This window comes from Amphiura filiformis, chromosome 10 (assembly GCF_039555335.1).
Source record: "Amphiura filiformis chromosome 10, Afil_fr2py, whole genome shotgun sequence".
Classification (NCBI taxonomy): Eukaryota; Metazoa; Echinodermata; class Ophiuroidea; order Amphilepidida; family Amphiuridae; genus Amphiura; species Amphiura filiformis.
This window is the reverse complement of record NC_092637.1, coordinates 9,336,304-9,480,482: the sequence shown is the minus strand read 5'-3', so window position 1 is coordinate 9,480,482 and position 144,179 is coordinate 9,336,304. Positions and strand designations below refer to the sequence as shown.

The window sequence follows — 144,179 nt, the reverse complement described above, 5'->3', positions numbered from 1 at the left end:
TGATAAAATAGTAATCTGTTCCTGTAGTGATATTGTTCAATATAAATTTAGCGTTAATACTGATTAATTGGTTGATAGTTCATTAATAACAAACATCGAAGCAGCATCGACGGTTGATCCGAAGATCGAACAAATTTGTGTCTGGCGCCTTAAAGTATCGTCACAGTATCGTTAATCACCTAATATCAACCACCAATTAGATTAAATACTTTACCAAGGACACCTATATGTTACTCAATCAATTTCGAATACCATGTAGCCGTACGACAAAATTAAAAGTTATAAAAAAACAATGATAAAACCGCATTAAATATACAAAGAGATAAAAAACACAAAGTTCAGAGAGTGAAACCAGCACTCATAAACATGACCATACGATAAAACGTGATTTAAAAAGCTAACATAGTATAGGTCCAAAACAAACAATATACATATGACTTAAAAACAACATAAGCAATCTGAAAAGAAAGATTGCACAAAATTGATTCATGCATGGCATCCAGGCAGCAGACGAGTAGGAGAGAGCAAAAACAGATCATCACCTCCGTGGAACGGACAAGCCGAACGGATGGAAAAAACCGACAGAGGTGAGAAAAATTAAAACGTCTGCTTAACTGGATACCACGCACAACATAGCAGCAAAACACATATAATTTAAACAGTTGGATTGATAAAAGATGAGTTTTTAACAGTTTCTTGAAGGTGGCAAGTGACGCGGCATTCCTAATCTGCTGAGGTAACCCATTCCACAACTTAGGTGAAGAAACTGAGAAGGCACGCTCTCCGTACGTTGATGTTGCTACAGTCCGTGGTACTTCAAGGAGAGAAAGCGACGACGACCGAAGCGAGCGGCTCGGTTTGTAGGTGTTAAGAAGTTCTTTCAGGTATTAAGGTGGAGGTAGTCCATTCAAAGATTTGTATGTGATCATGAGGATTTTGAAGACAATTCGATCTTTCACAGGAAGCCAGTGCAGCTCATTTCGGCGTAAATCGTTGATATTAACGCGATGGCCACTGACTCCTGAAACAAGTCGCAGGGCACTCTTTTGTACCCGTTGAAGCTTAGAAATTGCAGAACATGTTAGACCAAAGAGCAGACTATTGTTAGCATCAAGTCTGGATGTCACAAATGCATGCACTAAACGTCGATGTATTTCCGAATACGGCCAATTTTGGAGATACGCAGCACGACACACATTGTTCACTTGACACGGTTGTTTGATGTATATAGAATTGGCTTCATTATTAACTAAATGCAAACTATAGATGGCGCTATTTATCCTAAATCATATTTGTTTATTTGCAAGGGGTAGGTGTTTAATAATGCCATTAAAACAGCTGGAATAGGTGAAACAAGCAACAAGGAAATGTTATAAACATATTTCATCAAACAATAAAAGGAAGTATCTGTATTAAAGGCTTGAAAGAGTAATTTCCAGTAACTAAATAGCGTCACCAATTTTGTCATTATTAGATAACATTTTATATCCGAAAAAGCTATAAAAATGCTATAAAAGTGAATAATTTTGTAAAAGAGAGGAAATCAAAGTTGAGAATGACTCAAAAGCATCTGTATATATTAGCATGATATCACATTTAGCTCTTTAAGCCTAAAATTTGGTTGTACATGATGTTTTGTTTGAAAAACTAATAAATGATCCCATCAAACAACCGTGTTGAGGTATGAGCGTCATGTACTGGTCAAATAGGACTCCAAGGTTGCGCACTTCTGAAGCAATGTAAACTTCTGAGTCGCCAACTTTGATGGTAGAAATTGGTGTCGGATTCCTACTAAATCGCGAAGATAAATGCAACACCTCAGTCTTTGAATCGTTCAGAAGCAATCTATTTTCTGCAGTCCATGCTTTCACGCCTCGAACGCAGTCTTGAAGTTGGTCGTCGCTACTAGGATCCAATACAAGATACAACTGTGTATCGTCCGCGTAGATCATAGTTTCAACACCATATGACCTAATCAAGTCTTCAAGCGGAGCAGCATAAACTGTAAACATGAATGGTCCAGCGACAGATCCTTGAGGTACGGCGCAGTTCATGAAGTGTGTCGCAGATACACTGTCGCCAATAACAACTGATTGTTGACGATTACAAAGGTAGCTAGTACACCAGGCAAGCGCTTTACCGTGGACTCCGTAACGATCTCTCAGCCGCCGAAGTAATACCTGATGGTCGACTGTATCAAAGGCGCCCGAGAGATCGAGTAGAACAAGCACAACATCAGAACGCTGGTCAACAGCACGCAATATATCGTTCTGTACTCGCACTAGAGCAGTCTCCGTGCTGAAATGCTTGCGATACGCTGATTGTCTACTACCATACAGTTCGTTATCAAGCATGTATTCTTGAAGCTGGGCTGAAGCCGCCCTCTCAACAACCTTTGAGACAAACTTCAGGTTGGAGATAGGCCTGTAGTTGTTCAGTGTATTAACGTCAAGTCCAGGTTTCTTGATCAAGGGAGTTACACTAGAAACATTGTATGATGCAGGAAAGATTTCAGATAGGAGCGAACGATTGACAATTTTAGTAATCGATGGAAGTAATTCAGGAAGGCATTCTTTTAGGAGCCAAGTTGGAATTGAGTCCAGCGAGCATGTCGACGATGGTGATTTCATGATGATTCGATGGATAGTCTCTTCAGATACCTCGCAGAAATGACTGAAAGTTGAGGTATGGTTTTGTTCAGAAGGCACGGATGGTTGCAGAGTGATGTTGTCAAGTTTATCTCTGACTTTCCGGATCTTATCCGCAAAAAACTCCGCGAAGTCATTTGCCAGCTTTTCAGTGCTGTCATGGGAGGGAAGAGTTCTGTTGGAGCCAGTCGAACACATTTTGTCAACCTATCGAAACAACTGTTTTTGGTCGCAGTCCGTCAGTTGCAATTTATGGTAGTTAGATTTTGCTTCCTCTAGCTTAGCTGAGTATTTCTTGCACTGATCACGATAGGTTTGTCTGTGTACTTCAAGTCCAGATTTACAAAACTGACGCTCACATCGACGACGTTCCTGCTTTTCTTTACGAAGCGCCTCATCATACCAGGGGGGATGAGGTCGCAATGAAACGCTTCTAGAAACCTCCGGAGCATGACAATCTAACAAGTCAGACATGACATGTCAAATTGAGTACTGAGCGGATGGAAAAAACCGACAGAGGTGAGAAAAATTAAAACGTCTGCTTAACTGGATACCACGCACAACATAGCAGCAAAACACATATAATTTAAACAGTTGGATTGATAAAAAGATGAGTTTTTAACAGTTTCTTGAAGGTGGCAAGTGACGCGGCATTCCTAATCTGCTGAGGTAACCCATTCCACAACTTAGGTGAAGAAACTGAGAAGGCACGCTCTCCGTACGTTGATGTTGCTACAGTCCGTGGTACTTCAAGGAGAGAAAGCGACGACGACCGAAGCGAGCGGCTCGGTTTGTAGGTGTTAAGAAGTTCTTTCAGGTATTAAGGTGGAGCTAGTCCATTCAAAGATTTGTATGTGATCATGAGGATTTTGAAGACAATTCGATCTTTCACAGGAAGCCAGTGCAGCTCATTTCGGCGTAAATCGTTGATATTAACGCGATGGCCACTGACTCCTGAAACAAGTCGCAGGGCACTCTTTTGTACCCGTTGAAGCTTAGAAATTGCAGAACATGTTAGACCAAAGAGCAGACTATTGTTAGCATCAAGTCTGGATGTCACAAATGCATGCACTAAACGTCGATGTATTTCCGAATACGGCCAATTTTGGAGATACGCAGCACGACACACATTGTTCACTTGACACGGTTGTTTGATGTATATAGAATTGGCTTCATTATTAACTAAATGCAAACTATAGATGGCGCTATTTATCCTAAATCATATTTGTTTATTTGCAAGGGGTAGGTGTTTAATAATGCCATTAAAACAGCTGGAATAGGTGAAACAAGCAACAAGGAAATGTTATAAACATATTTCATCAAACAATAAAAGGAAGTATCTGTATTAAAGGCTTGAAAGAGTAATTTCCAGTAACTAAATAGCGTCACCAATTTTGTCATTATTAGATAACATTTTATATCCGAAAAAGCTATAAAAATGCTATAAAAGTGAATAATTTTGTAAAAGAGGGGAAATCAAAGTTGAGAATGACTCAAAAGCATCTGTATATATTAGCATGATATCACATTTAGCTGTTTAAGCCTAAAATTTGGTTGTACATGATGTTTTGTTTGAAAAACTAATAAATGATCCCATCAAACAACCGTGTTGAGGTATGAGCGTCATGTACTGGTCAAATAGGACTCCAAGGTTGCGCACTTCTGAAGCAATGTAAACTTCTGAGTCGCCAACTTTGATGGTAGAAATTGGTGTCGGATTCCTACTAAATCGCGAAGATAAATGCAACACCTCAGTCTTTGAATCGTTCAGAAGCAATCTATTTTCTGCAGTCCATGCTTTCACGCCTCGAACGCAGTCTTGAAGTTGGTCGTCGCTACTAGGATCCAATACAAGATACAACTGTGTATCGTCCGCGTAGATCATAGTTTCAACACCATATGACCTAATCAAGTCTTCAAGCGGAGCAGCATAAACTGTAAACATGAATGGTCCAGCGACAGATCCTTGAGGTACGGCGCAGTTCATGAAGTGTGTCGCAGATACACTGTCGCCAATAACAACTGATTGTTGACGATTACAAAGGTAGCTAGTACACCAGGCAAGCGCTTTACCGTGGACTCCGTAACGATCTCTCAGCCGCCGAAGTAATATATGATGGTCGACTGTATCAAAGGCGCCGAGAGATCGAGTAGAACAAGCACAACATCAGAACGCTGGTCAACAGCACGCAATATATCGTTCTGTACTCGCACTAGAGCAGTATCCGTGCTGAAATGCTTGCGATACGCTGATTGTCTACTACCATACAGTTCGTTATCAAGCATGTATTCTTGAAGCTGGGCTGAAGCCGCCCTCTCAACAACCTTTGAGACAAACTTCAGGTTGGAGATAGGCCTGTAGTTGTTCAGTGTATTAACGTCAAGTCCAGGTTTCTTGATCAAGGGAGTTACACTAGAAACATTGTATGATGCAGGAAAGATTTCAGATAGGAGCGAACGATTGACAATTTTAGTAATCGATGGAAGTAACTCAGGAAGGCATTCTTTTAGGAGCCAAGTTGGAATTGAGTCCAGCGAGCATGTCGACGATGGTGGTTTCATGATGATTCGATGGATAGTCTCTTCAGATACCTCGCAGAAATGACTGAAAGTTGAGGTATGGTTTTGTTCAGAAGGCACGGATGGTTGCAGAGTGATGTTGTCAAGTTTATCTCTGACTTTCCGGATCTTATCCGCAAAAAACTCCGCGAAGTCATTTGCCAGCTTTTCAGTGCTGTCATGGGAGGGAAGAGTTCTGTTGGAGCCAGTCGAACACATTTTGTCAACCTATCGAAACAACTGTTTTTGGTCGCAGTCCGTCAGTTGCAATTTATGGTAGTTAGATTTTGCTTCCTCTAGCTTAGCTGAGTATTTCTTGCACTGATCACGATAGGTTTGTCTGTGTACTTCAAGTCCAGATTTACACAACTGACGCTCACATCGACGACGTTCCTGCTTTTCTTTACGAAGCGCCTCATCATACCAGGGGGATGAGGTCGCAATGAAACGCTTCTAGAAACCTCCGGAGCATGACAATCTAACAAGTCAGACATGACATGTCAAATTGAGTACTGAGGGACTCAACGTCATTGGCTGGATCAGTCACAAGAGACGAAGCAGCGGTGTCATTATTAAATGCATTGAGATCGATGTCACGTAGTTTGCGAAAGCGAAACTGATGTTTGGTGACAGGTGGACGTGACACAGCAAGCTTGCAAATGGCAGCAAAATGGTCAGATGGAAGTGTATCATCAATTGTCAAATCAGAAACGATGGAATCGGAGCTGCGCGTAATCACCAAATCTAGCATATGACCGCAGCGATGTGTAGGTTTGTCTACATGCTGATCAAATGAAGCGGAATCAAGAAGTTCACGAAAGATTATAGCTTCGCGATCATCCAGAACGTCCATATGGAAGATAAAATCGCCCGCTATTACAAATGGAATAGCAAGGGATGTACATGTCTCCACAAATGCAGAAAATTCATCGAAGAACATCTTCGCTGTGAACTTGTTAACCTTGGATGGATAGGGTCGGTAAATGACGTATAGCCTTATGGATGAAGATTTCGACGAAATTGTCACGTCCATTTGTTCGAAAGATTTGGCGAGAAAAGACGGTTTGATAACGATGTCAAATCCTCTGCGCAAGAGCACTGCAACACCACCACCCCGTTTCGGGCGCGGAACATGATGCATAACATAGTCAGGAAGAGCATTTTTCAAGTCAGAAAGAATTCAATTATCTCTTTCATCACCAGTTAGCCAACTCTCAGTTATCGCTAAAATGTCCAGATGTTCGGACATCACAAGATCAATTATTGCGGAAGCTTTCTTACGCCCCCTAATTGATTGGCCATTCCAAACTGCGAACTTTGCAGAGGGTGTATTTGAATTGCACTTTTTGACACGAATCAGGTTGTGAGGATTTATTGTTTTGGTGGCACTCTCATTTCCAAGAAACTGCTGAGACGGTAATCGATTAGTAACAATCGAGTGGATCCTTCGTCTTAAACGCTTTCCACCTCGTCGCCCACGCTTTGTTTTTCTAACAACGTTCAATCGTTTTAGTTCATTCCACTTGTCTGGGCTGAATGGTTTTGGTTCAATAGTGTTTATCACACCTTTTCGGATAGATAACAAGGTGTCCTTCGAATATGTTAGACGATACATCATGAAAAACACTAAGTAGGCCTACAGTACATGTCTGACGAATTCAACAGTACGTAAACACAGTGATGAACGAACCGAAGAAAATGTCGAAAAATACTGGACAAGACGCAATTCAAAATTATCACACAGAAGTTCAAACTGGTCACATATTACTCACAAGTTCATAAAAAGTTATAATATTATCCACAAAATAGTTAAAACTGCAGGTAGTCCTGGCCCTGTCCTACAGACCCGTATACATTTTTCAAAGAGGAAAGTTTGAAAGTTGATTCGAGTAGGATATGCATAGGTCTTCCAAATTCTACTAGGTGGAAAATTCCAAACCCGGGCAAACTCTGTATATGGCCCTTTTTCAAAATGTCCGCCAAAATGTACTTATGAACCAGGTAAAATGACAATAACTCTGAAACTACTTGACCTAGAGGGGTGAGTGAGGTGTCTTTCCCCACTAAATTAAGGCTGTCTGATTGAATGAAGGTGGTTTCATGGATGTCTGAGGTCCATAACACCTGGAATCCAAGATGGCCGCCCGTAGCAACCATAATCATCATATTAGCCAGGTGAAATGACAATAATTCGGAATCTGCCTGACCTACAGGGGGCACTGAGGTGTCTATACCTGCTAAATCAAGGCAGGCTGGGTGAATGAAGGGGGTTTCATGGATGTCTGAGGTCCACGACACCTGAAATTAAAGATGGCCGCCCATAGCAACCATAAATCATCATATTAGCCAGGTGAAATGACAATAATTCGGAATCTGCTTGACCTACAAGGGTCATTGAGGTGTATATCCCCACTAAATCAAGGCTGGCTGGGTGAATGAAGGGGGTTTCGTGGATATCTGAGGTCCAGGACACCTGAAATCCAAGATGGCCGCCAATAGCAACCATAAATTATCAAATTAGCCAGGTGAAATGACAATAATTCGAATCTGCCTGACCTATAAGGGTCATTGAGGTGTATATCCCCACTAAATCAAGGCTGGCTGAGTGAATGAAGGGGATTTCATGGATGTCTGAGGTTTAGGACACCTGAAATCCAAAATGGCTGCCCGTAGCAACCATAATCATCATGTTAGCCAGATGAAATGACAATAATTCGGAATCTGCTTGACCTACAAGGGTCATATATTGAGGTCTCTATCCCTACTAAATCAAGACTGTCTAATTGAATGAAGAGGGTGTTGTGGTTGTCTGATGTCTAGGACACCCACAATCTAAGATGGCCGCCCATAGTAACCATATAATATTCACATTAAGGTGGCTGTGTACTCTCAGACATGCATGTAGTAAAAGTGCAATAACTTTGTAATTATTCGCGCAAAACATATAAAAGTATACATTTTTATGAAGGCAAGACATCAATAAATCTTAATATAAATACAGATTTGGGGTAAAAACAACAATTTTGAAGAAAATCACAAAAAAGTGAGTTTTTGGCAATATTTGTTAGGTACATCATAACAAAAAAACACTCTTTCCAAAATATTTTATTTTCTTTTTAGCTCAATCTTAAGGCTCCATTCCAAAAACGGTTTTTTATTTTTTGATATTGGCCTTATTTTTGAGATATTGACCATATAAGGCATCAAAATGAACTTTTAAAATTCAAAAGGCCTATTTGCACAAAATGATGCCCAAAATCGGAAATAGACCAAAATATAAAAAAATGAGAAAACCGTTTCTTGAGTCGATCATGCTTTTTACGATGATCATATTTGCGCATACCTATAGATGCTGTATTTATTGAGTTATCGTGTACCTAAATCGTCATTTTACCGAGAAAATGAACATTGAAATAATGGCCGTTGAAGTTTAAAGTGGTCACATTTGCACTTTCATCGAATCTCACAGGAGAATGCGACAGTTTTCGTTTTTGTAACTTATATTACGTGAACATCGGGTAAATCCACAGCCCCTTGAGAAGTTTGAGCGAAATCCATTCATAACTTGATATTTAAATCGGGGAAAGAACTTGAAAAACCCACATTATATCAGCTAAAACGGAGCCATTTGACCACTAGGTTTTTGTGAAATCAGTGCTTCCGTGGTGTTTCCATATGATGCGCCGCGCATGTAGATAAGCGTCGCGTATGCGTCGCGTATTTGTGCGTTAACAAATTGCGCGATACGCAACGCGATGAGTTGTTGCGCGCGTGTACCTTGCTGGTACAACAAAGATTTTCTTTCCTTTTCAATTTCAAACACGAGTGGAATAGTGAAATAAAATCCTTAAAATATTGCAGTTGGAGTTTACAAATCTGGATTTTCATTCCTTGTATTTATAAAAAACATAACAAGGTACAAACATATCATAAAAACTCAATTTTGAGAAAGAAACAATGGCTAGAGTACACAGCCGCGTTAACCAGGTGAAAAGACAATATATCGGTAACTATTTAATCTAGAAGAGCAATTAACATGTGTAACTTCGGTAAATCAAGTCACACCAAATCCAGATGGCAGTCATAGCAACCACTATAAACCAAATGAAATATCATCAATTAGAACACATGGCTAGTTTCCATGGTTATTTGAGGTCTTGGACACCTAAAATACAAGATGGCTACCCATAGCAACCACATGCACATTTCCACAGTTATAACTCTTGCAAATGATTTGACTCGAGGTATAGGTACATGAAATGTTGCCCACTTAACCAATGTTACGTTATTGATTTGTTAATTTTGCATGTTAATGTTACAGGTGAGTAGAGATTGACAGACATGATAGAAGAAAAGGAAGAAAGTACATCTGAGATTGACGGACTTAATTTCCTTATTCCCAAGCCTGCTCATGCTCCTCCAGACCCTGAAAAATGTATAATTTGTCAAAAGAAGAGCAAGAAATCACAGTCACTTCAGAGTGGTGAAACTGGTAGGAAACGTGTACGAGCAGTGATGAGAGGTAGCTGAACTCAAAGATGATGATGTTCACAAAAAGCTTAAGGTTCTTGGACCTGATTATACATTCAAGTACCATAACATGATTGCGTGTTGTAAAAGGTATATACAAATACACGAAACGTCCACATACCACCAGAGGAACCTCAAGCCCACCTAGCTCATGCCAGTCACGCGCAGCACCGTCGTTCCCCGTCCAGAGCCTAGTAGCCAAACCAAACCTATTTATATTAACTGTGCGATATGTTGCTCTGATAGGGTATGAGTAAAAGAAACATTTTATAACTTGTAATCATGTTATGGTACTGGAATGTATAATAAGGTCCAAGAACCTAAACGGTTCCTACCAGTTTCACTACTCTGAAGTCACTGTGATTTCGTGCTCTTCTTTTGACAAATGATACATTTTTCAGGGTCTGGAGGGGCATGAGCAGGCTTGGGAATAAGGAGATTAAGTCCATCGATCTCAGATGTACTTTCTCCCTTTTCCTCTGTCATGTCTGTCAATCTCTACTCACCTGTAACATTAACAAACAAAATTAACAATCAATAACGTAACATTGGTTAAGTGGGCAACATTTCATGTACCTAGCTATACCCCGAGTCAAATCATGGGTAGTTTAGGTGTCCAAGACCTCAGATAACCATGGAAACTAGCCTAGGTACACAGGTTCTGATTGATGACATTTCATTTGGTTTATAGTGGTTGCTATGACTGCATTCTGGATTTGGTGTGACTTGATTTAGCGAAGTTCCTCACCTTAATTGCTCTTCTAGATTAAAGAGTTGCCGAGAAACTGTCATTTCACCTGGTTAATGTGAATATTATATGGTTACTATGGGTGGCCATCTTAGATTGGGGTGTCCTAGACATCAGAAAACCACGACACCCGCTTCATTCAATTAGACAGCCTTGATTTAGTAGGAATAGAGACCTCAATATGACCCTTGTAGGTCAAGCAGATTCCGAATTATTATAATTTCATCTGCCTAATATGATGATTATGGTAACTACGGGCGGCCATCTTGGACTTCAGTTGTCCTAGACCTCAAACATCCATGAAACCCCCTTCATTCACTCAGCCAGCTTTGATTTAGTGGGGATATACACCTCAATGACCCTTGTAGGTCAGGCAGATTCCGAATTATTGTCATTTCACCTGGCTAATTATGATGATTTATGGTTGCTATGGGCGGCCATTTTAGATTTCAGGTATCCTGGACCTCAGATATCCATGAAACCCCTTCATTCACTCAGCCAGCCTTGATTTAGTGGGGATAGACACCTCAATGACCCTTGTAGGTCAAGCAGTTTCCGAATTATTGTCATTTCACCTGGCTAATATGATGATTTATGGTTGCTATGGGCAGCCATCTTGGATTTCAGGTGTCCTGTACCTCAGATATCCACGAAACCCCCTTTATTCACTCAGCCAGCCTTGATTTAGTGGGGATAGACACCTCATGACCCTTGTAGGTCAAGCAGATTCCGAATTATTGTCATTTCACCTGGCTATGATGATTTATGGTTGCTATGGGCGGCCATCTTGGATTTCATGGGTCCTGAACCTCAGTCATCCATGAAACCCCCTTCATTCACCCAGCCAGCCTTGATTTAGTGGGGATATACACCTCAATGACCCTTGTAGGTCAGGCAGATTCCGAATTATTGTCATTATCATCTGGATAATCTGATGATTTATGGTTGCTACGGGCGGCCACCTTGGATTCCGGGTGTCCTGGACCTCAGACATCCATGAAACCCCCTTCATTCAATCAGACAGCCTTGATTTAGTGGGGAAAGACACCTCAATCACCCCTCTAGGTCAAGTAGTTTCAGAGTTATTGTCATTTTACCTGGTTCATAAGTACATTTTGGTGGCCATTTTGAAAAATGGCCATATACAGAGTTTGCCCGGGTTTGGAATTTTCTACCTATTAGAATTTGGAACACCTATGCATACCCTACTCGAATCAACTTTCAAATTTTCCTCTTTGACAAATGTATACGGGTCTGTAGGACAGGGCCAGGACTAAGGGAAATGCTTGTATAATCGGAGCGAAGTAAAAGTGCAGCTGATCTAGTAGAGCGCCACCAAAATTACAAAACATTACTTAGGCAATAATCGTAGTAGTAGGCATGTACACTAAAATTTAAGTACTTTTAAATTGATTCAGACCTAACTTATTGGCTGGGAATTGATGAAGAAAACATTTTGGCATTTAAATAATCTTAATCGGACATTTCATTCCAGAGATATGGCCTTTCGAGTGTCACGGTTTTATATAAGGCTGCTAGAACATGTTAAAAAGTTTAAGTCCAAAAAGGAATACTAACAGAAAGTGCAATTGTAAGGTACTTTTTCTTAATATATTTATTAAGTAGCGTTATCTGGAACATTATATTTGCTTATAATAACATGAAATAAAGATCATCCTGAAAATTTAAGCAATTTTGTTGACATACAAAAAAAAATTTAAGTCCTCCAAACCCATGGATGTTTTGAAATCAACATTATATATTGTTGAGCCATTTGAACAATTTCTAAAAGCCTATTGTTTAATGATTAAAACACCGGCAAAGGTAATTTCTTTCTTTCTAAGCCAACAAGGTGATGAACACCTGATTGATACTTATTTAAATGTCAACGAATGGAGGATATCATACCTATTCCATGATACCAAATATACCCAATATAATATTTGAATATAGAGGTATTTGTTTCTCGTTCGAGTATATGTATTATTGTTAAACCACTTTTAAATTGAAAATAGTAAAATGGATACCATATGGCGATTATATACTGAGCAAATAGTCAAATGAAACAGTTTGAATTTACTGTTAAGGCAACAATATATCGCCAGCCTACTACGATAATTGCCTTGTCATTCTTTTTTAATTTTGAGAGATTTTAAGTACAAATTATGGTTCAAGCAGGCATCAGTACGCAATCAACCTAATTATTTCTGATTATTCCCTTTATTTGTTCTTGTGCAAAGATTGGTGAATAAATATGTTTAAATGCATTTTTGAACCATTGTTCTCAAAATTACAAAAATGACTTAGGCAATTATCGACGATATGTTTTAGCGATTTTGGTTATCAAAATATCGTTGATCAACTTATGTTAACCACCTATCAGAACGGCTGCTTTAACAAGGATTCAGTTTCAAATACCATGTAGCGGTACGACATATTACACCGATAATACCGATTATGGTTGTATGTGACTCCAGACCGGTGAAACGGCATCATAACGCATCATTAGTTTATAATTAATTAATACTCACAGCGGGTAAAATCGATGTCAACAAGGCACAACATATATAATGTTTCGCCTCTTGAGCATCTGTTTGTCGTTAACCCACTTTCAAATGTCCTATGTATGATCTAATTATCGCTCACTCTACTTATATTTTGCTACAGTACGGGAAAACACCCCTGTATGCAGCATCAGCGGGAGGTCACATAAAGGTGTGTAAGATTCTAATCACAGAGGGTAAAGCCGATGTCAACATGGCACAAGAGGTATACCGTGTGTCGAAAGTCCGTTCCGCCTATATTCCGACTACCCATGGAGCGTAGCATCAATATGGAAGTACCCCCTCTGTTTATTTGCCTTTGGGCTACTAGCTGCAATGAATCCAAAGGTGCATTGCAAAGAAAAAAATATGTCGGCCGTTGTTCTAGATTTTTAGAGTTAATTTTGTATGTATTGACAGATTCAAAGGTCTGCAAACCTCGGATTTCAACAGAAAAACAACAATAACCGAGGTTTGCATACCTTCGGAGGTTATCGACCATAAAGAGACAACAACTTCAAATAAATTGCTAAGTGACATTTTAATTAATCTAAAACAATAACCAGTAACAAATTAACATCAAATTAATTGTGTAAGTTTAATTTAAAGCATGTTAAAATGGTTTTCTTATGGGGGAGGAACAGACTTATGACACACGGTATATAATGTTTTCCTTATAGTATCTGTATTATTGTTAATGTACTTTAATATTAAACATTGTAGAATGGATATCACATGGAGATTATATATAAGCAAACAGTCAAAAGAAAAGGTTTAAATTAAATATTGGGGCAACATTTTGTGGCAGCGATTTTGGTTATCAAACTAACACGCCAAACTGAGTATCGTCAAAGTATCTTTAATCAGCTAATTCTAACCGCCTATCAGATCAGCTGCTTTACCAAGGTTACCTAGGCCTATATGTCAGTCAGTTTTGAATACCACGTAGATGTATGACATATTGCACCGATAATACCGATTATGGTTGTATGTGACGCACACCGTCATCATCCCTATATCTTCGTGTCAAAAATTGCCGTGATAGTACGATGAATCCTCACGTTTTTCAACAGCTACGCATGGTGATGTTTTTCGAGATAGGCCGAGCGATTCAGGCTAAGCATACAATTTTAGATTTTGAGAGCCTGCCACACTGTTTCTATTCTATGTTTTTACGATTTTCGCATGATCAGTATATGGCTGGCCGTAACCGCCACAACGTGGAGCTGCTACGCGTAGCTTACTTCGCTTCGCGGAGCTAAATTGATCAATCATGTTAGATCTTTTCATTACGCGGAGCCAGTGGATGCATCCTCGTTCCAGAGAGAAAACTCTTGCCAAAATTAATGTTTACTATGGGAATTTTAAATGAATCGATTGTAAATAAACCACGACCAGTTGTACAGGATCAATACCATTGTTTGATTAGTGTATAGTAAATGTTACCTTGCATGCATGTGTGATGTGTGTGGCGTGTTTGTTTGTTTGTTTGTTTGTCTACTGTGTCAGGCCAGAATCACTGACACCCACGGTACTGATACTGTCATACTATCACGGTGATCATATTGTTGAATGTTGTTGACTTTAAAATAATCATGATGCAGTCATGTCTACAGTAGAATTCACCACGACCTTTGAAGGACTTAAACCCCATTAAAAGCTATTAAACCAAGATAACACTCAATGAAAACAGCTCAACTATGTTACATCAGATCTTCTCTGGTTAAATACACACTGCACTTGTGTCTGTTTTACCTGTGCAATGAGCAATGAGCTGGTATCATAGTTTCAGTTGGGTGAACGATTATAAAGCGAACGCAAGGTAACAATACTGTGGGCTTTTGTTTACGAAATGAGACAATAGTCTGCTTATTGTTAACCAGCGTTCTTGAAAATGAGAAGCTTAATGACTTAACACGGTTTAGAAATAATTTCTTCATATTTTTTGGTGTTATCTGTCGTTTACATATCCTTCCTAAAACACAAAAGTACCAATATTTCCAAACACCTAAATTAGCTAAAAATTTAGGACATGCAAAACTATATTTTCTAGAATTTCAGAGAATACTTTAAATATTGGCCGGTTATTTTTTACACAGTGACGTCAACTAGGCAATGGCCTTTTCCTTTAACATACACTATTTGTAGAGGTCACGCGTCAATGGTGAGCGCACTGAGTATTGTGTATAGGAAAACGGACAGTAAACTACAGTATGTATGGCCTACTACTACTAGTATATAAAGTAAATCCGAACTGGTTTGTTGAAGGTCGAATTCCGCAGGCCACACCGCGCAAGTTATACAAATTAGCTCCCGGCGATACACTGCAGATCGCAGAACTGTGTGCATGGTTTACCACCACTCTGCCTAGCTATATAGTTATGTACAATAATGTATGAGTTTCTTATGAGTGCATGTCCATCTTAATAATAAGTCGGTTCGTACTTTTCATAAACTACTTTTTGAATCACAACTTTCGTGACCGAGGATATCTTGCAACTACGTGACGCTCGTGTGGCAAATTCTTAATGAATAAATTCGCTTTACGTAATGAGTAAGTCGTACTTGATTGGTCAGTTTTACCTCCGAGTAATGAAAAACTCTAACATGATCATGATTGGTCAATTTGGCTCCACGGAGCAAAAAGTCAGCTACGCGTAGCAGCTCCACGTTGTGGCGGTTGCGGCCTACCATATCAGTATCCCATATGATATTTCTATTGCAACTTTGCAAGAAAATTTTATCATAAATCACATGTTTTATCTTAAATACACTAACTGGAAATTAAATACACTAATTAGTGAGGACCGGTATTTTGCTGTGGATATGTTTAACTGCAATTTCGCGATAAAAAATTTGAAATCCTGGGTAAAAATTGTGATCATATTCAACTCTTTGAGAAAATATTTATATAAAGGAACGCATGTAAAATCCAGCTGCAATACAATGTACATTATTGACACACTAACACTCTCTTTATCTACGTCAATAATAGAATATCGTTTTCAATCGAATTGAATACATTGCTCAGTTTTGAGTTTGTAGTTGACTACTAAGCGACCTAAGCGATCGATTGCTAGCCAATCAGATAGAACTCCTTTTCTTGCGTTCGGTGAAATACCACTCGCCCGTCGCTGACCAACGGAGTATTAAATTTATATTTATCGTATAGGAAGTCGACACTGTGTGACGCCAGACCGGTGAAACGGTATCATAACGCATCATTAGTTAATATAATTAATTACTGATCACAGCGGGTAAAATCGATGGCACAACATATATAATGTTTCACCTTTTGAGTATCTGTTTGTCGTGAGCACACTTTTAAATGTCCTATGTATGTTCTAATTATCGCTTACTGTACATTTATTTCACTTCAGGATGGATCAACACCCCTGTATGCAGCATCAGAGAGAGGTTACGTAGACGTGTGTAAGATTCTAATCACAGAGGGTAAAGCCGATGTCAACAAGATGCGAATGGTACTGCATTATGTGCCCTCCCCCCTTTGAGTATCTGTATTATTGTTAATGTACTTTCAAATTGAATATAGCGAAACATAGACGTGCGTAATATTCTAATCACAGAGAATCACAGAGAGAGGTTTGCATACCTTCGGAGGTTATCGACCATAAAGAGACAACAACTTCAAATAAATTGCTAAGTGACATTTTAATTAATCTAAAACAATAACCAGTAACAAATTAACATCAAATTAATTGTGTAAGTTTAATTTAAAGCATGTTAAAATGGTTTTCTTATGGGGGGGAGGAACAGACTTATGACACACGGTATATAATGTTTTCCCTTATAGTATCTGTATTATTGTTAATGTACTTTAATATTAAACATTGTAGAATGGATATCACATGGAGATTATATATAAGCAAACAGTCAAAAGAAAAGGTTTAAATTAAATATTGGGGCAACATTTTGTGGCAGCGATTTTGGTTATCAAACTAACACGCCAAACTGAGTATCGTCAAAGTATCTTTAATCAGCTAATTCTAACCGCCTATCAGATCAGCTGCTTTACCAAGGTTACCTAGGCCTATATGTCAGTCAGTTTTGAATACCACGTAGATGTATGACATATTGCACCGATAATACCGATTATGGTTGTATGTGACGCACACCGTCATCATCCCTATATCTTCGTGTCAAAAATTGCCGTGATAGTACGATGAATCCTCACGTTTTTCAACAGCTACGCATGGTGATGTTTTTCGAGATAGGCCGAGCGATTCAGGCTAAGCATACAATTTTAGATTTTGAGAGCCTGCCACACTGTTTCTATTCTATGTTTTTACGATTTTCGCATGATCAGTATATGGCTGGCCGTAACCGCCACAACGTGGAGCTGCTACGCGTAGCTTACTTCGCTTCGCGGAGCTAAATTGATCAATCATGTTAGATCTTTTCATTACGCGGAGCCAGTGGATGCATCCTCGTTCCAGAGAGAGAAAACTCTTGCCAAAATTAATGTTTACTATGGGAATTTTAAATGAATCGATTGTAAATAAACCACGACCAGTTGTACAGGATCAATACCATTGTTTGATTAGTGTATAGTAAATGTTACCTTGCATGCATGTGTGATGTGTGTGGCGTGTTTGTTTGTTTGTTTGTTTGTCTACTGTGTCAGGCCAGAATCACTGACACCCACGGTACTGATACTGTCATACTATCACGGTGATCATATTGTTGAATGTTGTTGACTTTAAAATAATCATGATGCAGTCATGTCTACAGTAGAATTCACCACGACCTTTGAAGGACTTAAACCCCATTAAAAGCTATTAAACCAAGATAACACTCAATGAAAACAGCTCAACTATGTTACATCAGATCTTCTCTGGTTAAATACACACTGCACTTGTGTCTGTTTTACCTGTGCAATGAGCAATGAGCTGGTATCATAGTTTCAGTTGGGTGAACGATTATAAAGCGAACGCAAGGTAACAATACTGTGGGCTTTTGTTTACGAAATGAGACAATAGTCTGCTTATTGTTAACCAGCGTTCTTGAAAATGTGAAGCTTAATGACTTAACACGGTTTAGAAATAATTTCTTCATATTTTTTGGTGTTATCTGTCGTTTACATATCCTTCCTAAAACACAAAAGTACCAATATTTCCAAACACCTAAATTAGCTAAAAATTTAGGACATGCAAAACTATATTTTCTAGAATTTCAGAGAATACTTTAAATATTGGCCGGTTATTTTTTACACAGTGACGTCAACTAGGCAATGGCCTACACTTCTAACATACACTATTTGTAGAGGTCACGCGTCAATGGTGAGCGCACTGAGTATTGTGTATAGGAAAACGGACAGTAAACTACAGTATGTATGGCCTACTACTAGTATATAAAGTAAATCCGAACTGGTTTGTTGAAGGTCGAATTCCGCAGGCCACACCGCGCAAGTTATACAAATTAGCTCCCGGCGATACACTGCAGATCGCAGAACTGTGTGCATGGTTTACCACCACTCTGCCTAGCTATATAGTTATGTACAATAATGTATGAGTTTCTTATGAGTGCATGTCCATCTTAATAATAAGTCGGTTCGTACTTTTCATAAACTACTTTTTGAATCATAACTTTCGTGACCGAGGATATCTTGCAACTACGTGACGCTCGTCTGGCAAATTCTTAATGAATAAATTCGCTTCACGTAATGAGTAAGTCGTACTTGATTGGTCAGTTTTACCTCCGAGTAATGAAAAACTCTAACATGATCATGATTGGTCAATTTGGCTCCACGGAGCAAAAAGTCAGCTACGCGTAGCAGCTCCACGTTGTGGCGGTTGCGGCCTACCATATCAGTATCCCATATGATATTTCTATTGCAACTTTGCAAGAAAATTTTATCATAAATCACATGTTTTATCTTAAATACACTAACTGGAAATTAAATACACTAATTAGTGAGGACCGGTATTTTGCTGTGGATATGTTTAACTGCAATTTCGCGGTAACAAATTTGAAATCCTGGGTAAAAATTGTGATCATATTCAACTCTTTGAGAAAATATTTATATAAAGGAACGCATGTAAAATCCAGCTGCAATACAATGTACATTATTGACACACTAACACTCTCTTTATCTACGTCAATAATAGAATTGAATACATTGCTCAGTTTTGAGTTTGTAGTTGACTACTAAGCGACCTAAGCGATCGATTGCTAGCCAATCAGATAGAACTCCTTTTCTTGCGTTCGGTGAAATACCACTCGCCCGTCGCTGACCAACGGAGTATTAAATTTATATTTATCGTATAGGAAGTCGACACTGTGTGACGCCAGACCGGTGAAACGGTATCATAACGCATCATTAGTTAATATAATTAATTACTGATCACAGCGGGTAAAATCGATGGCACAACATATATAATGTTTCACCTTTTGAGTATCTGTTTGTCGTGAGCACACTTTTTAAATGTCCTATGTATGTTCTAATTATCGCTTACTGTACATTTATTTCACTTCAGGATGGATCAACACCCCTGTATGCAGCATCAGAGAGAGGTTACGTAGACGTGTGTAAGATTCTAATCACAGAGGGTAAAGCCGATGTCAACAAGCTGGGAATGGTACTGCATTATGTGCCCTCCCCCCTTTGAGTATCTGTATTATTGTTAATGTACTTTCAAATTGAATATAGCGAAACATAGACGTGCGTAATATTCTAATCACAGAGGGTAAAGCCGATGTCAACAACGCACAACAGTTATGTTTCCACTTTGAGTATCTGTTATTGTTAATGTGCTTTCAAATTGAAAATAGTTAAATGGATACAACATGGCGGTTATATATGAGCAAATAAATGAGACAGTTTGAATTTAATGTTGGGGCAACATAATAGCAATTTTAGTTATCAAACTAACACGTCAAATCAGATTAGCTACTTTACCAAGGACACCTATATATAATTAGGAATTCAATCATCTTGCACCGTTGTTCATCACCGTTTAACAACGATGCGGCCGCGTCGTCTGCGTGGTTTACTTCGCGAAGTAAACCACGCAGACGCGCCGGACGCGAGTTGTTAAACGGTGATGAACAACGGTGCAACATGATTGAATCCCTTTCAACAACGAAAAGAAGCTAAAGATCGTATAATTAACATGATTATTTCATGAGGAATGTCAGTTAACCATTGCCACTCAGCCTTACAAAAACTTCGATGATTTTTCTGTTAAAATCAGCAACAAAACTGGGATAAAACTACAGAATAAAACTGCCATGTTTAACCGCTGAAAAAATACTGAATTTAATTTGTAAAGCTTGCATACGCACACAGGTTCCAAACATGACGACTTTTACGCGCTCTCGCGTAACGCGTAGTCTCGCTCGCGTTCGCGCATACGCTATAGTAAAAGTGTGGATTCATCACGGATTAACAACGGTTGGCTCGTGTACAAAGGTATATGAGGAGTTGTTGAAATGATTCAATTTGTTTTTGATCAAGTTGATGCAAGAAAGTGGAATCCCTAAAATGTCTCATGAAATAGATTTTACTTGTAAACAAAGATAAATCATCAAATTAAATTACTCAGGGCACATCACAGTATGTTCTAATATCAATCACTGTACGTTTATTTTGCTTTAGCGCGGATTAACACCCCTGTATGTGGCATCAAAGGAAGGTCACGTAGACGTGTGTAAGATTCTAATCACAGAGGATAATACCGATTATGGTTGTATGTGACTCCAGACCGGTGAAACGGCATCATAACGCATCATTAGTTAATAATTAATTAATAATCACAGCGGGTAAAATCGATGTCAACAAGGCACAACATATAAAATGTTTCGCCTCTTGAGCATTTGTTTGTCGTTAACCCACTTTTAAATATCCTATGTATGATCTAATTATCGCTCACTCTACTTATATTTTGATACAGTCCGGGAAAACACCCCTGTATACAGCATCAGAGGGAGGTCACGTAAACGTGTGTAAGATTCTACTCACAGAGGGTAAAGCCGATGTCAACAGGGCACAAGAGGTATAATGTTTCTCTTATAGTATCTGTATTATTGTTAATGTACTTTAATATTAAACATTGTAGAATGGATATCACATGGCGATTATATATAAGCAAACAGTCAAAAGAAAAGGTTTAAATTAAATATTGGGGCAACATTTTGTGGCAGCGATTTTGGTTATCAAACGAACACGCCAAACTGAGTATCGTCAAAGTATCTTTAATCAGCTAATTCTAAGAGCCCATCAGATCAGCTGCTTTACCAAGGTTACCTATATGTCAGTCAGTTTTGAATACCATGTAGATGTACGACATACTGCACCCATAATACCGATTATGGTTGTATGTGACGCCAGACCGGTGAAACGGTATCATAACGCATCATTAGTTAATATAATTAATTACTGATCACAGCGGGTAAAATCGATGGCACAACATATATAATGTTTCACCTTTTAAGTATCTGTTTGTCGTGAGCACACTTTTAAATGTCCTATGTATGTTCTAATTATCGCTTAATGTACATTTATTTCACTTCAGGATGGATCAACACCCCTGTATGCAGCATCAGAGGGAGGTCACGTAGACGTGTGTAAGATTCTAATCACAGAGGGTAAAGCCGATGTCAACAAGACACGAATGGTACTGCATTATGTGCCCTCCCCCCTTTGAGTATCTGTATTATTGTTAATGTACTTTCAAATTGAATATAGCGAAACTTAGACGTGCGTAATATTCTAATCACAGAGGGTAAAGCCGATGTCAACAACGCACAACAGTTATGTTTCCACTTTGAGTATCTGTTATTGTTAATGTGCTTTCAAATTGAAAATAGTTAAATGGATACAACATGGCGGTTATATATGAGCAAATAAATGAGACAGTTTGAATTTAATGTTGGGGCAACATAATAGCAATTTTAGTTATCAAACTAACACGTCAAATCAGATTAGCTACTTTACCAAGGACACCTATATATAATTAGGAATTCAATCATGTTGCACCGTTGTTCATCACCGTTTAACAACGATGCGGCCGCGTCGTCTGCGTGGTTTACTTCGCGAAGTAAACCACGCAGACGCGCCGGACGATTGAATCCCTTTCAACAACGAAAAGAAGCTAAAGATCGTATAATTAACACCTATATATATAACTCAGTTTGAATACCATGTAGCGTTTTGTCATTTTGCAGCGATAATACCGATTATGGCTGTAAGTGACTCCAGACCAAGAAACGCCAGGATTAATTAATTAATTACTAATCACAAAGGATAAAACCGATGTCAACAAGGCAGAACATAATTATACAGTCGTGGACAAAAGTTTAGAATATTTTTATTTTTGTAACAAATGCAGTTTTCAATCATATTAGGAACAGGTTTATTGTTCTGGAATAGTGCTCAGATTAATTTAATTGAAAGATACAAATGTCCTTTGATGTTTACATCACACAGTTTGTCAAGTAAGCAAAGAATTACCCGAGGAAGCGCATTACAATGGAAGGATCACACAATTGCAACACTTTTTGGTGGTCTCTTTGGATCTCAAAATGAGATTATTGATACTAGCAAACTTTATTGTTTGAACAAAAACTTAAACTCTCACTGTGACATGTTCCGATATGTCCCTTGCCAGCTCAAGGTCACGTATGCGATGTGGCATTCCCTCGACCAGGTTTGTCAGGGTTCCTTGTGGAATATCTCGCCAGCAAGCAATGAGGGCGTGTCGAAATTCCTGCAGGGTGATTGGTTGGTTGTTAATGTTACCTAAGCTGCGAGGGCTCAAAGCCGGCTAGTCCAGGTGTGTCATTTTCAAGGAATTCCCTCACGCGACGTCGGGCTCTGTGCGCCGTGGTGTTGTCATCTTGGATCACGATAATGTTCCTTAAGCCTCTTTTACAAACGGAAGCATAACTGTATCAAGAACATGCAGGTATCGGTCCTGGTTCATGTGTCCTTTTAGCATATAGAGGTGTGATTTCGACCTACTGTGAATACTCCCCATACTGTGATTCCACCATCACCTCCCTGGATACAATCCTCAAGCAGGGCTTGATCAACCTGTTTTTGGAACTTAAATTGGCCATCTTGTCTGTAGAGGAGGAACCGGACCTCGTCACTGAATATCATATTACGCCAGTAGCCTACTGTCCAATTCCTGGGTCTCTGTGACCAACGCAAGTGCACATACCAATGTCTTGCAGAAGTATGGGCTTTCTTATTGGTCATTTTGCGCGCAAACCTACACTATGTGCAGTAGTTCCAAATTTTAGAAACGGCACCTTGTGTAATTCCGAAAGTGGCACCAATATCCTTCTGTTTGTAGCCGTGATTAAGTAAGTCAATGACACGGGCGTATAAATCTGCGCTCAACTCGCACCCCATGATCAGAAATATCGTATACAACAGACAGATGCAACAAAGTAAATCTGGTTTCTTCGCACGGAAATGCCAAAGCGCATGTAACCTTATGAATCATATCGCTAAAATAACTGCAAAGCCATTGTCCTACATTACGTAATGTGTGATATGGAATGGTACCTAAGACCTTGCCAGACAGCCGTGATCCATTTTGCTTGGCTGACGGGTCATTGATGGTAAGAAATCTGCACTTAAAAACAGGGCTGTGCAAAAAAAAATTAAAATATTCCAAACTTTTGTCCGTGACTGTATAATGCTTCGCCTTTGAGTACCTATTTGTCGTTACCTCACTTTTACACGTCCTTTGTATGATCTTATATCCATATTGCTTGCTGTACTTTAATTTTGCTTCAGGACGTGCTAAATGGCATAATATTTAATCTTAGCAAATCTGCCTAATTGTGTTAAATCGAAGAATATTTGTGCATGTTTAAGACAGTGCGCTTTCTAGTTGACATGGGCTCTTATTATAAGCAACCTTATTTAGATTTTAAGGGTCATATCTATATACTAATTTAAATGCGTTCAACTGGATAAATATGCTGATCTCTATATGCCTCGCTAGTTTTGTTAGGAACAATAATTTTGTGAGTATTTAGTTTGAACTCACAAACCCATCAACAGGATGGTAAGTTGGAAAAGTCACTCAGGTAGGAAACACTTGTAATATCAATTGAACTAAATCATATCTTGATATGAATAAAATCATTAACAATAAAATAATAGCCTATTTGCAATGTTCACGTTAAGTTTTGATATGCCGTTGCTTGTATAAAGGACGGACGCACACCACTTTATGCAGCTGCTAGAAACCAACGGCTAGCTGTGTGCAAGATGCTTATTGAAGAATTCAACGCAGATCCTAGTCAAACCGATAATGTAAGTGGAACGAGAATACTGAGCTTTATATTTTACAACACATATTTATACATTTTACAGTAACATCAGGATATAATATGTGAGTGGACACTACAAATGAGCCGTAAACTCGGCAAATTGTATTATGAGTTACAGTGTAAAATGTGTGTGATGGTCGTATTCATAGATATATCAATTCATTGCGACAAGTATATCATCAAACACTGTTTAAGCCAATCAATAATACTATTGCTGAAGAGGATAATAAGCTTCTACCTATTTCTATGGAATAGTTCTTGTCGTTGTTTGCTTTGGCTAAATCCTGGTCAAGTGGTGGGTTACAAAGCATTGTATTTTGTCTAGGTATGTATAATCAACAATAAACAATGAGAGGACATTCCTGAACCTCGTTGACTTGGGGTTGATTTGAAAAGACCGCCAATTATGTCTGTTTGATATGTATTACCAGAAATGTGGAAAAAGAGACACATGTAGACCCAATAAAAGATATAATTTTGTTGAAGGAATAGAGTTCAACAAACCATAACCCCGCTTCTGGATATCGTTTGAAGTCAAATGATGTACCATTTTAAAGCTTATGATATATATTTTCTAAACACGAAATAAAACAAAATTGACCGGGCCGACTTTACGGCTGATTTGTGGTGTCCAGTAACATATGTGCTTTGTACCCAGAAGTACACGGTTGCAGTGATGCCAAGCTAGCTATATAGTTTTGAATATAGAATGATACGATTTTTGACACCACGGACTAATACAAATGAGTAATTTAGTGTCCACACAGTCAAACACTGCCGACGACGTTAGAAATAGCTCTTCACCTATTTTATGCTTTAATCAACACAAACATTATATTTGCTTATAACAACATGAAATAAAGATCATCCTGAAAATGTAAGCAATTTTGTTGACATACATCAAAAAATATAATGCCTAAAAATCCATGGTTTGTTTGTGCCATGGAAAATAACTCCACAGAGGAGATGAAGTGCATTATTTCAAATGAATAGCAGTAGTCTTAAACATTGTTCAATCTTTTAAGGTCTGCACATTTATCTTCAAAAATGATTTTATTTCATCATGGCATAAGTTTGGTAACATTTATCACTACCAACTTATATTCGTACCAAATTCGCGTATATATTATCTATTTTCAAGATATTTAACATAAATATGAATAATATACCATTACAGCCTGCCAAATGTGCTGAGATTTGACACCAAACTTGCACTATAAATACAAAGTTGAATTTGCCTACCCTCTTCTTCCACACATCCCTCCCCAACTAACCCCACCCATCAACCACTATTCATAAATATCATTTCACCACAGGCCATAATTAATAATATTTTGCTTTCATGATTAAGCTGCTAAATTTCCTTTTAGAGTGACAGTTTCCATCTTACATGAAATGATAAATTAGGGGTCACCCCCCCCGTTGGGACCCTGTGTAGCGGGTTGATTTAGTACGCCAACTTGTACGCCAAGCAGTTGTTGCTTATGACCCATATAAATCCACTCATATAGGCATACATTTTGTATCTTGATTTGTCAGTACCTCAAAAATATGGGGGTTTCGGTCCACGGGTAAATGGATACATATATGTCAGTCAGTTTCAAATACCATGCAGCGTACGACATATTGCACCGATACTACTGATTATAGTTGTATGTGACTCCGTAGTCCGGAGAAACGCCATTATAATGCGGCATTAATTACTAGGGTAAAACCGATGTCAACAAGTCACAACATATATAATATTTCGCCTTTTAGTACCTATTTGTCGTTAACCCACTTTAATGTCCTACGTATTGTTACGAAACTTCCTTCACCCAATGGAATTTGGGGAGCTGCAGAAAATGGGTGGATGTTACAATCTAAGTGCGGATAGGTTTGCGCCGGGTTCGGCTGCAACTAGCCTAGTTGATGCGATCTGATTGTGATGATTCACCACGCAGCGAAATTACAGCGCTTTGAATCCTCTGGAAAAAGCGCTATATAAATTCCGAAATTTATTTATTATTATTACTGACTCAAGGCCAAAATCACCTTTTACCCAAAATGCACAACACAACTACACTGTTTGATTAAGCTAACAAAGTCTAAGTCTTTAATTGAAAGCAAAATATGATTGGTACAATATATGACAACAAATGCATATACAAAAATAATCACACAATCACAATAATATTTTAACTACTCAGTACTTAACCAGCAGCATGTTTACATTTCTTATATACCAAGCACTGGAAAAACCCATTATGTGAATAGCCAATTACTACCTTCACACTATTCTGCAGTCTGGGAAATTCCCACGTCTTAATTATAACATTAAGCTTTAACATGACATCACTTCCTGAGGGGAATCCCGTGACATCTTCACTTTACAATCTCAGCGGAATTCCCATATGATGAAAAATTAGAAATGATTCAATTTGTTTTTGATCAAGTTGAAAGTGAAATCCCTAAAATGTCTCATGAAATAGATTTTACTTGTAAACAAAGATAAATCATCAAATTAAATTACTCAGGGCACATCACAGTATGTTCTAATATCAATCACTGTACGTTTATTTTGCTTTAGCGCGGATTAACACCCCTGTATGCGGCATCAAAGGAAGGTCACGTAGACGTGTGTAAGATTCTAATCACAGAGGGGAAAGCCGATGTCAACAAGGCAACAGTGGTATGTTTCCCCTTCAAGTGTCTGTATTCTGTGTATATGTGTGTTTCTAGTACAAAGACAGTCATTTTATAATAATGTTCTATATTGTTTGCAATTTCCTCAGCTACACGGCGACTATTTGCTTCACATTTGCTTAGAAATCTACTAATAATAACAAAGTATAATGGTCATGGCTAAACTATTCAAATGCAACCCGTCGAACGGGGCGGATGGTTTGAAATCAACATTATTTATTGTTGAGCCATTTGAACAATTTCTAACAATCCTATTGTTTAACGATTAAAAACACTGACAACCCTACCTTCCCGGGGCAAAAGTATGCTATCAAAGTTGAAGGGCAAGGGGAAAACTCCATGTATAGTTATGTTAGAAAAGTAATTTCCTTCTTTCTAAGCCAACAAGGTGATGAAAATCTGATTGATACTTATTTTAATATCAATGAAAGGAGGAGATTGATACTTATTTTAATGTCAATGAAAGGAGGAGACCATACCTATTCCATGGTACCAAATATACCCAATATAATGTTTGAAGATAGAGGTATAATGTTTTTCGTTCGAGTATCTGTATTGAAAATAGCAAAATGGAGACCACATGACGATTATATACTGAGTAAATAGTCAAACGAAACAGTTTGAATTTAATTTTGGGGGCAACAATATATCGCCAGCCTACTACGATAATTGCCTTGACATTTTTTTGTAATTTTGAGAGCAAAGTACAAATTATGGTTCAAGCAGGCATCAGTACGTAATCACCCTAATTATTTCTGATTATTCCCTTCATTTGTTCTTGTGCAAAGGTTGGAGATAAGGAATAAGTATGTTTAAATGCATTTTTGAACCATTGTTCTCAAAATTACAAAAATGACAAAATTATCGACGATATGTTTTAGCGATTTTGGTTTAAGTATCGTTGATCAACTTATGTTAACCACCTCAGATCAGATCAGATCGGCTGCTTTAACAAGGAGTCAGTTTCAAATACCACGTAGCGGTACGACATTTTACCCCGATAATACCGATTATGGTTGTATGTGACTCCAGACCGGTGAAACGGCATCATAACGCATCATTTGTTTATAATTAATTAATGATCACAGCGGGTAAAATCGATGTCAACAAGGCACAACATATACGTATAATGTTTCGCCTCTTGTTTAGCATCTGTTTGTCGTTAACCCACTTTTAAATGTCCTATGTATGATCTAATTATCGCTCACTCTACTTATATGTTCCTACAGTACGGGAAAACACCCCTGTATACAGCATCAGAGGGAGGTCACGTAAACGTGTGTAAGATTCTAATCACAGAGGGTAAAGCCGATGTCAACAGGGCACAAGAGGTATAATGTTTCTCTTATAGTATCTGTATTATTGTTAATGTACTTTAATATTAAACATTGTAGAATGGATATCACATGGCGATTATATATAAGCAAACAGTCAAAAGGAAAGGTTTAAATTAAATATTGGGGCAACATTTTGTGGCAGCGATTTTGGTTATCAAACTAACACGCCAAACTGAGTATCGTCAAAGTATCTTTAATCAGCTAATTCTAACCGCCTATCAGATCAGCTGCTTTACCAAGGTTACCTATATGTCAGTCAGTGTAGAGGTACGACATATTGCACCGATAATACCGATTATGGTTGTATGTGACGCCAGACCGGTGAAACGGTATCATAACGCATCATTAGTTAATATAATTAATTACTCAATCAATCAATCAATCAATTTATTTCATCCATTCATTATACAACAATATAATTATGATACAATGAGATACAATAATTATGTATTTTATATACAATAATATAATGGAAAAAGCAACTATTTTTATGAAAAACGTCAATGAGATGGATGAGGACACTGCTAAACGCAGAGCGTGAGGTGCAGTGCCCTCGGCCTAAAGTTACAACATACAACATTTAACCAAAAATAAAATACGCTCGGTACAATTTTCACTCAAAATCGTGCACTGAGTGCCTATGGACGAGATAGTGAAAGCAAGCAGTTATGGCCACAAGGCTGTCCATGCACTGGGCACACAATTTGGAGTGAAATGATACATAATTGGAAAATATAAAACTGATGGTAAACTAAATAATGTACCAAAAAATTAGGGTGCCGACATAAAGCTGACCTGATAGCAAGAAATGAGAGACCGTTTTAAAGTAGTAATGAAACATGAATGTAATTACGATTCACTTGGCAAATATTTTCCAAGGAGATGTTTTTCATGTGTTGTTTAAAAACAGCTACCGAGGGTGCGCTTTTCAGGATTGGTGGTAAATTATTCCAAAGTAATGCACCTTGGATTCTGATGGTGTTATATGCAAGGCACGTGTTGGTTTGCTCAATATGGATATCACCTGCATGACGAGTGTTGTAGTGCACATGCACATCACTGTTGATAGTAAAATAATTTTGATCAAGTAGGTCGTTGGGAAGGTGACAATGATAAAATTGATACATAAAAATTACAATTTGAAGAATGTACAAATCATGAATTTTTAATGTTTTAAGTGTTGAAAAAAGTGGGTCAGAATGTGCTAACCAGAGTGAGTTAGTGCAGGTTCTGACGAGCTTCTTTTGCAACAGGAGAACAGAGTCACGGTGTGAATTAGTATTATCAGCCCAGATAATTGCACAATAGTTTAAGTAAGGATAAACCAACGAGTTGTATAAGGTTGGCAAGGACTCAATTGGAAGAAATTGCTTAACTTTTCTGATGATGCCGTTATATTTAGAGATGATATTACAGACGTGAGTGGTGTGGGACTTCCAACTTAAATTATCATCAATTAGGATCCCTAAGAATTTAGTAGTATTAACTTGACCTAATTGTTTATTATCAATCTTAACTTTAATGTCAATGTTGGGATTCCGACTATATTTACTTTTAAATATCATGTAATTAGTTTTATTTACATTTAATGACAGCTTGTTTAATTTAAACCAGTTAGAAATTATTTCAAGATCTTTATTTAGCAGGGTTTCAAGGGTATTAGGATCTTTATTGGTACAGATTATATTAGTATCATCTGCGAATAAAATAAATTTAAGCTTAGAGGAGCAGTTGGGCAAATCATTTATGTAAAGGAGGAAAAGTAAGGGACCGAGGATCGAACCCTGTGGAACTCCACAATGGATGGTATTAGTGGAGGAATGTTTCCCATTGAAGACAACAAATTGTTGTTTATCCTTTAAATAGTTTTTGATCCACAAATTGGAAGTTCCTCTAATGCCACAGTGGTAAAGTTTTTGAAGGAGAATGGAATGGTCAAGGGTGTCAAAAGCCTTGCTTAAATCAAGGAAGATACCTACTGTGCATAGTTTATTGTCAATTGCAGTGGTTATGGTGTCATACAGGTTATTAATAGCCATGTAAGTGGAATGATTTTTGCGAAAGCCAAATTGGTTCGGACTGAGAATTTTGTGATCAGTAATGAAGTCAAGGATCCGGTTATAAATGATCTTCTCGAGCAGTTTTGAGATAGATGGTAAAATAGAAATGGGACGATAATTGGTGAATTTATGTTTGTCACCAGATTTAAAAACCGGATTCACTTTGGCCGTTTTCAATTTTGATGGAACAATACCTGATGATAAGGAGCTATTAAAAATATGTATGATGACATCAAGAATTTCAGAGATAATCTGCTTAATAATACGCCATCAACACCGCAACTGGTGCTCGCCTTAAGGGAACGTGTGATGTCGAGAACTTCCTGGGTAGAACAAGGTGAAAGAAAAAGGGAGTTTAATGGTGAATTAGAAGTTTTAATTTGATCCAAAATGGATATATCAGGAGGCGGAATTTTACTTGCAAGAGATGGACCTATATTAGTAAAGAAATCATTAAAGTTTGCAGCAATTTTATCGGGATCTTTAATTACATTACCATCATCATCAGTAAAATAACTTGCATGTTTGGCGGTTTATTCCTACCTAGAATATTATTGAGAGTTTGCCATGTCTTTTTCATGTTATTCAGATGAAGATTAAGCTGAAAACTAAAGTGATTTTTCTTGGATGCGCGCAGGAGGGAATTTAGTATATTGCGAAATTTTGTGTATTTAAGTTTATTTTCACGATTAGGTTTAGCCAAGTATTGTTTATATAATTTATCTTTAGTGAAAATTGACTTAATTAGGCCAGGTGTTACCCAAGGTTTCTTAGGGGTCTGGCGCTTACTAACTTTAGATGTTTTTATCGGACAATGGGTATTCAGTAACTTTTTTAGTTTAGTATCAAAAATATTATAAGCTATTTCAGGGTTAGATTCGCTATGAACCTCATTCCAATTAGTTAAAGATATACCATTCTTCAGACACTTGATATTATCAGGCTTCAATTGGCGCTTCTCAAATATTTGAGTGAAAGGATTCACATGGCTGCTGGGGTTTATATTTGATGTAATGGTAAAAATTGCAAAATGGTCAGCGATATCAACAACCAGGACCCCAGAATTGATCTTAACAGACATATCGTTGGTCAAAATATTGTCTAGAAGGGTTGCGCTATTTTCAGTAACCCGTGTAGGTCTATCAATGCAAGGAAAGAAATTATTAGAATAGATTAGATTGACAAATTCAGACACTTTATTGTCAGAACCATGTTACTGATCACAGCGGGTAAAATCGATGGTACAACATATATAATGTTTCACCTTTTGAGTATCTGTTTGTCGTGAGCACACTTTTAAATGTCCTATGTATGTTCTAATGATCGCTTACTGTACATTTATTTCACTTCAGGATGGATCAACACCCCTGTATGCAGCATCAGAGGGAGGTCACGTAGACGTGTGTAGGATTCTAATCACAGAGGTTAAAGCCGATGTCAACAAGACACAAATGGTACTGCATTATGTGCCCTCCCCCTTTGAGTATCTGTATTATTGTTAATGTACTTTCAAATTGAATATAGCAAAACTTAGACGTGCGTAAGATTCTAATCATAGAGGATAAAGCCGATGTCAACAAGGCACAACAGTTATGTTTCCACTTTGAGTATCTGTTATTGTTAATGTGCTTTCAAATTGAAAATAGTTAAATGGATACAACATGGCGGTTATATATGAGCAAATAAATGAGACAGTTTGAATTTAATGTTGGGGCAACATAATAGCAATTTTGGTTATCAAACTAACACGTCAAACTAGATAACATCAAAGTATCATAATCAGCTTATGTTGACCGCCTATCCGATTAGCTACTTTACCAAGGACACCTATATATAAGTCAGTTTGAATACCATGTAGCGTTTTGACATTTTGCAGCGATAATACCGATTATGGTTGTAAGTGACTCCAGACCGGAGAACCGCCGGGAATAATTAATTAATTACTAATCACAAAGGATAAAACCGATGTCAACAAGGCAGAACATAATTATATAGTCTTGGACAAAAGTTTAGAATATTTTTATTTTTGTTTCATATTAGGAACAGGTTTATTGTTCTGGAATAGTGCTCAGATGAATTTAATTAAAAGATACAAATGTCCTTTGATGTTTACATCACACAGTTTGTCAAGTAAATAAAGAATTACCCAAGGAAGCGTATTACAATGGAAGGATCACACAATTGCAACACTTTTTGGTGGTCTCTTTGTATCTCAAAATGAGATTATTGATACTAGCAAACTTTATTGTTTGAACAAAAACTTAAACTCTCACTATGATATGTTCCCATATCGTCGGCTGTATTCCATAGTGGCGTATAGTGATTTTTGGTCATTTTTTGAAAATTGGCACATATGTTTTTAATGATGTTCTCTTTCATTTTTTAGTTTCATCAGTAAAACTAGCTAATTAATTAGTAATTAATTAATTAAATGTGGCGTATAGTTACAAATGGAAATATTTTGTATTCCATAGTGGCGTATCGACCATACGCCACTTTGTATACACATTTTATAATTAAGAAATATCGGCAAAAATGAAAAACTTTGTATGTCATAGTGGCGTATACCTCGCTACATGTCATAGTAACAAATCGTGACCTATACGCCACTATGGAATACAGACGACGAAAAGTAACGCCATAGGGATTACACGGCGACCGAGGTGGCGTAAGGTTAACGTTAGGTTAGGGTATTGCATTTTGCTTGTTTTCCATAGTGACGAATAGTTTTGTGCGATTTGTTTTCAGTTTGCCAGCAATAGTATGTATTTATTTCTTTTGAAAAATATATAACAATAAAATCTATTTAGTTTACTACAGAAATTTCACATCATTTACAAAATATAATGAATGTCTGATTCACACAACTCGATTTTAAATTGGCATTTCTTCAAACCCGATTTTCTCGAAAAGTTGTTTATTCGCGGCGCCCCACTATACGCCACTATGGAATACAGATAACGATATGTCCCTTGCCAGCTCAAGGTCACGTATGCGATGTGGCATTCCCTCGACCAGGTTTGCCAGGGTTCCATGTGGAATATCTCGCCAGCAAGCAATGAGGCCGTGTCAAAATTCCTGCAGAGTGAAAGGTTGGTTGTCAATGTTACCTAAGCTGCGAGATACTTCTGTCCATAAGTTCTCTATAAGGTATATGTCCGGGCTCAAAGCCGGCTAGTCCAGGTGTTCTCTATTCTCATTTTCAAGGAATTCCCTCACGCGTCGGGCTCTGTGCGCCGTGGTGTTGTCATCTTGGATCACGATAATGTTCCTTAAGCCTCTTTTTTGCAAACGGAAGCATAACTGTATCAAGAACATGCAGGTATCGGTCCTGGTTCATGTGTCCTTTTAGCATGTAGTGGTGTGATTTCGACCTACTGTGAATACTCCCCATACTGTGATTCCACAATTACCAGACTTGTAGTACCCGTACCCGTACTCGTACCCGTACCCGTACTCGGGCCCCAATTTCCATACCCGTACCCGTACCCATGGCTCCGTTTTCAATTACCTCCCTGGACTCTAGGCAGGATACAATCCTCAAGCAGGGCTTGATCAGCCTGTCTTTTGAACTTGAATTGGTCATCTTGTCTGTAGAGGAGGAACCGGGCCTCGTCACTGAATATCATATTACGCCAGTAGCCTACTGTCAAATTCCCGGGTCTCTGTGACCAACGCAAGTGCACATACCAATGTCTTGCAGAAGTATAGGCTTCCTTATTGGTCATTTTGCGCGAAAACCTACACTAACCAGTCTATGTGTAGTAGTTCCAGTCTCTTGACGTCTCTTCCAAATGTTAGAAACGGCACCTTGTGTAATTCCGAAAGTGGCACCAATATCCTTCTGTTTGTAGCCGTGATTAAGTAAGTCAATGACACATGGACACGGGCGTATAAATCTGCCCTCAACTCGCACCCCATGATCAGAAATAACGTATACAACAGACAGATGCAACAAAGTAAATCTGGTTTCTTCACACGGAAATGCCAAAGCGAATGTAACCTTATGAATCATATCGCTAAAATAACTGCAAAGCCATTGTCCTACATTACGTAATGTGTGATATGGAATGGTACCTAAGACCTTGCCAGACAGCCGTGATCCATTTTGCTTGGCTGACGGGTCATTGATGGTAAGAAATCTGCACTTAAAAACAGGGCTGTGCAAAAAAAAATTAAAATATTCCAAACTTTTGTCCGTGACTGTATAATGCTTCGCCTTTGAGTACCTATTTGTCGTTAACTCACTTTTACACGTCCTTTGTATGATCTTATATCCATATTGCTTGCTGTACTTTAATTTTGCTTCAGGACGTGCTAAATGGCATAATATTTAATCATAGCAAATTTGCCTAATTGTGTTAAATCGAAGAATATTTGTGCATGTTTAAGACAGTGCGCTTTCTAGTTGACATGGGCTCTTATTATAAGCAACCTTATTTAGATTTTAAGGGTCATATCTATATACTAATTTAAATGCGTTCAACTGGATAAATATGCTGATCTCTATATACCTCGCAAGTTTTGTTAGGAACAATAATTTTGTGAGTATTTAGTTTGAACTCACAAACCCATCAACAGGATGGTAAGTTGGAAAAGTCACTCAGGTAGGAAACACTTGTAATATCAATTGAACTAAATCATATCTTGATATGAATAAAATCATTAACAATAAAATAATAGCCTATTTGCAATGTTCACGTTAAGTTTTGATATGCCGTTGCTTGTATAAAGGACGGACGCACACCACTTCATGCAGCTGCTAGAAACCAACGGCTAGCTGTGTGCAAGATGCTTATTGAAGAATTCAACGCAGATCCTAGTCAAACCGATAATGTAAGTGGAACGAGAATACTGAGCTTTATATTTTACAACACATATTTATACATTTTACAGTAACATCAGGATATAATATGTGAGTGGACACTACAAATGAGCCATAAACTCGGCAAATTGTATTATGCGTTACAGTGTAAAATTTGTGTGATGGTCGTATTCATAGATATATCAATTCATTGCGACAAGTATCTCATCAAACACTGTTTAAGCCAATCAATAATACTATTGCTGAAGAGGATAATAAGCTTCTACCTATTTCTATGGAATAGTTCTTGTCGTTGTTTGCTTTGGCTAAATCCTGGTCAAGTGGTGGGTTACAAAGCATTGTATTTTGTCTAGGTATGTATAATCAACAATTAACAATGAGAGGACATTCCTGAACCTCGTTGACTTGGGGTTGATTTGAAAAGACCGCCAATTATGACTGTTTGATATGTATTACCAGAAATGTGGAAACAGAGACACATGTAGAACCAATAAAAGATATAATTTTGTTGAAGGAATAGAGTTCAACAAACCATAACCCCGCTTCTGGATATCGTTTGAAGTCAAATGATATACCATTTTAAAGCTTATGATATATATTTTCTAAACACGAAATAAAACAAAATTGACCGGGCCGACTTTACGGCTGATTTGTGGTGTCCAGTAACATATGTGCTTTGTACCCAGAAGTACACGGTTGCAGTGATGCCAAGCTAGCTATATAGTTTTGAATATAGAATGATACGATTTTTGACACCACGGACTAATACAAATGAGTAATTTAGTGTCCACACAGTCAAACACTGCCGACGACGTTAGAAATAGCTCTTCACCTATTTGAAAATGTAAGCAATTTTGTTGACATACAACAAAAAATATAATGCCTAAAAATCCATGGTTTGTTTGTGCCATGGAAAATAACTCCACAGAGGAGATGAAGTGCATTATTTCAAATGAATAGCAGTAGTCTTAAACATTGTTCAATCTTTTAAGGTCTGCACATTTATCTTCAAAAATGATTTTATTTCATCATGGCATAAGTTTGGTAACATTTATCACTACCAACTTATATTCGTACCAAATTCGCGTATATATTATCTATTTTCAAGATATTTAACATAAATATTAATAATATACCATTACAGCCTGCCAAATGTGCTGAGATTTGACACCAAACTTGCACTATAAAGACAAAGTTGTATTTGCCTACCCTCTTCTTCCACACATCCCTCCCCAACTAACCCCACCCATCAACCACTATTCATAAATCCCATTTTACCAGGCCAGAATTAATAATATTTTGCTTTCGTGATTGAGCTGCTAACTTTCCTTTTAGAGTTTTAGAGTGATAATTTCCATCTCACATGAAATACCTGCTGTATAAATGATAAATTAGGGGACCAATCCAACCCCCGTTCGGACCCTGTGTAGCGGGTTGTTTTAGTACGCCAACTTGCAGTTGTTGATTATGACACATATAATCCACTCATATAGGCATACCTTTTGTATCTTGATTTGTCAGTACCTTAAAAATGTGGGTTTTCGGTCCTCAGCTAAATGGATACCTAGTACCTATATGTCAGTCAGTTTCGAATACCATGCACCTTACGACATATTGCACCGATACTACTGATTATAGTTGTATGTGACTCCATAGTCCGGAGAAACGCCATTATAACGCGGCATTAATTACTAGGGTAAAACAGATGTCAACAAGTCACAACATATATAATATTTCGCCTTTTAGTACCTATTTGTCGTTAACCCACTTTAATGTCCTACGTATTGTTACGAATCGTACTGACTCATGGCCAAAATCACCCTTTACCCAAATTCACATGAATGCACAACACAAATACACTGTTTGATTAAGCTAACAAAATCTAAGTCTTTAATTGAAAGCAAAATATGATTGGTACAATATATGACAACAAATGCATATACAAAAATAATCACACAATCACAGTAATATTTTAACTACTCAGACGATTATATACTGAGTAAATAGTCAAATGAAACAGTTTGAATTTAATGTTGGGGGCAGCAATATATCGCCAGCCTACTACGATAATTGCCTTGTCATTTTTTTGTAATTTTGAGAGCAAAGTACAAATTATGGTTCAAGCAGGCATCAGTACGTAATCACCCTAATTATTTCTGATTATTCCCTTTATTTGTTTTTGTGCGAAGATTGGTGAATAAGTATGTTTAAATGCATTTTTGAACCATTGTTCTCAAAATTACTAAAATGACTTAGGCAATTATCGATGATATGTTTTAGCGATTTTGGTTATCAAAATATCGTTGATCAACTTATGTTAACCACCTATCAGAACGGCTGCTTTAACAAGGATTCAGTTTGAAATACCATGTAGCGGTACGACATATTACACCGATAATACCGATTATGGTTGTATGTGACTCCAGACCGGTGAAACGGCATCATAACGCATCATTAGTTAATAATTAATTAATAATCACAGCGGGTAAAATCGATGTCAACAAGGCACAACATATATAATGTTTCGCCTCTTGAGCATCTGTTTGTCGTTAACCCACTTTTTAATGTCCTTTGTTTGTTCTAATTATCGCGCACTCTACTTATATTTTGCTACAGTACGGGAAAACACCCCTGTATACAGCATCAGAGGGAGGTCACGTAAACGTGTGTAAGATTCTAATCACAGAGGGTAAAGCCGATGTCAACAGGGCACAAGAGGTATAATGTTTCCCCTTCTAGTATCTGTATTATTGTTAATGTACTTTAATATTAAACATTGTAGCATTGATATCACATGGAGATTATATAAACTGCTCAAATAAAGAAAGTCCGCAGTCATGTAACCTGTCCTACACCAAGACCTGATATTGTTATGACAAATTAATTGATACAGTCGTATGCAGAATTTTGTTAGCTCCAATTTGATACCAAATTTGCTACCAAACACTCAAAAGTCACAAATATTGATACCAGTTTATGGCATTTGGTGCATTTTTAAAAGTTGCAAATCAACATTATGCACGCGGTCGAAATTGCTTAGTGTGGTAATTTGGTCAAACTTGCTTCCCCACGATGGGCCCCTGTCGACTATCCGCGCTTTATTCAATTGTTAATTTAAAACGCATGTATTGCTACAGTGCTTTACTAATGAATACTATAGCCCGATGCGATCGATATCACGGAGGTATCATCAGAGCCCTGACACTGAATAATTTGCATGGCAAAATGACCCGTCTCCTCCGCAGCCAATTTGGTTTCTCTCCATCGAAATCAAGCTGGCCACGGAGGAGACTACCCTCCTTTGTGTTTGTTCATTTGTGTATGGAGAGCCTTTCTTGGAGTCCATGACTTAGGCTACTACGCTCTCAGCTAGAGTCCGACGCTGCATTGTACTAGAAATACCTTTTCTGTGAAATCGCTATTACACCACTCCACGCCATACATAAATTCTGCCAGTCACATTTCCCCAATATGAAATTTTTTTAAAGTAAAATTTTAATTTTAATTTTACTTCATTAAAGTTTGGCGGAGGCGGGGTTCGAACTCACGGCGGCGGACTGCTTTGGATACACTATGAACCCAGCGCCTTAGACCACTCGGCCACTTGTCTTCTTGGAATTCATTTGAAACTTATTTGCAGATATAATCGCAACTTCAACATAGGCCTACAACGTGACAAGCAAAGGCAGAAAACGTACCATATTTTGGAATTTTATTTGCCTAAAAACATTTATGTGTATTATTAGCGCTCAATTATTGTTAACTGCGTGTTTTATACAAAAAAAATCCAATAATAAACATGTAACTCGGCGTCTGTATGGACAATACATTATATCGATTTTGACACGTGCTTGTGTCTCAGTACATTTCCATGGTCAGTAAAATACTATAGAGGAAAACCTACCATTTTCTTGTATACACGTTCGATGTTTTTATCAATTACATAAAAAATCCATTTTAGACCCCAAATGTTTTTTCAGGAAATAAAAGATTAGATTACCATAAAAACGAAACAGTAATCTTTTGCCGGGTCTAATGTAATATTCACATAGGATTTTCAACGTTTTTTCTATCCTTATTTTTGCTCAATTAAAAAAATATTTTGGCGTATATGAAATTGAAATAAAATTCTCTGCTTCTTAAACGACATCAAATGTGCAACAATTGGGTATCACGAATCGTTATATATGATGTGCAGTTAATATTCATATTTTCTTTTATACAGAGGATGCTTCAGTTTTGAAAGAAAAAATATTTTCTTGAAAACCCTCTCACTCGGTTATTTTAAAAAGGTAACCACGGTTCCCTAGAATGTGCAATAAATTAGCATTAAAATTTATCTTATTCTAACAGCAAGCGTTTCTAGAATGTATTATGGCGAAATGTGGTGTGAATCGCTATAGAGCCAATCGGGAACACGTATTCAATTTATAAATATAGCATTAAATTAGTATCACCCTTGTGGCCCCTGTGCAGTGGAAAACCTTAATTCTTTCATTAAAAAGAAATGAAAATTTAAAAAAACACGGAGCCACCTGTGCACCTATAAAATTGGCACAGCAAGTTGTCTCAAATATGAATGAATTTTAAGAAACATACGGGATATGATGAACCATTGACCTGACGCCATGATAGTAGGATATATTAGTCGTTTTATATACAATGTATATACCGTATTGTCATAATACCAATATTTGTCATAATATATAATGAGTAATATTTAGCATCGTATATGTGCAGTCCATATGCACAAACGAATACTGATCTTTATGATATTCAGGTTTTTATACATCTCATATAACATGTCACGCAGGAGGTCATACGTGCTGACCTTCATCTATTGTATTTGTTCATCTGTGTATGGAGAGGATTAACGCCATTAAACGCCATTAAAACTCCATCAGTATTAGGGCGTAGTTAAGTGAACTCACCGTATTGCTATTCCAAGTACTTTGATAATACAGATAATATGTATTAATGGGTCGAGGCGATTGCATTGAAAAACGTAATAAATTATTCATAACATTTACGTAATCAATCGATAGTGCGGACACTTTTCACTTGCAAACCACCAAAATTCGTGATATTTTAGCGTTGGAAAAGAAACCACGTGAATAGAGTGCCCTCTCAAGAATAGGTTCTCTGTGGTATCATATTCGTGGAGGCGCAATGGATTACATAACGCATTGTAACTTTGTGCCGATTTGAAAATCCGCCAAGCTATTCATCGAGAGGTACCTTTTGTTCAAGACAAAAGAGTTCCGCCATTAAATCGGTAACTAACCTGACAGCGTATTAACGCTTTACAAGGCAGGGTACTGTCAATAAGTGATCAAAAGAATGTCATGTGAAAGCGCCCACTTGACTGAGAGGTAACTATTGTCCTGATTAAACCCAAAGGGTGTGACTGAGTGTTCGCCAGCACACAAAATCACACTATACCGTCGAAGTACAATTATTTACGACCCATCTTTATTCATGCATCTCATTTAAAGCAATTCAATAGAGTTATTGATCGATTACCGTAACAACGTGCCATAGCTGCTATGTATAAAGGTCTATCTGTGTCACTATCTATAATTAACTCATTCGCAGTAGTCCTATATTATGTTGTTATCATGGTTATAGGCCTGTTCAATGAAGTCAAATGGGTTTCTTAATATCACGAATATCCATTTTAAAGGCCGTAGAGGCAATTGAGGAAGTGAAGGAGGAGTCGATGGGTGAAAAGTGGAGAAGCGGATGTGTGATCGTGATTGTAGGGAGGGGAGGAAGACAAAAAGAAAAAGAAAGGAAGATGGGGTGAAGGAGAGAGAGAGGGAGACCTAGAGCGATGGCGTATAGATCGGGGGGATAAATCCCCGAATATTTTGCCAGGGGGATTGTCCATACAATCACCCCCCATCCCCACCCCATGTTGACGCCTGTGTGTGGGTTTCTGTCGAAATCAACCTCATATTTGACCATGTTAGCCACAAAATGCCAATTTTTTAATGCTTCGCGCGAATTTATTCCACTTTGGTCCCATATTTCAACAGTTTAGTTTCAATAGGCCTGTGGTAACATTTTTCGCGCGCCACTGCTAAAGTGTAGGAATCAGAAAGAATAAGTGCAGAGAAAGGTGATGCCAAAACCTGTATGCGTTACGTAATTAAAACACCCAGTCAGATGTATTTCACACCTGCCAAACACAAGTCGTCCAATTTCGAAAACTCGACGTTGAATGTACACTCTCATGAATATTGATTGGCAACATTTTCCAATATGTCAGCGCTCTAATCGGAAACAATAGAACAAAAGACCCTGCAGAGCGTTGATCGATATGACCTAGCGGGTGTTTCGGGCTATGTCAATGGTCGCGTTCTGCTATTCACCTCTACAAGTCCGCGTGGTCAGTTTTTAATTTGCAACTTTTGAAAATGCACCAAATTTCATATACTGGTATCAATCTCTCTGAATTTAGAGTGTTTGGTAGCAAATTTGGTATCAAATTGGAGCTAATAAGATTCTGCACACGAACTTATCAATTAAATTGCCATAACAAGATCAGGTGTTGGTGTAGACTTTCTTTATTTGAACAGTTTATAAGCAAACAGTCAAAAGGAAAGGTTTGACTTAAATATTGGGGCAACATTTTGTGGCAGCGATTTTGGTTATCAAAAACTAACACGCCAAACTGAGTATCGTCAAAGTATCTTTATATAATTATTTACTCAAAGAGTTGAATATATCAAAATTTTACCCAGGATTTCAAAATTTTTACCCAGGATTTCAAATTTTTTACCTCAAAATTGCAGTTAAACATATCCACAGCAAAATACCGGTCGTCACTAATTAGTGTATTTAATTTCCAGTTAGTGTATTTAAAATAAAACCTGTGATTTACCTGACAACAAATAAAATTTTCTTGCAATAGAAATATCATATGGGATACTGATATGGTAGGCCGCAACCGCCACAACGTGGAGCTGCTACGCGTAGCTGACTTTTTGCTCTGTGGAGCCAAATTGACCAATCATGTTAGAGTTTTTCATTACTCGGAGGTAAAACTGACCAATCAAGTACGACTTACTCATTACGTGAAGCGAATTTATTCATTAAGAATTTTTCAGACGAGCTTCACGTAGTTGCAAGATATCCTCGGTCCCGAAAGTTATGATTCAAAAAGTAGTTTATGAAAAGTACGAACCGACTTATTATTAAGATGGACATGCACTCATAAGAAACTCATACAGTATTATACATAACTATATAAAGGGTTCACAAAAAATAACCCCCCCCCCCTTAAAATTACAAGACATTTCTTTGCATAACTTGACATACATTTCGTTGATTTCAAAATTTTAAAAACCTGTAAATAAAGGAATCATTTTCCTACCCTCCCAAAGTTCTTTCAAAAAAAATCTTTTTGTTTTGGCCAAAAATAATCAAATTTTTCAAAAAAGATGCTTTCAGAAAAAGTTGCACTTTTCCACATCCTGTTAATTTAATGTGCAAAAACCTTCTCGATATCAATGTTTAGATTGATTTAATGGTGCTTTTATTTTCTTAAATTTTTATGTATACGATAACCCAGTCACCCATGCAATCATCTTGCAGTACAAAACAATGATTCATTGACATGTACGGGGTATTTCTAGAAGGTTTTATTGAGCCGGTCTTTCAAAAATGGTAAAATCAATTTAGGATTTAAAAAACATTTCTTTACATAACCTGACATTCAATTTGTTGATTTAAAAGATTTAAAAACCTGTGAATAAAGGCATATTTTTGCTACCCTATCAAAGGTATTCCTCCTCAAAATCATTTTGTTTTGGTAAAAAATAATCACATTTTTCAAAAATGATGCTTTAAAAAAAAGTTGCACTTTTCAACATCCCATACATGTAATGTACAAAACTTTCTCGATATAAATGTTATGATTTATTTAATTGTTTTGTTTTCTTCACATTTCTGTCTCTGATCCCTTAGTCACCAATACAACCATCATGTAGTGATAAATAATGATTCGTTGCAGCTAATTTTGACATAAATAAGGATTTTGAAAAGTGCAACTTTTTCTAAAAGCATCATTTTTTACAAATGTGATTATTTTTGGCCGAAACAAAAAGATTTTTAGAAGAAAAAACTTTAGGAGGGTAGAAAAACGATTTCTTTATTCACAGGTTTTTAAATTGTTCAAATCAACGAAATGTATGTCAAGTTATGCAAAGAAATGTTTTGTAATTTTAGGGGGGAGTTATTTTTTTGTGAACCCTTTAGCTAGGCAGAGTGGTGGTAAACCATGCACACAATTCTGCGATCTGCAGTGTATCGCCGGGAGCTAATTTGTACAACTTGCGCGGCGTGGCCTGCGGAATTCGACCTTCAGCAAACCAGTTCGGATTTACTTTATATACTAGTAGTAGGCCATACATACTGTAGTTACTGTCCGTTTTCCTATACACAATACTCAGTGCGCTCACCATTGACGCGTGACCTCTACAAATAGTGTATGTTAGAAGTATAGGCCATTGCCTAGTTGACGTCACTGTGTAAAAAATAACCGGCCAATATTTAAAGTATTCTCTGAAATTCCAGAAAATATAGTTTTGTAACATGTCCTAAATTTTTAGCTAATTTAGGTGTTTGGAAATATTGGTACTTTTGTGTTTTAGGAAGGATATGTAAACGACAGATAACACCAAAAAATATGAAGAAATTATTTCTAAACCGTGTTAAGTCTGCAAACCATTATGCTTCTCATTTTTAAGAACGCTGGTTAACAATAAGCAGACTGTTGTCTCATTTCGTAAACAAAAGCCAACACAGTATTGTTACCTTGCATTCGCTTTATAATCGTTCACCCAACTGAAACTATAATATCAGCTAATTGCTCATTGCACAGGTAAAACAGACACAAGTGCAGTGTGTATTTAACCAGAGAAGATCTGATGTAACATAGTTGAGCTGTTTTCATTGAGTGTTATCTTGGTTTAATAGCTTTTAATGGGGTTTAAGTCCTTCAAAGGTCGTGGTGAATTCTACTGTAGAAATGACTGCATCATGATTATTTTAAAGTCAACAACATTCAACAATATGATCACCGTGACAGTATGACAGTATCAGTACCGTGGGTGTCAGTGATCCTGGCCTGACACAGTAGACAAACAAAGAAACAAACAAACACGCCACACACATGACACATGCATGCAAGGTAACATTACTCTTTAACTATCTAGTTCTTAGCCAGCATTCTTCTTCTTGGTGATCCTAAAGTTCTTGCAATGTTCTGGACGACTGATGTAATATATCCTTATTCACTTGTCCTGCGAAAATCAGCGAAGTCCTTTGTACACTTGCATTGATAAAATCCTTGCGTATAAAATCCTCATACGAAAATGGTCTTACTTTCTCCCAAGTACTAAACTCCTTGCATCGTTCTCCAAACACATAACTACTCGTAACTCCTTGCGCAGTTCTCCAAATCACTTTACTCCTTGCGCCGTTCTCCAATATTAAACTCCTTGCGCTACTTTCTCCAAACTTGGTGCTATTTCCACCTTTCACACAATATTTTCAGGAAGCAGGACTGCGATGCAGTTGTCCCCACTTATTTTGACAGTTACGTTGAATCAAAACACCAGACTTCAGCAAGTCGACAGAAGAATATATTTTCCTATCTTGGAAGAAGTACGTTCTTTGACGTATTCTAGATCTTCTCCGACAACACTGGCAAATAGTAGTACTTTGACTACCTAAAATATTTCTGGTTTGCAATTTCCTTTCTTTGAAGGAATTGGACTGTAAGCATATTAGCTGGCTAGCCCAGATCAACACTATAAACTGTGAAGAAATATGTTTACCTTTTCTTATATACCAAGCATGGGGAAAAACACATTCTATCAATAGGCTATTACTACCTTCACACTATTCTGCAGTCTGGGAAATTCCAAAGTCTTAATTATAACATTAACCTTTCTCATTACATCACTTCTTGAGGGGAAATCCCATTACATCATTTTCAGGGGGTTTCCAAATATTCCAAATTAGATATGATTCAACTTGTTTTTGCTCAATTTGAGAGGGGAATTCCCCAAAATGTCATCACTCATGTAACTTTGTAAACAAAGATAAATCATCAAATTAAATTACTCAGGGCACATCACAGACTATACACTAATCAAACAATGGTATTGATCCTGTACAACTGGTCGTGGTTTATTTACATTCGATTCATTTACAAGATACAATATACAAGATACAAGATACAAAAAAAAAGATACAAGATACAAGATACAAGATACAAAAAAGATACAAGATACAAGATATTTTATTTTCCCATAATTCACATGAAATAACACAAGTATAAATTTTAAAAAACAAAGGCAATATCAAACAAACGAATTATGGAGGGGATGACCAGAAGGCCAGTAAGGCCAGAGGAAGTCACCCCCCTTAACAAAGAAATGTTACCATCAAAAGAAGTAAAAACAAAACAAAGTATAACAAACAAACGAGAAACACAATGCTCAAGAATTAATCATATTTTGAGATCAAGTCACGTTTATATATCTTACGGAAATGTTTCGATGAATTTGCAGTTTTATTGAGTTTGGCAATGAATTCCATAATATTGGACCAGCAGTACGAATGGCATGGTCAGTAAATGTTTTGTTGTTCTTCATTAAGTTGAATTTATCTGCGTTTCTCGTTTGGTAATTATGAATATTGGAACGTAGTGTAAAGAAGCCATCAAATACGCCCGGTAATTCATTATTACTGTACTTGTACATAAATACCCCCAATTCAAGTTTGTAGGTGTCTGCAAGAGTTAAAATATTGTATTTGGCAAATAAGGGAGCTGTGTGGCTTCTATAATGACTATTTGCTATTGTCCTCACAGCCCATTTCTGTAATTTCATAATTTTATCCAAGTATGTTTTACACGTATCCCCCCAAATCAATACTCCGTAATTTAAATAAGGTAAAACAAGAGTACAATATAGAGAATACAGGATACGATCAGGTACATCAAATTTAAGTTTGTTCATAACTCCAATATTTCGCGAGATGGTTTTTGCTATACAGTTTATATGGTATTTCCACGTCAAACATTCATCAATAATCACACCCAGGAATTTTGTATTAGTAACCCGTTCCAGAACTGTCTCATCTAAAATGATCTCAGGAGACACATCACACACAGTTGAGTTTATTTTTGATGTCATATGTGGTGTACCCAAAACCATGTAATTTGTTTTACTTGCATTTACCGATAGTTTGTTCGACTTGAACCAATTACTAATTTCTTTCAATTCATTATTAATTAATTGATATTTACTTTCAATATCTTTGTGTGAGTACAGAATAGTAGTGTCATCTGCGAATAATATAAAGTCTAATACATCTGATGTGTTGATAATATCGTTTACATAGAGAATGAATAATAAGGGACCCAGTATAGAACCTTGAGGTACACCGCAAATAATATCTTTAAGTTCTGATTCACAAGAGTTGTAATGTACATATTGTTTTCTGTTGCTTAAATAATTAGTGAACCATTTAAAATCCCCATAGTAAACATTAATTTTGGCAAGAGTTTTCTCTCTCTGGAACGAGGATGCATCCACTGGCTCCGCGTAATGCATTATGTGCCCCCCCCCCCCTTTGAGTATCTGTATTATTGTTAATGTACTTTCAAATTGAATATAGCAAAACTTAAGACGTGCGTAAGATTCTAATCACAGAGGGTAAAGCCGATGTCAACAAGGCACAACAGTTTATGTTTCCACTTTGAGTATCTGTTATTGTTAATGTGCTTTCAAATTGAAAATAGTTAAATGGATACAGCATGGCGGTTATATATGAGCAAATAAATGAGACAGTTTGAATTTAATGTTGGAGCAACATAATAGCAATTTTGGTTATCAAACTAACACGTCAAACTAGGTAACATCAAAGTATCATTAATCAGCTTATGTTGACCGCCTATCAGATTAGCTACTTCACCAAGGAATAACAAATTAAATACTTGTTCGTGACATTCCATATTCTTGATCCATTTTAAAATATATGATTTTTAAAAATATCGTCTTGCAGTATCAAAAAATCTGAATAAAATTAAAATATTGTCACTTGTGTCACGATTCTTTTAAATTAATGATAGTACAATCAGTGTACTGAAAAAGTGAAACATGCAAGTTTTATGGATTACCGAACACAATACGTAAATTGCTGCTGAAGAAATTACAGGGAGCCGATCAAGGTGGATATGCACAAACACAGCGACTCGCTTCGTCCTCCGGTAGCACTTGCGCTGTGTTTCAGCAGATTTGACCAATCGTTCCCTTATATTTGGAACATTTACAGGAATAAATTTTGCTGATGAAGTAGCAATAAGTTGGAAATATCAGAATGTGAATATCAAATCGGTCATTTTGTCTGCAAGTACAGTACAGCCGCGGATACCGAACACTCGGCGACTGAGACTCAGTCAAGTCACTGAGTTCATCCCGTATGTATCTACGAGTTCGCCTATCATACATGAACGGTTGTAAAGTTAAGAAATAATGAAAATATCCTGTACATGTACCTTATTATATTCCTTCATTTTCTCATTGTGATAAGTTCATCTCAACTTGGTGTGACGATCTGAACTGGTAGCACTAGCAGTTATTTTTTGCAGCCTGTTTTCATTCCGGTTCTTTTGCGAATCTTCGCTCTTCGTGCTTTACTGTAATATTCCCTATGCATATCGTGGATGGCTTGGGCTATCCCAAATCACCCCGGCCAGCACTTTTCCTATTTTTAAATCCACACACTTTATTCATGAACTTCATTCTTGATTTGATCATGATGTTTCCTTCATGTTATTCTTATTTTATTGAAGATATTTTTCATGTAAAGTAAGTGGACAATGACTGAGTTCGTGCATTGGCCCGATGCATGCCACAGTAATGCATGGACATTGTGTTTACAATCAAACCCAGAAGTAACTGTGTGTCCCTGCGCTGACGTCATCAACGAAAGCGCCCAATTTGAACGATTTCGTTTTGTAATTTTGGGGGGGGGGGTGCCAATATCCAATCTTTGCATGGAGATTATGTCTAGCCTGGTACATTAGGAAAATACAAAATATTCTTTTCTGCTTCCCTACATCATAAGTATTCCATTGATATATAACTTTGTTTTCAATGAGGTTCACCTTTAACATGTTCAACAATAAAATAATAACCTATCTGCAATGTTCACGTTAAGTTTTGATATGCCGTTGCTTGTATAAAGGACGGACGCACACCACTTCATGCAGCTGCTAGAAACCAACGGCTAGTTTTGTGCAAGATGCTTATTGAAGAATTCAACGCAGATCCTAGCCAAACCGATAATGTAAGTGGAACGAGAATACTGAATTTTATATTTTACCAAATATATTTAAACATTTTACTAAAGCATCAGAATATCATATGTGCTTTGTACCCAAAAGTACACGGTTGCACTGATGCCAAGCTAGCTATATAGTTTTGTATATCGAATGATACGATTTTTGACACCACAGACTAATACAAATGAGTAATTTAGTGTCCTCACAGTCAAACACTGCCGATGACGTTAGAAATAGCTCTTCACCTATTTTATGCTTTAATGGGGGGGGAGGTTCAAGCGACAACGATGAGCGCAAATGCAACCCAATAAATTCACATTTACCTTGAAAATTGGGCGAGCAAATCCCGAGCACCTTTGTTTCATAACCACTAAGCTATAGGACATTTTTGTTTTGGCTATGGCTATATAACCCCTCTTCGGAATTATTTTATTATATTTGTACTTGCCCAAGTAGCATTTGGTGCATTTTTTTACACAATTGTATGGTGTTCGTTTTTTGTGAGCCTTAAGTGCCTAAAATGCTATAGCGCCCTTTCCAGCCTTCTCTAATCTTCATCTCTATAAACTTTACATATAAAATGAGAAGGTCCATTAAAAGGCCCATTCAAGTATGTAATAAAATTTGCACAAAATGCTAACTGAGCAAGTACATATGCAATACACTAGTTTCGGGAGGGGCTATACAATAGCTAACCTTAGATTAAGATAATTACTGTATATCACTTGTATGCATGGTTATTTCAAAAATAAAATGTCCATCTGAAACATAAGTGCGAGGAGCAAAGTGACCCGGAAAATGTATGTGGGTGCTCTCCTTTAAAAATATGAATCTATCCCCCGTTTCACAATCTCTTATTTTGGGCAATAGGTGGTCCCCTTTTAAATATATGTTTGAAGACATTTCAACTTTAGCAAGAAATTTCAGTCGGTTTTTAAGGTGTCCTCATTAGCATGAGTGTAAGTACTTTTTATGTGAGAAATATTTTAAAACGACAATATAAAATAATATTATGTTAAATCTTTGTCATTCTAAATATGTATAACTTTTTGTATTTTATATTTAGACCAACAATTTGGCAGTTATGAGGTCTAAATATTTCCATTAATCCAGGGTTAAACACCAACATTAACCATTTAATTTAACCACGCTTCTTAGAGACAGTGCAATGCATACTTTTATTCCTGCCTTGTACACACAGGATGGTAAGATTCCTCTTGACTATTGGCCAACGAACGAACATATATCTGAGCGGAGGGATTTTGTAAAAAGCATTAAGGTATGTACATGTGTCGTGTTGAAAATTGTTATTAGAGTTCTGTGTTGCTTTGTGTACACAATTATGAATATCTTCAATTTGTCTGTTTTAATATCGGGGAAAAATAACTTCCTCTTTTATATTAACTACTTAAAAAACGAGAACAAAATGAAATATAATGTTGCTTTTATCTTTTATCTTTACCTTGTATGCTATAAAATCTTACAATGTCTTACAAGGGAAACCACTATGCATGCATGCATGCCACGTGATACCATTGCGTAATCCCCTAAAGTCATACCTACGCACTAAATCGCTGGCCGTGCCAGCATAACCCCCGTGGCACGAGGGCGGTGATCGTGTGCGTGGCACCCGAGGTGGCCCAGGGTCAATTCTCTCAATCATATTTTCTCCTTTTTCGTTCCGTCTCACCTTCCGATAGCAAAAAACCATGGTCCTCGTTAGGGGTAATTAACACGTATATTCCATTATAAGGCCTATGTATTAACCCTAACGCTATAAAACCTTACAAAATCTTACAAGGGAAACCACTGTGCATGCATATGCCACGTGATGCCATTGCGCAAGCAACCTAAATTGTGACTCCTCGTCACAACTGAGCCCGGAAGTCGCCAATCATCATTTTTGAGATATTCAACCAAAATATTCTGCTTTAAATTAGCTTTAAAATGATGTATATCATGTCTATAGTACTTGACATTTAAGTAGTGAAAATCAATAAAACAGTCAATAAATCCTTTGTTTCCTATTGTTTATTGTTAAGTTCGATGGAGCATATCTCAATAGTGGCACTGGCGACATCCGGGCTCAGTTGTGGCGAGGAGTCACAATTATATATACGCACCAGCGAAACCCCCGTGGCGTGATCGTGTGCTGGGCACCCGAGGGGTCCGGGGTCAATGTCCGGGGGTACTAAGTCAAATCCTTGTTCATCTTCTATCATTTTTCGTTCCTTCTCTGTCTTCTGATAGCAAAAAAAAAAAAAACATTTTTATTTGATTGTTTAATTTGATTGTTTTCTTCCAAATATCCAAAGGCTTTTCAGATGTCTGCGTTATTGAAGAAATCCGGCAGTACATCTGTAGAAACTATCAAGCTGTTCTTAGTTGGGCATCCAGCAAAGGGGAAGTCTACTTTGAAGACATCTCTAACAACGGTAAATAAGATTTTGGTGGTTTATGATATTTTGTGATTCAACCAATCCCGAATCACTTCGTGGTCAATCAGAACTCGTATCTATGTGTGTTTCCCAAGTCTGCCTGCATGTTTATCTTATCAGCAGCAACAGACACAAAATTATTGATGTTAAATGTTATTGATAATAATTTTGTTCATAAACCATTTTTATTGAAAATGTTATTTATTTATTTATTTATTTATTTATTTATTTATTTATTTATTTATTTATTTATTTATTTATTTATTTATTTATTTATTTATTTATTTATTTATTTATTTATTGATTGATTGATTGATTGATTGATTGATTGATATTTGATTGATTTATGTATTTATGAGCTTACCACATTATTCATTTATATTATACACAGGGTGTATTTAAGTCACTATTCATGATCCGTCACCATGAGAATCGAATCCCCACTCCCGGAATAGAGGTGGAAGAAAAGACGATTGGAGGAGCAGGATCTTTCATGATATGGGACACGGCTGGTCAAGTTGAGTTCCATATCACACATGCTATGCTGCTGGGAACAGGGCGAGGGATATTTATCGTTGTCTATAGCTGTTGCGATGCAGAAGATGAGCAGAAAGAACAGGTAAGATTTTTATTCATAATAGCATATTTTTGGTATTGACGAAGTGATAAGAGCACTTTGTACGACGGTCATTCTAAAAGTTCTACCTCCATCATCACATCTCTGTTATCTTACGTGCCATGAAATTGAAATTATCCATGATTATAATATTCTGAAGCTAAAATGGGGAATTAGTCCAAGAGAAGAAGGAAGATTTTGTAAGATTTATATGTTAGGGTTAATATAATAATTATAATAGTAAAAAAATATATATAGCGCATCATACAAGATATCTCAATGCGCTGAAAATAAAGCAATAGTTAGAAAAAAAACATTCAAATACAAAGCAAAGAACTGCCACTTTAAAACACTATCAAAGATAAAGACACAATGGTACTTATAAGTCGGCAAATAAATGCAAATCAAGTATTAATGATGATATTGTTTAAAAGTAATCATTTATATTTTATATATGGAATTTGGATATAAATGAATCAATTCAAACAAGAGTAAACATTGTTTTGACATTATTTCGTTTGTATCTTCACAAAAACTATAGTGATTGAGGCAGGTAGGTTGGGAGGTACTACGAGCAGGGAAGGGGAAACTTGACATCATGAGGTATACAAAAATGCATGATAGCAAATGGCCCGGAGTAGCTTTTGGATTAAAAAAAAGTCATCGAACTTAGTAAAGAGTCAAATTCAAATATAACAATAGAAAATGTATTGTGTGACCTATCTACTGTATGATATAGCGTTCTTGAGTTATTAATGTACAAAAATGCTCAAAGGTCAAAGGCTTCATCATTTCAAATTAATAAAAAACAGTTTGCACTATCTAGAATGTTTTGTTACCTAGGACTTCTTCTTCTCTTTTCCGCCGTCACTACTGACGATTGGCTACCATCTGGCTGCATCTCCTTATCTCCTTCTTCCAAGCTGTTCTGTTCTGAGCTAGACGCTTGGCGTGCACTAGGTTCATTCCTGTCCATTCTTTGATGTTGTCAAACCATTGCTTTTTCTGTCGTCCTCTCCTCCTTCTCCCTCTTTCCTTCTATTTTCTCGAGTGTAAGTGCACTGCCACTTCCTCTGAGGATGTGACCAAGATAGGTTAGCTTTCTTGTCACCAACTCTCCAAGCAGCGGTCTCTTCACACCAACTTCCGCAAGGATGCTTCTGTTTGTTCTTCTCTCCTTCCAACTGAGGTTTAGCATTCTTCTCCAGAACCACATTTCAGCAACAAGCACCCGGTTCTCATCTGCTTTGGTCATAGTCCAGCACTCCAAGCCATAAAGGAGTACACTCCATACCAGTATCTTGATCAGTTTCAATTTCAGTTCTGTTGGAAGGTTTCGATCATTCCACAAATCCTTAAGTTCCATCATTCTTCCTTTGGCCATTCCAATCCTGGCTTTGATGTCAGCCGTGCAATTGCATTTGATGCTTTCACCGAACTTTATAAGTGGTGGACCTGTTCTACTTCTTCTCATCTATTATGATGTTGTACTTTTTTTGTACTGCCTCTGCGACAAGAAGTTTTTGTTTTCTTCACGTTGAGTTTGAGATTCATGTCTCTGCCAGTTACATCTATTGCTGTTGCCAATTTTCTATGTCCTCTACTGATGTTTCAAGGAGTGCAGTGTCGTCTGCATAACAAAGGTTTGAGATTGGTATGCCTCCTACTTTGATGCCATAAGTATCTACATCAGCATCCCTCATCGCTTTATGAGGGAAAAGATATGGTGACGCAATGCAACCCTGTCTCACACCTTTGGTCATGCTGAACTCATCTGTATTTTCACCATTCCACCTGATCTGTCCTCTCTGGTTTACATACAGGGATTGTAGCAGAAACACAAGATGTACTGGGAAGCCCATTTCTTCAATTGCAGCAAACAGTTTAACATGGCTGACTGAATCAAACGCCTTTGAATAATCAATGAACATGACAAAGACTTCTTCACCTATTTCAAGTATCTTCTCCATCAGTATCTGAAGGCATACCAACATGCCTCCTCGTCCTTTCCTGTAAGCAGCTTGTTCTTCTGGTAGTTGTTGCTCCAGTTTTGCTTTCAGGCGATGTATAATGATCATCAGGAGAACTTTGCTTGTATGGCTGATAAGTGCGATGGTCCTGTAGTTGGAACGTTGCTTGGGGTTCCCAGAACATCACAAACTCCTGGTTTTTTCAGTCTTCTGGCCATTCACAGCGTGTCCATACGCTTGTGCATAGTTAGTGTAAAGCTTCTAGTCCATACCGTCCTGTGGATTTTATTTGCTCGGCAGGTACTCCGTCAAGACCTGGTGATGTCCCAGTCTTGAGTTGGCTAACTGCATGCTCAGCTTCAGATATGAGAGGTGGTGGCTCTACCTCTTCAACCGGTGCTGTTGGCATGGAAAGTGGTACTTCTTTGTCTGGTTTTTCAAACAGTTTTCCACCATATTCTTTCCATCTGTTCATAATATCTTCCGACTCACTGAGGACTTTTCCTTCTATATCCTTGATGCATGCTTGCTTTGTTGGAATGGACTTGGCTTTTACTGATCTGATCTGTTCAAACATATCTTTTCTTTGTATCGCTGTTTCTGGGTTGGCGTGTTACTTTGTTTGCGTAACCTGCTCTTTTCAGGTACTTCTTGGCTAATCCATGGCTTTTTGGGAACTCTTTTGGCTCTTCCAATTCTTTGCTCAGCTGTCTGTGTCAAGATGGTTATGTATTGTTACGAGTCCTACTGCACAACACAAATACACTGTTTGATTTTAAGCTAACAAATCTAAGTCTTTAATTGAAAACAAAGTATGCTTGGTACATATAACAACAATTACAATAAAATCACACAGTCAGTTTTATTCTATCGGTACTTAACCAACGGTCTTCTTGCTGGTGATTCTAGAGTTCTTGCAATGTTCTGGACGACTGATGTAATATATCCTTATTCACTTGTCCTGCGAAAATCAACGAAGTCCATTGTACACTTGCATTTATAAATCCTTGCGTATAAAATCCTAATACGAAAATGATGATGCTTTCTCCAATCTCCTTTGCGCTGCTATCTCCACAAATACGTCTCCTTGCGCTGCTTTCTCCACAAATATATCTCCTTGCGCTTCTTTCTCCAAAAATGGTGTTTCTTTCATCATTCACTCTTTTTCCAGGGAACAGGTTTCTTTAACACAGCTCCGCTATTTTTTGACAGATGCGTGGCCTTCACAAACCCAGCAAACTCCAGCAATTCGACAGAAGAACTTTAATCCTTTGATGAGGAAGAGCACATTTGTTTGCTCGCTATCTCCTTCGTTGCTGTATTAAAATAGCTCATTTATTGGCTATATAAACTGGTTAAAATGTTCTTCTTTTTTGAAGCACGAAGACCATCACACACATGTGGAGTTTCTCAATCTCCCATGGCATTCTGTAAAGTCCAAACAAAAGCCTCAAGCTTTTATATCAGTACTCATGCAAAAAAAACAATCATCTATTAATAAACCATTACTTCAATCACATTTTCATAACATTGCTGCAATCTTGGGATTTCCCAAGATTAATTATACACATTCACCTTACACATTACATCACTTCCTGGGTGGTTTTTCTGATGGTGCAATAATGAACTGGGGATTTCCAAGTTCCAAACATAGCTCTGACTTTGTTTACAATAATTTGGGGGGAATTCCAAAATGACTTTCTACACAATTATCTTGCAATATTACAAGGGGCTTTCCCACCTCATGAAATACTTTCAGCTTGTAAACAAAGTTAAATAATTAAATTAAATTACTCAGGGCACATCAGAGTATGTTACCCACAAGGATTCAGGTTTAGTTTCACTTGATGTATTTTGGTTCATCGCTTCATTTCTGAATTGTTGTTCGGATTCATGCTTGAACTTGGTCTTGATGGTGGGGTCATTTAGCCTCTTAACATTCAGTTGGCCCGATCTATTCTTTGGTTTGGTGCATGCTGGCTCCACTCGCATCTTTGCTGCTAATAGTATGTGATCTGTATCACAGTCAGCCCCAGGGTATGTCTTTACATCCTACGTGATTGGTTAATAGCGAGTAAAAGGGACGTTGATTCATTTCATACTTTCATCGGAGAAAAGGAATCGTTTCGAGGCATTCTTTATACGGTACCTTCAGGAACGAAAATTGTCTATTACTAAATAATAACTTTTGAGACGGTTTGTATGTTTGAAGGTGAAGAACTAACCATAGTCTGTTTTTCCGGTTCTTTAAGCAATTTCAATATGCAATCATCACGACAAGTCATAAAAAATCATCTCTGTGTTTGATTGCCAGGTGACGTCAGACGCGAACTAGTTTCTTTATCTCTGACTTTTATTATATCATGCATGTTTGGGTACCACATGATGTGAAGAACTTCCGATAACTATCCACTAATACCAAGCTGATGTATCAATCAATCTTAATTCCAGCTGAAGTACTGGCTATGCTTCATCAAAGCTTGCCACGATCCAACAGAAGACACGAAACCAGTGATCCAGCTAATTGGCACACACGTAGACCAGTTGAAAGATCTTGAAATGGGTATTTTGTGGATTTACGCTTTTCTACCTTTTATTTATATTGCTGTTTTCATCGTTCAACCTCTAAAACAAATATTGCACGACATTGGCATTGGTTAAATATACCTACTGCAGTAGCGTACCGTGGCCTCTCCTACCCCGGGAGGGGGGGGGGCTGATGAAAATTCAATTTTGCTGCTCCTTCCTCAACAACCCGAAAAGGTTAACACAATTTTTAGGGTGGTTTGAAAAGTGAAGAGCAAAAAAAAAAAAGGATTTTAGGCGATAGCGCCCTAAAAGCAACAAATTTTAATGTAGAGTACAATTTTTTCAAAATTTTTTCTAATTTTTCCGCCCTTTTTTATTTACTAATTCTTTAAGCAGCCCCTTCTTCTTCCGCCGCCCCTTCGTTTTGCCGCCCCTTGCTTTTCTGCCTCCCCTTCGTTTTTGCTGCCCCCTACTTTTACCCCGGGGCTGGCGCCCCCAAAGCCCCCCAAAAAAAAAAAAAAAAATACGCACATGTACTACGGTCAGGGGCGACTCTGAATATGTTGTTTTGGGGGGTTTCTTTTAAAGGTCGCTACGTGTGGATGCACACTTGGGTCCTGATAGGACCAGGCTCAAACAAAATACTCAAGCCAGGCTAAAAAGAATACACATGCTGGCTTATTATGTGGAAAGAGAAGTGAAAACCCGATTTGAAAATAGGGAACAAAGAAAGGAAGGCCACTCCCAACAATCAAGAGAAACATTTTACTGTCAGCCTTTGAGCCAAGGGAAAGGAAATGCTTAATCCAATCTTTTCTACCACTTAGGAGTATTTCTTTATTATTATGAACAAAGAAATATGAAAAACATATTGAAAACGCCTACTAGCTAGCGGTTCATCTTCAATGCACTTAAATCGTAGACTACATTCATTTTGATCCTATAAAATAATACAAATCACGCATATTCCATCTTCAACACGGCTTTCCATGCGGCGATTTTGAAATCAAAATCAAGATAATTTAATTATGTATATTTTAGATACACCCGTTTCGTCTTCACCCTTTAATCCTTTCCTCCGTTTTTCGTCTTCTCCTAGCTGCGGCCTTATCCACAAGGCATGTTGAGTACCTTCAAAGCATATTTCAAGATCACGTCCGTCTCAATGAACACGTAATCCTACTAGACAGTCGCCGAACGAGGTCAAACGCACTGGGAAAGCTGAAGGATGCCCTCAATGAGATTGCTGAGCCTTTGCGAGTAAGTGAGCACACGTGGTATTGTGTAAGGAAAGGAAAGATTAGATAATTAGAATTGACAATAATTATTTGTTTCTGTCCGCAGTGACACTTCGTGCATAATTGTCCAGGGTGGTAACGCGTTGAATGGCGAGGGATATGCTGATTCAAAACGAAAAGATAAACCTAGTAACCTAGTGATTTATAATGTGCTATGCATGCGCATATACTAACAAGTCTGAGCATAACTTTACAGGAATTCGCTGACCACCGTGGCCCAAGACACACCATATAAACCATTTAGCAATTCTCAGGGACTTGCAGCTAAAAAGCGTACACCCTAATACACCACAATAAACGATCGCAGCCTTGATCAGCTCCCCGAGTTAGTTCAATTAGCTCACTTATTCACTGAGAACAAAGAGCGATTAAGCTAACTTTACCTAGCGCTATATATAATGCTATCATTGTAATGTCATATAAGAATTGTGGTACTTATTTGGTGGTACTATGGTACAAAATTACTGGAAAAGCATGATGTTTGTTATATAAATCTAGAGGGGTTGTACTTCCACCCCTCTTGCCCACTTTATAAGGTGCACACCTTAGGGATAAGCATCTGTACCCGGTTTCATTGTGTTTTTTATTAATTACGTTTTGGTCCCCAGCATAGCCTCCATTATTCTCAGTAAACCCAAATGAGTCAAACCTGTAACGACTCAACTCGACCCGAATTTACTCGAATCGACATTTTAAGACTCAAAACTTGATGAAATTGCAAACAGCAAATTTACTCACAATTTACAAGTACAATAATTTAGACATTTCATATTAATTTTTCATATTAACGTTTCGCAACATTAATCACTGATCATTTTGAATATTGCTTTAACTTATTTATTTTAGATTATGTATTTTATTATGCAAACATTATGCAATGCATAAAGGACGCTGTGTAATTAAAACTGTTAATTAAATATTTTATGAATCGAATCGAATCGAAGCACCCACGACACGATGTACACCATTTGCCGCAAACAGTATATACAGCCTGTCTCAAAAAAAAATTGTGCAAGTAAAAAGCGCCCTCTTTGGCAATTAGAAAATACTGCTGTGACATGATGCTTACATCAACGTCAACTGCGCAGTCTTAGCTTGCAAATGCCGTTTGTTCTGTTCAATTTGCTTGTGTTAATCTCGAGATATCTTTAGTTAACAACGAAGGGGCACAATCACAATTGTGCCACTTTTACTAAGGGAGATAGATGGTTGTACCACTGGACGAAGTTTTGGATGAGAAAACGGACATTTTGGTGAGAAACGACCAAAATGGAAAGAATTTAAATTTTCTCATTCTTTTGGATAAGAAAAAAATGAGCTCAGCGGGGATTACTAATTCTCACCAGTTTTAGACAATAATGATTGACACGAAGTTTCTTATCCAAAGCTTCCTCTAGTGTACACGTAAATCGATGTAGCATCACGTTTATCAAGAGTTCCTTCGTAATATCAAATGCATCGATTACACAACAATACAAAATTGTTTTTACTGCATTACGTTTGGGTTTTGGAAAGAACCTTCTGTTAAATCATGCATGACTCAATTACAAATATCTGAATCCCTTTCGTCTTATCTATTGATATTTGAATAGTGTTTATCTTTCCTAATAGATTATGATACTAAATGAACAATCAGCTTGGACAGTTCGCACTAGGCCCTACATCTCATAGGACAATGAAGCTAGCGCCCTGGTCGATTCTTCCTGCATATCAATATGCTTCATTTATATCAAATTATTTACATAAATAAACAAAAACAAATAAATAAATAAATAAATAAATTGAACAAATTTTAGCGTAGCATTAAAATCATAAATATAACCATTGCTGACAGGAGGACTCGAACCAACGATATTGATATCAGCAGTCTGATGCTCTACCATTGAGCTATGACAGAATCTGGTGATGAGGGTCGAGTTTTTAGCTTATACAGTGTTTGTCTGTGATAATGTCGGCTCGTGAAAGAAAGAAATATAAAATCTCAATTTGTAATTTAAATTTATTTGATAATTTTCTAACCTATATTTTCTTTAGAGCAGGGACAAATATTTCCCCTTTTATCTAATTTGACCGCTATATAAGAATCTACTTCTTTTATTACTGATTTAATTCCGCGATTTGTTCCATTAAGCAATATCAAAGATTAATGTCACACCTCTCACAACAGATATTTAGTTGGCTTAGTGGTCTTGCACAGTGCTGTTTAACCGGGAGGTACCGAGATCGATTCCCACCTCTGCCTGCAATTTGTTTTAAAAACTGGAAAATAATAACCTGACATTCGCCGCTGACATTCGTACTGCAGAAGCGGGGTTATAACTTGTTAAACTTTGCTCCTTCCGTAAAAGGGTACATTATGTTGGCACTACATTATTTCTACTTTTTTTTTCACATTGCTGGTATTAAATATCAAATTGGTCATAATTGGCGGTCACTTCAAATCATCCCCAACTGAACGAGGTTCAGGAATGTCCTCTCATTGTTAATTGTTGGTTAACCCACCACTTGAGAATAAAGGACTATGAATAGGTGCAACAGGATAACCTACGGGATTATCTCAAGGATATAATTATGTTCTCCCTCCTTTTCTTACATCTTCTCTGATATGTGCTAGTGTCAATGGTTATTGTTTAAAGGCAATAAGGTGTGTAATTGCAATATTTCCCCTGAATAGGAAATACTCTCTACATCGAGTTATGTATGCTGGTGGTTCGCAATACTGTTATTTAAGAGAAGGTATCTTCCAAATCCAAATCGAAATGTGTTTCACACGAAGTTTCTTATCCAAAAGAATGTCCGTTTTCTCATTCAAAACTTCCTCTAGTGTACACGTAAATCAATTATAGCATCACGTTTATCAAGAGTTCCTTCGTAATATCAAATGCATCGATTACACAACAATACAAAATTGTTTTTACTGTTTCATCATGATACAGGTATAATGATTCTCTTTTTCTACTTGAAACAGATTAAAAGATAAATAAATATTTCACATTCTGCTGTAAAATTAAATACATGTAAATGTCAATTTTATCATGGTAAATACTGTTTTTCTTTGTCACTCAAGACATGTTAAAAGACAAAAATAAATTGCACACTTTGTTGTAAAATTAAAATCATGTCAACGAAATATTGCATATCGTATACGTTTGAAATTTTACACAATCATTTCTAATCCTACAAATGAATGTTCATTTATTATTCTTTTATTGCTTATTTTAGAATAACATTCTATTTAATTTTCTAAAAAGAAGCACAGAAGGGTTTTCATACATTTGTGTTTAGTGATGCACATTTCTGGATTGCCGAAAGCAAAATGAATGAAACAAACGGTATTTGAAAGCTAGGATTGCTTCCTTGACGTTGATGTAAGCATCATGTCACAACAGTATTTTCTACTTGCCAAAGATGGCGCTTTCTACGTGCACAATTGGTTTAGAGACAGGCTGTACCTTGTACCTAATTTATATGTGTATCGGGTGATGAATCTACTCGATATTTGACAAATCGCGAATAGGGACTCGATATTTAAACAGTTGTAATGACTCGTATTGACTCGACTCGACTGGTGACTCCAGTTTGGCGACTCGATTACAGGTTTACAAACCGTAATCAACTCCTTTCTTGAACATGTTCAAGGTTTTTCCCGTTGTGCTTTGATATATTGATTCTACATAAATAAATATTACCATCTTTCAAACTATCAGGGTGAGCTTACTCCAAAGCTGTGTGACAAAATCATGAAGCGACTATCTTCATGGTGCAACACAGAGCTTCCACTGTTGTACTTCAAAGATTTTGCTGAGCATGTTAGACAACAAATAGACAGACTTGTGAAAGATGAGACTTTGAATTTGGTACTTGGTTACCTGCATGACATGGGACAGGTATGCAGTTAAAGAATGAAAAAATGCTAATTGAACATTTTTTAATGCAATCCTTACCGTAAAACGTAGAGCTAATATAAAACCTGAAACAACAATATGTCACTATAAGCTACAATTAGAGATGCCACATTGAGGCTACATAGGGTCCCGAGCAACAGTTTTGAACACAAAGGTGACAGTCGGGTTAGATTTAATCGTTAGAGTATCCTCTATCTGTTTAACGCGGCTGTGTACTCTAGCCATTGTTTCTTTCTCAAAATTGAGTTTTTATGATATGTTTGTACCTTGTTATGTTTTTTATAAATACAATGAATGAAAATCCAGATTTGTAAACTCCAACTGCAATATTTTAAGGATTTTATTTCACTATTCCACTCGTGTTTTAAATTGAAAAGGAAAGAAAATCTTTGTTGTACCAGCAAGGTACACGCGCGCAACAACTCATCGCGTTGCGTATCGCGCAATTTGTTAACGCACAAATACGCGAAGCATACGCGACGCTTATCTGCATGCGCGGCGCATCTTATGGAAACACCACGGAAGCACTGATTTCACAAAAACCTAGTGGTCAAATGGCTCCGTTTTAGCTGATAAAATGTGGGTTTTTTCAAATTCTTTCCCCCGATTTAAATATCAAGTTATGAATGGATTTCGCTCAAACTTCTCAAGGGCTGTGGATTTACCGATGTTCACGTAATATAAGTTACAAAAACGAAAACTGTCGCATTCTCCTGTGAGATTCGATGAAAGTGCAAAATGTGACCACTTTAAACTTCAACGGCCATTATTTCAATGTTCATTTTCTCGTTAAAATGACGATTTAGGTACACGATAACTCAATAAATACAGCATCTATAGGTAAGCAAATATGATCATCGTAAAAAGTATGATCGACTCAAGAAACGGTTTTCTAATTTTTTTGTATTTTGGTCTATTTCCGATTTTGGGCATCATTTTGTGCAAATAGGCGTTTTGAATTTTAAAAGTTCATTTTGATGCCTTATATGGTCAATATCTCAAAAAATAAGGCCAATATCAAAAAAAAAAAAACGTTTTTTGGAATGGAGCTTCAAGATTGAGCTAAAAACAAAATAAAATATTTTGGAAAGAGTGTTTTTTTGTTATGATGTACCTAACAAATATTGCCAAAAACTCACTTTTTTGTGATTTTCTTCAAAATTGTTGTTTTTACCCCAAATCTGTATTTATATTAAGATTTATTGATGTCTTGCCTTCATAAAAATGTATACTTTTATATGTTTTGCGCGAATAATTACAAAGTTATTGCACTTTTACTACATGCATGTCTGAGAGTACACAGCCACCTTAACCTGGCTGTCAATTCTGAAAAGTGACACGAACTGAGAAATTTTGGCTGACTGTGTTGTTGTCTTTTTCCAATTTTACACCCAAAATGTCAAATAACATATTGAAGCAAAACAAACTCACTCAAATCTATTCTTGTGTTTAAGGTACATCATGCAAAACTGAGAGGTCACGACGCAATTATTATTGTGCATCTGAACTGGCTGACAACTACCATATTTGCCCCAATATTTGCTCCACCGAATTTCCGAGCAGACTATTCCGGATTACCGTTGAAGCAAGAGTACACTATTGACGACTTGAAACACCACTTCAAACTTACAGATGAGAACCTTCTGGTAGATCTTTTGGAATATTTTGAACTGGCGTACAGGTGATTTTAATGTTTATTAACCCTAATGGCTTTAAATCTTACAAAACTCTTAGAGCAGGAATTCACTGCACATCCATGAATCCAAGGTGTAGATCCTATGACACAATAACATAACATAACAGAACAGAACAGAACATAACATAACATAACATAACGTAAATTCTGGCTATGTACAAAAGTTTAGTCAAAATTGATTTTCGTCAATAAATTGAAATAATTTCACAGGAGGGAAATGAAAATCATTGTAGAAACCAATGGTGGGGCTCACCGACAAACCCCCCCCCCCGCCGGGGCGGGGTCCTGGGGTTAAAATGTTATTTCTAAAGTGAGCGCAAAGGATGCATCTACGATTAGTTTCGTTTGGGCGTAAACGTGTGCGTTTATAACAAATCGGGGGGGGGGGTGATACTTCGAAGTTCTAGGGTTAATTAATCACATGTACATGCAATTTATGATTAACGATTTTGTAATTTTCCCGCAAAATACAGAAATGATGATGGAACATTCATCATACCTGCCAAGTTGCCTGACAGTACAGACGAAATTGCGTGGGTTGACAATCCAAGATTCCAGAGATACTTTGGTCGCCGGATTGAATGTCGAGATGAGAGCGACATGTTATCCATAGACACATTCCCTTGTCTACAAGTGAGTGCGATGAACCGCTACAGAAGGAAGCACGTCAAACCAAAGTTGTCACGATCTGGTGTGAAAGTGTTTGGTGCAGTTGAAGGAATGGTTCAACTAACACGAGACAAACGTGCGATCCACATAGCAGTCCGTGTTAAGGAAGGTGTATCAGAGCTGAAGAAAGGAAGAAACCAACTGCAGGAGATGGAATCGTTAGTATTTGACCAAATAACAGAGCGATCAAGAGGAACAGAGGTGACAGTCTCCTACCTGAGTCCAGATGACCTGAAGAACAGCAGCAACCTAGAAGATGGTGTGAGATTCTACGACGATGAAGTAGTACAAGATGCAATTAAGAAACGTGATGTTCTTGTCAATCCGGTCACACTTGTTCCAGAATCAGTTCGTGATGTTAATCCAAACTCGACAAACCGAGCAACAGGTATTGCCATAATAATCTCATAATATCAAATTAGTACCTGAATCAAATATTGAATAAATATAAAAATTACCAATTTGACCATACAATTTTATGCGTCGACGTCTTCTTGCCATTCCTGAAACTATTTAACGCATAATAATAAGAAGTGCTTCTAACAACAATGCGGCTCAAACGATACTTCCCGTTAGCAATGTTATTAGTGAATGCTAATTGCTTTTTTGCAGTACATTGTTCATAGGATATACAAGAAAATATTATAAATATCTGTAGCAGTTGGCTGCTGAATTTTCCTATATATCGTACTATATACTATATATGTTTACCACTATAGGATAGCAAGTTTGAGATATTAGAATCCAAAATAGATTTCGAGTCTATGCCACATGCAGACTCGAAATCTATTTTGGATTGTAATATTTCAAACATGACAATAGTATTACTCCCCGTCAATTGGACCCCCCTAATTGCTACAGTGTTTCAAACACTGTAGCTAATGACCTATAGTCTCTTATCATACTTGTTATGATGGACCATACAAGGAGGAGACCGTCCCTGGTAGCATCTTGCATGTAGCATGTAGTGTAGATAATAGCATAGTTGTAGCACTAGTGTAGCATGTAGTGTGAGGGGACGACCGACTTGTGAGATAACAGGTAAGGCGCCCTGGTCTACCTTCAAGACTGGTGGGGGTTGTGAGCCTGCTGACTTGTTCAGCAGGTGGCGGACAGACTAGGACGACGGCTTGGAGAGGGATAGGCTCCGCCAAGCTGTAATTTGCCTAAGATTCACCAATTGATGACAGTATGACAATAAATAAATTGAACATACCGGATCGGTCGCAGCCCGGACCAATGACCGCGCCTTCTGTTGGGCGTAGCCAGGGCAGAGGTGATAAGTATGCTACTGGTGCGACAAAGATCCGAGTTAGAGACAACATCACCATTGGAACATGGAATGTTAGAACTCTGAGACCTAACGGAAAATTAGAGGAATTATCCTATGAGCTTGATAGGTATCACTGGAACATCATCGGGCTCAGTGAAGCTCGCTGGAAACTCCATGGCGAGATGTGCACAGATGAAGGTCACAAGCTCTACTACAGTGGAAGTGAAACGAAGCATGAGTATGGAGTGGGGTTTATCATCCACAAAGATACTGTAAATGCCGTCATGGGCTGCAAACCAGTCTCAGAAAGGCTCATCACTCTTCGTATGAGAGCTTCCCCCTTTAATATCATTCAGGTGTATGCTCCGACTACAAGTCATGGAGATGATGAAATGGAATAATTCTACAGCCAAGTTCAGACACTCGTGGATGAAACACCAAAGAAGGACATCCTAGTGGTATTGGGAGAATGGAACTCCAAAGTAGGAGAGGATGCCCAGCCAGACTGGAAGAAAGTGTGTGGCCCTTATTGTAACCCAGAAACAAATGACAGAGGCCTCAGATTGTTGGATTTTGCTACATACAACAACCTTGTGCTAGCCAACACCCTTGGGAAACATAAGGCTTCTAGAAGATGGACATGGCACAGCCCTGATGGAAACCATCATAACCAGATTGATTACATCTTGATCAAAAAGCGCTTTCGCTCTGGTGTTAATGTTGCAAGAACCCGCAGCTTTCCATGTGCTGACGTAGGAAGCGACCATGATCTTGTGATGATGAGCTTCAGAGTGAGATTGAAAGTAATCAAGAAACCCAAACAACTGAGAGTAAAGTTTGAGCTCGAGAAACTGAGGGACCCAGATGTAGCAAGAGAATTCTCAGCCAACATCGGAGGAAAATTTGCTCCACTGATCTGCATGAATGATACAGACCTGGATTTGGACTCCCTCACTGACACCTTTAATACAGCTCTCACTGAGACGGCCTCTGAGCTTTTAGGCAAACACCGCCATGTGAAGAAGCCATGGATCACAAAGGAAGTGCTTGAGCTCTGCGATAGGAGAAGAGAGTTAAAAGGTAAACGGAACAATCCAGATGGAGCAAGAGAATATAGGGAGGCCAACAAGTTGGTTAAGAACGGCATTAAGGAAGCGAAGGAAAACTGGATTGGACAGCAATGTGAAGAGGTGGAGTCAAACCTGAACAAGAGCAATAGTAGAAAGGCATACCAACTGGTAAAGAATTTAACCACTGTAAAGAACAGCAGATCAGCAACTATACAGGACAAGAATGGGAAGTGTTTAGTGGAAGAAAAAGAGATTCTTAGTAGGTGGGCGGAGTACTGCTCTGACTTGTACAACTACTAACTGCAAGGTGATCCATCAATCCTAGACTAATGAGGAAAGTCAGCCTATCCTGCGAGAAGAGGTAGAAGCCGCTGTGAAAGCATTGAAAAAGGGCAAGTCGCCAGGCATAGATAACATTCCAGGTGAGCTTGTTCAAGCAGCAGGTGATGCAGCTATTGATGTGCTTACAAAGATATGTAACAACATTTGGAAGACAGGCAAATGGCCTACACCTTGGACACAGTCACTTGTGATTACACTCCCCAAGAAAGGAAATCTCCAGCTTTGTCAGAACTACCGCACAATCAGCCTCATCAGCCACCCGAGCAAAATAATGCTCAGACTCATCTTGAACAGATTGAAACCTCTGGCGGAGAACATCATTGCTGAAGAGCAGGCGGGCTTCAGAGCAGGAAGGAGTACCACAGAACAGATATTTAACCTTAGAATACTATGTGGACTGACAAAAATATCTCACTGGGTTCCAAAATCAAGCTAATGCGCACCCTCGCCATATCCATCTTCCTGTATGCCTGTGAAACGTGGACACTGACAGCTGACTTGGAAAGGAGAATACAAGCACTGGAATTGAGATGTTTCCGGAAGATCCTTAGCATCTCATATAAAGACCATGTAACCAACGAGGAGGTGCGGACCAGAGTGAAGCAAGCTATTGGTCCCTATGATGACCTACTAACAACAGTCCGGCAACGTAAACTACGTTGGTACGGCCACATCTCTCGCTCCTCTGGGTTAGCAAAAACAGTCCTACAGGGTACAGTGAACGGTTCAAGAAGAAGAGGAAGACAGAAAAAGAGATGGGAAGACAACATAAGAGAATGGACTGGCCTGAACTTTACCACCTCACAGAGGGCAGTGGAAGACAGGAACAGATGGAGAGAGATTGTCAAGATGTCATCAGTGGTGCCCCGACGACCAAGCCGGTTAAGGGAGCAGTAAGCAGTAAGCACATTCATAATATTTATCAATTACTGTTTTCTGTTCGTTTGTTTTCAGATGTACCGGACATCGAAAACTACGCAAAAGTGTGTGAAGCAGTTCAAGTTCTGTGTTATTTGGGTCTCCCTACTGTACAAGCGTGTGTGGAAAACTGGCATCAGATTCAGCTGCAGCAAATGCAGCCCTGTCGTGCATCAGCCCAGTGCCTACCACACAGGAAACCAACAACCAAATCAAAGGCGTGTCAGCCTTGCATTGATTGGGGAAATGCAGTGGAATCCACGTGTTACCCGCTTGGAAAAGGAATCCAGTGGAGAAATGTGAATGCATCGTTGTTTCACAAGGAGCCTGTTGAAGTAGCCAAGGGTTTCGTGTTCGTAATACCGCATGGTCAACCTTGTACGACGTTTGGGGATTTTGATGTCGGTGGTATCCTGAAGCTAATGATGGCATTCAGTGATTACCACAATGGTGATCAGACTTGTTACAACAAAATCGAAAAGGTAATGATAGGCCTCCACCAAAACTTACTAAAGCGTGAACGTTTATGAAAGGTAATCTGTGTTGGTATAATGAATGATTAATGTTCAATGTTCTTGTGTTTAGATCAAACGTTTAAAACTTTAATTATTAAAGACTTCAAACACATATCTTCAATATCGATTTGTAAATACGATTAGAACTTATACTCAGCTTACAAATTACCAGAAATAACATGTGTACTTTCTAAATACAGACCATCAAAACTGTAATCATGTTTGTTAGAAAAGTGTTTACTTTCTAGACACCGTTTTTGATTTGAAAGCATACTAATTATTATATTAAAGGAAATCTCTCTTGGACAATTTAGCCATGAACCACAAATTATACAAATAATTGGATGTCAAAATTACCTGATGGTGGAATAAAAGAAAAGTATTGTTAACGATATTTTAATTGACCTGCGAAATTAACATATTAGATACTTTTATCAAACTTTCACTGGTATTCAATTATTCAATTTTCAATTCAAACAAAGGTTCTGGACATCAGAAACAGCCTTTCTCACAAGAGGGTAGAGGATAACATGGCCATATCAGACAAGCAACTAGATCAATATTTTGATACCATTGAAGATGCTGTCACTTCGCTGGAGACTCACCAGCCCTCCTTGAAGGCCAATGCTATTAGATCGCACCTCGCTCAGGTATGACAATTGAGTAGGCCTATCTGTATTAAGATATAAAGATGCCATTTATATTTCATTGCTGGGAATAGATGCTCGTAGAATTTCCGCATTTGCTATCTCATCATCCTTCTTTTTTTTCTGGAGAGCAAAATAGAATCGGACCACGTTCCCTCTATTTTACGCCATTCAGACAGATGTTTGAGAGCAGTGAAGTATTAAATTGATGAGGAGGGAAGGGCATATTTTATTCCGGTTTTACTGAGACATTTGCTTGAGCGCGCAGAATAATTTCTAGTTCTATTTTAGCTCAAAATTAAGGCGAATTTTGCTATTTGATGCCGGTAAACTTATACAATTTTACTTTTTTTTCCTAAAACAGGGTTTTTTGAGAAAAAAGGAAAGATAAAGCAATTATTGCTTTATATTTTCTTCTATTATTGATTTTTTAGGGGAACGTCCCCGCCCCGCTTCCGCCGCCTATGTATGAGGATTTTTCGGTCATGATTAATATTGAGTTCGGATTTAGTTTGGGTATCGGTAGAACGATTCAAAATAGTGTCATAATGTCACACGACTACTTAATTCCTGTTCACGTATTATGCAGTTCCGTTATTATTAACTCAATACTTTTCAGCAATATTTTCAGCAATAATTAAGACTGCTAACAATGTTCTTGATACAGATACGACATTCAGCAGTTACAACGGACATGAAGAACAGAGCGCTGGGGAATCTCTCAGACGGTTTGAAGCAGGCGTTAGACGAATGGCTGGAGAAGAACAAGAAAGGAATTGCAGAAGCTGTCTGCGAAGAATTGGATCCTCGCTTAGACAAACTGAAGCAGGACATAGTAACAGACATGAAGAATGTGTTTGCTGGCTCACAATAAGTCCACCTCATTCTAATCATATCTTCGTTCAGGAATGTATTTGTGACCATCCATCTCAAACCGCTCGTAAAGTCGGCAAATTGTATTTCGAGTTACATTGCAATATGCATGGAGGTAGTCCGAATAATCAGACCCAGAACAAAATATTAATTTCTGACATAATCGTGTTCTGGGTCTGAACTGTTTCCATTCGAAATCTTGATGGCAAATTGGACAAAAGAAGCACTTCACAGTTTTTTAATCCCTATTCATGTTGCGTGAATCACTCTATTGTGGACCATCCTTTTGATACTTGAGTATTTGGACAAGCGGAACAGTTTTGACAGGCATTTTGTCTACCTCTCTGTTTGGAAACACACGTGGAGGTCGAAATTGTCCTCCTCGGCAAATACGAAAGTCAGCGTAATAGTACGGCACTAACATAGAGGTTGTATTCATATGTCCCTAATATTTGTCCGACATGTTTCTCATTTTAGTCCAGTCAAACACCAAATCTTAAATCTTATTGTTGAAGAGGATAATAAGCTTATACTTATGTATAGCATTAGTAAAAAGCTTAAGTCTTTGTTTGTTTTGGCTAAATCCTGTTCAAGTGGTGGGTTAATCAACAATTAACAATGAGAGGACATTCCTGAACCTCGTTCAGTTGGGGATGATTTGAAGGGACCGCCAATTATGACCATTTGATATTTAATACCAGCAATGTGGAAAAAAAATAATGTAGTGCCAAAATAATGTACCCTTTTAGTGAAGGAGCAAAGTTTAACAAGCCATAACACCGCTTCTGGATATCGTATGAAGTCAAATGATATATCATTGTAAAGCTTATGATATATATATTCTAAACACGGAAGAAAACAAATTTTACCAGAGGCCGACTTTACGAGCGTTTCGACCTATAGACGGTCACAATTTACTCCGACATCTGGTACTGGTATGGTAAAATTGCCAAACCATTTACCCTATGGTACGGTCTAGTTTGAGGGTCAATATTTATCCCAGTCTACCATCAATTGTGCTCAAAAAGCAGCTGCACTTTTTTGGATATCATATTAATGAAGATAGGACCAAAAAATTACCACTAGCATTTATGTATAAAACAATATTATGTTTTTCAATAAGCTCTAAAATGGAAAATTCTCCTACAACTTTTATGTCTTTTTGGGACAGAATGTATATCTTCGATACAAAAGGTCAACATTTTTAAATGATGGACGGCTTTTCCTCCCAGCTACATACACGATTAAGTAATTATCAGTATATTTATGAAGGTTACTCAAAATTGTTACTTAAAATATTTTTAAAAAAATAATAATTTGCCATAAAATATCGCGAATTTCAAAATTCAAATTATTTTATATCAGAAGGACATCCTCGTATTCAGAACGCAATTTTGTGTGTCTGGTGTGCTCTCCTTTCTACTTTAGAAAGTTATAATTATTGCGAAAATTTGCTATAATTGTTGCCAGTAGTTCGCAGTTATTATTGTGAATATTCGCAGCAATTTTTATTCGAAATGTTTATTGCGAATATTCGCTTGTTCGGAATAATTATTGCGGTAAATTTTACTAACAGCAATTAATATTGCAAATATACAGCCTGTCTCAAAAAAATTGTGCAAGTGAAAAGCGCCCTCTTTGGCGATTAGAAAAATAGCTTTCAAATGCTGTTTGTTCTGTTAAATTTGTTCTTTTTAATCTCGAGATATGTTTCGTTAAGAAGGAAAGGGTAAAATCACAATTGTGCCACTTTTACTAGGGAATAGGGCCGGCTGTACATGTAAAGCAATGATAGCTGATGTTGATGCGTCTAATGCACTTCACCCTTCGGGACTCGTGCATTAGACGCATCAACACCAGCGCGCGTGCATTATTTTGTCTAATTGCATTAATTTGTCAAATTTCATGAACTTGTCAAAGTTCATTAACCAATAAGTGTGCAATATTTGTTTGTCTTTTAACATGTCTTGAATGACAAAAAGAACAGTATCTCCATGGTAAAATCATTGACATACACATGTATTTATTTTTACAGCAGAATGTGAAATATTTAATTATCGTTTAATTTGTCGTAAGAGGAAAAAGATAATCATTACACCTTTATCATGATAAAATATTTTTAAAAAAAATTGCATTGTTGTGTAATTGATGCATTCTTTTGATTTCACGAAGGAACTCTTGATAAACTTTATGTTATCATTGATTTACATGTACAGCCCTCTTCCCTAGTAAAAGTGGCACAATTGTGATTTTACCCTTCCGCTGTTAAGTGAGCATATCTCGAGATTAAAACAAGCAAATTGAACAGACTAAACGGCATTTGAGAGCTAAGACTATGTCCTTGACCTCGATGTAGGCATTATGTCACAACGGTATTTTCTAATTGCCACAGAGGGCGCTTTTAACTTGCACAATTTTTTTTTGAAACAGGCTGTATATAAAGTTATCGCGAATATTTGTAATAATTACTGCAAATAGTTGCAAGAAAAAATTACAAATAACTTAAGATATGTACATACTCACACCCTGACATCTGTTGTTATTTTTATTTACACTATGCTCTCTACTTTAGAAAATGTATTACTAACACACCGCAAAGTTATAACATGGGTAGATAGCAAGGTGTGAGTATAAAACTATCTTGAACAGACAGCAAGTGTGAGTTTAAAAGAATCTTCAGTAGATGCCAAGGTGTGAGTATAAAACAATCTATAAAGTAGACAGCAATTTAATGTTTTTCAACAGCGTGGTCAAGTCTGTAGTGCTTGGAAAGGGGCCAATGTTGTCCATATCTATAAGGATTTTTAAAGCCCAAGGGTGGTGTAAGTAGTTACCGCCCAGTTTCTTTGACGAGCATCGTTGGTAAAGTTATGAAAAAGTTAGTTTTTTACTAAAAGTAGCATAATTCAAGTGAGAAAACTAATTATGTATTAATTTGTAAAATTTAATTTGTAAAAATATTTCCCAACCTGGTCACAGCCCTGTTACTGATTGGTGAAACAGGTGTTCAGGGTCACAACATCACCCAAAATTAGGTCATGTACTCACAGAAACCGTTGATATTGTTATGTGCCCTGGAAATGTTGTGTTAAATTTATAATGTGGCAATAAACGGTAAATAAAAGTTCTTTAAAATAAAAATGTTTTGGGTGGGCTCAAGAAGTCGGTCGAGGACAACCAAACAACTTTTTTTTTAGTGTGGGGCTAAGCAAAGGATTATTTTCAATGGTGTGTTTCTGAATGGTGTAATGTAACTTCTGGTGCTCTTCAAGTCTCTGTTCTTTGATTTTATTTCTTATGTTTGTTAATGACTTAAATGATGTGGTTTCCTCTTTTCTTTTCCAATTCGCTGATGATAATTCAATTATCAGTCCTATGGTGTTTTAGACCATGACATTCTTCAGCAGGACATTGAAAATAATTCCCAGTGCCAGTGGTCACTTCGTAGCAAACTTCCTTTGAACCTTTCAAAGTGTTCCACCATGCACATGACTAGATCTAAGTCTCCTACATTCTGTGGTTCTTATGGGCAGTGATGAGCTTGAAAAGTTGATGAATTTTAAGCTGCTTGAAGTTACTTTCAGTGAGGAGCTTTCCTTTGATTCTCATATTGGTAATGTTGCTGGTAAGATTTATAAGCTTTCTGGTTTCCTAGTTAGATGTACCAGAAATATGACGTCTTTTGCTTTACTTAGTCTTTTCAAATATCTCATTTTCCTCATATTGTTTATTGTGCTTGTGTCTGGTCTCCATTTTGAAGGAATCATATTGGTAGGTTGACAAAATCCAGATGAAATCACACGTTCTACAAAGATTTTCCTGACGTTCATTCTGAAGATCGTCCTTCATATTCTGAGAGGCTTGTAAACCTGAAATTTATTAAGCCTGGTGATTTTTTCAAGTGTCTTTGTGTTTAAAATAATCAATGAGATTGGGACTGGTTATGTTGGTTTCCTGGTTCAAAGAAGTATTTTAGATCATTTTAGGCTATTGCACCAACCTGGCAAAACCTAATTTTTCATTAATTTTATGTTTGCCTCCCTTCCGCGTCTTTGGAATTGAATTTCCTCTGAATTCCATTCTGTAAATAACATTATTTGAATTTAAGTCTGAATGTAGATCTCTTTACCTGAATATGGTATGACGATTTTGTGGTATTACATGCTTTGGCTTAAATGCCTAAATTGTATGAATATATTGTTTTAAGATTTCATAATGGTTTTATTTTACTAAATGTAGCTTTTCGAATGAACTTCGAATCGCTTCATCACTACATGCGAAATCCAATTTGTTTATGTCATATCGTTTGTGATTACAAATTAAGATCACTTCGTCACTAGGCTAATTCTACCTTTTTTATATTCTTTTACGATGAAAAAGAAAGAAATTACTGTGCAAAATGCGATTTATTATTGTTTGTTGTGAATGTGAACAGTGAGCAAGGTCTGTTTCTTATGCTTTATGTTGTTTTGTACTGATAACCTTTAAAATATGATACAATAGAGATTTATTTAAATAATTCTTTGGGTATCACATCAGCCAAATCATGATCAAGCAATGAATATGCAATGTGTATATACCTATGAAATGTATTTTATAAGGATATCAGCTTCATATTTTTTTATAATCGTATGAACATTTATACCATTATCACAAGGACTTTAACTACATTTACTATCAACTAAAATGGGTAAGTGCAAGGAAGTGATATCTTTTGTTACTATGAAAATGGCATGCACTTTGTTTTGTTTTATTTTTTTTTAACCTGAGACACTCAATAAGTTGAAAACACAATTAATCATCTGTTCTTCCTTGAGGCCCAGGGATCAATACAACATCTACATAACATAATTGTTAAGGTTTTAAAAATCCTACATACAATGTTTAAATTGCAAATTTAGATAAATACAATCCTTACAAAATAAATCAGGGGGGCATAAAAAAAATGGAACCAATTCTAGCTTTATCCTTTGAGGTGTAAGGATGCCAAAAAAAACTTTGGTTTCACTAATGTAGGAAAACTAGATGCTAACTCAAAAATCACCAAATAGCACCTTGTAGGCCCTACTACAGGCTTGTTTACAAACTTGTCCGTAATGCGTGATAGACGACACGCCGGGAACCACTCAAATTTAGCGCTTACTAGCTAATCCACACCCACTGATAAAGTCACCCCTACTGAATTAGTTCGTTAATCCCTTTTATAATAAAAGTCGATATTAAAGATACTAGTTCGCGTCTGACGGCACTTGTCAATCAAACTAGATTGATTAGCGCGTAAAAAAGGATATTGATTCATCTGGTGCCTTTATTGTAGAAAAGGAATCGCAAAAAATGGCGAGGGATTTCGGTACTTTTACAATGTAAAAGGTTTTCTAGGCATTGCATGTTGGTAAAGTGCCTTCTGCAGAGGACGTTACATTTTTTACATTAACATTTGAAACGGTTTGTATGTTTGAAGGTGAAAAAGGCCACATGCCACGTTGTTGTTTCGCTGCGTTAGAAATTTCAATCATATAGACAAATTGTAAACAAACCGTCTTGATTTTGATTGACAGGTTACATCAGACGCGTGCAAGTATCTTTAATTTCGACTTTTTATTACAGTGTTTGGTATCATGTTAATATCATATTATGATCGGATGTCCATATCTCGAAAACGTGCTTAAATTTATAAGCCACTGCAATATGCATACAAAATAAACCTACCACACCTATGCGCTTGCTTATTGTATATGCCACAATTTATTTTTGTTGTACTCTCACGTTATTTACCCTTGTCACCACCAAATGCAAGGTGATGTCTTTGAGATACTATAATTGGCTAATAATTACTTGGCACAGCAGAGATACTAAAATCAATACCGGGATCGATACACGTGAATGTGCACGATTTGATATTCAGAGTAAAATCTTTGGATACCGGGGTAGAAAATGATGATTATCTCCCGCAAATGATTTAGTCTAAAGAAACCAGATTTGGTTCCTTGCACTTGAACATATGTGTTGAACGGATATGATAGTCGTTAGCTTGCGTCTTGAGAAAGAAGCTTGCGTCTTTAACTCAAAACCTGACAAAAATTCTGATTTTATATGTGCCCAACTATAGCACAGTGCCAATCATGGAGTCGAAACAGGATGGCCATACGTGGAGGTGAATTCAACCTACCATGGCGATTTCTGCTATGACGATATCGGGGCGATGACCCTGTGCGGTATAATCATATAAACTCTCGTTACCAATACATGATCATAACACGATTCGTATCATTTGAAAGTAAATACTGTTTAATACGATGGTTAATGGTGTACATGAAAATAAACAATGATACAAGCTACAAAGGAGCTTTTCTTGTACTTAAGTATTTTTTTCTCACATTATAATTTTCTCATTTGAATTTTATTTTATATATTTTGTTTAATCAAAAAAACTATTTGAGCAAACAAAAAAATTATTTGAGCAATCAAAATCTTCTTTTTTAAAAGATCATGAACATTAATCAATGTGCAAATTTGATGAAAGTTATCATTTAATAATTTTGACCAAAGAAGCGCAATGTTGTCCGAAGGTCCACAAAGTTTATCTGGTTTACACTAAATACACAAAACTATCAACTAAAAAAATTATTTTGAATGTATATAACAGGCAATTTGCAGCCTTGGTCATACTGTGTATGGTGTTATTTTTTACATTTATTGATCAGCATTGATATTTGTGGAAAAAAAGGCGATAATGTTCACATTCAAGTTGGCCGCCGTTTTGACAATATTTTGATTATTATGCATTTGAGACAGTGGCGTAGCGTGGGTCATCCGATTGTGGGCACCGACCATGATTGGGGGACACCGGGTCTGATGGGGGGGGGGGCACAACTTAACAAGCCGTTTTTTGGATATTTTCCTGTGGGCTTTTCTAAATTTTGCAACTGATTGGGGCCACGTGCCCCGTGCCCCTATTACGCTACGCCACTGATTTAAGACCGCAGAGAGACCGCAGAAGTATTGATTGCAATTTTAAAAGAAAATGCTAATCGCAAAAAGATTCATGAGTTATTTGAAATGCTAAACAGAATAATTTGGGGAACTATAGATTTAAACGGACCCGCGCTTTATAAATCCATTTGTTCAATCTGAAAATCATTTTAGCCACTCATGAAGCATTATGCTTGATCATATCATGATATTAGTCTTTCTTTTGATAGCTAGCATTTGATTAGTCGGTGCGTAAACTGTGATGTGCCCTGAGTAATTTAATTTAATTATTTAACTTTGTTTACAAGTTGAAAGTATTTCATGAGATTGGAAACCCCATTGTAGTTGCAAGAGTTGATGTGGAAAGTCATTCCCCCCAAATTATTGTAAACAAAGTCAGATCTATGTTTGGAACTTGGAAATCCCCAGTTCAGTGTATTGCACCATATGACCCCCCGGAAGCGATGTAATGAGAACGGTTAATGTGTATAATTAATCTTGGGAAATCCCAAGCTTGCATCATCTGTGAAGATGTGAATGAAGTGATGGTTTATTAATAGATGATGGTTTTTGCATGAGTACTGGTATAAAAGCTGCCTGGAGGCTTGCGTTTGGACTTTACAGAATGACATTGGAGATTGTAAAACTCCACATGTGTGTGGTGGTCTTCATGCTTCAAAAAATGAAGTACATTTTAACCAGTTTACGTAGCCAATAATTGAGCTATTTTTAATACAGCAACGAAGGAGATTTCGAGTACATAAATGTGTTCTTCCTTATCAAAGGATTAAAGTTCTTCTGTCGAATTGCTTGAGTTTGCTAGGTTTATGAAAACCACACATCTGTCAAATACAGCGGAACAGTGATAAAGAAGCATGTTCCCTGGAGGAAGAGTGACTGGTGAAAGAAACACCATTTTTGGAGAAAGCAGCGCAATGAGATATATTTTATTAGGAAAATTAGGCTAGCCGAAGTTATACATGGCGTATAATAGTGTACTCTCGAAGTGGTGATATTTTTATTTTTACACATAAAGTCATTCTATCATCACATGAAATTTGTATACTCTATGGCCTATAGCGCAACTGGTTGATGAGAATGGAGGGTAATAAGTAAATGTATTATTACATTTTCCGGGTTTAATTACATGTACACGCATTTTTTTGTGTAAATTGTGTTATTTTTCCGTAAATATAGAAATGATGATAGAACATTCATCATACCTGCCAAGTTGCCTGAGAGTACAGACGAAATTGCGTGGGCTGACAATCCAAGGTTCAAGAGATACTTTGGGCGCAGGATTGAATGTCGAGACGAGAGCGACATGTTCTCCATAGACACATTCCCTTGCCTGCAAGTGAGTGCGATGAATCGTTACAGAAGAAAGAACGTCAAGCCGATGTTGTCACGATCTGGTGTGAAAGTGTTTGGTGCAGTTGAAGGAATGGTTCAACTAACACGAGACAAACGTGCGATCCACATAGCAGTCCGTGTTAAGGAAGGTGTATCAGAGCTGAAGAAAGGAAGAAACCAACTGCAGGAGATGGAATTGTTAGTATTTGAACAAATAACAGAGCGATCAAGAGGAATAGAAGTGACAGTCTCCTACCTGAGTCCAGATGACCTGAAGAACAGCAGCAACTTAGATGATGATGTGAGATTCTACAATGATGAAGCAATGCAAGATACAATTACGAAACGTGATGTTCTTGTTAATCCGGCCACACTTGTTCCAGAATCAGTTTGGGATGTTAATCCAAACTCGACAAACCGAGCAGCAGGTATTGCCATAATAATCTCATAATATCAAATTAGTACCTGTATCATGAATAAAATATAAACAAATTTACCATACAATTACATACGTCGACGTCTTCTTGTCATTTCTTAAACAATTTAACGCATAATGATGATAAGAAGTGCCTCTAACAACATTGAGACTCAAACGATAGTTCCCGTTAGCAATGCTATTAATGACTGCTAATTGCTTTCTTGATAAATGGGATGTACAAGAAAATGTTAAAATATCTGTAGCAGTTGGCTGCTGAATTGTCCTATGTTCTATGTTTACCACTAAGGATAGCAAGTTTGAGATTTTACAATCCAAAATAGATTTCGAGTCTGTGCCACATGCAGACTCGAAATTAATTTTGGATTGTAATATCTCAAACATGTCAATAGTATAACTCGCCGTCAATTAGTAAGATCATTAGTAATATTTACATGCATACCGTTTGTTTTCAGATGTATTGGACATCGAAAATTACGCAAAAGTGTGTGAAGCAGTTCAAGTTCTGTGTTATTTGGGTCTTCCTACTGTACAAGCATGTGTGGAACACTGGCATCAGATTCAGTTGCAGCATTTGCAGCATTTGCAGCCCTGTCGTGCATTAGCCCAGTGTTTACCGCACAGGAAACCAACAACCAAATCGGGGGCGTGCCAGCCTTGCATTGATTGGGGAAAAGCAGTAAAAAACGAGTGCTATCCAATGGGAAAAGACGTCGAGTGGAGAAACGTGAATGCATCGTTGTTTTACAAGGATCCTGTTGAAGTAGCCAAAGGTTTTGTGTTCAAAATGCCGCATGGTCTGAAATTTACGACGTTTGGTGATTTTGATGTCGGTGGCATTCTGAAACTTATGATGACATTCAGTGATTATCATAATGGGGATCAGAATTGTTACAACAAAATCGAACAGGTAATGATATAAGAAACCTTATTTTCAGTGTGTATTAAAGATTAAAACTAAAAGTACACTGCACAAAAAGTGTCTAAAGAATATACACATATCTTGTAATCGATTTATAAACACCTATTTATAAACATTTATAACTTCGACACATTTTTCTATAAAAATACTAAACTAAAAACAAAAACAGATCACAATCACCAGACATCACGTGTGTAATTCCTTAACACAAACCATCAAAACACCAGTCATGATTGTAAGAAAAGTGTCGATTTTTTTAGACATTGTTTTTGGGGTGAAAAAATATTATCTCATCCAAACAAAGAAATTTCTGTAGCCATGGATCACTAATTATGCAAACGATTGGTTGCTAGCTGATATATCAATTGGCACACGAAATGTGAGATAATCTTATCTAACTTGCACTGGTATTCAATTTTCAATCTAAAGGTTCTGGACATCAGAAACAACCTTTCCCACAAGAGGGTAGAAGATAACATGGCCATATCAGACAAGCAACTAGATCAATAGTTTGATACCATTGACGATCTTGTCACTTCACTGCAGACACATCAACCATCACTGAATGGAGATGACATAAGATCACAACTCACACAGGTTTGATAATTGATTATCTGTACAAAGATATATACAGATGCTGTTTACATTCCATTGCTCGAAAACTCGTAAGAATCTCCACATTTACTATTTTTGCACCCCCCCCCCTTTGTTCAACTTAAATCCTGCTCACGTATTCTGCATAATTTACCAGTACAATACTTTCAATGCAGCATGTGTCCTAATTATTCCATTATCTCTGCCTGCTGAAAGTGTTTGGGTTTATGATTTCAGGTAAGTTTAAACTGATTCACACAAGCAACGATTTTTACTCGCAAAAAAATTCGAGTCACATCCGTGAAGCTCTTCACAGTGTTTGGGTTTGTTTTTTTGATACAGATACGGAAATCAGCAGTGACAGCGGACATGCAGGACAGAGCACTGGTGGATCTATCAGACGGCTTGAAGCAGGCGCTAGATGAATGGCTGGAGAAGAACAAGAAAGGCATTGCAGAAGCTGTCTGCGAAGAATTGGATCCTCGCTTAGACAAACTGAAGCAGGACATAGTAACAGACGTGAAGAATGTGTTAAGTGGCTCACCATAAATCCGCCTACTTCTAGTCATGTCTTCGTTCAGGAATGTATGTTATTCCGACAGCCAATGAATGGTATTGGTATTGTATAATCTCAAAACCATTTTCCCGATGGTACGGTGTACTTTGAGGGCCAATATTTATCCCAGTCTATCATCAATTTGTGCTCAAAAAGCAGCTGCATTTTTTTGGATATTATATTCATGAAGATAGAATAATAAAAATCGCAACTTGGAGCCTTTATGTTTAAAACAATTTTATGTATTTCAATAAGCTCTAGCTGTTAACTTCTTTCCCTCCTGTTGACCCCCTCACAATCATATCCATTTGCGTATTAAAGTGACGTTTATAAAGTATAACCATCAGCTTGAGTTTACTAAAACAATTATCTGATCACAATGCACCTGCGTGGATTTCATGCTTCGTAATAACAATTGATTGACAGGTGCACTGTAGAAGATTGCCGATTTACCGCTGTAAACAATATGATTTCCCTAGACACTAAAATTTCGAACATCGCTCTGTTCGCCTAACAGATTTGTGCAAATATAGAGGAACATTGTTTTGGAGCTCAACATAGCTTTGGAAACTCTGTGTAAGTTTCTCCTTAGAAATCCGATGGGCACCAAAAAAGTGTTTCCTGGAGAGTTATCATCATTATTTTGAAGAAAATGAAATTTGATATAATTATATTCATCATGTTCACTTCATGAAATGCATGAAATTATTTCGAATACTCGCAATAATTATTGCGGATATTTGTTATAATCGCATCTTCAGTTTGAGTTCGTTTATTTGAATGCAACCGGTGTTTTATGGTTTGCCGTCTCAAACGTTTCTAGAACTTTATAGGTAGTTTGTTAGCTACTGTTGATAGTTTTATACTCATACTTTGTTAGCTACTGTTGATAGTTTTACAATCACACCTTGAAGATACCTTTATTCTCACACTGATCTAGGAGCAAGGGGTTTTGAAAAATGGTCGAGTTCAACACCCATGTCTGACAATATTTGTTACCAATATTTGTTAGGATAGACCCTCTAGATAACTGCTAGGGGGTAACATAACATAACATAATTTATTTTTCCACATATGCAAAGTACAATAAAATCACAAGAAATCTATAGTACAATAACTGAAAACATAGTGGAGGAGGACTGAGAAATAAGCCAAAAGCCTGTCAAGTCCCAGACTCCATTATTATTACTCTAACATTTTGTAATCTAAAATAAGAGAGTCCTTATAAGAATATTTAAAAGAGTTAAGATTTCTGGAATTTTTAACATGATTTGGGATATTGTTCCAAATCTTTACACCCTGGTAGCAAATAGATTTGTTACCAAATTCAAGCTTATTATTTGGATATTCAAGGTCAGCAGCATATCTGGTGTTATAATTATGATTATCTGCATTAGTTGTAAACATATTGTTAAATGCTGGTAGCAACAAGTTATTACAGTATTTATACATGAATGTGCCAATATTAAGTTTACATAAGTCAAAAACTTTGAGCTGATTATATTTGATAAACAGTGGATTTGAATGACTTCTGTACTCTCTATTACTAACTGCCCGTAGAGCACGTTTTTGAATTATGTGAAGCTTATTTTCACCAACACTGCCGGCACTACTCCAGGCAGTAATACTATAGTTAATATGTGAAAGGACCAGTGTAATGACTTCTGTACTCACTATTACTAACTGTCCGTAGAGCACGTTTTTGCATTATGTGAAGCTTATTTTCACCAACACTGCCGGCACTACTCCAGGCAGTAATACCATAGTTAATATGTGAAAGGACCAGTGTATTATAAAGGGTTACAAGTGCTGTTTCAGGAAGAAATCTTTTGACCTTGTACAAAATACCAATACTACTTGAACATGTTTTTGAAAGTTCATCAATATGATTTTTCCAAGTCAGATTTTGATCGATAGTAACAATTTAAATGCATTCACATGATTTATTTCTGTGTTATCAAGTGAAAGTTTAAATTTGTCATTAACTTGATTAGTTTTATTACGAGTTCCAAATAGCATATAATTATTTTTTTAAGATTAAGAGAAAGTTTATTTGACATAATGCATGTGCTTAATTTACTGAGACCATTACTCATAATATTAGTAAGTGTTTCAATATTTTGATGTGATGTAAAAGCACTTGTGTCATCTGCATAGAGAATAAATGATAATTCAGGAACAGAATTCGGAATGTCATTTACATATATTATGAAACATAGAGGTCCTAGAATTGGACCCTGCGGTATTCCAGAATTAATTGGTTTTGTTGCAGATGTATGACTGTTGTAATCAACAAACTGTTTTCTATTAGTGAGGTAAGACAGCACCTCTAATTCCATAATGTACCATTTATCCAAGAGGATCCAAGAAGATATCGTGCTTTATAGTGTCAAATGCCTTGGAAAGGTCCAAAAATACGCCAGCAGTTGTTTGATTATCATTTGCGGCATGTACAATTTTGTCAACAAGCTTAGTTATTGCCATATTTGTGGAATGCTTTGGACGGAAACCAAAAATATTATGCTTGTTTAAAAATGAAATACATCTATTTTGAGAATCCTGGCAGAACTGAAATTGGTCTATAATTGGTGAAGATATTCTTACTTTCTTTCTTTCAAATTACTCATCTGATGTTTATGCTTTATAGTTTATGCTATCTACGACCTATCGTTATTGAGTTATCCTACAAAAACCTCATTTTTAGGCTAAATGACACGTTTTTGGTTGTACATGAATCAACATTTCAACTTACTCCGATTTGGGTAAAATGGTAGCAAATTGTTTGTGTAGCTGAGTAGAACCAAAAAAAGAATAGTTTTGCCAATCTAGTGTGTTCACTTACTGAGATTGGAGTGCAAACAAGGTCAAAGGCCATGGGTGGCCATAGGCCACTGTTGATCTCTCACTTCCATTGCACATAACAAGTAAAGTAAACAGTTTAGAAGGTAAGTTTCATACCGATTCTTGATTCTTATATCAAGATGAGCAATTTGCCACCAATTTTGCCCGGAGTAAGATGACATTTTGACCCCCGTACAACCAAAACCATGTCATTTTGCCTAAAAAATAGGTTTTTGTAAGGTTACTCAATAACAATAGTCGTATATAGCACAAAATATACATTTTCTTAATCCTTGTCATCAGACTAGTAATTTGATATATCTCTCAACGATTGTTTTACCCCTGTGTGACCTTTCGTGACCTCAAGCAAAAAAACGTAGTCCACTACTCCCTAGCAGTGATCTAGAGGGTCTATCCTAACGCCTCATGGTAACAAACATTGGTAGACATGGGTGTTGAACTCAATCCTTAATTAAGGCCCGTATGAGATTTAGCTCCCACACTACTAAAATTATATCTATTTTAGATACTTACATGCTCACACCCTTTACTTTACACTTTGTTATCTACTTCAGAAAGCTTTGCAATAACACACTGCTATAGTTAGAACATCGGTAGATAGCAAGGTATAAATATAAAACAATATAAAAACAATCTTCAGTAGATAGCAAGATGGGAGTACAAAACTATCTGTTGTAGATAGCAATTTAAAGATTGCACAAAAAGTAACGCAGCTGTTATAAACACGCCTATAGCTTCAGAACTAATAACTGTTTTCACCAGATTTGAACATAGAAAGAAGGACGATTTATTATCGCGCATTTTGATATGCCATTCGATCATTTTCATTCAATATTAACATCACAGCAGTGTTTTAAAAAGACAAATACCCAAATTTAAAAGTTGTAGCTATTTGCATTGATTTGAAGTCAGCTCGGAAGATAATGGTGGATTTATACGTGCCACAACGCTTGCGTAATAACCATTGATCGCTGTAAATTGCAACTTTTAAATTCGGGCATTTTTCTTTAAAAGCACTACTGCGTTGTTAATATTGAACGACAATGGACAAATGGGGTACCAAAATGCGCGTAAATAAAGCATCCTTCTTTCTATGCTGAAATATTGTGAAAACAATTACTAATTCTGAAGCCATAAGCGTTTTTAAAACAGCTGCGTTACTTTTTTTGCAGACTTTATTTTCTACACTATGGTCAATGTTATCTCTATCTATAAGGGTTCTGGAAAGCTTAAGGATGGTATAAGAAGTTATCATATTGATAGCTTGAAACAAATCCAGAGAAAAATCACTGAAGTTGAAGTTGATTTTGAAGATCGTCCTTTATATTCTGAAAAAAGGCTATTGGACCTGAAATTGATTAAGCCTAAGGATGTTTTTAATTATCAAAGATTAATCTTTGGATTTAAAATAATCAATGAGATTGGGCCTGCTTCTTTTGGTTCTCTGGTTCAAAGAAGTATTTTGGTTATTGCACCAAACTGCGAAAACTTCATCTTTGTTTAATTCTATGTTGTTTCCCTTCCCTGTTATTGGAATGGCATTCCTGTTGAATTGCATCATATAAATAACCTTGTTGAATTTATGTCTGAATGTTTTTTTGTAAAATAATTTTGTGGTATTCACTGCTTTGGCTAATAATATGTATTTTCAAATGCCTGAATTTGATGTATATTATTTAAAGATTTCATAATGGTTTTATTTTACAAAATATAGCTTTTCGCTATTTTATGTACTTAACTATGCATTCATAAGAAGGATGAGTGGGCACTTCTGTGCTTGGACTTTAAAGGTGTTTTTTTAAACCCACCTGACCTTCGGGGAGGAAGGTTGGAGAAATCAATTTTTAAATTGGTCCATGCTTCAGATATTATCAAATATCCTCATCTATGGAATTCTCTTCCAATCAACATCAGGCAGGCCAAAACATTGGACATCTTCAAAACCAATTTAAAAACTCATTTGTTTGTTTAATTCTATGCTTGTCTGTCTGTAAATTGTATGTTTATTATGTAGAATGCCATTTGTTATTGTTTTATTATTATTTTTTGGAAAGCGCTGTGGTCCTTGGAGAACGCTATATAAATGCTTGGTTGTATTGTATTGTATTGTATGGCATTGCATTGTATTGTATTGTATTGCATTGCATTGCATTGTATTGTATTGTATTGTATTGTATTGTATTGTATTGTATTGTATTATGAACCCCTTTAAAAGTAACTTCGGGTTCTTTGCACAATATTACGTACAGTATAATAATTATGGAGCAAATTAATTGGCCATCGCTACCAAAGGCACCAGGGAGTATTGCACTGTTTACCCTACATAACTCAAGTAACCGTTCGCAAGTTACGAATACCCTTTTTATTTACTAGTCTTAACTTTACGAATGGTTCCTGTAGTAAATCCATATTACTTACTAAGGGTACCTATCGTGCGTGATTTTAGTAAAATATATTTTGCGACGCGTCGGGAGTTACGAAACGTCGTAAATGTTATCGAAATAGACACCAGGGGTGGATTTCGGTAATATTTACAATGTTCCTTTAGACCAACTCTAACATGCGACGGTTTTAAGGGATCTGGAATGAGCGTTTTGAGTGTTTCGACAGTATTATTTTTGTGTGGGACAAGAGAGCACATCAGACATATCGAATTGCATTCGGAATACGAAGAATGTCTTTCTGATATCAAATAAATTTCATTTTTTGAAATTCACGATATTATACAAATTTTATGACAAATTATAAAAATTTGATATTTTTCACATTTTTGATATATAACAGTCCTCGAAATAAATTTTATAAATCTAATGACATATTCATAAAGTGTATGTAGCTGGGAGGAAATGCCGACAATCAATTAAAAATTTGACCTTTCATGAGATATGTATTTGTTTCCCAAAAAGACCTATTTTTTTTGGTGTGTTGGGAAAAAATCCATATCTTCAAAACGAAAGGCCAAATTTTCAATTGATCGTCGGCTTTTCATCCCACCTACATACACTTAAAGTATAAATCATCAGATTTATCAAGTTTATTTCGAGCCCTGTTAAATATCAAAAATATACATTTTTAATCATTTGCCATAAAATGTGTATTACATTACGAATTTCAAACATTCAAAATTATTTGATCAGAAGGACATTCTTTGTATTCAGAATGCAATTCGATATGTCTGATGTGCTCTAATGTCCCACAATAAATACTGTCCAAACGTACACCACCCCTTAAAGACTTGCGATGCGTCGTATATGTTTTTTCTTTATTAACAATTAACAAGTTTTGCCAAATGAAACATAGCTCAATCCTAATCATTCACTGGAGATAAAAGAAGTTCACTAGTTTACTAATATCTTGAAATAACGAACCAAAAACATCATTTTCGTCATGTTTGTTGATAATCAAGTCACTAAAGTCAAAGACTTGGAACAAGTCTAAACATTCAAAATCTTTAGTATATGCCGAAATGTTGCTCTAATTTTCACACTTTTGTATTACTTTTGACTGGTTATAAGAACTTTTCCAAAAGTTAGAATACATAAATTGAAATTAGACTTCGTGCAAGTCTTTCAACTGATTGTCACAGCATGTGAAAAACACCCTAAAAATGCATGTTTGGCCTTTGATTCATAAATTTGGCCAAAAAGTGAAATTTAACTTTCATTGGTAGTTAGGACGAAACGAATATTTAGAGCTGTGTTTCATTTGGCAAATATTTTATTGATCTCAATATATTTGTGCTGTATTTTTCTGGAATGAGGATCTAACTAGAATGTCCCACTATTCTCGAGGTATGTACTCCCGGCAAATCAATAGTTTTTTTTTTTTATTTAAGTCAATCTTGTTTTTGTATGTAAAACCCAAATGTAAAGCTTACTACTATTCTATCAATTACAGAATTGAAGTTATAAGACTTGAGAACGTTTTTGAATGACCCTGGCGTTGTTGTTTTTGCTTTGGTTTTGGGTTGAGCTCTGTAAAAAACACAAAATTACCAATACAAAATTCATCAGAAGCTAAATAATTCATTTAATTTCCTTTTTTTTTAAATTTTATTACCAAACCCATGTCTTATTCGATCATATATACCTGTTTTTTCTCTTAAATGATGATATATTTACAAAACATCAGAATTAATCTGACATAGTAGTACAGTATAATAATCATACAGTTTTGCGGTCATATTGTCGCTGCAATAGGAACTACGACAGACGCAGTGTCTAATTTTCGCAGCATGTTCCGCAGCAGGTAGTTTTCGTAGCGTCTTCCGCTAACGAAGACGTCAATAAGACCAACAAAACCCTGAACAAATCTGATCATTTAATAGAGCAAAAGGAACATTAGGTTGCAGCGGGATACCGGAAGTTGCTGCGGAGAACCTAAAACGTGACTTCTGTGACAACGGTAAAACGCCCGCAAAAAAGGCGGAGTACATCTCAGCCAAGGGTCATAGATGCGTTGACATGTGTTTACATTTTTAGAACACCATCTTTTGGTTTAAGATTTTTTTAAGTGATCGGCTATTATAGTCTACATGGAGGAAGTTGATTTTGTTTGCGTTAACTTCGGTTTCAAAGCAAATAATACCAAAAATGTTTTCAAACTTGCTTACAGGAGCTAGTTACAAGTTGTGTTATGAAATATTTTATGTGGTCTGCCATAGACATTGCTGTATTATTTTGTCTTGTATGAAACAACAGAAGATGTCCTTAACATAACAGGTGACGTCATAGGTCATCTATAGTCCGAACCCATATAGGTCATCTATAGTCCGACGATTTCGCGTGCCTTTTCCCGTTGTTATATACCCTCTGTTAACCATTCTGAGCTGAGATTTTCATCTCGCTCTCTGCTGCGTTTTTGTTCGGGCCTTTTTTCTTCTCTACGTTTTGTCGTTTTAGTAATTCTTTTGTTGCAGCTGGAATACGCACGCAAAACTGTCAAATAATATTGACTCTCATTGTTACTGCGTAATAATTTTGGTTACCTTAATATAAAAAAATAAATTTTCACAGAGATTATTTCACTCTTATATACATATATTCAGAGCTACTTTTAAATTTTATAACTAACACTGTGCATATTTAACATATTTCGCTACTGTGCTATGTACAATGCGTGAATGAGTCCGTCAACTCAGAAGTACAAAGTAAATAGACCTCGGAAACTGGAGGTATGAGAATGCGTGTGTAAATGCTCCTTTGGCGGCCAACTGCAGCGCGATTAGTACTGGCCGATCGCACCGCGCTCTTTGTGCGTCGCGTTTTTAACACACAGTGCGTGTGACGCAAATCCATAGATTTGGTTTGTACTTCTAGTTTGAAGCAGTATAGAAACAAAGCATTCTACCAAGGTATAATCACAATGTGCAAGATGGATTGCTCCATTTCTCGGGCCGGTGCGGCGAAAGGAATTGCAATACATATCTTTAACCAAGTGATTCATAGCTCAACCATTTATTTTATATAACTCGCTACATTTCAAGACTATTATATACTCATTTGTTTACACAACCCCAAGTTTTGCCATGCCCACATGAACATAATTCTGTGGCCATGACAAGTTCATATTTATAACAATTTACACACACTTAAAAGAATCAATCTCTTCCTAATACACGACACTTCGTTTTGCTTACGCGCTAAGACCGAATGGTCATAACGTAATGCGCAGCATGATCGTATTTTGGATGATCAAAACTATCAAACGCTTGATTTTAACAGCTTGGCCTATAAAGAATATTGAGAGGAAAGCAACCACTGGGCTATTGTAGTTGAAATGCATATACCTGCTACAAAAAACATAACCTTAATCTCCCACACAGGTGTATGGATATCAAATGTGGTTACCTAAATGAGTGGCTCCATTTAAAATCTACACCACGTGTGTGTGAAATGAAGGTCGTGCCTTCAACAGGGGGTGTATGGATTTCAACTGGAATAACCCGAATAACTGTCTAGAAGTTATGTGTAAGTAAATGTGATTCCAATTAATAATATCATTGGCTGTTTATTGCCCATTATACCCGTGCGTGACCGATGTAACGGGAAAGACGCCCCAATGGCTATTCCAGTTGAAATTCAAACACCCTTTATGGAAGACATGACCTGACTCTTCCCTCACAGGGAGTGTGAATCTCAAATGGGGTTACCTAAATGGGTGACTCCATTTGACTTCACCTGTGTAGAAGATTAAGGTCATGTATTCCGTGGGTTTCAATTGGAATATCCCAATAGACACTTGCCCCTACCTTAAATAGAGACTTGAATCTTATCAAATACATCAGACAACAAGCGGAATTTGTTATAATAAAGTCAAGCTACTGCTAAGAAAAAGGATATTGTCAAAGACGGGAGGAAGTAAAGAGTCATCAATTGTGTACGTCGAAACTCAGCATTGCAATACATTGTATATTGTCCTACTCGACGGGAGGAAGTAAAGAGTCATCCATTATCTACGTCGAACCTCATCATTGCAATACTTTGAATCTTGTCCTAGTCGACGGGAGGAAGTAAGAATCATCCATTATCAAGTCTCATTGTCCTAGTCTCCTAAATTTACAATACCTTGGATATTTTCCTAGTCGACGAGAGGAAGTAAAGAGTCATCAATTGTGTACGTCGAACCTCAGCATTCCAATACATTGTATATTGTCCTAGTCGACGAGAGAAAGTAAAGAGTAATCAATTATCTATGTTGAACCTCAGCATTGCAATACCTTGGATATTGTCCTAGTCGATCATTGTCGATGAGAGGAAGTAAAGAGTCATCAATTATCTACGTCGAACCTCAGCATTCCAATACCTTGAATCTTGGGTTAGTCTCCTAAATTTGCGATTTAGTCCATATTCAGTCACGTGATCAAGATTTATAGTACAATAGATTGCCGTGCTAACCATGTTAAATTTGCCCTATTTGGCAGAGATACTTATAGAGCTACTCATTACTGATTCTACGGGCGTTGTAGGCATTGAACTAGACATTAGTACAAATGGGAACATCTTTTACAAAGCCTCAATATTAAACCGCTGATGAACGAAAATGGTTTCTCTGAAATTAATCAATCTGAAATATATGAATGTTACTGACCAGTTTGAATTTCTCATTTGATGTCTACTACCAGGGATTCTACTACCAACATCAGCAACACGTATCTCTACATCACCAAAATATTAATATGTTATTGGTTGCCCGTATCTGCTGTTATATTGGACAGGTGGCACTGCACAAGCAGTGCGTCGGCCATTACTTATAAACGCAATATAACATACACACATCAATACCGCCAGTACGATCAAAGCCCCTAATATCCCCGCGATAATACCAATCAAAACCGCTGTGGATAAGGCGTTGTCGATGCTTTCATCGTCGTCCGTTATGGTAACGGTCAATGGGCCACCCGTAATAGATCCGCCATCAGTAGGTGAGGACAACACAACCTGGAAGGTCTCTGTATCTTCACCATCTTCATCATTGACGATATAGATCACTTTCTCAGCTATAAGATCACCAGCGCTGAATTCCACCGGATACCGATTGAGAGGGAAATAATCATCACCTGGCGTGGCAGATCCAGTAACGGTATCAATCAAAATTGTAGCAGGTATGGATCGCTCAGTGCGTAACACGACAACTCGAATCTCTCCCTTGGATTCCACCACAGTGATTGAATCTTCTCTGAAGTAATAGGATTGCGGTTGTGGGGGAATAGGTGGACGATCGTCATCTTGGATGGTTACGGAAGCCGTATCGAGGATATCCCCGTCATCATTAGTTAGTTGAAGGGTAAACGTTTCACCACCTTGCTCGTATTCGTTGTCAGAAACAATTTGAATCAGAACGTCGGTATAACCTGTGTCACCAAAATTGAGTCTACGTGGACCATTAAAAACGAAATCTTGATTGTTTATTGCAGAGCCACTTATTGCAGACAGAGTTACGCGTTGTTGATCGTCATCTGAAAGTATACCCTCCTGGTTGATTCGAACTTTCAAATTAGCAGAATACTCCGGAATAACGTAGTTTGAAGATGAAAACCTGTGTGTTGCTCCATCGTCATCGATAATACCAATGTAAATGTCATTAGTCATATCTTCATTACATGCGATAGCTCCTTGCTCTGGTGAAGTTATGACAAGCCTGAAAGACTCATAGACTTCGCCAATGTTATCGTTGAGGATGATTACATCTGGTGTGTACGCAGTTGTGTTTCCTAAAATAAATCTCACTACAGCGGAGTTAATCGGGACAAAGTCTTGGCCGCCTACAGCACTTCTGTAAGCTTCACATGAAGTAATGAGAACGCTTGTTTCTTTCAGAGCTACGTCACGAATAAGTTGTAGCCGAAGTATGGTGGTTTCACCTTCCCGCGCAGTGGCTTGGTTTTTAGCGAATCGGATATTTTCCTCGTCATCTAATATACTCACAGTTGTAGTAGCGATGATAATATCGGATCCTTCCGGTTGAGGGTCACTTATCGAGATTTGGAAGGACTCGGTACTTTCGTATTCGTTGTCGTTTGTAATGAATACGTAAATATTAACAACAGACTGTCCAGGAGCAAACGTGAGCGTAGTGGGGTTAAAATGGGTAAAATCCTCTCCAACCATAGCTGTATGGTCTTCATTGGAATCACGGAACGCAATATTAACACTTCCTTCTAACTCTGTTGATCCAACCCGCTCAACAGGTATTATTACTTCGCCAATATCTTCGTTGAATTCGTTACCATCTTGCTGAAAAGTGAATCCGATTTCGTCATCTTTTATCAGGACTTCTGTGCTGCTTTGACCTTGCGATTGAGGTTCAAAGATGGAAATTTGAAAGGTTTCATCCATTTCAAGTATGTCGTCGTCGGTAATAGATATAACGGCTGTGGCTTTAGATTCAAATGCGTTGAAGGTCACATCGGCGATATTTGGATCATAGTCGTCACCTTCCATTGCCGTTCCTGGTGTGGCAACTAAACTCACACTTGCCGAGTTTTCAAGATTGCCAATTCTCTCGAGAGTAATGGTCATCAGGGTCGGATCACCTTCGCGGACTTCATACGCACTCTCAGCAAACTGGATATAACTTGATTTATCAATAATAGTTACTTCAGCTTTGTACGGCTCGCCCAGGCTAACATGTGCATACTGGGAAGGATCGGCTAATTCTACGATGAAGGTTTCGTTACCTTCAGTACGATCATCGGCGTATATTTCAAAACTCACAGAGGTAAAACTTTGTAAATTTGGGAACTTAATTCCTTCACTGTCCCCAGATTTGGCTCCATAATCGCTAGGCCGTGAAGCGCTAGCGCTACCACCATAATGTAACACACGGGCTACAACGGGGTCGTAACAGGGTGGGGATCGTAGTATCTCAACGGTAATATTGGTACCTTCACACGTGGTATATTTGGAAGCAGTAAATGATATTTGAGTTGCCTGGATTGGGCAATTGGGAACAAAAATCATATTAATGGGGGTATCAAGGTTTAAATCATTGACTATATCTGTTTTCGAGTCCGAGCCCCCTGACAAGGGAATTTGAATTAGTGCGTGGTTATTGGTCAAGGTGTAAAAGCCCTCTGCTGCAGATACTGCAGATAGAAAAAAATCAATGGCCGTGCAAGAAACATCAGAATACAGCGGAGTTTGTGACACGTATGATAAATTGATATCTAGCTGATGAATTTCACAACTGGTCTTATGCTGCAAATATATGTTTCCATTAGTAATGTCTAGTTCAATACCTACAACGCCCATAGAATCAACCGTCGAGTCGGGGGGCCTTGAAATAATTACACCACTGCCGTCAGCCGCAGCCCGTCTCGGTGAGCCGGTGTTTAATACCCAGTAAAGTTGTTGAGTATTCAGGTCAAATTCCAAATCTACGATCTCAACAGTCGGATCATTGCCCACATCTGGATCGTCATATAGCTTGGTTTTGGCTCCATTGGGGTCGTCACTGTTGAGAGAAACCGTCCATATCGCATGAGTTGTTTCGAATGGAGTACCGGCAACGTAGCGTTCTGCCCAGTACAATCTATGATTTGTTTCATCAATAGTCATTGCTGTTATAGTTACATCTGTATAAAATAAACAGTGATTATAAATAAGACACAAGTTAATAAGTATTCTTTTGGATATTATAGAGTGATTTTCCAAATTTTCCGTTTCACATAGTGCCGTATAGGTTTAGAACTATCTATAATCCTATAAAAGTTGTTCCTTGTTAACTATTAAAGATACAGTTTAACATTTTGAACCTTAAACTTTTAACTGGAATCGGGTCACTGAGTGATAACAGTGAAGGAGTATTGACTTCGTTACTAGTAGCATATCCTTCAAAAACTGTTTGCTCTGAAACATATTTTGTCCTTCACGTACGCCACTATGTGTTGCGACCGACGCACAGTGGGCCAGAATCGCCTCAAAGTGTGCCAAAATTATAAACGGACAATCAAACGCATACAAACACGGTAAAATGACAATATTAGGGGTTTTCGAGGCTGCAGAATTCAATGGAAGCATTTTTAGAAATGTATGACGTCATCAAAATGCTGAACGGTGATTGGTCGATTATTTTTACAACAGTATTTCAAATTATACATGTTACTATTGTAATTGAAAAAGCAAAATAGGGGTTCCAAGGGGAGCAAAATTCAAAGATGACATTTTGGAAAGCGTACGACGTCATTAATATGCTGATATATGATTGGTTAATTATTCCTCCCGCAATGATTCAAATGCCTGTGTAAGAATTATTATAAAAACTTTCAAATCGGGCGTTTTAAGGACTGCGGAATCCAATAGAGCCATTTTCCAAGGCATATGACGTCATTAAAATAACTAGCAGTGATTGGTTAATTACTCTTACAACAGTGATTCAAATGTCCGATTTGAAAAGTATTATCAAATAGCATATTAAGGGTTATACGGATTGCAAAATTCACTGACGGCATTTTCTAATACGTATGACATCAATAAAATGCAGACATTGTAATTGTTTAATATAAGCAAACAAACAACCAGCCAGACTAAATGTTGGGGGGTTCTTCCTGCCGGACTCCAAAACGTTGCCATTGTCTTAAATTATCGTAATTTTGGCCCTAATCAATATACCAATTTCCTTGAAAAAGCAACCGATTTTGCTCAAATTGGGTGCTTTTACCAATATGTTTATCAAAATACACAATAATACTGGGCGTTTTCGTCTATGGTGAAAACCCACCCATCGCTTTACCAAAATTGGCAAAAAAGCACCCCAAAAGGCAAGCACATAATACGTATACCATGTCAATGGAAGATCCCCACCCCGGATGTTACAACTTTAACGTCATCACAAACGACACTAAATAATTTGATTCAAATTGCAATTCTCCATTACAGACACGTGATTTGGTCGTTCGCTATATAGGCGAATGTGAATTAGATTTTTTTCAAGTAGGCCTAGACGTAATACCAAATCTAGATGTCACGTTTAAAATTGGCAGACCATAGGGTTCTTGTGTCTTGAGTTTCTTTCATGCATAAATTCTATAATTTATATGGATGTTCAAAGCAGAATAGAATGTGCATATAGGCCCTAATATATGAAAAAGGCTAATGAGGTCAGAATAGGCCTACTCTAATTCCCTGATATTCATGATTTTAAAAACAAATATTTTTCCGACCAAAACGACCACAACTTTATCACATGACCTTAATTTCAGCACAGAGCTTAGGGTTTTTCATATGAACTGTGAAACTGAGCTACTTTCATGAAATTGTTTTATGATACCATTATCATGATTAAAAAAGTCACAAAACTAATCCAAAAACTAATCCAAACTGTGTGTGTTTTACTAGTAGGCCTACATTTTATGAAAGCAAGGAGTTTTCATATTAAATGTATATAGCATAATGTCTTAATTTGTGATGCTGATATCACTTATCAGGCTCTTTTTCTTCTAAAAGATCGTGTGCTTTCCTTTTCTTTGAACGATCGACAGTGCCTCCCGCATATTCGATGGACGTTTCGGCCCTCCTAGGAGGGCCGAGACGTCCGTCTCGGCTGGTGCTGGTGCTGATGAAGTTCTTTCAGAATGAGAAGTGCTACGAACCTCTGCAGCTGAAAGTTCAGCTGCTGCATTGTCAGTTTCCGGTTAAGCCAGTCTTTATTTTGAGTGTGAAATGATCCACATAGTGTATACAGTTATTCCATCGTTCACGTAAACGATAAAGAATGCTTTTTACTGTCTTTTAATACCTTTCAAAATGTTAAGCTATGTTATCTGGAAGTTCAATTCTATGACGAATGTGCAAAGCATCCATACAAACATGGTATGATAAATTTATATCTGAAAGTGAGCCTGCTGCATAAGCAGCATAAAAAAGTTTTTGATAATGTTTCCATGATTTTGTTTTATCTCGATCAATGATGTTTTAAAATATTGAGACCTTATGCTATTTCTTAGAGCAGAGTTGTAGTGAAAACTGCAAAATCCCCAGGGTATTTAAGCAATATGAGGGCGCTATGCACATGAAATGATAAACCCGTACGCCGTACGCATCCATCAAAATCAGCTGAAATGTGAGCAAATAGGGTACATTGTATGGACCCTGGAATGCAGGCTGGCAAATAAAAAAAAAAACATTGCCATCAACATAGTTCTAAGACTTGTCTACAAATTATAACATTATTTTTTGAACAGGAATCGACAGGAATCCAAACTAAATTTCTATTTTTTCCCAAAATGCATATTTTTACCGTATTTCACCAAATTAGCCCCCTCATTACTCCTGATTAATACAATTATTTATATTTTGGCTTTAATGATCTGGTTTGACTACTATTAGGTATGACATATGTACAATGGCAAGACAACAGTTTCTCATTTACTAACGTTACATTAGTTGTTTTCAAAATTCACACTTTTACCAGTTTAAGAGAAAACATGACAATTTTGGGGCAAATTCATGACTAAACGACACTTATGAAATCCATCGAAACATAAATTATGGGCTAAATAATATACTTCAGAATGTTTTCTTTCTCAATCAACTGAAAAAGTTTGGAAATTCCATATTCACCAAATTTGAATTTTGGCACACTTTGATTCCGCCCTGGCCCACTGTGCGACGGTTTAATTAGGAAAGCTTTTAAAATGTGCAATATCATTCACATTGCATGGAACGTAGTACGTAAATTGCCACGTATTCCACTAGATTGCTCTATAGAAAACAGTGGGTTTTTTCCTCATGACACGGAACATTAAAAAAGGTCTAACATCGTTGGCCAGACATGTTTGTGCAGTAACCATGGTAACTAAATACCAGCAATTACTAAATGTTTATACTAGGATTTGGCCAGGTAACCATGTTCTTACATATTACAATGTTCTGCTAGATGGGTCAGGACCTTGGCGAGTTGGATACATTTATTATCATGAATTATGTTTTATTGCCATTAAATGTTTAGCTTGTGTATGAAGAATAAATCCAGATATGTCATGTATGTTGTTAACTCTTAAACCATACGGTGGGGCTCAGAAGGTATCAAAATGTTTTACATTTTCCTTTCCAATGATATGAAATTCATCTTGAATGTCCAGTTATATTGCCCTCAACATTTTCCGGATATTTTCATAAATTTGAATATAATCCACTATTTGTACGGCAAAATGGTTGAAATGTGGCTCTCTTTTTTGTGGTAAAACAGTGCCATCAAAAACCCGTAAAATCAATGGGATTATATTTTTTTCGCACACGAACAAAATTAGTGTTGTTTCAAAAAATGTGCAAATTTTCAAACTTGACAGTTTTCTCACAAAACAACACATTTTTAGAGGTATTTAAACATGCGTTTTTCTGTTTTCAGTGTCACGTGATTTGGCATTGTCTTTCAGGTGTACCTTATATTTAAATAAAAAAATTCTGGTAAAGTCTTTTTTTTATAATAAATAAATACATTACGGATTTAGGCCTATATAGCGCCGTTTTCCAGCAAGATCTTGAAGGATTCAAAGCGCTGTAATCTGTTTGTATCCCAACAAATTCTTCATTATAGCCATAAGATAATTCCGCCTTTCAGAGGGGACATTGAGGTGTCGGTTCTGGGTACAAAAGAGTCATACCTGTACGTGTAGCTCACAGTCAGTTCTTAAAAGAGCATAGAGTTAACCCCTGACTGTTCCCAACCCGTCTCGGTGTTCTAATGGACCCCAACGGAAATAAATGATGTTCATACGAGGCTTTTTTAGGGTTATCCAGGGTTGTTAATAAAAACAGGCCCTTGCAACTCCTATATCAGCGCAACACAATGTCAGCGTACACGTCCGTGTGTATTGTAAATTACACAGAGCTAATCATCAGGTCAAAGGTCATTTGAAGCAGAAAAACAATACCGTCACTGAGACGAACCTACGTACGTATTTGTAGCGCGATTACGCGTATTACTATAAAGACTTACTTGAAAATGACGTCACTTTACCTCACGAATATTTAATAGCAGGAAAACGATACCGCCACTACAATTATAGCCTAATCTTTTTATCTATTTATTCGAACATATGCTTTTAACAGCGGCATACGCCTACTCGACGGTGCGTCCTTTTTACGAATTATGAATGATATAAGTGCGAAATACTCTGGAAAAACCTATATCATAATCAGAAGAATAGTATTTATGTATACATAGCCGAGGGTAGTGTAGCCATATTTTTCAGGGTCTATGGTGCAGCTGTGTTTAGGCTATTTACATTATTATAATTAAAATATTGCACTCACCCATAGAATCTGTCTTGACGGAACCGTCCAAAAACATTACAGGTCCGGTCGTATAACATTCATTGATAGGCTCACGGTAAAGTTGAGGTGGAGTAGTGGTAGGGGGACCTCCTGCTACGCCCTTCTCTGCCCAAAATAATGTAGAGGTTGCCTGATGAAAAGCAATGCTTGTAAAATCACTAACTGTAGTAACCGTTAAATCGACCTTGTCAGTACTTGAGGTACTCCCGGGAATGGGTGCAGTATATATTGTCCTACCACCTCCATTATTATCGCTGATCAGTATGAATCCGCCGGGATCTGTGAACAAAGGAACATTATTCCTTAAAGCCATAATATGTATGATCTTTTTTAATGAATTATATTTTCAACCGATGATTTTGTGGCATATTGGCAATATTTACATTATGGATACGAAGCCTGGTTCAAGATTTCAAAACTATCTACACTGCGAAATTCAAGTATAGATTCTAAACACCTTTTTGTAACACTTATGAAATGTGTCACAGTATTTATTTTCTAAACATGTCACAGATTTTAGTTTCTATAACAGTCAACACCGTGTTTAGAAACTAAACACTATAGTGTCCAGCTCAACTAAACACTATAGTGTTTAGTTTCTAAACATGGTGTTAACTGCTGTAGAAACTAAACATGTCACAGCATTTAGAAACTAAACACTATGACATGTTTAATTACCTTTAACACTTATTAGACACTGTGATACGTTTAGTTTCTACATCAATCAACACATGTTTGGAAACTAAACACTGAGTCAAGGAGGTAAATATTCTTCTGTCAACTTGCTGAAGATTGGTTTTTGAAATAGCACATCTGTCAATGTATGTGGGAACAGAGTGGAGCAATCTTTTACTTGTGGTCTGTTTCTTGACGAAAGTGAGTGAATGGTGAAAGCAGTACCGCTTTGGAAATCTCTTTTGGTTTGGGTAAAAAACACGCCATATATTGTTGAGAATTTTTCAAGGTTGGTATATGCTTTTGTGTGTGATCATGATGTAAAAAAAAAATCAGTTTGCGAAATGAAATTTTATCAGTGTACTTCGGTTATATTTATAAATGCGCTTTTATAAATACGCACGTGACCCATGGTCACGACATGCCAAAACCAGCAAGCGTGACCAAATCCTCATGTATTGACCACTATACAGAAAAGGACAGGAACGCTGTAGATGAATATCATCAAATTTACGTATTAATTGAATTGCAAATTTATTACACATTTTGCAACTCCGAATTTGTAGTATGTTGTTAAAAACAACATTTTGAACGTATTTGACGACGGAAAAAAATATTCAACGACGGAAACGTTTACAATATAATCACAAAGTTGAAAAAATAGGCAATTTTGCTGCACAGCAGTCTCATGTTGTTCCGCTTTTGCATTCAAATGTATAGGACGACCACTCGCTATGTAGAAGGTCACTTCCAGACTGACTGTCTATAAGCTGTTATGGCAGCGCGGAGGTGGTCACGTGCGAATTTATAAAAGCGCATTTATAAATATAACCGAAGTACACTGTTTATGAAAACTTCAATGGCAACGGAATTAAGTTCACGTAAAACTGGCTTGTTTTTACTGGAGTTAGCAGTGTAGGGTACTTCTGGGAAGAGTATAGCAGGTGCATATAAAGGGTTCAAAAGAAATACCCCCCCCCCCCCTAAAATTACAAAACATTTCTTTGCATAACTTGACATACATTTGGTTGATTTAAAAAATTTAAAAATCTGTAAATAGAGGAATCTTTTTGCTACCCTCCCAATTTTCTTCTTTTTGAAAATCATTTTTTGTTGGTCAAAAATTATCACATTTTCCAAAAATGATGCTTTCAGAAAAAGTTGCACTTTTCAACATCCTATACATGTAATGTACAAACATGTTCTCCATATCAACGTGATCAATATTTTGATTGATTTAATTGTTAGTTAATGCTCTTAAATTGTGTGTATCCGATAACTCAGTCACCCATGCAATCATCTTTCAGTATAAAGCAATGATTCATTAACATGAATTTGACATGAATGGGTTTTCAGTCGGTATTTCAAGAAGGTTTGTAGTGTGCTGCTTATTTCTTTCGTTGGCTAGAAGAGATGAAAAATTTACTCGCAAATGGTAGACTGAAACAGTTGCAAAGATCTATACTAACGGCTCTCTTGAATAAAGGCGTACATGACAAAGAAGAAATGGCCAACAGAGATTGGAGGTTGGAAGTCAGCATCCAGCCAATTAACTGCATGCAGCCAATCTCTTGTGGCCACATCACGAGTGTTATACCTTTATCCAAGAAAGCAAGATGCTTCAACTGACCCAATACAGGTAAAATGTTTACCCTTTTGGTCAAAATTATGCGCGGAGAGCTCATTTCTCCTTCCTAGTGATTTTATCATTTTGAAACAACTTCTGATTAAAAACATCAAAGAAAATCTCATTTTACGCCAAAAATAAGTTCAACAAATCTCTATTTGCACTAAATGATGGTTGCATGGGTGCCTGAAGGATCAGAGACAGAAAGGTGAAGGAAAAAAACAACAAGAAATAAATCAACCTTAATATTGAGAACGTTTTGTACATAATGTGGTAAAGTGCAACTTTTTCTGAAAGCATCATTTTTAGAAAATGTGATTATATTTGACCAAAAATATTGTTTCTGCAAATTAAACAATTTTGGGAGGGTTGAAAAACGATTCCTCTACTCACAGCTTTTTGAATTTTTCAAATCAACAAAATACCAAAATGTTTTGTCATTTTAGGGGGGGGTATTTCTTTTGAACCCTGTATTAAGATAGCACATGTCGTAAATGCTGCATCTCGTAAGAAAGGGGTACAGTGGAGGGGAGGGAGGGCATTGGGATATCTTGTCCTCCTGCTTGACCCTCCTCATGGGATATTTGGTGCAGTAACCAATCAGACATTCGCGCTGAAGTAAAACTGAGCAAGAAATCCAATCGATTGTGTGCAGTTGTTAAAGTTGAAGTAAATTTTCAAACTTCACTTCGCAAACTCTTATAAAGTATCACGTGCGTACGTAATAATACCACGTAAGTACGTAATGAAGTATCACGTTTTACACGTGCGCGGTAATCGGTATGCAAAAAGCAGAGTCAGTATTTACGAAAAAATGTTACCATCTTTTGATGGTAACATTTCTTTGTTAAAAGGGGTAACTTCCTCTGGCCTTACTGGCCTTCTGTTCACCCCCTCCATAATTCGTTTATTTGAAATTACTTTTATTTATTTGTTTTTAAAATTTATACTAGTGTGATTTGTTGTGAATTATGGGAAACAAATTATCTTGTATTTTATCTTGTACAGAACCTGATAAAAGAACCAGGTAATAGAGAATTTTTGGTATTTTCATACGGGTGGAGCAAAGGTAGGCCTATCGGCTGCCTTTTTCAGAAATTATCTTAAGAAATAACATTGCATTTTTTTTGTGTTGACATGTTTTCTGCTGTAGGAAAAATAGATGGGGTATACTGCAGACTTCGTACCAAGATCATTTTCAAATTTTGAAATGAATCGAGTTCCTATAAAAGGAAAAAGTCCATCCTCAATTTCTTAAAGTTAAAGAACATGCCTTTTATGTGTTGTCTTTTTAATATCTCAAAACAAACAAGAACAGAAAGAAGCCGTATTGAGGTTTATTTTGGTATTTTCACACCCTTATTAAACCCCTTGCTCTCTACCGAAGATAGCAGGAAAATAAAAAAAAACATAAATAGGTTTCCTCTAATTTCTTGAATTAAACCCGATAAAAATAATGATCTTATGGTTGGGAGGAGTGGGGTGCGCGACCAAAGAACGTTTATTTTGCTGTTTTCATATCTGTTGTTAAACTTTTAGAAGCTTGCTCTCTACTCAAGATATCAAAAGGAAAAGTAACAGAAATAATACCTTTCTATTTCAAAAAGTGGGAATGATGGAGAAAGTTTATTTTGACATTTTCACACCTTTTATTAATACAGTTGGAAAATCTCTTGCTGTGTACTGAGGATACCAAACATTATGAATAAGCAAATTTCGGCTTCCCAATGTCTTAAGTTCAAACCGACAAAACGGTCTTTTGGCGAAAATTTTGGTGAGAGGGGAAATGTGTGTAGGGGGAGGGGTGCGTGACCACAGAAAGTTTATATGTATATACATTTGTGTCTACCTGCATGCACGTTCTTCCATCGACATCAAATTCCAAGCCTTTGATATGGGAGTTTCCGGCGTCAGCCATGCCGGGCTTGCGTTCTTAATGTTTAAAGCCCTAACGGACTGAGCACCAAGTAAATTAATAAGCAAAATTCAGTTTCCTCTAAATTCTTAGTTCAAAACCGACAAAACGGTCTTCTGGTGAGAGTTTTAGTGAGAGGGAGAATGTATGTGTGTCTGTGTGGTGTAGGGGGGATGTGTGACCAAAGAAAGTGTATACGGTATTGATATTTTCACCCCCCCCATATTCCCCTCTGACATCACCAAAAGACCACTTATCGGTTTTGATGGAAACCGAATTTTGGTTATTAATTTGTCAGCTATCTTCAGCAAGGGATTTTCTCACTAGTATAAAATAAATTTTCTCGATAATTCCCCCATTTACAATTTGAAAGAATTTTTTTCTTTCACTCCTTCGTTTTGCTATCTTGAGTAGATAGCAAGCTTCAAAAAGTTTCTAAAAGTTTGAAAATCCCAAAATAAACTTTCTTTAGTCACGCACAAACACACTGCCCCCTATGCCAAAAGATCATTTTATCGGTTTTAATTCATTTCTGTTATCTTTAGTAGATAGCAAGGGGTTTCCAAAAGGTTTGACAAAAAGTTGTGAATTCAAGAAATTGGAGGAAGCTGGTTTATGTTTTTCTGCTATCTTCAGTAGATAGCAAGGGTTTTTTTACAAAAGGTTTAACAAAAGTTGTGATTTCAAGAAATTGGAGGGAACTGATTTATGTTTTTTATTTTTCTACCATCTTCAGTAGATAGCAAGGGTGTTCTCCAAAACATTTGGCAATAGGTGTAAAAATACCACATTTAATCTCAATGCAACCCCCTCCTTTTTTGAGTTCTCAAAAATCAAGAAAGACAACACCGAAATGGCACTGTATTTATTCCAACCTCGAGAAATCAAAAATGGACCTTTTCCCAATTATAGGGCCTATGGGAACTTTATTCATTTCAAAATTTGAAAATGATCTTGGTACTATATAAGTATGCAGTGTACCCCATTTATTTTTCTTAGACCAGAAAAAAATTCAACGCGTAATAAATGTCATTTTATTCCCCCAAGAGAATTTCTGAAAAAGCATTTTGTATAAAGGAAGCCGATAGGCCTACCTTTACCCCACCCCCTAATAAGGTATGAAAATACCAAAAAGACTCTTATGGATCTTTAAGCAGGTTCTGTTCATTCCCGTCTTTCTAATCATAAAAACGTACGTAATATTTTTACGTACGTACGTGACATTATTACGTACGTACGTGATACTTTATTGCGTACGTATTATTACGTACGTGATATTATTACGTAGCCTATGTATTTTTTTCCATGTCCTCTCTGGGTCTCCGTAAAATAGAATGGGAATAGATCTACATGTTGCATCGAATATTCAATATCCAAAAAGCAAAAAAAAATATGCAGCGGGCCTGCTGGCCACCATCATGTCATACTGTATACCATGTACATGTATACTGCATAGAAAAAAAATATTTCAATTTCGGGTGTATTTGTTTACGAAATTAAAAACAAATAATATCAATCATTTAAAGTAAGAAGTGACAAGATCAACATTAAGTTGCAATAATAATTCCTTTCTATCATTGCATTACATGCCCATGTACATGTATCTAAATGGATAATAATAATTAAACACCTGTAAATACATGTATATACATGAACACGTCTACTTAAGAAACATTAAAATATCTTACCGTTACACACTATTTGTGCCAATCCAGATTCCCATATTGTACAAATAACTAGCACTAACCCCAAAATAAAACAATAAAGCTTCATTTTGAGTGATAGTACAACAATCTCTGCATTAAATACAGGCTTTCGTATACTTTCATTACTCAATGTACAAAACCTGTAGAAATGGTGACTGTACCAAACTTTTACCCTTTTTCTGTAACAATGCGCGGCATCTAATGTCAAAAACAATCCCAATATGATCCCAAACAATAGCTATGATATCAGTTGCACAGGTAAGCTACGCGCCAGTAAGTTTTCTACCCATTCTGAAATCAGCCCAATTGTTAGCGAAATGCACACATTGGCAATCGCCAATCTGCGCTTGTTCTCAACATCCATACATGTAACTACGATTATATTGTTCTTGTGCGGTCAAGTTTTTGTTATCATAATTATTATCGCTAATTCTGAACTGAAGCATATCCATGCCATGACTAGTATTGTATATTGATAGTATTCAACTTCACCGCACCCAATACTAAAATTGTCGTTCCACTATTGTCACGTTCTTCGTGTCACTAACTTTGGGTTTTGGCTTTTCTTTGGCACACCACCATCGGCAATTTTCAAGTGTCGTCGTGACTGCTGACTGATAAATGCCGTGCGTGAGATATAAATAGAAGAAAGGAGTATAATTATATAATCTTATAGTTTATATGAAGACTTTAATGCAAATAAATATATCTGAATCTGGTAGTTTAGATCTCGTCAACTTGTCATAAATAAATCTTTAATTTTGTATTAACAAACAACCGTATCAAATCACTGGTGTTTCTAGATCCTCTCGTGTTAATTTAATTGCTTGTACATAATGTCCAATAGCGATCAACTATGTGATGCTTGTGGGGTGTAAACTGTAAATATACGTCTAGCCCTTTTCTATTCACAGATTATCCATTGTATTTCTTTTGTTTAGGGTTCGCTGCCCCAACCATTACCTAGAGTAATGGAGGTGGCTAGCTGTCCAAAGACCATTATCAACACAATAGCTCAAGATAACGGTCTCGGGCAGCGAGCTAAACAAAAGGAATACCATGGACATTCTAGAAACACTATGGAAAGAAACACAACATACATGTAGAATCTGAGTTAGTTACCAGTCTCAGGTAGACTTACGAAACAACTGCATTTACAGCGCGATTTATATGCAAATGTTACATTATAGAGGGCTACTGCAGTCCGTATAACATTAACAGTAATATTTTATATAACACCACTGGTACTCAATTAATAAACATTTAAATTTATTCAAATCAAAATTTAATTAGCATAACGAGGTAATACTCATAAATGAAAAGTAACCGTTTTGTTGAATGTATACTCAGTACATGTATATAAACTTGCCATTAGTTTCTAGAAGGGAATCTGTCTTTATCCTTGCCCAACCCAAAAACGCTCAACGGTCCATGCTAATTAGCTACTAGGCAAGAACCCCCGGGATACTACCCGACCAGGGGAGCTTCACAACTAACCTGCGGTACTCATTACAACGTTACTAGGTGTTTCAAATATCTGGTTACTCACATTTTTTTAAGATACTAATTTCATGGTGTTAAAACAGATTGTAGACCAAACGTTGACAACTCTTTGCATTATTCATTAATAATTTGAATAACAATGGTCACGGGGTGAATACACTCCAGCGGATTAATAACCTACCAAACCACTTCAAATACAGATGTAAATTGAGATCAATAACTATTATTGATTTGCTAATGCTGGCGTCTGAGTTGTTAGTGTTTTTAATTCAAGAAACTAAAGTTTGGCATTAAAATTATTTTTAAACAACTATATATACATATTTTGATGCAAACAATTTAATTTTGCTCGCCGTATATGTACATGTAAAATAAACGGTTCAAAACAGACCATTGTCAGAAATAATGGGCGTGTTGTTCATGACTGGCTCAGTGTTAGTTGGTTTGAGGTTTCGACCCCTATCGGGGTCTCAACTAGCCCTACTAGTATAGGCCCTTTTGACTGTGGTGATCCAAAACCATGCTATATCATAAAACCTGGCTATATCCAGAGAACTGCTAAACCCTGTGACTGATATTCCCTTTTTACTCGGGTGGTAGTCAGGGGGCACACGTCACCAAACTAGCATTACTTCAGAGTTTTGTCAAGTTTGATTTTTAACTTTCATGTGTTCAATAACATCATAAGGAATAATTCCAACTTGGTTTGAAAATCTCACTTTCTTTTTTCAACTAATGAGGGCGCTTTATAAAATGATGCATTTTTCAAGGAATCTATTTAAGAAAATGTCGATATCATGTTGTAGTAAACTTTGTTTTGGCCAAATTCAGTCTTATAAATTATATTTTACACTAGGAATACCTAATGTGTATGTTTGTCAACCATTTTAATGAGTTTAAGGCCCAATTTGATGTATTTAAGGTGGTACTACACCCCTTGATCAATTTGTGATATTTTTTTTGCATTTTTCTCAAAAACTAATAAAACACTGGTAACACAAGTTATGTATATTATAGGGGCAAGGAATCCAGTTACTACACTGGAATGTCAGTGACTCAAGACAAGTGGTTATTGATTTATTTATTAAATATTGGTTTCCCTCATTTTTGTAACTGTAACTCCACAACTGTTGTCTGTGGGGAAATAAAATTATCAGTGCAGTAGTTATAGTCCTTACCCCTATAATATACATATCTTACTTGTCACCAATGCGCTATAATTTTTGAGAAAAATGCAAAACAAAAATAGGCACAAAATTGGCCAGGTGTGTAGTACCACCTTAAGGGGTCATAAACAGGTAAAAGTGGTTTAGCTTAGTCAAAGGAAAGACATGCAAGTGGTGGCATTTGGCCAAGCATTGACAGAACAGGAGTACAAAGACACTAGATCAGGGAACAAGACAAGCAAGAATTGCCCTACATGGTCAGCATTTAATTCCCTGATTGCAAAGAAGGCACTTTTATTGAATGTTGGCGTTGGGGCTCCGCTTTATAGAAAAAGCCCGACAGAGTGGTCCTTTCTTGTAACTATACTGATGCAAGCACAGAAGATTAACTGTGTAACCGCTGGGGAAGGCTGCAGGCCAATTATCACCTTGGATGGTGATCTATATGACCGTGCCGTTAAGCTCAAAGACATAAAATACGCTGGTGTATTAGACTCGGGGCTTTGCACACTATAATGGCAGCACTAAAATGCTTAGGCAAGTATGTTCAAGGTAGTGGTACAGATACTTCATGGGAGGAATCTGGTCTGTATGGTTCGGCAACAGTGAGACAGATTTTGGAAGGACGGCATGTGTATAGGTGCATTGAGGCTCATACAGTTGTAGCTCTGCATCTTCTACTGTTGGAGGTAGTTTTTAATGAGACAGAGAGAGAAGAAATTGCACAGCAAGTTGAGCAAGTCATCATATCCTTTGATTCATACTTAGGTACCAAATCCAAGACAAAAGATGCGCCGAAATTCCAGAAGCAAGTCAGTTCAGTACAGGAGAAACTTTCTCAAAGCAATCTCTTTGGACGTATCAAGGATTGGGAGAAACTTGGCAAAGGTATCCAAAGGTTTATGGTCAACTACATGAACCAGGTTCAAGTGCTTGGAAGAATTACTTCCCTATTTTCACGCCCACGACCAGTACAACTATGGACGGTGAGGACCTTTATACCTGGCAGACATGCTTGAAATGGAGATATCTGATACAGATACATCGAAGTTCTTGGATGAAGGAAATTTTGCCATCAGTAAACACCCAGTACCCTTCACAGCAATTGACCCTGATCATGCAATTGAGCATGAGCATAGGAAAATTAAAGTCAAAGGTGGCTTCATAGGGATTACAGGCAATGAGTTGGCACTTGAAAAGTACTTCATTATAGCTCCAACATTAGCCAGACTCGTCCAAGACTTCAAAGAATATGCTGGCATTAAAACCAGGCAAGATAGCTCCCTACATCATGAGGTAGTAACAGGGGAAGTGTCAGGCTCATCAAAATGCTTCAAAAATGGTTACTGTCCTTACACGACAGTGAAATCCATTCCAACAGACGGATATGTTCAACTTAGTAACCTTTGCTGTTCCATCTTGTGAAGTGAGCCAGTCAATTGAAAGCCGCGACAAGCTAGGTAAAGAAGCATTGGATCAGTTTGTTTCAACCAGGATGATTACCAAGTCAGTGAAGTTCTGGAATCCACAGAAGAGAAACACTTCCTCTATTTCAAAGATGTTGCAGCTGTGGTGAAAACCCTGGTTAAGGGTAAACTAGTTATCATCAAACAGGAATGAAAGCTGTTATCCAGGCTGTTAGTGTGGCCAAGAGCAGACCAGAATTCGCTGTCAGGGATGCCATTGGCGAGTATGAGGTCAACAACGCTCCTCAATCCAATTTCCATCCAGATGGTTCAATGATAATGCTCACTGGCAAATCCCAAGTGCTGAAGTTTGTCATGGATCTGCCTCTACCAGAGAATACTAGTGCAGCTACATCTGAGAAAGGCAGTACAGCGACCACAATATCAGTCCTAATAATAGACGCAATGTGTGTTGTTAATGGTAGAAAAGAAACATGACAAATTTTATGGTTCGGACTTTGCCAACCAATTCATCAGCATGATTGACACTATGAGTGCGTCATATAATGAAGTTCGTATCGTCTTCGACCAATACTTGTCAGGATCACTCAAGGAAGTAACACGAGATATAAGAGAACAAAGAAAAGCACCCCATCCATTACCATGTCATTGATAACACCGAAATAAAGAGTCTGAAGTCATTCGTGTCTCACATAGAAACCAAAGCAGAGCTGACTGAGTATCTGGCAGCAAAGGTACTTGCACACTACCAGAGCCAAGCAAAGAAGGTTCTTGTAATGCATCATACAACCATGCAAGCCAACTACCCACTGTCTGACATCATTGCTATGCCAGAATTGAGTGGTGGCCGTCATACATTAGATGAAGGTGATCAACTTGTTCTTCTTAATGCCTGTGATGTGAAGCTAAAGTATCCAGATGCTAAATTGGATGTTCTCTGTTGACACAGATGTCTTTGTTCTACTTACAGGTAGTTACCCTCTACTGCCTGCCATGACTTCACTTCTGAGGAAAAAGGGGGAGAGAATACATATATGAGAAAGTGGCCATAAGCTTGGAAGACAGAGAGCAGAAGCACTCATAGGCATGGTACTCATTCAAAGGCACAGACAACACAGGGTCGTTTGCTGGCATGGGAGTAACAACACAGTTCAAAGAATTTTTAAAATGTGATGAAGAGATGCTTGACGCATTCTCTTTGTTTGGATTAGCCCAAGAACTACCAGATGGGGTTCTTAGACAAATGGAAAGATATGTATGTACACTGTATAGCACTGGGAACATCAGAGTAGACAATGTTGCCGAATTGCGATGGTTGCTGTTTGCACAGAAAGGAAAAGAAGGACAACAATTACCTCCAACTCTGGGAACTCTCAAGCCTCAATTATGTCCAATTATTCCACCAGCATCAGACTACTCCTGGAAACTAGAAGATGGCCATTTAGTTCCTGTTTTCTGCAACAATCATCCTGCACCAGAAGCTCTACCTGAACTTCGTCGATGTACATGCAATGGTTCTTGTAAGACAAATCACTGCGGATGCAAGAAAAACAACTTCCTGTGCACAGATGCCTGTGAATGTGGTGATGCATGTGAAAACACATGAGACAATGTTCCGGAAACAGAGGATGCAGAGTTACCTCTTTGACATAGTACTTCTAATGACATACCATCAGTTATTATATCACATCCAACCATGAATAAGATGGTACATCCTCCCTTTTTTTGACAAAAGTGGACATTTTGGACACCAACTGTGTCAAAAATGCCCAATATGTCTGCCAATTGGGACAAACAATGCCAATTATGTCTGCCGGTTGTGACAATCAATGCCAATTATGTCTGCCAATTGTGACAATGCCAATTATGCATTTCGGATAGTGGTATTTATCTTCATTTGACTTCTACTATAATACCACATGTCATGTTTAGAAATATCATGTGTCAATCATGTTTTTTTCTAGTTTGCACAAACGCCTTGATCATAAGCTAATTATATTAACCCACCCCTGTATTGAAGGAATAGGTGTGCTTCAGAAATTACAGCATCGAATCAGGTTTCAGTTTACCATGATTGGGTAGTTCCATTATATCTGTGGGTATAGGATGCACATCATTACACCCATATACACATTGTTGACTTTGTTGTAGACTCTATTTAAGAAATAAAGGGTAATGCATGATCCTTTACACGAAAATAATGTGTCCGAGGCAGTAAAATCGTTAATAATGGGTGAGGCGCAGCCGAACCCATTATTTAAACGATTTTACTGCCGAGGACACATTATTTGCGTGTAAAGGATAATGCTGCACCCTTTATTTCTATTCTATTACCACAAAATAGTGCGATTTAAAGAGAAAATATCACATTTTTGCCCAAATATTTCAAGTTGTTTACCTCAAGGTGTAGCGCCTACACGTAGCCAAAGCGTATGCACATTCCAATAACACAACCTAACATTCCATTCTCCCCTATAAGCAGGTATGCACATACAATAACACACCCCTGGCATTCCATTCTCCCCTACATAAGCAGGTCTTCTGTGCGCTTTGCTGTGCGCTGTGATGATATAAGAACATAAAGTTCGTTGCCCTTGACACTTTATCGCTAATTAATGGTCTGTCACGTGACGCGTTCCAACAAATCACAGTGCGCAATTTCGAATAATGGGTCGTGGGGGTAATAGAATTAACGATACTGTTATATCTAATCACAGTATATTCATATTTTGAAAACACTGAAACACCCTGTGCATATTTTCTGGCAACCTTTTCATGATTAAAAGTTTCATAATACCACAATTAATACATTATTGCACACATAAATAAATAATTTTCCCACACCTGGATGTCCATAAGGATAGGGAAAATATCTGCGTGCATATATCTTGGTATCGTGTGTGGGGCGTGTGGGGGTGGTGTGTGGGGTGGGTGGTGTATGTGGGTGTGGGGGAGGGTGTGGGCGGGGGTTGTAGAACATCCAGGGCATTCCAAATCAACTCAAACACATCTAAGCATAAGATTTATTGCCCTTTGTTTTCCAAGCAAACCATACAAAGAAATAAGTCATATTAAATATTTATAAACATTTTGGACTCACCAATAATTTTCAGACCATTTTCTGCCCGTTCATGGCGATTTTAGTGGACTGCACCGAGATTTGAATGGTGGTTCAGCCAGGTGATGAGAATCAAGGAAGTTGTTCCACGGTTGAGTCCCAGACGTGCGATAGTAGGAAACAGAGCTCTTTCCATGGAAACATCTGTCACTTCCATCTCAAAGCGCCTCTCCTCTCCAATATTGGGTATTATGATGTCTTCGGTTAAAGTTTTAGTTGGAACATCCTCTCCAGCGCTGGTTGAAGCGACATTTATAAAGTTTTTTTACCACCTGTATACGACTGGCCACATATAGCTTTATAATGTTACGATGTAGTAATATGCCAAAACAATTTCTCAACAGGCACCTAATTTCGTCCCAGTGCCCGTAACTTGTGTATCTTTGAGGTATTCGTCACTGGCAGAGTCACCAAACAATAACGGACATATAAGGGGATATCGCTATGCCCAAATCCTTGAAAATGCACCATAAAAACCTTTTCAAATACCCGCCCAGCGTCAAACATGGACACCGTTATTCAACCCTCCCCATACAAGTCCACACCAGGTTACAAAATCAATGAACTTTTATGTTTGTCCGTGAAGGGTTGTAGGTAGTAAGTATGCCGAAATACTTTACACTGGCAATTGTTTCTTAATTTAGTAGAGTATTGTAGATTAAAATGGAGAGAAATGTGAATCAATATTCTGGAATCTTCAACCTGATTCAGTAAGGTTGAGACTCATTCACAGCGGGTCTTTATCTATATTTACTTTCCAGCCTAAATCAATGGGCTATTCGAGTTGAAATCCACACACCCTCTTTGGAAGAGAGATCTTAACCACTCGCACAGGAATGTAGACTTAAAATAAAGTCATCCATTCAAGTGATCCAATTCGACGTTCGGCTGGACTTATCAATCTTCTGGAATCATCAACCTGATTCAGTAACGTTTAGACTCGTTCACACCAGGTCTTCATCTATGTGGACTTTGAACCTAAATCAATGGACTATTCCAGTTAAAATCCATACGCCCCTATGGAAGACATGACCTTAATCTTCCACACATGGGTTTCAAAAAGAGTCACATATTCTTGTAATCCCATTTAAATTCACAATCCCTGTGTGGGAGATTAAGGTCATATCTTCCATAGAGAGTGTATGCATTTCAAATGGAACTTCACAACATAACAATAACAATAATTTAAATAACAATACTGACCAAAACAATAACATAAAAAGGTTTGAACAATTATACGCTTAACAAAATTGTAATGATATTGTCTTTCAGTTCAAGGTTACGCTTTGTCAATTTTATAATTTCAGGAAGATTCATTGTAAATTTAATAACACCACTGAAGACCAGAGTAATAATCGGTCTATACGTAGGCTAGTTTGACCAAAATTTGACGCAAAAATTTACGAGTAGAAAGAAACAATGACCAATAATAACGATTTATCAGCAAAAGTTAAATATTCACATATTTATTTTATTTTATTTTCCGTAAAAGTGATGATGTAACAGGATTAACTACCATAGCAATAGGTGAACACAATTTTTGAATAGATAGATCTGCAATGGTACGCAGTATCTCTGCATTGAACCACAGATGTCAAAGAACAAGGATAAAGACCTGAATCGTAATTCTATTATCATGCTGATCACTCGCACATGTACGATTAGTATCTTTGAAAAGAGCGGTATTGTAATCAATCTATGATTGCAGACATACACATGTGATGAGTGCAACCTGCTTGCAGTGCTGGGCGATATATTCAAAAATTATTGTAACCTATTGCTATGGTAGTTAGTCCTGTTACATCATCACTTTTACGACGAAATTCAAGCTACATATTATCTTACCCATTATACCAAATCCTAAAAACCCGTATTTACAGTTATGTTCCTCAAATTAAATTCTTTCAAAATATTCTTTCATTATTTATATATCTTAAGAGATTATTTTACCTTGCTTACGTACACATTTGATATTTAAAACTGTACAATTACAAAAATATATAATTTTGTTTTAATAATGGTGTTATATACAAGTGCCACAGAGGTTAATGACTGTGTATCAGTTGTTTTCAGCGTATTGTGAAACGCTGTGCTTTGGAACCGAGGAATACCACGTGGGGTGCCCTCCCCCCAAAAAAAATGTTTATATATTTCACTATACCAAAAAATAACTAATGTAAAGTAGTAATTAACATTTTTGGAATGGAAATGAGTCGAGGAATCCTATGGTAACGTTCGATTTAAACAAAAACAGCTTCAGTTTTTGAAAAATAAATCACAAAAATGCGGTAATTAATATCAAATGAATATTGGACGAATAGTCACTCGCTACAAGATGGAAAAAAATTATACATTGAGTGATTATATTTAGTACACTTACAGCAATATTATAAGGTACAACATCTAGTTTGGTCCTATAGCACTATCGGTGCCCGATAGGTGACGATGGCTCTTTGTATCGTACCATGAACATTTGCATAGGGCTTTCTAGGATACCCATTTTTACTCAAATATACCTCAACCATTTTATACATATTTAAGATTTACTCTATACTATTGTATGCCTTACCCATTACGTCACTGACTTTAAATATTGTCAAATGATATTATCATATTGTTCATTTTTGTCATATTATTGTTTTAATAAGTACTATCTTTAAAAAACCTAGGTCATTAGTACTGATTTTACTGTATCTAGTAGAGCAGTGAAAATACATCGGACATCAACCTTCTCATTTCGATTCCTACTACCAACATCACCAACACATTAAAATCTTCCTTCGCAAGACTCAATAGGTTATTGGTTGCCCGAATCTTTTGTTATATTGGACAGGTGGCACCGCAATGGGAGTACGTTGGCCATTGGATGCTCCTCTTATTAGCGCAATATAACATATAAACATCAATGCCGCCAGTACGAACAAAGTCCCTAATATCCCAGCGATAATACCGATCACAGCCTCTGTGGATAAGGAGTTATCGATGCTTTCATCGTCGTCAGTTATGTTAACGGTCAATGGGCCACCCGTAATAGATCCGCCATCAGTAGGGGATGACAACACAGCCTGGAAGGTCTCTGTATCTTCATTATCTTCATCATTGACGATATAGATAATTCTCTCAGCTATAAGATCACCAGCGCTGAATTCCACCGGATACCGATTGAGAGGGAAATAATCATAACCTGGCGAGGCAGATCCAGTAACGGTATCAATTAAAATTGTAGCCGGTATGGATCGCTCAGTGCGTAACACGACAACTCGAATCTCTCCCTTTGATTCCACCACGGTGATTGAATCTTCTCTGAAGTAATAGGACTGCGGTTGTGTTGGAGTAGGTGGACGATCGTCATCTTGGATGGTTACGGAAGCCGTATCGATGATATCCCCGTCATCATTAGTTAGTTGAAGGGTAAAGGTTTCGCCACCTTGCTCGTATTCGTTGTCAGAAACAATCTGTATCAGAACGTCGGTATAACCTGTGTCACCAAAATTGAGTCTACGTGGACCATTAAAAACGAAATCTTGATTGTTTGTTGCAGATCCACTTATTGCAGACAGAGTTATGCGTTGTTGATCGTCATCTGAAAGTATACCCTCTTGGTTGATTCGAACTTTCAAATTAGCAGAATACTCCGGAATAACGTAGTTTGAAGATGAAAACCTGTGTGTTGCTCCATCGTCATCGATAATACCAATGTAAATGTCATTAGTCATATCTTCATTACATGCGATAGATCCTTGCTCTGGTGAAGTTATGACAAGCCTGAAAGACTCATAGACTTCACCAATGTTATCGTTGAGGATGATTACATCTGGTGTGTACGCAGTCGTCTCCCCTAAAAGAAATCTCACTACAGCGGAGTTAATCGGGACAAAGTCCTGGCCGCCTACAGCACTTCTGTAAGGCTCACATGAAGTAATGAGAACGCTTGTTTCTTTCAGAGCTACATCACGAATAAGTTGTAGCCGAACTACGGTGGTTTCGCCTTCCCGCACAGTGGCTTGGTTTTCAGCGAATCGGATATTTTCCTCGTCATCTAGTATACTCACAGTTGTAGTAGCGATGATAATATCGGATCCTTCTGGTTGAGGGTCACTTATAGAGATTTGGAAGGATTCGGTACTTTCGTAGCGATTGTCGTCTGTGATGTCTACGTAGATATTAACAACAGACTGTCCAGGGGCAAACGTGAGCGTGGTAGGGTTAGAATGGGTAAAGTCCTCTCCAACCATTGCTGTATTGGAATCATGGAACGCAATATTAACACTTCCTTCTACCTCTGTTGATCCAATCCGCTCAACAGGTATGATTACTTGGCCAATATCTTCGTTGAATTCGTAACCATCTTGCTGAAAGGTGAATCCGATTTCGTCATCTTTGATTACGACTTCTGTGCTGCTTTGACCTTGTGATTGAGGTTCAACGATAGAAATTTGTAGGGTTTCATCCATTTCAAGTTCGTCGTCGTCGGTAATAGATATAACGGCTGTGGCTGTAGATTCAAATGCGTTGAAGGATACATCGGCGATATTTGGATCATAGTCGTCACCTGCCATTGCCGTTCTTGGTGTGGCAACTAAACTTACACTTGCCGAGTTTTCAAGATTGCCATTTCTCTCGAGAGTGATGGTCATCAGGGTCGGATCACCTTCGCGGACTTCATACGTGCTCTGAACAAACTGGATGTAACTCGATTTGTCAATGATAGTTACTTCAGCTCTGGTAATACCACCCAGGCTAATAGATGCGAATGGGGAAGGATCGGCTAAGTCTACTATGAAAGTTTCGTTACCTTCAGTACGATCATCGGTGTATATTTCAAAAGGCACAGAGATCAAACTTTGCAAATTTTGAAACTGAATGGTTTGGCTGTCCAAGGATTCGGCTTTTCCATTAACGATGGAAGAATAGTCGCTAGGCCGTGAAGCCGTGCCGCCAAAATTGACCAAACGGACCAGCGCGTCGTAACAGGGTGCACCTGTTTGCAGTACCCCGACGGCAAAATTGGTATCACCTTCAAACGTGGTATATTTGGAAGCCGTCAATGATATTTCTTGTCGGACTGGGCAATTTGGAACAAAAATCATATGATGTGAAGAAGGACTGATGTCGAAATCGCTTACTATTGCTGTTCCCGCACCGCCTGATAAGGGAACTTGGATTAATGCGTCGATACTGTTCAAGATGTAAAAACCCTCTGCTGCAGACACTGTAGACAGAAAAAAATCAATGCCTGTGCAAGTAATATCAGTATACAGCTGAGTTGGTGACCCGGATGTAAAATCATCGATATCGAGACGATCAATTTGACAATTGGCCGCATGTTGCCAATATATGTTTCCATTAGTGATGTCGAGTTCAATTCCTACATAGCCAAAAATAGCAACCGAGTCCACCCTTGATGCAATAATTCCACTGCCGTCCGCCTCAGCTCGTCTTGTAATTGCTGTATTTGGTGTCCTGGTGTTTAATACCCAATAAAGTTCTTGAGTAATCGGGTCTAATGCTAGGTCTACGATCTCAGCAGTCGGGTCAGTGCTAGAATACGGATCGTCATAGAGCTTGGTTCTGTCATCATTGGCGTTTTCACTATTGAGAGAAACCGTCCATATCGCATGAGATGTAACACCAGTACCAACGGCAATGTACCGTTCTGCCCAATACAATTGATGATTTGTTTCGTCAATGGTAATTCCAGTTATTATTTCTGTATAAAATAAATAGTGATTATGAATAAGATAAGTTAAAAAGTATACTTTTTGATATTACATTTAAATTAGGAAAGCTTTTAAAGCGAGCCATCTCATGCAAATAAAATGGAAATTAGTTTACATTAACTGTCAAACTTAACAACACAAAACATATCTATACATATACCATTAATTAGAGCTGGACAATGCTTGAAAACAACAGAGGGACTATTTTCTTGCATGGCATCTTTAAAAGATGCTTAAAAATCACTGAAAATACCAAGCTGTATAGCCAAAAATGTGCAAATTTTAGAGTAACATGCAGAGATGACGTGTTTTCTACCATTATTTACAGATTTTTTTTGAAAAGTTCCCCAAATTCGTCTGCTACACATCGGTTTTCCCACCCAGGTGTGCTCCTATCTAGTCCCAAAAAAGGTGCACTGTGAGGTTTTGGTATTTACACTTCAGTGGTTTAAAACAAACAAAGTCTCATGTCATCATTATGTTGACATTTTGGTCATTTAGGGATTCAACCTTCTAATTGATAATAATGGCTTTTCACTATGAGAACTCGATGTATGAAAAATCCTGTTTAAAATTACCTATTTTTCCATTGAAAACTGCGTTATAGAGAATTAGTGGTCGTTTAACGCAAGGCTGTGTTTCACCAGGTTGCTCCATAGAAAATAGTGTTTGTTTTTTACATCAACAAATCTACACGTAAAATTAAGAATACGGTATTACCAATGATATGAAATTCACATTGCTTGTCCAAACTTTTTCCCCGCGTTTAAGTGGTTTATCAAGAAATCCAATCATAAGTTTCAACAAATTTCGCAGTACTTGCAGGGTCGTCCACCGGTCATGCGTAGTCTTTAAAACACTATTATTTATACACCCCATCTAAATGAATACGACGAGACCACTATGCAAGACAGTACAACAGCCACACACACATTTCGGTTTGAAACTGACCTTATTGTCAACCAGGTGTGCAATTCTCGGTTTTCACATTATTAGGGAAAAGCGAAAAAAAATTGTTGACTTTCAGAGCGAAAGGAATTGATATGTTACACAGTTATGCAGGAGCAAAAAACACCAGATTGACTGGGAAAACGTAAAAGTGTTAGAGAGGGAGTCAAAAGACTTAGACTGAACCGTGACAAGGGATTAGACATTGACCTTGTCTGGGACAACCTCATGACCAACCGGAACCAAGAGGGCGCCACAACAAACTATCAAACGAAGAATCAAAAACACAACACAAAAATCAATCATTCATCTTCAATATGTGAAATTTTTATACCTGGTGGTTCAATTATTATACCTTAAATTTTTATGCTGCACCTGTGTTTTGGCTGTAGGGCCTCGTATCCATAGGCTGTTCCCTTGTGGCGTGTGCCCTTATTCCGTGTTTACTTTTTCCCATGTGACCTGCCACACAGACAACGAACCGTAGCGGCCACTAAGCAAAACAAAGGTTCGTTGTCTGTGTGGCAGGTCACATGGGAAAAAGTAAACACGGAACAAGGGCACACGCCACAAGGGAACAGCCTATGGATACGAGGCCTAATGATTTAAAAAAAATAAACTCACCTCCAGAAGCTGGTCTGAGGTTACCACCCAAAAACACCTCAGGTCCGTCATTATAACATGTATTTATAGGTTGGCGGTAAATTTGAGGTGGAATTAGGGGGCCTGCTTCGAGGCAAGAGTCTGCCCACAGCAGTGTTGAAGTTGCCTGATGAAAAGCGATGCTTGTAAAAATGCTGGTTGGTGTAACCATGAGATCTACTTTGTCTGTACTTGATGTACTCCCTGGAATTGGTGCAGCATATATTGTTTGACCACCTGCACTGTCGCTGATCAGTATGAATCCACCGGGATCTGTGCACAGAGGAACATTATTTAATAATGTACGATCTTTTAATTTTTGAATTTATTTTTTCAACCCTGATTTTTTGGCATATTTGTAATGTTTACGCATGTCTTAACTCCAAGCTTCTGCCTATCGTGTTTTGACATGCTCCAAGTTATTTGAAGTCTTTCACCTCATCTAGCTTTGTGTCCTTATTTGTGTAGATGTTGACCTGTTGGTATGTTTAAAAGACATGAACTTTGTCTTGGTAGTGTTACGAGTCGTACTTGACTCAAGGCCAAAATCACCTTTTACCCGAACTCACACGAATGCACAACACAAATACACTGTTTCATTAAGCTAACAAAATCTAGGTCTTTAATTGAAAGTTAAATATGATTGGTACATATAACAACAATAATAATGATCGCATATACAATAAAATCACACAATCACAGTTTTATTCGGTCAGTACTTAACCAGCGGTTACTTAATCCATTGTACACTTGCGTTTATAAATATCCTTGCGTATGAAATCTTCACACGAAAATGATGCTGCTTTCTCCGATCACTTATCTTCTTACGCTGCTTTCTCCAAAAATATATCTCCTTGCGCTGCTTTCTCCAAATATTTATCTTATCTCCTTGCGCTGCTTTCTCCAAAAATGGTATTTCTTTCACCAATCACTCTTTCTCCAGGGAACAGGCTTCTTTAACACTGCTCCGCTGTATTTGACATATGTGTGGTTTTCATAAACCCAGCAAACTCCAGCAATTCGACAGAAGAACTTTAATCCTTTGATGAGGAAAAGCAAATTTGTGTACTCGAAATCTCCTTCGTTGCTGTATTAAAATAGCTCAATTATTGGCTATGTAAACTGGTTGAAATGTACTTCGTTTTTGAAGCACGAAGACCATCACACACGTGTGGATTTTTAGAATCTCCCATGACATTCTGTAATCAGCAAACTCAGGCTCTCACATTTTTATACTCTCAATATATTAATAGACCATTTTGTCACATTTACTTCCTGAGGGGAATTTCCAAAATGATCTCCATTTCACAATCCAAGGGCTTTTCCCACGATTAATTATACACATTAACCTTTTACATTACATCACTTCCTGGGGTTTTTCCTATGGTGCAAAACACTGAGCTGGGAATTTCCAAGTTCCAAACATAGATCTGACTTTGTTTACAATAATTTGGGGGGAATCCCAAAATGACTTAAAACACCCGGTTAAAACACCAACTCTTGCAAGTGCAAGGGGGTTTCCCATCTCATGAAATACTTTCAGCTTGTAAACAAAGCTAAATAATTAAATTAAATTACTCAGGGCACATCACAGTAGCATTCATCTTTAAGCCGACTCCTTCATCTGTTGTTTCGGCTCAATTTGTTCGAATGGAGCAAGAAACAATGGTAGACCGGTCCTTACATCTGTGCTCAAGCAGGATGATTGGACTGGAAGCATCTGACCCGGGGACTGTGTGATGTGCCCTGAGTAATTTAATTTGATTTCGGGTGTATTTGTTTACGAAATTAAAAACAATTTGAACAAATAATATCTACCGTGGTATTTCGCTTATGTCCATTGCCGCAAAAGTGTACAACAAGATCCTTCTGAACAGGATCCGACCTCACCTTGATCCTCTACTGAGAAGCATCCAGGCTGGCTTTAGATCGGGTCGCAGTTGTGCTCAGCAAATACACATTTTGAGGAGGATCATGCAAGGCTTCAAGGAGTACCAACTTCCCTTAACAGTCACTTTTGTGGACTTCAGAAAAGCCTTTGACTCCATCAACAGGTCCGTCATGTTTTCAGTGCTGCGGCATTATGGAATACCAAAGGTTGTGGTCAATGCCATCCAGGTGCTCTACAAAGACTCCAGTAGTGCCGTTATGGTAGATGGCATTATCTCAGAGCCTTTCCAAGTAACAACTGGAGTGCTTCGGGGTGATGTGTTGGCACCATTCCTGTTCATTATCCTGGTAGACAACCTTCTGATGAAATCAACGTCTGGAATTGACGCTGAAATTGTTACCTACCAACGTCGGTCAAGCAGGTATCTTGACAAGATGTTGAATGACCTGGATTTTGCTGATGATATTGCCCTGCTGGAATCTTCCATAGCCCGGACCCAGTCACAGCTTACTAGGACTGCAACTGCAGCAGCAGATCTAGGCCTTGTCATCAGCGCACCTAAAACAGAATATATGACTGCAAACTGTAACGCCCAACCAGCACTAGAAGTCTATGGTAGTACCATCAACCATGTCAAAGACTTCAAGTATTTGGGTTCCAAGATGGGCTCTAGTATTGGAGACCTAAAAAGAAGAAAAGCACTAGCCTGTGCTGCTTTCTGGAAACTGGAGCGCCTTTGGAGAAGCCCGTCCCTGCCAATCGAAACAAAAATCAAGCTGTTTGAGACAACTTGTGTTACTGTCTTTCTGTACGGGTGCGAGTCATGGGTAATTACCAAGGACATGGAAAACAAGATCACTGCATTTGCAACATCTTGCTACAGAGTCATGTTAAACATCAAGCGTGTGGATCGGATTCCAAATGAAACCATCTACAACCTGACCAACACCGCTCCACTGGTTGCCAGAGTCAAGCTTCATCAACTCAAATTTCTCGGCCATATACTACGTCTTGAAGATGGCGAGCCTGTGAAAGAATATGCCCTTTATACCCCACCACATGGGAAGAGGAAACCGGGACGGCCGCGCACACTGTACTTACAGTATGTCCAGCACCTCCTAGGAGATACTGAAGGGATGCTGCAGCCAAACAAAATTGTTTCGCTTGCCCAAGATCGCGACAGTTGGAGAAAGCTTGTAGTCGCCTGCTCCGCAGCCGACTGATGATGATGATGCTGATGAATATCAAACATTTAAAATAAGAAGTGACAAAATCAACTTAACCCCATGAGAACTACCTGCCGATTGGCCAAAAAGAAGTTTTCATTATCAATTGGCCCAATCAACAACATTGGTAGAATAATTTCACCACGCAAAAAAATTGGGGTGAATTATTTGCAAAGTTCCATTCTGATTGGTGATTAAAGTGACGATATCATGTAATTGACCAATCAGAGGCAACGTTAGATCGGCAGGTAGTGTTCAAGGGGTTAAGTTGCAGTACTGTCAAGATAAGTCCTTTCTATCATTGCAATACATGCACATGTACATAATATATAATAATTAAACACCTGTAAATACATGTACTTGAATGCGTCTACTTAAAAAGGATAAAACTGGCTTACCATTACACACTATCTGTGCCAATCCTGATTCCCAAATTGTACAAATACCCATCACTAACCCCAAAATAAAACAATAAACCTTCATTTTGAGTGATAGTACGACAATCTCTGCATTAAATACAGAATTTCATATATCTTCATTACTCCATGTACAAAACCAGTAGAAATGGCGACTGACCAGACTTTTGTCCCAATTCTGTCACAATGCGCGGCATCCAAAGTAAAAAAAACCTCCCCATGCGATCCCTAACTATAGCTTGGATATCAGTTGTACAGGACAGCCACACGCCAGTAAGTTCTCTGCCCTTCTGAAAACAGCCCAATTGTAAGAGAAATGCGCACACTGGCAATACCCTACTTGTCCTCAACATGTCAAAGTAACTATTGTTGCGGTGCGGTCAAGTTTTAGTGAAGTTTCCTAAATTATTTATTATGTAAATTATTATAAAAAAATTAAAATTGTTTACATATTTCGTAAAAGTGGACAGGTCACTAAAATTGTCATTAGGTATTCTTGAAAGGAAAAATTTCGCCAAAAACGAGGCAAACAGCAGCAATATGAACACCATAATGTAAACTCATGGAATGTAGTCCTCCATTTTCTATTAAAATATTTTACACCATCCCACGACACACCTCGATTAAATAAGTACGATTTATGCAGACCTCTTTCAAATTTGTCTTGGCACTTCGTGACAAAATTATATTCCATGATTGATGTCAAGTCTGTATAAACATTAAATTTATATTTTTATCATCATCATCATCATCATCATCATCATCATCATCATCATCATCATCATCATCATCATCATCATCATCATTATTATTATTATTATTATCATTAGTGTTATTAGCATGATGATGATGATTATTATTATTATATTTAAATAAACAAACATACATGAACAAAAACATGCACAATTACTGTAAAGGACAAAGGCAGACGGAGTACGACAGTAACCCATGCTTGTCTTGCTTAAACGTGGATATTAATATCAGAAAATGTCTTCTTTTTTTTTATAAATCACGGCAGATCATAAATTATTATTTAACATCAACAAAAGCTTAAATTATTATGGCCATTTCACCGTCAATATAATATAACAACTGGTTCTTTAAATATATTGTATAGTATATGCCTATCAAAAGTTACAAGGTATTATTGGCTTTAGCCTACAGTAAGTAGGGCAACAGCTAGAGTTTACAAAACAAAGATCAAAAGTAAAAAGTAATTTAAAAAACCAAACCCATAATTTCATGTTCAGAAAACAAAGATTTAATAATTGATACTATAAAAATTCAAGATTGCGACCTATCTCTTATTTACATGTTAAAAACTGACCTGATGCATCCATGCATGATGACCCGTATTGTAATTATTGATAGTATTCAACTTCACCGCACCCAATACTAAAATTTTCGTTCCACTATTGTCACGCTCTTCGTGTCACTAACTTTGCCTTTTGGGTTTTTTCTTTGGCACCCCTTGCAGAAATTTAACTATCAAATATATATCAAATGTATATCAAATGTCTATTAAATGAGCATTTGATAGGGTTTTGATGTATCAAAACCCTATCAAATCATATTTTGATATAGATTTGATAGTATCAAATCTCTATCAAATTTGTTTTTCCTATCAAATTCCTATCAAATATGACTTAATCAAAAATAATCTATCAAAATCCTATCAAATATGACTCAATCCAAAATAATTCTATCAAATGTCTATCAAATATGACTTTAGACTTTTAGACACTATCAAATTCCTATCAAATTTGACTTGATCAAAAATAATTCTATCAAATGTCTATCAAATATGACTTGGCTGATTTTAGACTTTTTAGACACTATCAAATTCCTATCAAATATGACTTGATCAAAAATAATTCTATCAAATGTCTATCAAATATGACTTGGCTGATTTTAGACTTTTTAGACACTATCAAATTCCTATCAAATATGACTTATCAAAAATAATTCTATCAAATATGCCTTTGCTGATTTTAGACTTTAGACACTATCAAATTCCTATCAAATATGACTTAGCTGATTTTAGACATTTAGACACTATCAAATTCCTATCAAATATGACTGCATGGTGCTCCTAGAAAAGGGGGATCTGCAACCGTCAATACCATGGCAGCTTTCACATTTCAAACGGTCATGACAGTTGGAGTTGCAGTTTTTTCAATATTTGGGGGCAAATTTTGTGTTACAGAAAAGGAATTTTATTAGCAGCTCGAGGTGTGTGTACCTGGGGTGTGTACTAAACTGTAAGTAGGCTATATACAGTCAACATTTTGATTTAATTTTTAAAATAAAATTGATAAGCTTACCTACTATATCTGAATCATACTACAAATTGTTTGCATGATACTATATGGCACACATTAATTTGGTACATATACTACATGTACATGATGTACCATACTCACAAGATGCACATTGCACAGTTCATGATCATGAGTTTGCAATTGCAAATTGGAACAGATGTCTATATCGCACCATGCGCACACTTGGCATACGTATGCGTATTGCAAGCTTGCTAATTATGCTTGTGAAAGATGGGCTTGTGAGAGCGCACCACCATTGATTGCGCCATTGAAATACACAGGAAAATACACACGTTTGGATGGCGTTTTGTCACTGCAAAAACATACTATAGATAAAAAAGTTTGGTATCAAATTAAAGCTTATCACGTGTAGAATATTATTCTTTTAACAGAATATATTGGTGACCATGCATCTACTTTTTTTTGCTATTTTGCTGCAAAGAAAAAAGGTGCAAATTTAACCTAAAAAATCACTCAATTTTTGAAACCGGACGTTGTTCAAATTCGTGCCAAAACTTCACCTCTGAAATAAAATATTGAGATTTATTCTCAGATGTAGACACTAACGGAAGCAAATGAGCTGAAAACCGAATTTTACTGGTACATAAATCGTGGAGTGATTTCGGGGTGTCACTCCCATTGTGGCTTCTACACCATCCGCGATAATCGACTTTTGAAAAACACCCTAAACAATGAGGATTTAGGCCTAACCCTTGGCTAAAACGATACCCTAAACAGGTAACACACGCCTGTTTTCACACACTAAACAGGGATTTTATTTTTTGCATCAAATTTCATACCCTTAATTTCATTTCCGCGTATTAGCAATTGCAATTTTGCTACCTTTTTTTACCCACGAAAAACTACCCTTTTTAAGCTTCCAAAATGCTTGCTATTTTCATAAGGGTAAATGGGTAATATGATGAGTAACCCCACAACAACATGACTGAATTAAACCTATGCGTTGGCCCGCTTTAGAGGTAAGGCTAGCCTACTTTACTCAATTTGTTTATGCTTTGATGCTTTAACACACACATGACTATATTAAGTAACATGTGGTCTGTGGGTTGGTCTGGTTAACCTCTAAAAAGCACATTTATAAGCTAATATTAAAGTTTCCAATGCAATGACAATCTGTACGAGCCATGCATGCAGCCAAATTAACATTAAAATAATTTACATTAAATTTTAAACTGTGTTGACACATCAGATATAGACTAATTCCATAGAAAAGGAAAGGGGAGATTGCCACGTACAATGGCGTCGTTAGCCATGGGGAGAAATGTGGGGTATTTGGGTCCTTGCAGACCATGCGCGGAAACAGCCTGTGTGATAATACGCTTTGGCATTGTTACCTGTACGCAGTGCATGCGTCGCGCAATAAAGCGTGTCTATATAGCAAGCCTGGATGCATTCAAAGCAAAACCCGAATACCCCCAAATCTTTTTCTATGATACAGGCGAGGCTCGATAGCCAGCTAAAAATTTGATAGACTTTTGATATAGAAGATTGCAAGTGTTTGATAGACTTTTGATAGGGGAGAGGATCGTTATCCAGTAGAGGTGTTTGATAGACTTTTGATAGGTTCGTCAGCCAGCTAAAAATTTGATAGACTTTTGATATAAGATTGCAAGTGTTTGATAGACTTTTGATAGGGGAGAGGGTCGTTATCCAGTGGAGGTGTTTGATAGACTTTTGATAGGTGAGAGGTTCGTCAGCCAGCTAAAAATTTGATAGACTTTTGATATAGAAGATTGCACGTGTTTGGTAGACTTTTGATAGGGGAGAGGATCGTTATCCAGTGGAGGTGGTTCGTCAGCCAGCTAAAAATTTGATAGATTTTTGATATATAGAAGATTGCAGGTTTTTGATAGACTTTTGATAGGGGAGAGGATCGTTATCCAGTGGAGGTGTTTGATAGACTTTTGATAGGTGAGAGGTTTGTCAGCCAGCTAAAATTTTGATAGACTTTTGATATATAGAAGATTGCAAGTGTTTGATAGACTTTTGATAGAGGAGAGGATCGTTATCCAGTGGAGGTGTTTGATAGACTTTTGATAGGTGAGAGGTTCGTCAGCCAGCTAAAAGTTTGATATACTTTTGATATATAAAAGAGTGGGAGTGTTCGATAGACTTTTGATAGTAGAGAGGTTCGATATAGCCAGCTAACAATTTGGCAGCTGCAAGCTGAAAAATTGATAGAGATGCATGACAGAAATATATTATATTTGATATGGTTTTGATAGGAGTGTGACAATCCACCTAAACATTTCATAGACTTTAGATAGAGATAAGCTGAAAATCACATGCATCAATTTATTATATTCTATCACATTCTATCAAATTTGGACACATTTGATAGAGTTTGATAGATTTATATCAAATTTCTATCAAATATGGACTTTCCTTGTTTTTGCTAGAGTTTTGATAGATCCTATCAAATACCTATCAAATACTCTATCAAACAGTCTATCAAATGATGTCCCAATTCTGTAGAATTCTGTTTGATAGAGTTTTGATATGTATCAAATCTCTATCAAATTTCGACTAGGGACACCACCACCGCCATTTTTTAAGAATCATCGTGACTGTTGACTGGTACAAATATTGAAAAAAAATACTGACTGCATAATCATGGGGTACGAAAAGAGAATAATTTATTTATGACGATTTATGCAAATTTGTATGTAGTCATTTTAGCCCCGGGAATTTGGCACATAGTAAATTTTATATTTTTTTTTATTACGCATACAAAAATATAGGGCCCGCTTAAAATCAACGGTGTTTCTAGATTCTGTAATATTTTTTTCTTGAGCTAGTGATGTCAAATAGAATCAACTATGCGATGTGTGCGTGGGAGGACGACCAGTGGCGTAACAAGCGGGAATGGCAGGGGGCAGGAGGGTGCTGGATTCACTATACTTCAAAGACAATTTTCCAACCCATCATCGCCCATGTCAAAAAGAAATCTACGCCACTGTTCCGGGGTCACATTCCAAGCAGATGCCATGACTACTCAGACTACCCCCCCATGTCGCCCAGAGGAGAGGAATGTCCTGCTGATATCAAATAATTTTGAAAAATGAAATTCGCTATATAAGTTATGGAAAATTATTAAAAATTGGTGTTTTTATATTTTTGACATTTAAGTTCTCGATGTAAACTTTATGTACTTAAAGCTGAAAGTGTATGTAGCTAGGGAAAAAAGCCGTCCATCATTTGACCTTTCGTATCGACGATATACATTCCCCCCCCCCCCTCCAAGACCTAAAAAATTCAAATTGTGGAAGATTAAGATCACGTCTTCCGTAGGGATGGTATGGATTTCAACTGGATTAGCGTAACAAGAAATATTAGGCCAAATAAAATAAAAAACATGTTTCACGTCCGGTTTTGAAAAAAAAAGGAGGAAGAGGGGCTTTTTATTTTTATCGCAAAATCAGAGCTGTTTTAGCGCATACAATAATGCCTGGAAAAAGGAGGAGGCCTCTTTTTATTTGTTGTTCTGAGAGATAGGCCCCCTATAACTATCACAAAACCTTATAAAAGTGTTTCTTGTATATTAGCAAGGCTATAGAAAGCATCTCTACTTCCTAGACATATTTTTTGAAAAGTTATAACTGAATTTCAAAAAATAAAAATAACATTGAGGAAAGCTCAAAAACGAAGCGGGAGGGGACGTGAAACATGTTTATTTTTTTTATTTGGCCTTATCCTATTCCTAATTTTTACTTTGACCTACAGGGTGTCCCAAAAAAAAGAGGCCCCTCATTGCGCCCTCTTTTTCTGCTATTTCTGAAAAGTTGATTAAATATATTGTGGTATGTAAAGAAACCTTTAATCGTTAGCTTTAATAAACCAAAACAATTATTTCAATCGGCTCAAAACTTTTGAAGATATGCCCTTTTGAATAAAAGTACCCGTTTTTCACTCTGTCCACGGATAGCAATCAGAGTGGTTGGGATGGCTCATGCTGTGGAGTGGCCTGCACGATCACCAGACCTCGCACCACTTGATTTTTTTTCTTTGTGGCAAAATCCAAGATCTTCGCAAACGTATTACTGAATGCATTCGCAAGTATCCGCGCACAAGGATGGTACATACGCATAATTGATGCAATGAGGACCAGGGCTGAAACCTGTATTCGCCAAGGAGGCAATCATGTAGAGGGCACAGCAGCACAGTAAACTCACTTCAGAAGAACCAAAGACAAACCAAACAGTCTTTTAGGGCTACATTTTATCCTAAAAAGAGAAATGACTATGTTGTAAATAAAAGAAAGCAAGAAACAACAAAGTAAGAAAGTAAGAAACATAATAAAACAAAAAGGCATAAATAACTATAATAAAAAAAAAGTAATTGCAAGTAAAAGAAGTCCCATTCGGCATCCATTTTACCCACAAATTAATGACACTATTAACAAAATGCATTGCCCATAAACCCACCGGTAAAGCCCATTCCATAAATAAAGTTATTTTATAAAGTTATCATTGAGGAATGTTTGATATTCATGTATGGTATGTGTACTCCTTTTCAATCTTTGAAGTAGCCAAACCTTCTCCGTGGACAGAGTGAAAAACGGGTACATTTCTTTGAAAGAGCATATCTTCAAAAATTGTGAGCCGATTGATATAATTGTTTTGGTTTATTAAAGCTAATGACTCAAGGTTTTTTACATACCAAAATATATTTGATCAACTTTTCAGAAATAGGAGAAAAGAGGCGCAATGAGGAGCCTCTTTTTTGGGACACCCTGTATATCTGGGATTAAAAGTGAAAATTCCACAGATTTAATTTCTTTCTTTTAATTTTTTTTTTTTTTTTAAGGACCCTCATCAATGACCTGTCGTAGGCCTAAACTCTTATCAGTCACTGAACACATAATTATTTCAAAATAATTTTCCTTCTCCCGATTCTAGAAAAATTTAGAAATAATAAGTTTTAAAAGAAGACTTAGGCCTACTTCTTGTATTATTTCCGTAATAACTCTAAAATATTGCACTTTTGTTTATGTGAAGTCTAAACACTTTCATCCTACAATGTACTACAACCCCCATCCCCACAAACCAGTGTTGGGTATCTCTAGGAGGAATGAGTTAATCAACAGGTTGCAACATTGTAAATTTGAAGTACCAAATCAAAGTGATTCAACAAATTCTACGGCTGATTTTACTTGATTTTAACAAAAATCTCCCAAAACACAAAATCTGGGTCGGTCGGGCCTGCAAAACAGGGTGGTTTTTTTCTTTTCGTGGCCTTACTGACCCTTTTTCAACAACTGGCTTCCTATTAGGATAAAAGTTGCTATTTAGTTCGTAACGTTTGAGCGCTTCTTTGTTCAGTGCCTCTATCCTTGTTTATTTAGCAGTTTTTCCAACACCTGGTTGCCCATTAGGTCAAAGTTGCGGAGTAGTTTTTTTAATACCTGGATGCCCATTAGGACAAAGTTGGGTCACTCTGGTTCAAAACTTAAATTTTCAAAATGGTGGCAGCGGCCATTTTGGATTTTGGCCTCTAGCGAAAAATGCCGGGATTTTCGCGAGGGACATTGGGGCTATTTTTTTTCTAAATGGTCCATAGAAGTCAAATCAATCATCAAACCTTACTAGCCAGAGAGTGGTCACCAAATTGAGGTAAAATACCTGACAGTTTTAAAGTAGCGAAGGTAATTCCACTATATAAGAAGGATGATAATGACTTGTTTTCGAATTATCGCCCAGTTTCTGTTTTACCAATTTTCTCAAAGATTCTGGAACGACTTGTCTTTAACAGGTGCATGTCATATTTAGATCATCATCGCATTTTATACAAACGTCAGTATGGTTTTAGGAAAAACCACAGCACATATATGGCAGTGATTGACTTGGTTAACAAAATTACTGAAGCTGTTGACAATGACAATTTTACAGCAGGTGTCTTTTAGATTTATCAAAAGCATTTGATACTATAGACCATACAATATTGCTTGATAAACTCTATCACTATGGTTTTAGAGGTATTACACACAATTGGTTTGAGGATTATTTGAGTAATAGAAAACAATATGTTTATTATAATGGTGTTTCATCTCAACAGCAAAATCTTACTTGCGTGTGTGCCACAGGGTTCAATACTGGGTCCACTACTTTTCATCATATATGTTAACGATATTCACTTAATTACTGATTCACTTGATGTGATTTCATTTGCTGATGACACCAATTTATTTTACTCTCACAATCACTTTAATGTTGTTGAGGAGGTTTTCAACAAAGAGCTTATTAATGTGAATAGATGGTTCCAGGTAAATAAATTATCTGTCAATGCTAAAAAAACTAATTATATGTTACTCGGTACCAGGAAGAACACAAAACCCGAGTACAACTTGTTACTCTTTCTTGATTCTGACAGGCACTCTACAGCAAGAACACCGCTTGAAAGAGTGCCAAGTACTAAGTTTCTAGGTCTTCAAATTGACCAGAATATAACTTGGAGAGAACATATTGATAATATTGTTAAAACATGTTCAAGAAATGTCGGTATCATTAATAAATTAAAAAACTTCCTCCCACATGAGGCGTTATATACATTGTATTGTTCGTTGATATTACCGTATATCAACTATGGTATTTTAGCTTGGGGATGTGCATGTTCATCATACATAAATGATCTTTTAAAATTCAAAAGAGGGCTCTTCATTATTATAAGTGCAAGTGATTATAGAAGTAGCACTAATCCCTTACTGATTAGGTATAATACTTTAAGTGTCAGGGATATGTATACATTTGAACTTGGTTTATTTATGTACAAGCATGAAAATGGATTTTTACCAAGTGTTTTTGATGATTTGTTTGTAAAACAGTCTAAGATCCATGACTTAAACACCAGAAATAAAGATCGTCTGAGGCTTCCTTTTATCAAAAAAGCTTTCTGTGAAAAATCTATTAAATATGCAGCTACTAAGTTATGGAACAATGTTGATAACAGCATTAAAAGTTCATCATCGATTAATCAATTCCGCCATGTATTTAAGAAACATCTTATGCAAAGTTACTATTAACTCTTATTATATCTGGTTTATATAACCAAATTGGATATTATTTATATTACTTATTTGTGTTGTGCATTTTCTTATTTACTATTGTTAACTGTTATTTTCATGTATTTAGGTTAATTCATATCAAGATATGACAGCTTACTGTTACTTCATTGAAGTGACAGTCTGCTGTCATGTCAAATGATGAATTAACCAATCAAGGGATCACAGATTTTCAGGCCTCTCCTTGGCCTTTCCTGTGATTCCTTCACTCTCACTTATATTATTATGTTGTATGTATTCTAGCTTTTTGTAATTTGATGAGTGAAAATAATAATAAATGAAAAAATGAAATGAAAATGAGGTTTTGACCTAACTATAGCCATTTGTGGCAGATTTGCATTCCATTTATGAGCAACTTAAAATTGACTACATCACAATGCATTGACTTTTGATGCTTTAATAAAGCTCATTCATGTAAACTCCTAAACTAAATTATACTATACTATACTAAATTATAGTAGTTTTTGAACACCTGGATGCCCATTACAACCAAGTTGTTGTAGAGTAGTTTTTCCAACACCTGGATGCCCATTACAACCAAGTTGCTATTAGAGTAGTTTTTCCAACACACGGTTGTCCATTAGGACAAAGTTGCTATTAGAGTAGTTTTTCCAACACCTGGATGCCCATTAGGAAAAAGTTGCTATAGACCCATTCCATGTCAACTCCAGGGATGTGCACGGCAGCACCTCTTCAATTTTTTTTTTTTCTTCAGAAAACATGTACCTCCTTTACTTTACAAGATATAGGGCCCTCAAAATGCAACTTCGTCCATCCAGTACCAACTTTGGAAGTGTCAGAACTCCAAAAGTAAAAATAATTTTATTGTCCATTTTTGCCAGTCAGAGCCCTTTGGTAGGACATTACTCTTTTGATTTGAGCCTATGTATAATGACTTTATGTACAATATGGAGAATGCAAAACCCAATTGTACATGTGTTGTACATTCGAGACCCCCCTGAAAACCAATATGTCAGAAATGTTGCCCCAGGACATATTTTCAGGTATGTTGAAGTTGATGGTGGATCAAATTGTCTGACATTGGTTTTCAGGGGGTCAAAATGTACAAAACATCACAATTAGGGGTTTTCCATGGGTAATTCTCAACTAAAAGTATTCTAATAGGCTAAATATTGGATAAGAGTATTGTCCTACCAAAGGGCTCTGACTGGCAAAAAAATGGACACTAAAATTATTTTTACTTTTGGAGTTCTGACCCCCCAAAGTTGGTCCTGGATGGACGAAGTTGCATTTTGAGGGCCCTGTCTTTTAAAGTAAACGAGTTACATGTTTTCTGATGCCAGATTTGAATTCTACACAAATAAGTACCCCAGGATACATACTTTTCAAAGTTGTAAAGGGTTCCTTTATACATTTATGGACCTCCAAGCATCGTCTTTCCCGTTGCGACACATTTTGTACGCTGACCCCCCCTAAATTTCAAATTGATGCCACGGGAAAACAAAATGGAGTATGAAGCTCAAATTTTCAGGATTTTACTTTCTCATCAATATCTACCACCACACAGAAAAAGAAAAAAATTGAAGAGGTGCTGCGGTGCACATCCCTGGAGTTGACATGGAATGGGTCTATAGAGTAGTTTTTCCAGCACCTGGATGTCCATTAGGACAAAGTTGCTGTTAGAGTAGTTTTTCCAACACCATTGCCCATTAGGACAAAGTTGCTATAGAATAGTTTTCCAACACCTGGATGCTAAGTATGAAAAAGTTGCTTATAGAGTTTTTTTTTTTTCCAATACCTGGTTGCCCATTAGGACAAAGTTGCTATTAGAGTAGTTTTTCCAACACATGGTTGCCCATTAGGAGAAAGTTGCAATTATAGTAGTTTTTTCCAACACCTGGATGCCCATTACAACCAAGTTGCTATAGAGTAGTTTTTCCAACACCTGGATGCCCATTAGGACAAAGTTGCTATTATGGTAGTTTTTCCAACACCTGGATGCCCATTAGGACGAAGTTGCTATTATGGTAGTTTTTTCCAACACCTGGATGCCCATTAGGACAAAGTTGCTATTAATGGTAGTTTTTTCCAACACCTGGATGCCCATTAGGACGAAGTTGCTATTATGGTAGTTTTTTCCAACACCTGGATGCCCATTAGGACGAAGTTGCTATTATGGTAGTTTTTTCCAACACCTGGATGCCCATTAGGACGAAGTTGCTATTATGGTAGTTTTTTCCAACACCTGGATGCCCATTAGGACGAAGTTGCTATTATGGTAGTTTTTTCCAACACCTGGATGCCCATTAGGACAAAGTTGCTATTATGGTAGTTTTTTCCAACACCTGGATGCCCATTAGGACGAAGTTGCTATTATGGTAGTTTTTCCAACACCTGGATGCCCATTAGGACGAAGTTGCTATTATGGTAGTTTTTCCAACACCTGGATGCCCATTAGGTCAAAGTTGCTATTATGGTAGTTTTTTCCAACACCTGGATGCCCATTAGGACGAAGTTGCTATTATGGTAGTTTTTTCCAACACCTGGATGCCATTTATGACAAAGTTGCTTATAGAGTAGTATTTCCAACACCTGGTTGCCCATTAGGCCAAGAAAAAATTGTTTGCTTACCCTCAATTGAATTTTAACAATTGGATCGGTCCGTCAGGATTTCCTTTTTTTTTTCTTAATTAGAGAATAAACAATAGGAATTTTTATTTTGCCTATCCTCTACTGTGTGATAAACGACATTTTGAGTAGTGGATGCGGCGCAGCCGGTATCCACTACGATAAAAATATTGGACCTGCCTGTTGTCTATCATAGGTAGAGGATAGGCAAAATAAAAATTCCTATCGCTTATTCTCATTCTTAGTCAGTTAAATATTATTTTAATAACTCTAAACAAATTTTTAAATCAATAACTAAGTTACCGTCATAAAAACTCCCCTCATTATAAAATGAACGAAACTTATTTACAACTTACGTATTCTGTTGCACGTATTGCTATCGCGTTCGCGTATTCCGCACTAGTCTACGCAGCCAGCGCGATACATACGCGCACCTCTACACACATGTTACGCATTATCGCGTGTTACGTCTACGGCCTGATAGACGGCACCCGAAATCATGCGCTTGTCCAATCAGAAATGTGTCTACGAACTAGACCACTCCCACTGACTAAGAATTACTAGCAAACTCTACTGTTTGTATTAATTTTGGTGTCAAAATAAATCAACTAACATTACAAAACAACGGATTCTTTTGCAAAATTGAGCATTTGTAACCATTTTTAATGAAAATTTCTCAATATTGGTCAAAATGGTTTTTTTTAATGGGTCCTAGATATTTATAAATAATTTTTAAAAATCAGTAAATTCGTTTTTTTACTTAACTAATTTTTGTTACCTTGACCGAAATTTTTTTGGATAAAATCTTTTTTTTTCCCTACAAACTGAGCATCTTTGCCAAATATATGACCACACAGATGGCTTCAAGTACTAGTCTTTGCCATTCTACCTTTATATACTTTAGACCAAGTGGGTAATGGTAAATCCAACGGACGAGGACACAAAACACATCAAGGATCAATAAATGATACAAGCGGATACCTTGAATATGAACAACAGGAACGAAAAAAAAACAAATTCAAGTCAAAAATTGAAGGCAAGTTGAAATTAAACTAAGTAGCAAACACGACAGCAAACTCAGAGCAAAATAAGCGGTGTCTTCAATTTTTGACTTGAATTGTTTTAAACTACAGCATGTAGTTCGAGGGTTGACAAACAGAAGGCCTCAACTCAAAAAGTGCCTTTTTGGGAAAAATGAGTAAAATAATATTTTGCATTGAGATGTGACTAAGTATTATTGTGCTATAGATGCAATAGGAAGTTGAATTGAGTTAAGGCTTTATGATTTTAAGAATCTGTGGTATTACAGATTAATTTGATACCAAAATTTCAAAAAGGCCAAAAGTGAGTTAAAGGTCCGTAACCCGATCGACAACATCATCCCCCCGATTTTTGTCATTGTTCATGAGTTTTTGGTATCACAAAATAGATCGTATTTTTCTCATTACTATCCTGAAATTTGATGCTCCAAGTCGATGTATTTCCGGAGAAATCACACAAAAATAGCTTCCTTGGTGGCTACCAATTTCTTGAATTATGGACAGGCTTATCGTAGATAATTATAGTCTCCTCAACAGCTAGTTTGGTTTCGCATCATTCACATTGTATGAAAAAAGCGAACCGCAATATCTGCTGAAGAGACTTCAGATCGACCACGTTACTATAAAGCTTTAAAACTTCCTTCCGAACTTACCCGCGTGCCGCAGTTGGCTAGAGCGTCGTATTTTTCAAATCCCGGTAGTGATAGCTTTTTTTTCTGCTCCATTTTTTAAACCCAAAATTATTTACATTCATTGAAATGTACATATTGCAAGGGGAAATATATTTGGTTTCTTTTTTTTTCTGAATCGGTATGAAAAAGAGTTTTTTAAAATCTAAATTTTCCGTTCAATACGGGCATTTCCAGCATTGTCGTTGGGGCATTTCTGTTTTGCTTTGTTATTGAGCTCTATTGCCATTATGCCATAATTTATATACAACTAGAGCGGTTCTCGGCTTGCGCGGTTCTCGACGCAAAGCGTCGGCCACAATGCCTCCACCTTGAGGCGTATCATGTTGAATGTACCCAACCAAGTTTCATGCCCATACTGACGGTTTTTAGTAATTTGACCTCAAGATGACCCCTGTGTGAACCCAGATGACCCCAAAATGTCCATCCAAAAATTTAACTTTAAATGTTGACTGTATCCACCAAGTTTCATGCTATTTGACCTCAGATGACCTCGGATGACCCCAAAATGACCTTCCAAAATTTAACTCTAAATGTTGACTGTACCCACCAAGTTTCATGCCCATATGACAGTTTTAAGTTATTGAACCTCAGATGACCCCGGATGACCCCAAAATGACCTTCCAAGAATTTAACTCTAAATGTTGACTGTACCCACCAAGTTTCATGCCCATACGACATTTTTAAGTTATTTGACCTCAGATGACCCCTGGGTGACCCCAAAATGACCGTCCAAGAATTTGACTCTAAATGTTGACTGTACCCACCAAGTTTCATGCCCATACGACAGTTTTAAGTTATTTGACCTCAGATGACCTCTGCGTGACCCCAGATGACCCCAAAATTACCTTCAAAAAAATTTGGTTCTAAATGTTTACAGTACCCACCAAGGTTCATGCCCATACAACGGTTTTTGCTAATTTGACCTCAGATGACCCCTAGATGACCTTGGGTGACCTTGACCCACTAACCAAACCTACTGGAATTTGAAGACCGCCAACGACCATCCCTCCACCAAATTGCATCACTGTACACCAAGCTTCATGCCCATACGACAGTTTTTGCTCATTTGACCTCAGACGACCCCTAGATGACCTTGGGTGACCTTGACCCACTAACCAAACCTACTGGGATTTGAAGACCGCCAACGACCATCCCCCCACCAAATTGCATCACTGTACATCTTACCAGTTACGAGAAATTGCACCCGCAAGCTCGGACGGACAGATGGACGGACGGATGGACGGATGGACGGACGGACGGACAACCAGGAAACATAATACCTCCGGTGGAGGCATAAAAATCATCATGAACGATATACAGACGAACACGAAAAGACTGGTGGGGAAATGTCACCGTAGTATTGGAATGTGTACCTAGTACAGTGGAGCTTGGTTAATGTCAGTGCAACCATGCACGCATGGCACATGACGAACAGGAATTACGGCACATGCTATTGCTTCCCTTCCCAGAATGCAATTCACGCATACCAAGTATTGGGTTGCAAATTTTGCTATTTATTCACATTTACGTAGAAAATACTCTCGGTTTTTTTATAAAGCTGCATAAAAGGGACAATATTTGATATTATATGAAATTTTAAAGACAATCCATATCCAAAACCAATAGAGTTACCCCCCTTTAAGGCCTTCTGTTTGTCAACCCTTGAGTTCTTGTTGTTTGCTTTATATTTTGTCTGACCCTGAAGAAGAGCAGTTTATCTGCTCGAAACATCGGTTGTTTTTTGTCTGTTTTTTGTTTGACTGCTATGTGCACAGTGCAGTGATTTCATCACTTCCAGTGTACTTTTGTACTGTTTTCCTGACACTTTTGTGGGCTCTGGAATTGGCAATTTTTGACCATCGAACTTTGCCTGTTTTTGTGCCTACACTGGTTGTTTGGTTAGTGTGTCTGTTTATATTGCACTCGTTCTAGTGCACTTTTGTATTCCCATTGATCCTTGTTGTTTTTGCAGGTTTAGCACTCCTGTGGGCCTTGGAAGTGGTAATTATTGGCTATCGAACTTTGCCTACTTCTTATGCCTACATTTGCTGTTTTTGCACCCCCCCCCCCCTGCATACTGTCTAGTCTGCATTTTACGTTTCCCCACATCAAGTTGGTGTACCTTGCTTTATTTCTTTCATACTTTAGACCAACAATTTAGCAGTTATGAGGCCCAAAGGTTTCCATAATTCCAGGGTTACTCTTTGTGTGAAACTCCACGGTCAGAATATGGGTGTATAAAACTCAACAGTTGAAAACACCACACTTGGGGTTTATACAAACGGGTGTGTTTGTATCAAAATTCTCACTTTTTATATCATTTTTCATTAAAACATGCACAGATTGGAAATTTTGCACAGAGCACAAATTATAGTTTATGACAATTTATTGACAATGGAAAGATGAAGAAGATATGAAAGAACTTTGTGTATACATTTCGGCTGCCTGTCGGACAACCACTCTGTAACTTCAGATAGTTCAGTTATTAGTGTCCACTGTTATTCAAGTTTGTTCAGATTATATTTGGCGGAAAAAAAAAAAAGATATAGAATGGCATGCACGCAGTAAGGTGCAACACTTAACGTTAGTTACATGTCACATAATGACTGACTCGCGTAACTTGAAACTTTACTGACGAGCGTGGTAACAAAAACTAAACAAACTTTAGTTTTAGTAATCTTTGGTAAATGTACAACTTCTTATGAAGATCAGTTTCTGAGTTAGTAACTGAATTGAGCCTATGCAATACCCCCAATCAGAATACATGTAGTATAATCAGAATTGAAATGGCAGCCATGTTGGAGGACATTGTTAGCTCCAAGGTGACAGAAGGACAGGTCTCAAAATTGAATCAACAACCATTCATACCTACCACTGTTTTATCGTATTATTATGGGAAAACCCAAAGGGGGCCCCTGGAGGACAGAACTTCATATAAATGAGGATGAATATCACATAATTCAGTAACCAATTTCGTGGAGAACTGCACAGAAAATATTCATTTGTGTGAAAACTTTTTAAATTCAAGGAAAATGGCATGTTGCAGGGATTTTGACGACATCATAGATTTCAAGTTTCTAACAGTGCTTGTGCAAGTTTTAAAACAAGGTTGTCAGATCGTTTTCATTAACAGAAAGCTAGGAGAGAAACCCTACTTCTTTGCGAAATTTACCATAAAATGGATTGCATGGGAAAAGTCAAATTTCGGCGTGCCATATCTTATTCCGCAGAAAAGGGCAGATTGCAAGGTGCATCGCAGGATTTCACGTCATGAAAATAGTTGGGCCCTGGGGAAGTTGTATTGCATAGGCTCTATCTACTGTTTCAGTCTACTAGTATTATAGCTTTAAAGGATGACTCCGGCAATCACAACATTATGCCTTATATGTAAGCATGAATCACATGGTTTTATTTAAAACAAGCCGATATTGACCTTAAAAACGAATAAAAACACCTGTCTCAAAATTTCCGGGCGCCGAAATTGTTGAGTGCAATGACGTTCCAGTAATACAACAAAAGCTGATGATAATCGAGTACTAATAACCATTACGTCATTGCACTTAAACAATTTCGGCGCGGGAATTTTGAATATCACATGTTGAGAGCCGACTGTTTTTATGGTTAATGAGTTTTGTTCCCTGTTTGTTTTAAATAAAACCATGTGATTCGTGCTTAATAATTATTTTTCTAACATATCAGGCATAATGTTATGATTGCCGGAGACTCCCTTTAAGTTGAGGTATGCGTGTCATATCAATCAAATTGGCTATTCAAGTTAAAATGATCACAGGGGGTGTAGACTTCAAATGGAGCCGCCCATTCAGGTAACCCCATTTAAAATTCACACTCCCTGTAGGAGCGATAAAGGTCATGTCTTCCATAGGGGGTGTATGGATTTCAACTGGAATAGTCCATTGCCTGTCCAGATTTCACATTCAGTGACTACTTTACTTTGATCAGCTCGTAATCGGCGGGCCTTATAACATCGCAGATTAATAACAAAATAATTTATTTTGAGAATTATCTTGTAACATCTCACCAGAAGCATCACAAATTAACGTGGGTCTACTTTTGAGTGTAGTAGTAAAACCTAACATTTCCCGCCTATTACGAGCTGATCAAACGATAACTAGTTATCAGCAGATATCAGTTCAGTGAGTTTAATATCATGTGAGTGCAAGAAATTCCTATGTGCAATGGCTACCTCATGTTAGATTTTTTGAAACTGTATTTGTGAGAAATCCATCAACATCATATTGAGGCATTAGGGTAGAGATTCATTCATCAGGTGATTGAAGTTCTCAGGGGGTATGTAAATGGAATGTGCCGCAAACATGGATCACATTTTTGAGAATTTTCCCAATTTTGTCTCACTGTAGGCAAAATTTTCCAAAAAATTTGGGAAAATGTGCAAAAACATTTGTAATATGCATTAAATTTAGTCGAAAATTATAGCGATGGTCCAAAGTTCTTGGAAAATTGGTATCAGGATGGGATAAGAATTCTCAGCAGCAAATCCCTACCAACCCCTGTAAATCCTATGCGAGTACACCTGAGATGTTGTCATTTGATGTCATGCTGATCTGCACTGATGCGCACATCATTTAGCGAATATCATTCTGCACATTACAAGTCGGCTTGACGTCAAATGACGACATCTCGGGTGTACTCGCAAAGGCTTATGGGATTTACCGAAAAGGTCAATTCCCACTACCTCAGGAGTTGACACCTTTAACTTGGAATGTTCATCTCAATTGCCAATTATGACTAGGCTTTAAACTATTTATGGTCTAACTTGCATTTTGCAGATGATCTTATTGATACCCTCCTTGATTGGTTCAAAATTGGACACAATATTCATTTTGGCCAATCGGCAGGTAGTTCTCATAGGGCTAACAGTTTTTTCAAATAGGCAGCTATTGGACATACATCTTTCTTGCTATTAGGTTTCAATGCCTGAACAGAATTGATCACAACTTTAATTCTCTCCAGTAGTTAAGATTTAGAGAATAAAGGTATTGTTTTTAGCCGTGGAGTGCATCTATCATTTCATATAACACAGGCGTAATCATTATATTATAAGTTAAATACTTTGATTCAATAAATACATTAATCATAAGTATATTAAATTTTAATCAAATTAAATCCTACATTTTACAAGGAAATACCTAGGACTTAGAATCGATTAGTCATGTTGTTGCTATGCATCTCCGATTGGTTCAAATAGTGCGTGTACGAGTATCGTGTCGACCCACTTGCGCTAAAGTGTGTGATATCGTGTCATATCACACAGGTAATTGCAGGAACTTTCTTAAATACCCATTCAGTGATCCCAGCATAGGGGTAAAAAATATTATACTTGTTTATAAATTGCTTAAAAGTGAAGGATAAGTTATTCAAATTGTCTTTTGGTAATTTTGAAATGACAGATTTGGCCAAAAAAAAACGAAGAAAACAGCAGTATCGATGAAGTTGAAGCCCCATTCAAATACATGTAGCTAATTTATATACTGTCAGTATATCAATTACTGATTCATATGTTAATACACAGCTTTCGGCTGGACCACTAACAGGCTATGTTAGCACATCTATGACAATGACAAAGGTACCAAAATCTAAATTTTGATGATTTTTTTTCCTGATGAGCAAATCACTGAATGGGTCTTCAAGGGATCTGGAATGAGCATTTTGACAGTATTTTTTGTGGGACATGAGAGCACATCAGACATATCGAATTGCATCCTGAATACGAAGAATGTCTTTCTGATATCAAATAATTTTCATTTTTTGAAATTCACGATATAATACAAATTTTATGACAAATTATTAAAATTTGATATTTTTGATATATAACAGTCCTCAAAGTAAATTGTATAAATCTTATGACTTATTCTTAAAGTGTATGTAGATGGGAGGAAAAGCCAACGATCAATTGAAAATGTTGACCTTTCATATTGAAGATATTGATTTTTTTCCCAAAAAGACCTAATTTTGTTTGGTGTTTTGGGGAAAAAAATCCATATCTTCAATACGAAAGGTCAAAATTTTAATTGATCATCGGCTTTCATCCCACCTACACACACTTTAAGTATAAATCATCAGATTTATAAAGTTTACTTCGAGTACTGTTAAATATCAAAAATATAAATTTTTAATCATTTGCCATTAAAATCTGTATTACATTGGGAATTTCAATAAATCAAAATTATTTGATATCAGAAGGCCATCCCTCGTATTGAGAATGCAATTCGATATGTCTGATGTGCTCTAATGTCCCACAGTAAATACTGTCCAAACGTTCATACCCCATCCCTTAAGTGTTTAAGAATTGTCAATGAGCCAACCAGATCACCAGGCTGCCATTATAGCTAAAGGCAGTATATGACACAGATGGTCAATGAGTTACAGAAGATAACTTTGTGGGTTGTTTAGTTCCCAGGAAGAGTTTTGCCTGAGGCAATTTGTGGTTAAATGCAGCGGAACCTATTGCACTCACATGACAATAGACATTCCTTCAAGTCGAGATCCATTATCACGATATTTCTTCAGCTCTCTTGACAGATACCTCCATTGCTTCCATCAATGCTCCCCTAACTCCACCCTGCTCCATGGCATGCACTCCTCTTATGGTAGTACCGTTTGGTGAACACACTGAATCCTTGATTTGACCTGGATGCAGACCCGTTTCTAGTTGCATTTTACCTGTACCCTGTAGGTATGACAAAATGTATGTATATACATTAGTTACATAAATACTCCACAGTCGAATTATTTGCACTCCTCTTATGGTAGTACCGTTTGGTGAACACGCGTACACAGAATCCTTGATTTGACCTGGATGGAGACCCGTTTCTAGCTGCATTTTACCTGTACCCTGTAGGTATGACAAAATGTATGCATAATCTGTCAACTCAGAAATACGAGGTAAATAAACCTCGGAAACTGGAGGTATGGCGCATCAACTGCTGTGCGATTTGTACTTGCCAAGCGCACCATGCTCTTTATGCATCACATTTTTAACATGCAATGCGTGTGACACAAAGCATCGACCCTCGATGCCATAGATTTGGTTTGTACTTCTAGATTGAAGCAGTATACGTACATTGGTTACATAAAACCTCCACAGTCAGATACTTTGCACAGGTCACTAAAACTTGAAGGTAAATGCACAAAACAAGTTTAACTTAAGACCTGGTCTAAATATGGAGGTTAGTCCTACAGGAGAAGGAACTTTTGGTATTTACATACCTTATTATAATTACTTAAAATACTGTTAAGGCAAATAAGTAGCTTAATATTAGACAGCTGTAGTTGATCTTTGCTAGGAGTAAAGAAGGCAATCATTTATTGGATTATTCCAGTTGAAATCCTACACCCCTATGGAAATCATGACCTTAATCTCCTACACCGGGCATGCAGATTTTAAAACGAGTCACCCATCCAGGTACTCCTATTTGAAATTCACACTCCATGTGTGGAAGATTAAGGTCATGTCTTTCATAGGGGGTGTATGGATTTCAACTGGAATAGCCCATTTTGGAGCAGACGACATTGAATGGGTGGCTCCATTTGAAATTCACACTCCCTGTGTAGAAGATTAAGGTCATGTCTTTCATATGGGGTGTATGGATTTCAACTGGAATTGCCCATTTTGGAGCAGATGACACTGAATTGGTGACTCCATTTGAAAGTCACACTCCCTGTGTGGAAGATTAAGGTCATATCTTTCATAGGGGGTGTATGGATTTCAACTTGAATAGTCCACCTACCATCATAATTTGTGCAGCCATCCTGGTAGCCATATGCCTCTGCATTCCCATTTTAACTGCTCCATCCGACATGGATTCTAATACTATGGCCATCTGAAAAAAAAATTGTATGTTTATCAATGATAAGTTTTTTTTAATCGATAAATAACAAGTCAACACCAAACAAAGATACCACCGTATTCAACCTAATTCAGTACCCAAGATGCTTATTGTTTATGTTAATGCTCTGCATGCTAGCCATGTGCTTCAATGGGAAAAGTTCAAGTTTTGAAATATTTTCTCAAAATTTCAAGAGCTAACTTAAGAACTACTGAACCAATACTAGGCTTGCTTGTACTAATTTTAATGCATTTTTCATGCAGATTCCAAATATGGTCATGAAAATTTACATTTCTGAAATTTTTTTAAATTTTTAAAATTTTTTGAAACTGGTCGTCTGCAGTCGACACCCGCGTGAAGAGAGTTAAAACACACCATACAAATATATATATATAAACTTCTAGTAAGTCTTGATTTAGTAAATATTTCTAAAAAAATACAGCTGTCCATAAGGTGACTGAAAAAAGCAACCTTGTTGAATGAGCAGAGAGACCTTCAAGTAGGGTCCATCAGTCTATAAATTATTGTTTCTTCTGGCAAACAACCAAAAAAAAGCATCAAAATCTGTAAATATTTTGCAATTTTCGGAAATACAAAAAAAAAAATTGGCTCATGATATTTTTGAACTTTGGGTTGACGGTCATTTTTACAGGAAAATTTTGTTTCCAAATCTGGGTCGGTCAGGTCCATAGAACAGGGTTTCCTTTTTTCGTTGCCCTGGCAACTGCAAGGTTCTCCCTGAACAAATATAGTAGCTCCAGCCCTCTGAAAT

The 144,179-nt window shown here is 37.2% G+C and overlaps 5 protein-coding genes across 5 annotated transcripts in view; 2 read left to right on the top strand and 3 right to left on the bottom strand.

Annotated features, from left to right (window-relative positions):
• Positions 1-50,932: 50,932 nt before the first annotated feature.
• LOC140163223 (death-associated protein kinase 1-like) lies at positions 50,933-64,140 on the top strand. The gene is made up of 7 exons (XM_072186620.1): positions 50,933-51,043; positions 51,438-51,665; positions 56,084-56,195; positions 57,261-57,421; positions 61,167-61,346; positions 62,819-63,045; positions 63,534-64,140. The coding sequence occupies exons 1-7, from the start codon at positions 50,933-50,935 to the stop codon at positions 64,138-64,140; spliced, it is 1,626 nt and encodes a 541-aa protein (XP_072042721.1).
• A 2,709-nt stretch (positions 64,141-66,849) lies between these two features.
• LOC140163222 (uncharacterized) lies at positions 66,850-69,368 on the top strand. Its single transcript, XM_072186619.1, has 4 exons — positions 66,850-67,291; positions 67,369-67,814; positions 68,330-68,497; positions 69,162-69,368. Exons 1-4 carry the CDS (start codon positions 66,850-66,852, stop codon positions 69,366-69,368), a joined length of 1,263 nt encoding a protein of 420 aa, XP_072042720.1.
• Positions 69,369-87,097: 17,729 nt separating this feature from the next.
• Positions 87,098-103,909, bottom strand: LOC140162480 (extracellular matrix organizing protein FRAS1-like). The gene is made up of 3 exons (XM_072185718.1): positions 103,745-103,909; positions 97,819-98,118; positions 87,098-93,137 (listed from the first exon to the last, which is right to left on the bottom strand). The coding sequence occupies exons 1-3, from the start codon at positions 103,827-103,829 to the stop codon at positions 90,235-90,237; spliced, it is 3,288 nt and encodes a 1,095-aa protein (XP_072041819.1). The 5' UTR covers positions 103,830-103,909; the 3' UTR covers positions 87,098-90,234.
• Positions 103,910-113,765: 9,856 nt separating this feature from the next.
• LOC140161639 (extracellular matrix organizing protein FRAS1-like) lies at positions 113,766-121,853 on the bottom strand. The gene is made up of 3 exons (XM_072184939.1): positions 121,802-121,853; positions 118,269-118,559; positions 113,766-116,686 (listed from the first exon to the last, which is right to left on the bottom strand). The coding sequence occupies exons 1-3, from the start codon at positions 121,851-121,853 to the stop codon at positions 113,766-113,768; spliced, it is 3,264 nt and encodes a 1,087-aa protein (XP_072041040.1).
• Positions 121,854-137,907: 16,054 nt separating this feature from the next.
• The window catches only part of LOC140162479 (pyrroline-5-carboxylate reductase 3-like), a 21,416-nt gene continuing 15,144 nt past the window's right edge, over positions 137,908-144,179 (bottom strand). Inside the window, exons 5-6 of the mRNA XM_072185717.1 lie at positions 143,309-143,401; positions 137,908-142,248 (exon numbers count right to left, since the gene is read on the bottom strand). Of these exons, the coding sequence (XP_072041818.1) occupies positions 142,072-142,248; positions 143,309-143,401 (270 nt within the window). The 3' untranslated portion in view covers positions 137,908-142,071. The remainder of the gene's footprint in view (positions 142,249-143,308; positions 143,402-144,179) is intronic.

Bases quoted from the DNA above. Each gene is read 5' to 3' on its own strand.
- LOC140161639 (XM_072184939.1), bottom strand. From the start codon at position 121,853: ATGGGTATTTGTACAATTTGGGAATCAGGATTGGCACAGATAGTGTGT. The intron at 118,560-121,801 runs GTAAGCCAGTTT...CTCTGTGCACAG, and splicing joins GGCACAGATAGTGTGTAATG to ATCCCGGTGGATTCATACTG. The intron at 116,687-118,268 runs GTGAGTTTATTT...TATTTTATACAG, and splicing joins CCTCAGACCAGCTTCTGGAG to AAATAATAACTGGAATTACC.
- LOC140163222 (XM_072186619.1), top strand. From the start codon at position 66,850: ATGCGCACCCTCGCCATATCCATCTTCCTGTATGCCTGTGAAACGTGG. The intron at 67,292-67,368 runs GCCGGTTAAGGG...GTTTGTTTTCAG, and splicing joins AGTGGTGCCCCGACGACCAA to ATGTACCGGACATCGAAAAC. The intron at 68,498-69,161 runs GTATGACAATTG...TTCTTGATACAG, and splicing joins TTAGATCGCACCTCGCTCAG to ATACGACATTCAGCAGTTAC.
- LOC140162480 (XM_072185718.1), bottom strand. From the start codon at position 103,829: ATGAAGCTTTATTGTTTTATTTTGGGGTTAGTGCTAGTTATTTGTACA. The intron at 98,119-103,744 runs GTAAGATATTTT...CTTTGTTCACAG, and splicing joins GGCACAAATAGTGTGTAACG to ATCCCGGCGGATTCATACTG. The intron at 93,138-97,818 runs GTGAGTGCAATA...TATTTTATACAG, and splicing joins CGTCAAGACAGATTCTATGG to ATGTAACTATAACAGCAATG.
- LOC140163223 (XM_072186620.1), top strand. From the start codon at position 50,933: ATGTCTGCGTTATTGAAGAAATCCGGCAGTACATCTGTAGAAACTATC. The intron at 57,422-61,166 runs GTAAGTGAGCAC...TCAAACTATCAG, and splicing joins AGATTGCTGAGCCTTTGCGA to GGTGAGCTTACTCCAAAGCT. The intron at 63,046-63,533 runs GTGATTTTAATG...CGCAAAATACAG, and splicing joins TATTTTGAACTGGCGTACAG to AAATGATGATGGAACATTCA.